At 37.0% G+C, this 121394-nt stretch overlaps 15 protein-coding genes, 1 long non-coding RNA gene, 1 other non-coding gene and 1 pseudogene across 28 annotated transcripts; 6 read left to right on the forward strand and 12 right to left on the reverse strand.

Moving 5' to 3' along the window:
- The first annotated feature begins 15561 nt into the window (after positions 1–15561).
- LOC147566415 (sugar transport protein MST6-like) lies at positions 15562–18761 on the forward strand. Its single transcript, XM_086652928.1, has 4 exons — positions 15562–16548; positions 16888–17213; positions 17334–17963; positions 18108–18761. The coding sequence occupies exons 1-4, from the start codon at positions 16413–16415 to the stop codon at positions 18558–18560; spliced, it is 1545 nt and encodes a 514-aa protein (XP_086509054.1). The 5' UTR covers positions 15562–16412; the 3' UTR covers positions 18561–18761.
- A 3785-nt stretch (positions 18762–22546) lies between these two features.
- On the reverse strand, positions 22547–22618 carry TRNAT-UGU (transfer RNA threonine (anticodon UGU)). Its single transcript has one exon. It is a non-coding gene; the product is annotated as a tRNA-Thr (tRNA).
- Positions 22619–22659: 41 nt separating this feature from the next.
- On the forward strand, positions 22660–26326 carry PFD5 (prefoldin 5). Its single transcript, XM_086652929.1, has 4 exons — positions 22660–22924; positions 22999–23102; positions 24552–24629; positions 25905–26326. Exons 1-4 carry the CDS (start codon positions 22711–22713, stop codon positions 25986–25988), a joined length of 480 nt encoding a protein of 159 aa, XP_086509055.1. The 5' UTR covers positions 22660–22710; the 3' UTR covers positions 25989–26326.
- A 1179-nt stretch (positions 26327–27505) lies between these two features.
- On the forward strand, positions 27506–28326 carry LOC147566418 (putative calcium-binding protein CML25). Its single transcript, XM_086652930.1, has one exon. The coding sequence runs from the start codon at positions 27619–27621 to the stop codon at positions 28189–28191; it is 573 nt and encodes a 190-aa protein (XP_086509056.1). The 5' UTR covers positions 27506–27618; the 3' UTR covers positions 28192–28326.
- Positions 28327–42597: 14271 nt separating this feature from the next.
- LOC147566419 (phytochrome-associated serine/threonine-protein phosphatase) lies at positions 42598–47690 on the reverse strand. The gene is made up of 10 exons (XM_086652931.1): positions 47326–47690; positions 46303–46449; positions 45896–45963; positions 44401–44458; positions 44200–44310; positions 44066–44116; positions 43811–43954; positions 43640–43735; positions 43484–43555; positions 42598–43021 (listed from the first exon to the last, which is right to left on the reverse strand). The coding sequence occupies exons 1-10, from the start codon at positions 47404–47406 to the stop codon at positions 42938–42940; spliced, it is 912 nt and encodes a 303-aa protein (XP_086509057.1). The 5' UTR covers positions 47407–47690; the 3' UTR covers positions 42598–42937.
- A 6847-nt stretch (positions 47691–54537) lies between these two features.
- On the reverse strand, positions 54538–64841 carry LOC147566420 (polygalacturonase inhibitor (DUF639)). Of its 3 annotated transcripts, none has more exons than XM_086652919.1 (12): positions 64178–64740; positions 62795–64140; positions 60564–60874; positions 59183–59420; positions 58858–58944; positions 58516–58685; positions 58177–58319; positions 57630–57807; positions 56932–57535; positions 56067–56179; positions 55404–55647; positions 54538–54914 (listed from the first exon to the last, which is right to left on the reverse strand). In XM_086652919.1, exons 3-12 carry the CDS (start codon positions 60725–60727, stop codon positions 54690–54692), a joined length of 2166 nt encoding a protein of 721 aa, XP_086509045.1. In that variant the 5' UTR covers positions 60728–60874; positions 62795–64140; positions 64178–64740; the 3' UTR covers positions 54538–54689. The 3 variants fall into 3 exon arrangements, with proteins under 3 accessions (XP_086509045.1, XP_086509044.1, XP_086509043.1); XM_086652918.1 differs by having other exon boundaries at positions 62722–64140; XM_086652917.1 differs by lacking the exon at positions 62795–64140 and having other exon boundaries at positions 64636–64841.
- LOC147566421 (transmembrane protein, putative (DUF1279)) lies at positions 63130–63937 on the forward strand. Its single transcript, XM_086652921.1, has one exon. The coding sequence runs from the start codon at positions 63130–63132 to the stop codon at positions 63697–63699; it is 570 nt and encodes a 189-aa protein (XP_086509047.1). The 3' UTR covers positions 63700–63937.
- Positions 64842–64937: 96 nt separating the features above from the next.
- LOC147566422 (Calcineurin-like metallo-phosphoesterase superfamily protein) lies at positions 64938–71076 on the reverse strand. Its single transcript, XM_086652920.1, has 10 exons — positions 70877–71076; positions 68948–69199; positions 67859–68086; positions 67638–67759; positions 67368–67428; positions 66810–66950; positions 66573–66680; positions 66162–66390; positions 65766–66017; positions 64938–65315 (listed from the first exon to the last, which is right to left on the reverse strand). The coding sequence occupies exons 2-10, from the start codon at positions 69098–69100 to the stop codon at positions 65233–65235; spliced, it is 1377 nt and encodes a 458-aa protein (XP_086509046.1). The 5' UTR covers positions 69101–69199; positions 70877–71076; the 3' UTR covers positions 64938–65232.
- Positions 69329–70714, reverse strand: LOC147566423 (uncharacterized). The gene has a single exon (XM_086654532.1). It carries the CDS (start codon positions 70712–70714, stop codon positions 69329–69331), a length of 1386 nt encoding a protein of 461 aa, XP_086510658.1.
- A 2048-nt stretch (positions 71077–73124) lies between the features above and the next one.
- Positions 73125–75802, reverse strand: LOC147566424 (putative 4-hydroxy-4-methyl-2-oxoglutarate aldolase 2). The gene is made up of 3 exons (XM_086652926.1): positions 75428–75802; positions 74648–74759; positions 73125–73819 (listed from the first exon to the last, which is right to left on the reverse strand). Exon 3 carries the CDS (start codon positions 73803–73805, stop codon positions 73305–73307), a length of 501 nt encoding a protein of 166 aa, XP_086509052.1. The 5' UTR covers positions 73806–73819; positions 74648–74759; positions 75428–75802; the 3' UTR covers positions 73125–73304.
- Positions 75803–77208: 1406 nt separating this feature from the next.
- On the reverse strand, positions 77209–80848 carry PHT4;6 (phosphate transporter 4;6). Of its 4 annotated transcripts, none has more exons than XM_086652922.1 (3): positions 80565–80848; positions 80221–80312; positions 77209–78835 (listed from the first exon to the last, which is right to left on the reverse strand). In XM_086652922.1, the coding sequence occupies exon 3, from the start codon at positions 78649–78651 to the stop codon at positions 77320–77322; it is 1332 nt and encodes a 443-aa protein (XP_086509048.1). In that variant the 5' UTR covers positions 78652–78835; positions 80221–80312; positions 80565–80848; the 3' UTR covers positions 77209–77319. The 4 variants fall into 4 exon arrangements, with proteins under 4 accessions (XP_086509048.1, XP_086509049.1, XP_086509050.1 ...); XM_086652923.1 differs by having other exon boundaries at positions 80221–80343; XM_086652924.1 differs by having other exon boundaries at positions 80242–80312; positions 80565–80800.
- Positions 80849–82217: 1369 nt separating this feature from the next.
- Positions 82218–83017, reverse strand: LOC147566426 (uncharacterized). Its single transcript, XR_015230455.1, has 2 exons — positions 82356–83017; positions 82218–82291 (listed from the first exon to the last, which is right to left on the reverse strand). It is a non-coding gene; the product is annotated as an uncharacterized LOC147566426 (long non-coding RNA).
- Positions 83018–83257: 240 nt separating this feature from the next.
- LOC147566427 (aquaporin TIP3-2-like) lies at positions 83258–86007 on the reverse strand. The gene is made up of 3 exons (XM_086652937.1): positions 84527–86007; positions 84168–84418; positions 83258–83801 (listed from the first exon to the last, which is right to left on the reverse strand). The coding sequence occupies exons 1-3, from the start codon at positions 84657–84659 to the stop codon at positions 83412–83414; spliced, it is 774 nt and encodes a 257-aa protein (XP_086509063.1). The 5' UTR covers positions 84660–86007; the 3' UTR covers positions 83258–83411.
- A 605-nt stretch (positions 86008–86612) lies between these two features.
- Positions 86613–90897, reverse strand: LOC147566428 (ankyrin repeat protein). Of its 3 annotated transcripts, none has more exons than XM_086652939.1 (6): positions 90695–90897; positions 90455–90525; positions 88213–88298; positions 87988–88095; positions 87168–87249; positions 86613–87079 (listed from the first exon to the last, which is right to left on the reverse strand). In XM_086652939.1, exons 3-6 carry the CDS (start codon positions 88259–88261, stop codon positions 86830–86832), a joined length of 489 nt encoding a protein of 162 aa, XP_086509065.1. In that variant the 5' UTR covers positions 88262–88298; positions 90455–90525; positions 90695–90897; the 3' UTR covers positions 86613–86829. The 3 variants fall into 3 exon arrangements, with proteins under 3 accessions (XP_086509065.1, XP_086509064.1, XP_086509066.1); XM_086652938.1 differs by having other exon boundaries at positions 87168–87250; positions 87989–88095; positions 88213–88261; positions 90695–90896; XM_086652940.1 differs by having other exon boundaries at positions 87168–87250; positions 87989–88095; positions 88213–89227; positions 89295–90525; positions 90695–90875.
- Positions 90898–94819: 3922 nt separating this feature from the next.
- Positions 94820–99982, reverse strand: LOC147566429 (ribosomal RNA small subunit methyltransferase J). The gene is made up of 6 exons (XM_086652932.1): positions 99242–99982; positions 98947–99045; positions 97439–97616; positions 95793–95890; positions 95282–95343; positions 94820–95179 (listed from the first exon to the last, which is right to left on the reverse strand). The coding sequence occupies exons 1-6, from the start codon at positions 99692–99694 to the stop codon at positions 95071–95073; spliced, it is 999 nt and encodes a 332-aa protein (XP_086509058.1). The 5' UTR covers positions 99695–99982; the 3' UTR covers positions 94820–95070.
- Positions 99983–104303: 4321 nt separating this feature from the next.
- LOC147566430 (S-adenosyl-L-methionine-dependent methyltransferases superfamily protein) lies at positions 104304–107774 on the forward strand. Its single transcript, XM_086652927.1, has 4 exons — positions 104304–104913; positions 105827–106011; positions 107188–107301; positions 107388–107774. Exons 1-4 carry the CDS (start codon positions 104534–104536, stop codon positions 107537–107539), a joined length of 831 nt encoding a protein of 276 aa, XP_086509053.1. The 5' UTR covers positions 104304–104533; the 3' UTR covers positions 107540–107774.
- An 886-nt stretch (positions 107775–108660) lies between these two features.
- LOC147566431 (NDR1/HIN1-like protein 6 pseudogene) lies at positions 108661–109604 on the forward strand (annotated as a pseudogene). The gene has a single exon (XR_015237421.1). The product of XR_015237421.1 is annotated as an NDR1/HIN1-like protein 6 pseudogene (transcript).
- Positions 109605–110477: 873 nt separating this feature from the next.
- On the reverse strand, positions 110478–115782 carry LOC147566432 (transcription factor SRM1-like). 4 transcript variants are annotated; one of them, XM_086652936.1, is made up of 5 exons: positions 115179–115263; positions 114914–115024; positions 114164–114311; positions 113349–113849; positions 110478–111435 (listed from the first exon to the last, which is right to left on the reverse strand). In XM_086652936.1, exons 4-5 carry the CDS (start codon positions 113735–113737, stop codon positions 110961–110963), a joined length of 864 nt encoding a protein of 287 aa, XP_086509062.1. In that variant the 5' UTR covers positions 113738–113849; positions 114164–114311; positions 114914–115024; positions 115179–115263; the 3' UTR covers positions 110478–110960. The 4 variants fall into 4 exon arrangements, with proteins under 4 accessions (XP_086509062.1, XP_086509059.1, XP_086509061.1 ...); XM_086652933.1 differs by lacking the exon at positions 115179–115263 and adding an exon at positions 115630–115782 and having other exon boundaries at positions 113349–114311; XM_086652935.1 differs by having other exon boundaries at positions 114914–115627.
- Between the last annotated feature and the right edge of the window lie 5612 nt (positions 115783–121394).

The following is a 121394-nucleotide window of genomic DNA, read 5'->3' on the forward strand; positions in this document are numbered from 1 at the left end:
AATTTACATTTTTATCTTGTTTTATTCACGGCTTGACATGCTTACTCTTAAATTAGCAAAGTGACACAAGGTTAAATAATTTTACAACATAGGGATCAAAATATAATTTTAAAAACATAAGGGTAAGAATGTAATTTAGACATCATAAGAAAATGTAATTTTGGCAACATAAAAGTAAAAATATCATTTTCACTACATAAAGATTAAATAAAAACTCTTAATTGAATGTTATATTCGTAGAAGTTAGTTGTCAACCAAATAACAGAGTTCGTAATTCCACGAAATAACAAATGACTACCAAACGAAAGAACTCTTATTTCCACGGAATAAATTTCGTGGAAGACTTTTCATGGAACTTTTTTATTTCCATGGAATTGTTTCCCTGATATCAAACACAACCTGAAGGTGCTCTCTCTCAAGTAGAACGTAAAAGTAACCTCTCTAAAATAGTGAAAACCCGAGACTCGACCGTCTGGTACCCGATAAAATCGAAAGATTTGACAGACTTGGATGGATTATGGATACTAGTAAGATACTATACTATTCTAAAAATAACCCGTCGAGTCTGCCCGATAATCTAAATCGGCATCAAATTCTAGAGCCTGACAACGCTGATTTAATGAGAGAGCCCTGGTGATCCGACCTGGCTTGACTCCCACCTCTTATAAAAGCATTGCAGTTCAATATGTTGTCTACTATCCAGCAAAATGTCTGACTAATCCATTGTAATATCCTAATTCTTGTTCAACTCGAATATGTAAAATCATCACAAAAGGTTTTTCTAGCTTATAAGCTATGTTAAACTCTATTAGCTAAAAAATTATATTTTTAACTCCTCTGATTTTTTTTCAGTACAAGCCAAACTTTCATTAATAAGTGATGACGATCACGAAGTTACATTGTACATAATTCTTGTTTCTCTCCTCAACTTCATAAGAGTTACATAAGATAAGTACATAGTACTTTCAAATGTAAAGTACCTCATGAAGGGACAGAAATTGACATGTCACTGACGCAAAAAAGACCCTAAAGGTCGACAAAAAAGATCCTAAAGATCGAGAATTAAAGACCCTAAAGGTCGAGAATGAAAAGACCCTAAAGGTCGACAAAGTTAAAAAAAAAAAAACTAAAACAAACACCGCCGCTTTCACCGGAAACCACCAACGTCGCTGGAAAAGCTCCACTCTCGTCGGAGAACCGCCACCGTCGCTGGAAAACCGCCATTATCGCAACCCACTGTCCACCATAAACGCCTTAACAACACCCCCATAAACACGACTGCCATGAACATCACCACCATCATCCCAGAGAACCACATATCCTCATCCCAACACCGCCACCAATCACCCCTCCACCAGATCCGTCCACTATCCCACCATAACACCACCACCATAAACACCACCATCATAAATACCACCACCATGAACATCACCACCATCATCCCAGACCACCACCAATCCTCATCCCAACACCGCCTCTAATCATCCCCACACCAGATCCGTCCACTATCCCACCACTAAACCCGCAACCACCACCACGACAGCAACCCTAAATACCACCATAAAACCATCGCCACCACAACCAGATCATTCCATACTCAAATCTCATCACCCCAAAACCAAAAAACAATAAAACAGAGAGAAAGAGGGAAAATAGAGGAAACCCTCGCCAGATCTGGCGAGTGTTGAACTATACCGAGATTGATTAACGCAGAAACTTTGAAGAAGAAATGAAATCAAGTAACCGTTTATTAGGAGGCGCCGCCCATACGCCGGAAATCGCTCAGCCTAAGTTAAAATTATATTTCGCTCAAGAGAGAAACTTTTAAAACGTACAAGGTAGTATTCAACTTCTCTGATTTGTTTGAGGCTTTTATTTCCATAAAGCTACATTTTGGAAAGTAGGAATCTCATGGTAAAGACGTAGTATTTGCTTTCATTAAGAGAATAATTTTAAATTAGATGTATTTGTGTCGATAACTTTCAATTTTTTCTATATATTCAAGTAATATGATTTAAATAAAATGTATTTGTAACTTTTCTTTCTACTGGCAGTTAAGGTATATAGTGAAACAATTCTATTGCTCTACAAAAATACAGAGTTTTTGTAACGGTTGTAGGTCATCATAAATAACAGAGAACCATCACAATAGGTGTTTGTGACAGCCATAGGCCCTCCCAAAGGAAAACAAAATTCTCACAATAAACTGCGTCACTAAGATGCTTTATGACGGCTCCGTCCGTAATAAAAAGACATTTATAAGGGTTTGAGGTAGTTATAAATAAGATTTGTTGGCACAAAAATTTTGGCGCCAAATCTTGAAGAGTGTTTGTAACTGCTTCCAATAAGTTGTGACGGCTGTTTTGATTGTCAGACGTCACAAATAATATTTACTGTTTTTTAAAATATTAAAAGCTCAAAAAACGAACTGCAATTGGTGCAAAATGTAGCAGATGCGCTATATTTTGCAGCAGCTTTTATTACAAAATACATCTTTCATAACGGCCTGGTATATCCACCGTCACAAATAACTGTGATTTTTGCAGTATTGACATTAGAAACTATCTCCTCCAAAACTATTCATGATTTTTTCTAATCTACCATTCTAATTTATGGTAAGCTATGTCTATCTAAAATCCAGCTTCACCCTTGATTTAATATACAACCATCATACTTTATCTTATATAATGTATATGTATTGATGTATATGTATTCATAACTTTTTTTTTTTTTGTTAATTATTCTATTTGCAACTTTTCTTGTTTAGGTCTATAACTACGCTCCCTAGGTCTAATTCCTGGATACGTCTCAACCGTTAGGCTGGGTACATGATCTCTGTTGTTGAGCAAGAACTTTCTCAAAGGGGGCATTTTAGCAAACTGCCCCTTGAATCCGGGCAATAGAGCAAAATAGGTATTTTTATATCTATCTTCTCCACCAGTATGATGCTACCAAGACTTAATAGTTTTGGAGAAAAGATGGCCCTAATGGTGTGTATCCCAGTGTAGGTGTAGTGTAGAGGTCACACCCCCTCCTACACGGGCCTCGCCCAGGGGATGTGGAATAATGTTAGTTGGTTACTTTTTTGTTGTCGAAAATTTACTATTAATAAATAAGAGTACGGTTACATATATATCAGTAATAAGTTTGGGAATGTATTTCCAGAACCTTGAGTTACCCGAGCCCATTTTGCAAGTTTGTCCGCTGGTTTATTGTGGATTTTGATATGGAGGAGAATTGAATGTTGGTGAGTAGAGGTATGAGATCTTTAGCTTATTGGATGTGAGTGACAGATTGCCAGTTAATCGTCTTTTTGGGATCCTCAAGATGATGGATTAGACTTTGCTTGTTGCTTTCTATTATGGAGACTAATGATCATTCCAAACGTTAATTTGGGAACCAATGTAGACTTCCCAAATAGTCAAGGAGACAATAGGATCATAATGATTACTAGTGACCTTCGGGATCCTGGAAAAGAAACAAAAGGTAAATTTAGTCTTTGCTCCAAAAATTTACTCTTTAGTAAGAAAAAGGTCCACTTGGAAAAATATGTGGAATTAGTCTAAAATGTCAGCTTCGGAGTTGATATGTCAGGTTCGAGATAGCTAAATTTAGGTCCAGATGTTAATTATGTCACATCTCAAAGGGTAAAAATGTAAACTACATGTACTCACATGATGTAGACGCAACAAAAATTCAAAAGAAGAGTAAAACGGAATTGAAGAACTAATGAATAGAGATAATTTCTAAAAAGGTCAAAATAATATTGAAAATGAGTAGAAAAGCACAAAACATTTGAAAATTATTATTCAGGTCAAAAAGTGTGCAAATACTAAAATACCCCTTTTTGTCTTTTTGTGTAACTAAATTCTTTTATTTTTCTTTAAACTTTAAATCGATATAACTTTTGTTTGAGATGTCGGATTTCAATAAAAATTATATATTTAGAAATGATTTTTCATTAGCTTTCTAACAAGATCCACTTTCAATACTTTTTTTCGAAAAAAAAAAACCCAGAAAAAAACGGCGTTTTTTTCCTTTACGTTTTTATGCAAACGTGTTTGCAAAAATCTGTTATGCAAACGTGTTTGCAAAAATCTGTTATGCAAACGTGTTTGCAAAAATCTGTTATGCAAACGTGTTTGTAACAATCTGATCTGCAAACACATGTTTGCATAATGTAAACTGCAAACTGTGTTTGCAAAATATAGATTGCAAACATGATTTGCAAGCTTTGCAGAATATAATTTTGAGTTGCATATCTTGCAAATTCGATTTGCAAATCGAGAATTATCGGGACAATAACTAAACAGTTCAAAATAATAAGTTCATCAAATTCAGATCCCTCTTAGAAGCACAATCCACACATCAACCAGCTTAATTGTCCCATATCTCCACCAAATCTAATATAAGTGTAATCTGAACTTGTTTGTCTCTCTCAGTCATTTTATCAAACATCTGTGCTGCATTAAAAATGACATTGATCCACATATACAAATCTAGTTTCCACCATCTTTCATTGTCTTACAATTAAATGAAAAAAGATCTTAGGATCAAGAAAGATGGCATCATTAAATCTTGATGCATTAAATCAGTTCATTTAAATCTTGAATTATTTAGCCGCTAGAAACAACTTTTGGGGTTTCCCCTATCATCCACAGTACCTTTACCATTTTGGTTAGAAACAAAATTCTTTCTTAAGTTGAATGGAGGTATTGATGGTACTTTCTTAAGTTGAATGGAGGTATTGATGGTAAGTTAGGAAAATGGATTTACAATTGTTAAGCTTTTAATCACCAAATTCAAGCACCCACCTTAGTTTTGAATTTCTTGTCTTTTCCTTTTAATGCTCTAGTATCAGCTACCTTATAACCTTGTTACATGCACGGTAAGCTTTTTTTTGCCATTACAGATTCACAGAGATGATTTAATGGCTTCAGCAATGACACACTATACGATCTGTGTGTGCAAGTTATCATCTACTATCAAAGCTAATACTGCTTCTGTAATGGTTCCAAAAACGACACTGTTTTTTTATACTTAGGGTTTTTTTGGGGAAAGTTAAATTAGAGTTCAATAATGTTCGTGATGAAGCAAATTGAAGAAGAAGAAGATTCGAAGAAAAGAAGAAACGTCGAAGAAGCATTAAAGAAGATTCGAAAAAAAGAATTAGCATTAAAGAAGAAGAAGAAGAAGAAGATGATGATGAAGAAGGAAAAGCCCTAAAAATCTCTGAGATTTTTTAGAGAGAAAGTAGATTTTAGTGTGTAAGGGTATTTCGGGAACCAAATAGTTAGAAAATGACCTAAATAGTAATTATCAATATTATTCTAAACTTGAACTATTATTACCCATAATATTTTGGTAACTTCTACTTAATAGGAAAAAATCTTGGTTTTTTTAGTTATTATGTTAATTTTCTAAACCCAAACAATCATTTTCTCTAATAAAGGGAAATATGATAACTTTATTAAATATTCTCTGAAAAGTGAATAACAATGACAAACTTGGTGTCCTTTTATAGGAACTTAGACTCCTCTAGATAGACTCAAACTAGGACTCCCTAATATAGAAAACACTCAAACTTAAAAACTCTTAAACCTAGACTTAATAGGAAATACTCAAACACAGAAACTCTCAAATCTAAACCTAATAGACTTGGTCGTGAGGTGATGGGTCATGAAAATGTCTCATCTGAGTCGTTTAACTTAGGTAAATTAGTCTAATTCGAAACTTTATTATAATAAATTAAGTGGTTTGTGATGAGTACGTAAAGTACTCCATTTTCGGACTTTATTGTATAGTCTTTACGTGTTAATTTTTGTGAAATTAGTTAAGTTGCATGGTTTTTGTAGGAAACTCCCAAAGATACAAAGAAGTTACTGATTACAAGAAGATTAGTGTGATATCCAGAGAAACATGTGACTTGGTAAATATTAAAGGTGAAGTTGGTTAAGAAAATGGTGTGTTTGCAAGAAGACATTTGTTAGGGGTTAAATGTTAAATAGTAAAAGGGTTGGAATTGAATTAATTAAAGAGTTTTAGTTGCTGCCTACCGCCTGCGTTATAATTAAAATATAAAGTGGTGATGACATCAGCATGATGTCACCATCCACTAGTGGGTACATAGCATGTAGGCGGTGGTAGTTCCGAAGGTTGACGGGTTTCTAAATTAAGTTTTTGGATTTTCAAGCAAAAGGGTTTCCTAATTCTTTTAAGGCCGCGGCTTTGGGGAATAAAGAATAATCTTCGGGGAATAAATTCTCTAGAGAATTCATATTTTTTTTGTACAATCTCCGGGAAATATTTTATTTTAGTCCAAAAATTCACTTGATCTAATATTGGTCCATAATCTTCATCTTCTTTATCACGTTCACCACCACAATAAAAATGAGGAAGGATATTCAAAAGTGTATACAATTCCAAACGCTAGTAATATAATAAAAAAAAGTATACAATAACCCTAAAAATACAATAAAAAAGAGGAATGATATTCAAAACCCTAACAATACAATAAAAAAGAAAAAGGATAACCCTATTGCCGATTCTTGAAGAAGTAATTTCTTCCTTTTCCCCTCATTTCATTATCACCTTGATAGTTTTGGTTAGAAACCAAAAGAATCAAAGTTGAGGTTTTGTTGGGTTGGTAAGGGGAAGAAAGTGAGATACTTTTTACATAACCAAGGTTGTTGTAGTTTGTTTGCTGGTTAAAGATGGGTTTCATGGGTTTCATGTCGAGGAAAGTTTTGCCGATCTGCGGGAGCCTCTGTTTTTTCTTCCCCGTCATGCGAGCAAGATCTAGACAACCTGTAATCGATATAAGAATATTATTGCAGAGATTTTTCCTCGAGGATCCGGTTAGATCATCATCAACATTTTCATTTTGGAGTCTAAGTTGTTTATGTCATTTTTTTACTCGTTTTGTTCCTATTGTATTAGTTATCCGTTCTAAATTTTGAGTTTGTGATGATGATTACGATAATGATGATGGATGATGTGTGGATGATTGATGGGTGTATGTATGAATGGTAAAAACAGATGATGAATGAAGGTTCAGGAAATCTGGGAGAAGGGAGGAGGAGATTTAGAGGCCATTTATGTTTGGGTGATTGTTTGTTTAGAGAGAGATAGAGAGAGAGAGAGGGGAAGAGAGGGAGAAGATGAAGATTAAGGGACAATGTTCGATCAACTCAATTTTTGGACTAAAAAGAAAATACGTTTGCGAGTCAATAGTTATTTATTAAATTTTTATTCCCCGGAGAATTTTTTTTATTCCCCAAAGCCGCGGCCTTCTTTTAATTGTTTCCAAATCTTTGTCTATTGGGACATTATAAAAAGGGGACCTGTCAATATAATAAAGACAACTCCACACCAACATTGAGTGCAACTTTAGAGGAGCAATACAAGAGAGTCATTAGCTTCTTCTGGAGTCTAATTTTTGGGAGTTTCTTGAGCTACAATTGAAGACAAATTTTGGAGAAAGACGGGAGTAACGGGCTTCATTAAATATCAACTCGGTTTTATCTTTTTCTCTCTTCTCTTTTACTTGTCTATTATTAATTGAACCATGTATTTAATATCCATGAGTTTCTAACTCTTCCACTAGGATAGAGGATGCAACCCTAACAAGAGTATTTGAATTCTAGTATCATATTTATATTATTATCTCTTCTAATGTGCTTAAAGTTTCAAAATTAATCGTACTTCGGTTAGTCTAATAAACTAACAACTTGGATTTGAATTGCAATATATTTTAAGTGAAGTGGGTTATGGCTTTTGATCATTGTTAAAGTGTTTAATTGTCTTATTTTTCGAAAATTGAAGACTGATTTTTAACAATTTTTGAGTTATCAAAAGAGGGATAATAGTTTGAATTAGATATTAGATTCGAATATGATTGTTAGTGGTGAATTCCAATATCCTAGATTTACCAACTTATAGTTTTCCTCACAAATTTATTTTGTTTTCTAAGTTTCAATTTTTAGTTTTCCAACATCTTCTCAAAATCAACTATTTTCTTTCCTAGTTTATTAGTCAGTTTTAGGTTTAGACTTAATTCCGAACAAATCCTCGTGGGATCGACTTCGTAATACATACCATATTTACATACGGTTCGTGCACTTGCGAGTTTTAATTTGGTATAGTTAGTCTATTGTTTAGGTTCACTAGATTTCACATCAGTTTGCTTGATTAGGCGTCTTTTGTGGAGTTAAGAGCAAAAAACAGATAAAAACGGGCGAAAGATACACAAAGGTTATTTTGGGCTTTCGGTGTCAATGGTATTATGGGAATTCGGCCAATATCAGTCACATGTGACAATTAGAGTCGAAGATAAACTTGTAGGCTAAAATAGAAGTCAAATCGGAGTCCATACGAAGAAATTAGCTGCAGTCAAAATTAGAGTGTCAAACAAAGTTGACCACTAGGATGCTTTCGGCCACCATTCTGGTAAGCGGGACAACTGGAACCACGTGGCGGAACAAGGGGGCGTGAGCACCGTAATCTTACCCATCCACGAAGCAGCAAATCCCGACTCATGAGTACATGATCCAGTACATCTCGGTGCATTTGGCTTCAATAGCCCCCGTGTACCCATCTTCCGCCAGTTAACGCGATTTCTCATCCGACGGTTTCTCAGTTTTTGATGCACGATACTTTAATGGGAGCGTCACGCCGTAGCCGCGTCATTTATTCCCAGTTGCCACAACTTTAGAAAATGAGTATTTAGGGTTTCTGAAATTACAGTTTTGTCCCTCCTCTTTGTCTAACTTAATTTTAAGCCTATAACTAATTGACAAATGACCTCTTTTCAGAGCAACTTCCACTAGAAATTCAAGATTTACCCTCATTGATTCCTTAGCCAACATGTGTCCCTAAACCACAACTTCCCATTTTAGTCTTTTCTACCTTATCCTCTCAAACCATAGTCACCAACCCATATAAATAACCACTTAATACCAATCATTTGGGAGAGTTGATATCCCTCTCATCTCTCTTACTACTAGTTCTTAGCCTCTCTCTCTCCATTTTCTTCTAGTTCTAACAATAAAAACCCTAGCCTCCATTCTTCTCTTCTATTAGCCCTTTTACCATATTTTCTTCTTAATTTTTTTCTTCACTTCCTTTCTAATCTATCTTTATTTCTAAATCTTTTTCTTCTCTTCTCACAATTTCTTTCTTTCTTCATTTTCTTTTCTAAATCAATTTTCTCTCATATTCTCAACGAAACATATAGCACTTGGAATTCGGAGTATAATTCGGATCATATTTGGAGAATATTTGGAGCAAGGACTTGACTTCTTGGGGTAACTTCTTTTCTTTGTCTTATTTATTTCCATGTATTTTGTTTTGTCAATGAATATGTCTTTAAATTCAATGAGTAGCTAAGTTTACATCTAGGATTTTAAAGGAAACAATACTTAACCTTTCTTGAGATGTGTTATTGATTGATTAAATCCTTTAATTGAGCTTTAATGTCTATTAATTGTTTTTCATCTAGATTTTATCTTCTTTCCTTTGTTCATGTTTCATAATTAGATATCTCATACTTTCGTTAAGTTGTTAGATGGAATATGTTTGTTAGATCATGAATAATAGTTAAAGAATATAGTATTTATAGGATAGTCAATTAAAATTCAAGATTATGAAATGAGTTTATCAAGAATATCTTCAAAAATCTAAATAGTCCATTATATTAGATTCGCGTTATATGGAAAAAGAATTAGTTAATTAATGGCATGTTTTAGGGAGTGAATTTATGTGATGGAATCGAAAATCTTTGATCATATCTCTTATTATTTTCATTCTTCTTAGTCTATTATCTTTTACTTATTAAAATCGTTTTCAACAACAAAATCTATTTTACGAAAGGGGTGTTGATTTAAGATTTAAACCAAAATTACTTATCTTCGAGGATCGATTCTGGACTTCCGGATTTACTATAACTTGATCCTGTATACTTACGGGAATAGACCTATTTTGAGCCTATCATGAGGCCCTCTAGATAGCTTGGTCGTGAGGCCAGGTACAATCTGCATCAGCCTCCCCTTCTCTCAAGAGGTTCGTCTGGAACCGTTTGTGAAGGGAGTTCAGTTCTTCAAACCTTCTTCAAGGGGCAGTAACATAACAGGTTTCTTATTCTAAAAAAATTCATATGTATTGGCACACCCACGTTAAGTAGCATCACATCTGGTTGTCAAGGACGATAAGGTGACACATATCCATGCCCGTGACGTCGCATGTAATTTCATCTAAATATTCAGACCCAATAGAAAGAGAGATCTTACACATCCGGTCGACACGTGTAGCGGTTCCTGACTGTATCCATCGGTTTTGTAAGGGTTTAATTTAGGTGTTGTTGAAATCCCAAGTAATCGACAAGTTTTGCAGAAATCAAATTTTTTACGCATCCATTGTCAATAACAATAGTACACACGTTTTGCATTAGAGTCCCTCTTGTAACAACAAATTCTTCCACTGAGAGTGTTCCTTTAAGTAAGGAGTGAATAAAATTTTTCGTGTAACCAACATAACACGATCACCATTATCAGGATTGGTGACCACCTGCTCAACATTATCGGCATCTGAATCGTTGTCTGTTTGTTTTTCAACAAGATTGGCTTTATCTCTAAATGTTCAAGCATTAGAATAGTGTCAAGTTTCATAACAATGATAACATTTAACTGGGAGAGGTTTCTTGTAAGGATTATCTACCGTCGATTTAGAGATGTCTTCTGACGGTTTAGGGGTGTCAGATTCCTCCTGTGTTGTTCGAATAGCCTGACTCTGTGTAGAAGGTAAATTGACGAGATCTTTAATATCATTGCGAAGACCGTCTTTGAATTTTTCGACTTTCATAGATCGATTCTGTGTCGGGTAAGTTTAGGCGGGTACTGAGTCAGTGAAATTCAGAAGCATATTCCTCCACGGAGCGTCTACCTTGTCGACACCTAAGATACTCCGCACAAAGTTGATTTTCACAATCGGGAGAGAAGAAACGGGCCAGCATGAGAGGCTTCAATTCAAGCCAAGAAGAGACAGGAGTTAGCCCATGAAGGCGGTGTCGTTCAGACTCTTGCTTCCACCAAGTAAGAATTGTTTTAATTAAATACCCGGTGACACATCTAACTTGTTCTTAACCGTGTACTTGCATGACGTCGAAAAATATTTCAAGGCGAGAGACATCACCGAAGAAATTTTCAACATTGATCGAACCATCATAAGTCGACACTTCCATGCGAATACGATATGAAGACGAGGAAGAAGAAGAAGAACCCGGAGTTTGGGTAACGGGTAGGTTGACTGATTGGGTTCAAGAAACATCGAAGAAGACCAGGTAGTTATTTCGGGTTTGGGTAGCCATGGGAAAGGTGACGGGGTTGGTGGTGTAACTAGGTGATTAGAGCGGTTTGGTGATGGTTCACTCGGTTGGTGTAGGGGCATGAATAATTCTGCCTGGTTATGGGTAATGGGTTGATGGGCTGCCAGGATTCAGTTTGGCATGGTTAGTTCAGCCCTGTTATGGTTAAGTGGGTTGTCGGTTGTGAACTGGTATGGGATTGAATGGTGGTCGTAGATGGTAGGGTTTGGTGATGGAACACTTAGGTAAGGTGGTTGGAAATTGTTTATGGGTAAACTAGTGTTGTTTGGTCCTATTATGGTTGGGTGAATAGTCAATTGATTAGGGTTATGGGTTTGGTGGGTAGAACCAGTATAGGAGGGGAGGTGGGCGTGTCCCAATGGAGAGATGGTGGACTGACCGATTAGGATTTGGGTGTTAAGTTCGGTTTGGCTAGGGTGGAGCAAAAAATTTCCTTGGTTTTCTAGGTTGGTGTAAAGAAAGTGGTGTAGATATTGGTCTAGAACTAGTAGGAGGTTGTTCTTTAGAAGGAGAAAGGTTAGAACAAATACCTTCTAGTTTAATGTTGATTCCTCTGACTACATCTTGAAGTTCGCGTAGTTGGTTATTGATGCCATCAAATTTATCATTGTTTTCCTTTTTGTATTCGTTTAAGGTTTATTCGAACTGTGAAACTGATGATAATCCTTGACGAATGTTTTTCCATTCAGAAGTGAAGGTTGGAGCCTTCTCTTTTGCTGGAGTATTGATAGTAGTAGGGTTCACCATCTCTTTCAAGATTTAGGCTCTAGATACCACTTGATGTAGACGCATCGGAAATTGAAAAGAAGATTAAAACGAAATTGAAGAACTAATAAAATAAAAGGAAATACGATAACTTTATTAATTATTCTCTGCAAGATGAATAACAATGACAGACTGGACGTCCTTTTATAGGAACTTGGCCTCCTCTAGATAGACCCAAACTAGGACTCCCTAATATAGAAAACACTCAAACTTAGAAACTCCTAAACCTAGACTTAATAGGAAATACTCAAACATAAAAAACTCTCAAATCTAAACCTAATAGACTTGGCCGTGAGGCCCTCTAGATAGCTTGGTCGTGAGGCCCAGTACAATCTGCATCACATGAGGATTCACTTAAATTATGTCAGGTGGACATAGGCTGTGTCAAGCACCACAAAGGCTACATCTGGCAAAAACATCAGATTACGTACAAGACATTTTATGCACTATGCAAAATACCAAATGAAGGAAAAGATTTTTGGGAATGTATTGGGCACGCTTTCACGCATTGTGTAAAACATCATACAAATGGAATGACATTTCAAAATGTAGTGTCATCGAAGAAATATGGCGTTTTGCATTATACATTATGTGATGTACAATGGAAAATATGTTATTATACAATTTTTATGTACTAAAACATACATTTTTTCAGACGCAAAGTTCGTAGACGTCAAAATTTATGTCAGTCCAAACCTGACCTTTAGGCCCTGTCCAATATTCTTTCACTGATTTGGACTTATACTTATTCACTATTGGTGTGTTTGAATGAAGGAATCATGAATCGACAGATTCATGAGTCTAAATTATTTCTTTTGGTTTGTTTTGTTAGTAAGAATCCTAGAATTTACAATTTTATATGATTTATTTATTTCTAAACGCATCTTAATTTTTTTTTAAAATTTGTTTTCCCGAAAAACCATTTTTTTTTCGAAATAGTTTTGTTCTTCGAAAATTTTTTTCCCTTAAACCTTTTTTTTCCACGAAAACTATTATTTTTTTTCAAGTAAACCGTTTTTCACGAAACTGTTTTTTTTCAAGGAAACTGTTTTTTGCACGAAAACCGTTTTTCTTTTTCACAAAACTTTTTTTTCGAGAAGATCATTGTTTTTCAAGAAATCGTTTTATCGTGTAAACCGTTTCTCGAAAAAAAACGTTTTTGTACGAAAACTGCATTTTTTTCAGAAAAATCAGCTTATGAGTGGTTTCGTGAAAAAATGATTTTTGAAAAAACAAACATATTTCGAGAAGAAACGGTTTTCCGAAGAAAAAAAGTGTTTTCAAACAAGTATTTGTTTTGTTTGAGTTCTAGTTTAAAATTTGGGAAATGTTAGAATATATAGTTAGTCTCACATTGTTCAATTGCTTAAACTTTTCTCTTATACTACTACTTATAAAGATCTTATGTAATAGCTATAAGAATCAATACAAATCATTACAATTCTCTTTTCTTACATGGTATAAGAGCTTCTAGGTTTCTTTCTTGGGTTAGTCAATAAAGTCTTCCGCTTGCCGGCGGCGATAGTCCCATTAATGGCTACCGTCCGCCGGATTTTTATTGGTTTTTAGCTTTTATGTTTCAAGTTTCATTAGTATTGTTTTTCAAATAAGAGTAGTTCTCTTCTTCAATTCTAGTCATTATTCAATACTTTTCTCAATAGTATTTGAAAATGATGAAGATTAACAAGAAGAAGAAAGATCAAAACAAGAGTGATTTGTTGAAGAAATCACATGATATACTTTTCAATGATCTCAAGCATTTCAAATGTCAAGTTCTCCACAACATCAAATCTATGTGTATCAATGGTCCATGAAGTTCTATTTGAGAGAAATTAGAAAGCTATTAGAGAGGGGGGAAAAGAATTCATGGATTTCCTTCTAAGAATAGTTATATACCCCATGTTCATCTTGAAACTGTAGTCATAGTTGTCCAAAATCTTGATTACAATATGATGCACATTAAGTGTTTGATGGAATGTATCAAAGAAATCAAGCTTATTCTCAAAGATGGTTTTCTTTTGATGTTTTGAAAACATGTTTGTGGGTTCCTTTATGGCAAAAGAGTTAATTATCTTAGTTGATTTGCTCATACTTCTTACATCCAAGATGAGAACTCTCAAATGTTTGTTCCTTTAGTAAGCTACTTGGTTCCACTAGATTTTGGTTGCCAATAGGTGGACAACCACATTCCTTATGTGGACAAAAGAAATTTTGGGTGTAAATATAATATATTAATTAAAGGGGACAAACACCTCTTTCTCTCTCTATACTTCCTCCCGTTTACCGCCATCATCATCACTAGAGTGGGGATTAAACCCTCACGAGAACCATCCATCCATGAACATCATTCAAGTCTATTGTTTATGTGAAACAATATAATTTGATTTATGGGGGTCTTAGGGTTTTGATATTTTAGTGTGATTTTCTTCTATTTACTTGTTATCTAGGGTTTGAAAATAAAAGCAAATATATTTATTCACTTATGCTAGAATGACCGATTAGTTTATCTCTGTCTGGGGAGTTTCTCTACCTAGATGATATCATAACTTCCCTCAACTAGTTTATTAAGCAGAAGACCACACAAGTAGCAAAGAATCGGATGAACTCATGGTGATGAATAATAAGCTATTGTTTTTATTAGGGTTTTAATATTTCCGATTCATCATATTATAGCATTAAATAATTAAGATAATTAAAGTTTGTTATTATACACTCTTGATTCATGAAGAGAAATATCATCGAGGTTGTGGTGGTTGTTCGGACTCGCAGAAGCTTGCAGTGTATTATGTCGAAAAATTTGCAAGAAACAAAATGTCTCCTTCAATATTAATTGGTTATATTTACACCCAATATATTTGTCCGCATAAGAAATCTGTTTGTCCATATATTGTCCACCTAGATTTTCGATAAGATCAAACGAAGAGAAGATAAGAGTGAATATAAATGAAGAATAGAAGTGGGAAGGTCAAGATCGATGATTGCTAGTGTTTATGTTCAAACATAAAATCAAGTAGATAAAAAGTCTTGAATTGCATTGATGATGTTGGAGTAAGAATTATGTGTGAGTGCTATTAAAAACCAAGATAGGGAGATCTCCAAAACCAGGCAATGGTTAGTAATTGTCAACCGGACAATGGTTAGTAATTGTCAAATGGAGGAAGAACTCCAACAAAAACTTGACAATGGTTTATATTGTCAAATTTCTCTTTAAATAGAGAATACAACAAATCGATAACATGATAAAATGACAAAACAACAAGCCGGGCAACGGTGCCAACTTTTCTTCAAATGACTTTCCAATGGAGAAGAGAAAAAGAACAACAACATCAAAGAACAACAACAAAGAACAACATCAACAACAACAGAGCAACCTCACAATGATGTCTCAATATCAATAACAAGTCAAAATCTACAAATTTTTTTTTTTTGCAAACTCATGAATTTTTCACTAGCAAAAGTCATTCGTTTGAGGGGGAATGTTAGAATATATAGTTAGTCCCACATTGTTCAATTGCCTAAACTTTTCTCTTGTACTACTCCTTATAAAGATCTTATGTAATAGCTATGAGAATCAATACAAATCATTACAATTCTCATTTCTTACAGGAAATCTTAGCAAATCTTTAAGGGGTGGGATGGGATTTTGGACTTGAGAATCGTTAGGATTCAAGAGTCATATGATTTTTTGTAGCCAAACAGACTAAGGAATCTTGATTCCTACCAAATCTCATCTTCAGTAGGAATTTACCAGATCTCATTTTTAGTAGGAATCATAGTTAGGAATCCTACAACCAAAGGCACCGTATATCTTTTTCGCGCAATCACCCAATTAAAACCCGAAGATAAAAAAAAAATTGGATAAACAGACTAAACGCCTGTAAATTAATTTTTCCTAATCAATATCCAACAATCATTCTATAATTGTACAAAAATAGGTTTGCCACCCAACCATATAAAAACAGAGATAAGCATTTACAGAGGTTAAGATAACTACTTTTAACTAAAATTAGTTATCTAATAAACAGCAAGTTAAACTGATTTTAGACATAATCCTTAGATTAGAAAAAAGAGGTTAAGTAAGACAAACAAAAGAAAACTATAAAACCCAAGATTATAAGAATTATAAGCTTCATAAAATTCATTTATTTTTATCTACTAATAAGTTTTTATAGGAAGAGTCTTGGAAGGTTTTCTTGATTTTAGAGAAAACGGAAGAGACTCATTCCTTTTTTCCCTTTTTTTCTTTTTTTTCTATTGATTTGGAGAAATGGCCGGAGGAGTGATTGATGCTGGACAAGGGAAGGGGAAGGATTATGGAGGGAAGATTACTTCATTTGTTCTCATGTCTTGTTTGGTTGCTGCCACTGGTGGTCTCATCTTTGGTTATGACCTTGGGATTTCAGGTTTACTACTTAGTTTATTGAAATACAAAAATGCTATTAGGCCCGAAAATGGGGGCCAACCACACGCTCAAAGCTGATGTTGCCGGCTCTCTTTAGTCTGCGCATGTGGAGAGAAAACATCCGGACTGATGGGAGCGGGCCACACCAACTTTCCGCATGCGGCCAGACTCCATTTTCGAACCAAACAACATTTCTCTTACATAAATGTTAGATCATTTTTTACAAAGAAATTTAGTTTTTACCAATTTGAAATCATTGTTGTAATAAAAAAAATAGTTACCGATATTGGGTAATGGTGATTTTAATGATTTTTTGCTTGATTTGTTAATTATGATGTAGGAGGTGTAACATCGATGGATCCGTTCTTAAAGGAATTTTTCCCATCGGTTTTCAGAACGATGCACGATGTAACAGGAAATGAAAATCAATACTGTAAATTTGATAGTCAGTTGTTGACAAGTTTCACTTCTTCCCTTTATATTGCTGCTTTGGTTGCTTCCTTCTGTGCATCTGTAACAACAAGAATCTTTGGGAGGAAAGTGTCCATGTTAGTTGGAGGTACTATATTTTTAGTTGGTGCTGCTCTTAATGGTTTTGCCCAGAATGTCCTAATGCTTATTTTCGGTCGTATACTACTCGGTGTGGGTATTGGGTATGCTAATCAGGTAAGTCATACGTTACTGACGATCGGATCTCTAAGTGTCTACCAAATTCCCATATCCATATTATAACTTGTTATGATTGATTGAGTAATATATGATGAGGCTGGTTATTGATTGATGCAGTCTGTTCCTGTCTACATATCTGAAATGGCACCTGCAAGACTAAGAGGAGCACTAAATATAGGGTTTCAACTGGCCATTACTGTTGGAATATTGATAGCAAATCTGGTTAACTATGGAACAGCCAAGATAGTCGAAGGATATGGATGGAGAATTTCACTAGCTCTTGCAGCTGTTCCGGCTATTATCATGACTGTAGGAGCCATCTTCCTTCCTGATACTCCTAACTCCTTAATAGAAAGAGGACATGGGGAGAAAGCTAAGATTATGTTACAAAAAATCCGTGGAACCGAACAAGTTGAAGAAGAATTCCAAGACCTTATTGAGGCGAGTGAAACATCGAAGAAGGTGGAACACCCATGGAGGAACATTTTGCAACCAAAATACCGACCTCAACTAGTAATGTCTATTGCTATTCCATTCTTCCAGCAGTTCACTGGTATCAACATCATCATGTTCTATGCTCCAGTCCTCTTTAAGACGATCGGATTTGGTGATGATGCAGCTCTTATGTCTGCTGTTATTACTGGATTTGTCAATATGTTTGCCACCTTTGTTTCCATTGGCACAGTCGATAAGCTTGGACGAAGAGCTTTGTTCCTTGAAGGTGGCATTCAGATGCTTATCTGTCAGGTACTTGCTTACCATATACTTTCATCAACTACTTTTCGAATTTTGTTGTTTCAATATAGATAGTGCATATACACACGAACATGCACACACAAACCGAAAAAGAGAATACTATATATATAATCCTAATACTATCTGTATGTGTAGATTCTTGTAGGAGTCATCCTCGGAAAGACATTTGGAGTAGCTGGACTTGGAACCATGACAAAGTCGACGTCCTACCTAGTCTTGTTCCTGATTTGTGGGTATGTAGCTGCGTTCGCTTGGTCATGGGGGCCATTGGGTTGGTTAGTACCAAGTGAAATTTTTCCTCTTGAGATCAGATCAGCGGGTCAATCCATCAATGTATCAGTGAACATGCTCTTCACTTTCATAATTGCCCAACTTTTCCTATCCATGCTTTGCCACATGAAGTTTGGTCTCTTCTTCTTCTTCGCCGGGTTCATGGTCATCATGACAACTTTCATCTACTTCTTCTTGCCTGAAACCAAGAATGTACCCATTGAAGAGATGAACGGTGTGTGGAAGAAACATTGGTTCTGGGGTAAATACATCCCCAACGATGCTGTTATCGGCCACCACACGTCTGTTGTTGATTAAGCGTCATAAAAAACCATAGTGCGTGCATTTTTTAAAGATAAAATTCATTCTATTTGAAATTTTTTCGAAGAAGAGCATACTTTCTGGCTATACTAGTAGTTATGATGTATGTGGAAAATCAAAGAAGAAAACCCCTTCAAGAAATAAAATGTAATCCTCCTCTGCTTTTCTCAATATATACCAAGCTTCAAAATTATGAAATTATATCTTTGCAGTATGCACATAGTTTGCATTCTGTTAATCTATTATACTAATATATTCACCTGTATAATATTTGAAGCTAACCAAAAATACACTTTGATTAGGCGATTATCTAGATTTTTGTCCACACATCACAAGCAGGCTGCACTGTTGTTACAGTGATAGCAGCAATCGTCCTCTGATACAAGATGCAATGTTTTGGTAATCTGAAAAAAATTTGTGAACGTATCGAGAGGACATAAAAGTCTTTTTGGTGGGGAAAATCAAAAGGTCGACACACAAAATCCTGGACCTAGACCTGCTAATCTAAGAAACAATGGGGCCTAGGCATTCACAACCCTTAGCATCCCTAGGTAGACTTGCTTGGAGATTTCAAACTGAACCAAACTTAATTTGGATAAGTTTGAGAATTGAGAGTAACCTAGATGTTATAGTCCCCTTGTCTATTGGGAGGTACATGAAACACTAATATCAACATTTGGAATGATTATTGATTCCTTTAATACCACTCCAACATCTCTCACCTCATTGGAGACCATAGTTGAAATATTCATCACCATTCGAGACCATAGTTGGAATATTCATCATTTATACAACACCTTCGACCACCACATAGAAAATAATTAAAATATTATTCAAACAATTAATGTCTACGCTCAGGAATCATATACGCTACGATGGTCTTTAACCCCCTCCGGAAAATACATAATTTCCTCAATAATCAATATATAATCAATTGCCCCAACAACACAGGCTCTAACAAAAACCAAGATTTGACCTTCATTTGGTAGTTGATACCTTACCTCGCATTAAACTTTTCTTATGGAAATGTTGTGTCAAAGCCCTGTCTGTTAAAAAACGTATAGGTGACTACATGAATTGTGATAATTGTGAATGTTTGAGAATAGAGTGTCATATGAGTCATGTTAAATAGTCCCACATTGGATGGGCTATTATTAGTGTTGGTTCCTTGAGCCTATATAAAGGCTTCATATGTAATAGCTAATATCTTATCCAACTATCAATACAACTCTTCTCTCCCTCTCATATTTATTTTGTCTTACATGGTATCAAGAGCTTATAAACTCTAAAGAGTTAGATCCTTGAGTTTCCGATTAACCGGCGGCGGTAGTCCGTCAATGGCTACCGTCCGCCGGAGTATTGCCGGAATATTATCTAGTTTTCTTTTTCTATGAAATAAATTAGATTTTTTTTATTTTAGTAGTCAAGTTTCAAAGATTTTGAGTCTTCATTTAAGTCTTCAACAATGGTTTTCACCATTAAAGTTTGAAGGATTGAAGATCAATCTTTAACTCTTAGATCTATCTATCCCTACTTATTAATAGTAGGAGATGAAGATCTAAAAGAGTATAAAGCAAACAACTATATTTGTTCAACTTTCATGGCAGCCTTCTTTTCAAACCCACTAAAAATCAATCTCTAGATTTTCTACCCATGAACATCTTCTTCTTCTTGGTAGTTATTTTCCCCAAATGTTGTTGTTCTTCTTCTTCTTACAACTCAAAATCAAAAATCAAACATGTTCAAACTCATGTTGGCTTCTTTCTCTTTCATTCTCTACTTTAAATTTCTGTAACCATTTTCCCTCTAAAACCCCCTTCCAAATTTCTTCTCCAACTTCATTCCATTAAAAAAAAAAAAAAAACAAAAAAAAAAAAAAATCAACTTCTAAGTAAAGATCTCTTCAATAGTTCTTGTTCTTGAGTTAGAAAGGGTTACTTCCATAACAGTATTTGTTTATCATCATCAAATAGAAGTGGTTTCAGATTTCATCTCTCTTTAGTCTCATCTATTTCTTAACTTTTCATCTCTCTCATCTTCTCTTTTTATCTCTCTTATATCTCTTTTTCTCAACCTAAACATCACACTTCTTTTCCTCAACCTAAATCATCTCTTTCTTCACTTCCTGAACTACTCTTTTAATGCTCAGATTTCTTATTAACTCAGTTTTGTTTTACAACCGAACTTCATATACTCGAAGCTCGAAAATCCATAGATTCGAAGCTCGAAAAATTAATAGATCAAGAGATGTTTGAAATTGCATGAAAACCGGTTTTTGCAAGATTGGTTAAAACATGAAGCCACGTCTTTATTGAGTTGTTAGATAAAGAAAGTGAGGGAAGAAGAAGGTTGTCCTTGAACCAGAGAAAGAAGAAAGAATGGAGAAGGAGATTTAGGGTTTCCACTTCTAAATTACGTGGGTGCCTCCAAAATTTCGGTTGACTAAGTTTCCAATTGTTTGCCCTATTCCCTGGTGCTCTCAATAATTATGCTAGAACTATTTGGTGCTTTCAAAAAAAAAAGGACCATAGTAATTGTGGTGCCTATACCTAAGTGTGTTGTTGTGTGGTTATGTCTTCAAGTGTGCCTCTAAAATCCATTTTCATACTTTATTTTTCTCACTCTAAATTTCTTACAAATCTTTCTTCTTAAAGCCCAAATGGGCCAAGCTATTAAGTTTTTCTTTTCTCTCTCAAGCCCAAAAGGGCCAAGCTTTTAAGCTTCTCTCTTTCAACTATTTCTCTTTCAAGCCCAAGTGGGCCAATCTATTATGTTTTTCTCTTTTCTCTTTTAAGCCCAAGTAGGCTAAGCTTTTCTCTCTTTTCATCTTTCTTTCTCATTCTCAAGAGGGCTTAGCTATCATGTTTCTTCTTTCTTGTTTAAAGTCCAAGTGAGCCAAAACTACAACTAATCTACATCTTATTTACCTCAAGCACACACATTAAAGCAACACCAACATTAGTAGTAAGAATTTGAAGCATCATCAAGGGAAATCTATTCAAACTCATGGTCTTCCACACTTGCAAGTCCCATGAGTTTGAGGGGGAGTATTATGGAGGAAGCCTATGGAGGAAGCCAAATCATCATTGATTCAAGAGAAGAACAAAAGTTGTTTTGCCTTTTTTATTAAATGTTAATGTAATGAGTGAAGTTTTATTATATCAAACCATTGCACTTATCAATCTTGATAAGTACATTGGTTTGAGGGGGAGTGTTTGAGAATAGAGTGTCATATGAGTCATGTTAAATAGTCCCACATTGGATGGGCTATTATTAGTGTTGGTTCCTTGAGCCTATATAAAGGCTTCATATGTAATAGCTAATATCTTATCCAACTATCAATACAACTCTTCTCTCCCTCTCATATTTATTTTGTCTTACAGTGAACAGCTTGAAACTATTGAACATGTCTTACTTCATTGTAATATTGTCAGAAATATTTGGTTCTATTTCAATATTATTTCCACCTAAATTAACTCTTTATTGGATTGGATTCAAACGTGGCCTACATTGAAAGACTCAAATGACGCTCCGAAATATGCTTTTATCTTATGGTATACACGGGAATGCAGATGTAACTATTCCTTTAGGAAAATAGAAGTTCATCGACTCGATATCAGAAACCAGATAATCAGCATTGGACCCCTCCTTATATTCAAATGAACATTGACGCTTCCTCCTTTACGAAATTATCTTAAGATAATAGTATAGGTTTAGTCTTACACGATTGCAGCTCTCAATTTATCTCAGGCAAAACCATGAAAAGCTAGGACTTCGAACATCGTTTAATACTATTCATTTTCTGTTTGTTAGTCGGTAATTGTAACACCAAAACAAATATATTAGAGAAGTGGTCTAAACAGAACCATGAAAACTGTTGTGGTCTTCCATTCGACCACTCATCTCCCATCCCATCTATAGAGTATTCAAAAAAGAGTTCTTGTAGTTTAAATGAAAAAAAAAACGTATTAAAAACTCGTAGTTGCCCCCATGCAGGATCGAACTACAGACCTCCAGTTTACAAGACTGGCGCTCTACCACTGAGCTATAGGGGCTGATCTGCTTAAAACTTGCATCTTGATGTACTTATCATTATAACAGAGATTTGATATAAACAAGAGGAGAATGTTCTGATTCCTGAATATTGATGGCGACCAAAGGAGGAGGAGGAGGAGGAGGAGGAATAGTGGTGAGGGCGCCGGAGATGGAAAAGTTGAACTTGGAACAGCTGAAAGCTCTTAAAGAACAGTCTGATCTCGAAGTCAATCTCCTCCAAGATAGCTTAAACAACATACGCACCGCCACCGCTCGTCTTGAGATCGCTTCCACCGCTCTCCACGATCTCTCCTTTCGTCCTCAAGGTTTTACCACTCATTTTCTCTCATTACCACTGATTTGCTCACGTCTCTTTATCTAATAAGAAATTATTTTTCAGGTAAGAAACTTTTGGTTCCACTTACTGCATCTCTTTATGTGCCTGGAACTCTTGATGATGCCGATAAAGTTCTTGTTGATGTCGGCACCGGCTACTTCATCGAAGTTCGTATTTCAAATTCTTTTACTATTACTATTATAGCTCTTTTGATGATCCAATTTCGATATTCGTTACCTTGTTTTTGAAATTTTTAAGGGTTTTGTTGAGGTATATCTGGATTTATAGATTCCATATGGACTCTTCTAATTGTTAGGCAAAAGAGATTCAAAATGTTACACCATTAGAGAGAGTCACCAACAATATAGCTTAGATGGTTTGGATTATTTCAGTAGTTGTATTATAGAGGCAAAGATGAGAAAAAAAAAATTTGTGGCATGATAAAGTAGAAGATCAGAAATTTCATTTGGTAGCTTGAAAAATATGTAAAATTGTAAACCCTTGAAGCTCGGTTGTTCGGGTAGAAATATAGCATAGATTGGGTTAATAGGACTCCAAGCCAACGCTGCAATACTTTAACGGTCTAACTCCACTTGCTATATTTCTACCCGATTCCACCCTTTTTGAGTGGGTTCGCGATCCAGTACCCCAAATTTGACGTGCTGGATTCTCCTAATTAACCCAATTTCTTGTGAGGTAGTTAACTGCATCTGCATGTTTATTTGTTCAATTAGATAACAACTTCAGTACTTCACATTTTAAGTTTTATGGAGATCGAATATCTGAGTGTAGGTGTATCTATTATATATGCATCACAGTGATGCCATTACTAAAAGTTTATACTGCTTAGGAAAATAACCAAAAAGTGCCGAAGAGGATTACCCATAGCATACCTGATTCACATGGTAGCGTATTGCTTACTAGTAGCCATACCACGTACCGGAGCTATCCACGTGCCAGGTAACATTGCTCCAAGCATCATAAGGGTCAATATCGGAAAAATTAGGGAGGGATTTCAATTTGATTGCCACATTTTCTCGAAAGATGGTTCGTTTGTGGTCAGTAATGGTAAGAGAATCAAAATTTGTTGACAACAACGTTGAATTTGAATGTGTACCCAAGAAAAAGTACGGTAGAAACAACAGTTAGATGCTTCTTAGATAAATTCATTTCAGATATACAGTCTACTCCCAATATTTGTGGCGACGAAAATATTGAAAGTTTTGTTGTTGGCTTGATGCTTATGATCATTTTCTTTTCATTCCATGTCAGTGAAGTTGGTGAAGTATGTCCTGTATTTTATACCCGTTACTATTGTCAATTGTCAAATACCATGACAAACTACCTGACGATGTATGTATACTATATACCCTTCCAATTCCTTTTTAATTTGAGACCTTTCCAGAACCATCCCTTCCAGCCATGCATAGTGTTTGTTTTGGGTACGCAAGAAAATCGATCAGATTAATCATCGTCTCATAGCTTAAGATTTTGTGGTATTAACTGATGAATGCAAATGTGACAAAGAAAAGCACAAAGTATATAGTGGTTTCAAGATGCTTGCTTATTGTTTTTTCCCCTAACCTGGTACTCTTTTCTTCTGATGTGTGAATCAGAAAACAATGGCTGAAGGCAAAGATTATTGTGAACGGAAAATCAATTTATTGAAATCAAACTATGACCAACTTACTGAGGTATATCTTTTTTTATAAGATTTTGTTTTTATCAATTTTGTGTTGTGCATGTTTTATCTGATGGATTTGCCTTAAAATGATCCCTTTAGAGCGAAAAACACTATGTTTGCATTTACTCTTCCCTCATAAGATTACAGTCCACCAATTTTTGAAAAACCTTTTTACGTCTCGCGGTGGTTTGCTCTGACAAGAAAAGGAAAATGACATCAATGTTTAATGAACAAAAACACATGTTTTTCATGTTGTCAAACAACTCAAAAATACTATAGATGCACACTTTTTACTCTCGGGTTCAATTGCATACGCCTTAAGGCATCAGGTGACTGCCTCACCTCGAGGTGCGAAAGTTTTGTAAAACATGTGGACTGTCCATATTATATCTAATGGTGATCGGTGATGATCTTTAGCCTTTCTTTCTAGGGTTGTTGATGTTATCATTATCATGCAAAAAAGAGTAGAAAGATAGCCACCCCAGCTATCAATTTCAGAAACTAGATAAAAACTATTATGTTATAAGTACGACTGTACAACCTCTTAAACCATAGGTCCTCATATCTCACCCCAGAAGATATTATCCATTGGGGGCTCATTGATAGAGCACCACTTTTGACATCAAGGACAGTCTTCTTGAGGCTTCACCCTTCCTTTCATAGATCATATAATTTCTTTTTCTCCAAATCGTGCGGAATATAACCACAAATTCTGAGGATGTCAAAAGTGGTGCTCTATCAATGAGCCTCAAGAAGACTGTCCTCGATGTCAAAAGTGGTGCTCTATCAATGAGCCCCCAATGGATAATATCTTCTGGGGTGAGATATGAGATCTTAGGGGTTCCCTCCAAGCTTCTAAGTTTCCCGACATCGAGGTTAGACCGGAAGACGTGGAGAATATAGAATGGGCTTAGGAAGTGATCCCTACAATCCGAACTATATCTTGGTCTATGACTATCTGCATTGACTTGCTTTTCATAGACAAGTCTTAGTAATTTTCTTTCATCCAGCAATTAACTTGCAACATCTAGAAGTACAGAACTACGTTGGAACCTTCATTTAATTCCTTGTCATCATTAACGACAGACATGGTAAATTAGGATGATGTCGAATGAAATTGAAAATAGTATACGTATTATGTAACTCCTATGTACATAGTATGAGAAGATGGAATTTTTATAACTAGAAAGCCTATTATTTTATGGTAATGTTTCATGCTTCATTACATTCATCTTTCAGCTTCATTTTTGCAATTCCTTTTTTAAATCACTGAACTTGAATGCAGGTTGCATTGAAGAAAAAAGCTATAGCAGATGAAGCTACAACATACTTGCAGGCTAAATTGAGACAGGGAGCTCCCACAACATAGTAAAAAAAAGCGCTTCAAAAATTGTCTCTTCCTAGTTAAGTTTTTCTAAGTTTGGTGAAAATACCAATTGCTAGTGGTGTCTAATCTATTAGGAAAAGGCATGCATAACTAGGTTATGTCACAGATTCACAGACTGCTGCTAGACAAAAGCACAGGAAGGCTTTTTAATGGAAAAACCATTGAAATTTTAATGTCATGGGGAAGTTTTTCTACAGTAGGAGATTCACTTCTAATTTATATTGGAAGTTCTTCAACTCTTTGTAGTTTTGCCAAGAACTCGAACAATATTTTGTACTGAATGTGTAATGAGTGAAACATTCTCATAATTGTATTTGATATATGGGTTGAGGTTTTCCCTTTCCTTTTATTTTATTATAAAAAGGGTAAGACTTAGAACCTTGACATCTCCAATGGAGAGAAATATATGTTACCACTCACCAAAGAGGTGAAATATGAGAGTTCTCAAGTTCCTTTCATTCATTATTTCATGTTCATCTATCTTCGATTATGATATAATTGTGATTTTAACACATTACTAGGAAAATACCATTGGAGAACGAAATGACTATTCCGTTACAAGAATTTTGACTTGATATTTGTCGGGAGATGACGGAGAGTCGGACTCCTTTATTGTTGGCTAATCTCTTAAGCTTCTCCTCTCTTTTTGTATTCCTAATTGTTTCTCATCTCATTATACCATCACTACAATGAAATTTAATCTCAATAAAGAAGATCTTGTGTTCTTCTGTAAGAATAAATTTTTGATTTCAATTGTTAAGCTTCCCACGTATAAAAGATAGTGTTATCCAACTTCCAAATATATTTTTATTCAATTCAATATTTCACTATCTGACAACCAAATACCAGCTCAACACGTATCTCGGAAAAGACATCCTGGCCGTTAGATTACCAAACAAGATTCGTACAAATTTATAACGGTTTCCACCGTACACGCCAGATTTCCGTGTTTAGGGTTTTTATATTCAGAAAGTTTCCCTACTTTGTCGTATCACATTATTTAAAACCTCATCATATCCCGAAGCTACCGTTACGGGAAAACCTTTTACTACCATAAATACATCAAGAGTTTGATGTAAAATCTACTCTTCAGCACAATTCAAAAAAAAAAAATCTACTCTTTAGTGCCACGTGGTGTTCAAATGGCCCACATATAGCAAAAAAGATTGACATTTTGAAAAATGGTCAACTCCATACTAAATTAACAACCGTCTGATTCCATGTACCACCACTTCCTGAAAATTAGCACTAATTTCAGTACGGTTGAGCACGTCTATTTTATGACAATTGCAAAGAGACCCGATGTTTAGGACCGACTACGGCCGGAAAAGTGACGTGTTTGGCTTCTATTTATTAAATCTTTCTCTCTCTTGACTGCCTGACTAATTTGGGTGGAGCCACGACACCATTCGGCCCATAATCGGCCCCTGAATCGGGCGGTTTGGCATTTTTGGCTATTTTACGCCCTAATTAAACGGCACATCTCTCCAACTACAAATATTCTCTGTTATTCTTCCCTTACACAGGTTCTCCAATTCTCTCTCTTTCTCTCTCTAGATCTGTTTAATTTTCTCACCATCTTTTGGGAATACCTATTTGGTTAAGTAAGAAAATGGGGATAAGATCTTTTCTAGCTAAGAAAAAGAAATCAAAATCATCAAGCAATCCTTCTTCACCTAATAATAATGAAAGTCCAATTCAATCACCAACATCAGCAACCAAACCAGAGGAAGAAATTGAAGAAATATTCAGAAAATTTGATGTTAATGGTGATGGTAAAATTGAATGGTCAGAATTGGGTTTAATAATGACAAGTTTAGGAAATAAAGTAAGTGAAGAAGAATTGAAAAGAATGGTAAAAGAAGTAGATTCAGATGGAGATGGGTTTATTGATTTGAAAGAATTTATTGAATTAAATAATATTGATTCTGATAAACATCTAGATGATGTTAAATCAGCTTTTTCAATATTAGATGCTAATGGAGATGGATCAATTTCACCTCATGAATTACAAAGAGTGTTAAGAAGTATAGGTGATAATGCTTCTATTGAAGATTGTAAAAAGATGATTAATGCTGTTGATCGTGATGGAGATGGGTTTGTTTCTTTTGAAGAATTCAAGATTATGATGATTAATGGTGGTTCTGCTTCTGATTTTTTTCAGAGAAAGAATGTTGATCAATGAAGTAAGATTGTTTGATTTTTCTATTTTTTATTTTTATTTTTAGTAGACTTTTTTTTCTCAATTTTTAATTCAAGATAGTTGGGAATATTTGGATTCAGAATTAAATTTTTTTAATACAGTTATTATTACACCCTATTTACACCCATGTTTGATACAAATTAATCCGATTTATTTTTTTAATTTTTTGTCCATCCTGTTGAATCATCCCATTAGGGTTTTAGTCTTTGAATACTAAAATCAACATCAGCAAGGAAACTTCTACTAAACGGGAAGATGAAGTATTACTTATTTAAAGGTTAGAAAAATTGTAAGGGATATTTTAGTTAAATTAGGCTTTTGTTTTCTTTGTTAGTGGAATTAAGGCGGTAAATGGTAGCTTATCGGATCGGACATAGACATACTTATATATTCAGTGAAATTAAGGCGGTAAACGGTAGCTTTTGTTTTTTCAGTAGAATTAAGGCAGTAAACAATGTCCCACACCTAGTATGAATGAAAATGTAAGTTCATAATAACTTTCTAATCAAAAAAATAGTTCATAATAACTTGGTCTCACGTACTTAGAGCATCTCGATCGCAAAACTCAAAAAAACTCCAATTGTTCTATTGTCAAAGCTCATTTGAGTTTCTCTTTTCTAGATATCAATGTTGAGATCCTCAATTAAGAGCATCTCCAATAGGACACTCAAACTCTAATATTTAGAGTGTCACTTATGATTTTTTGATATTTTGTTAAAAAAATTTCTCCAATGTGACATTCTATTTGACACTTCATGATAATGTATGAGCATTTATTATAGAAACACTCAAAAGAGACACTCTAAACTCAAATTACTCTAAAATTTAAACCAATAGAAACTCTTCCTTTTTTACTATTTTTTTTTCTATTTAATTTAAGAGTGACATGTGTAGTAAGTAGAGAGGTTTTACAGATCTCCATTGGAGACCAAAAAAGTTTAGGGTGTTTCTATATTGTCACTTAGAAAAAAGAATCTTAATTTGACGCTTGACAACTACACTTTAGAGTTTTTGTTAGAGTGCCCCGTTGGAGATGCTCTTAAAAGACATCTCCAATACTACACTCTAAAAACTTAAAAGTAACTTAGGTGTCATTTCCTAGATGGTTACATTTGTTTATAATATTGAGTGGCCAATTAAGATTCTCAAATATTGAGTTTCTTCTTCAAATATCTCAACATTAAATGATGCCACGTCATTTTGAGATCCAAATTGAGTGTTGCATTAGAGAGTTTTTTACAAAAAAAAATCTTAGGTGACACTGTGAGTTTTTCAATTTGAGTGCTGCATTTTAGCGTAGCACTTTGAGTTTTTCAACTTGATATCTAGGAAAGAGAAACTCAATTGAGCCTTAACATAACAAAATTGAAAAGAACAAATACTAATAATGAACAAAGCCAATGTTGAATTAATGATTCAAAAGCATGTTTTAAACCTCCCACTAAAAGAAGAGCTAATTCGATTGTTGTCATTGTTGTCTCTGTTCAGGGTTGGTCAGGCCCAAAGTGAGCAAAGTCTCGCTTTGGGCCACCAATTTGGGAGTCACCCAGCTCACTCATGTTTAAATAAATAAAAAATTGCACCTTTTTAATTAAGTTGTTTTTAATTTGGGAGCCCAAACCCGCCCATGACACCCGAGTCCAATGAGGACCATGGACAACCGTGCACGTCTCGGACACAACCCGCCCAACTGGGTTAAAACCTCTACCCGCACACCCGCTATGCCCACACACATTTAGCATCGCTCAATGATAACCTAACTATATTTTCCATATCAAGAGTATGAGCAATCACACGAAATTGACATGTGAAGTTGTTTTTAGTCGTCCCTAAATTATGACTTGATAAGGTTGCTGAATCCACTTATACTACAAGAGATGTGCATAAATAAATTAAGTTAGCTAAAAAGTTTCATAAGAAAATTAGCAAAAGAAAAGACAAAACTCAACAATCGAGATGTTAGAAGAAACTTAATAAAAAGTGATATGTGCAAATCTATTGATTGTTATATTAGTAGTTGATAAGAAATCTCCTGATTAAAATTGTGGATGGAAATAATACAAATTAGCCAAAAATTGTTGACCAGAACTTTGATTATGATCTTCCAGCAAGTTACTATTCTTCAATTCTTCAATCCAAGTAAACTTTAAAACTAACTACATAGAAGATTTCTAACCATATAGAAGATTATTTGACTTTTTGATAAATGGTCTAACTCCATATGATTCAATGTACCACCACTTACAGAAAATGAGCACAAATTTCTGTACGGTTGAGCACGGCTAATCTTACCAGAAGTGCTAAGCGGCTCAATTTGTGGGACCGATTTACAGCCAGAAAATTGACGTGGCTAACTTTTATTACTCATGCAGTTTCTTCCTAACTCACTGACCAATAGGGACAAGTCACGTTATCTTTCGGATTGTGGTCGGCTCGTAAATCGGGTCGTTTAGCATTTTGCTATTTAACGCCCTAATTTGTTGCATCTTCAACTGCACATCTCTCTCTACAACTACAAATATTCTCTATTATTCTCGCCTTACATAGGTTCTTCAGTTCTCTCTCTTTCTCTCTCTAGATGTGTTGTTTAATTCTCACCATCTTTTGAGAATACCTACCACTAATCAAATTTGGGTAAGTAAGAAAATGGGGATAAGATTTTTTCTATCTAAGAAAAAGAAATCAAAACCATCAAGAAATCCTTCTGGTAATAAACTAATAATAAGGGTTATTTCCCAAATGGCCTCCAACTTTGTGACCAGCTTCCTGCCTAGCCCCCTACTTTAGCAAAAATACCCATATGACTCCCTTTTTCAGTTATCGTTAATTTTTCGGTACTCTCTCTCCTCCATCTCATTTCCTCTCTCTGTCAAGTCACCTATCACGCCACATCATCATCTTCTCTGACAGGGGTCGCCGGCCGGCAAAATTTCCGGTCGGCGACCTTCAATTTTTTTTTCTCTCTCTCTAAAAAATATAAAAAAATAAATAAAAATTAAACTCTCTCTCTACAGATGTAGAGAGAGAGGGCAGACCCTTTGAAGGTCTTCACAGACCTCCAATGGATCTGTTCGCAGACCCATTGGAGGTCTGTGAACAGACCTTCAAAGGTTAAGTTCAAAAGAAATTTTGAACAGCTGAATGCTCCTCAACACATGCTTAGAAGTCCAGCGGGCTTGAGTCGCATGCCCTTGAGCATGTCAATTGATGAGACATGAAAATGTCCCATCTGAATCTCTTAACTTGGGTTAGTTAGCCCATTTCGAGCAGTTACTCTCATGAATTACTTGTTTCTCTTGACCAGGTGTCTTCTATGGAATTGAGCGCGAAAAACGGTTAAAATCGGGAGATTGACACATTAGGGGCATTTCGGTAATTTGGTGCTAATGGTGCTCTGGTATTCTGGAAATTTTAATGCTCGAATCAAAATGTAGAGTCAAAGACGGATCCGTGGGTGAAAACGGGAGTCAACTCGGAGTCCGGACGAGCAAGATAGATTAGGTCAAAGTTGGAGTCTAAGATGGTTCCCCAAATCGATTAGAGACACGTGGCGCGAAAGTGGAGAAGGATCTAACGGCTGAGAGGTGGTTCGGGTTAGTTTCGGTAAAAAAACAGTGGTACTTCGAAATTCCAGCTGTCTTTGATTTAGTGCAACCCAGCGCATGATGATTCAGGTGCAACTTTGTTATACCAACGAGATCCGACGGCTAGTGGATGTGCAAGTAATCCCGTGATGGTGGGCTGGCGATATAACTTATTAAGATGTCTCGCACCACACCTTATCTTCACTCTACCCAGGACACATCACGTTATTGGGTCCACGGTTATTGGAAGATGGGATTGACCCTTACTTTATTCTCCCCTATCTACTAGTATTAAGGAATAAAAAAAAAGAGATATTCAAATTCCTTTTTTTTTAGAAACTAAAGGATTTAATTCCTTTTGAGTTTTCAACTTCAACAGTGGAGATTTTTGTAGGATAAAGCAAGATCAACTCGGTTTTTTTTGGACTATTTCGAATCAGAGAAGGATTAATGAAATCAGGAAAGGAAGAGATCTTTTATAGATGGGAGATTGATAGCTGGGATTATTAACAGTAGAGAAAGAGATTCTCAACTAAAACAGAGGAAGATTGAAGATCATATTTCTAGAAAGAATAGAGAGAGAGAATACTTTGAAGATTGAAGATTTGAAACAAGATATTTTCTGGAGAGATGAAGAAGGTAAGAGGACTATAGAGATTTGGTTGGAAGAGAGAGAGAGAGAGGTCTGTTAAATACCTCTTCTCTTCTCACTGTTAGGCATCTCGGTTTGGGGTCGAAAAAAAATCACCATCTCGACTGGAGAGTTTTCCTCTGGTAGCTCAACCAAAACCGACTATATTAGAGAGAGAGAGAGTGATGTAAAGAGCTCTCGGCTGGGGATGAAGAAATGGAGTTAGAGAGAGAGACAACCGAGAGTACCATCCATTGATCATCATCATCATCATCTATTTTTCTTCTTCTTCTTCTTCTGTTTGTAATCCTTTTTAGTGAGAGAAAAGATTATCAAGATAGAAAGAGAGAGTTAGATAGAAAGAGTTGAGAGAGAAAGAGAGTTACTGTAGAGAGAGAGAAAAACAGAACCAAGAGATTCAGTTTTAATAAATCACTATCTTCATCTTGTTTTGATTCTTTTCTTTTTGTTTTCTGTTTACTTTGTGAGAAAGAGATAGAATACTCAAAGAGAAAGAGAGAAAACAGCAAGAGAAAGATAGTTGGAGAAGATGAGAAAATAGGAGAGAAAATAATTTTCTCTTAGGGAAAATATTTCCGGGAAGACGAGAAAATCGTTTTCCCAGAGGGTGCGTTTGGCAGAACAGTGGAAAATCAGAAGGAAATCACTTCCCTAAGGCTCTGTTTGGCTGGAAAATCAGTAAGAAATTCAATTTTTTCTATTTTTCTCCCATATTTTATATAGTTAACCTTTAAATCTCTCAAAATGATTAACTAATCTTTTATCTAGGGTTTAGATGAAGTCGTAATAATCATTTTCTCGACAATATATTAAAGTTTTTACCATTTTAACGATAAAATCTTCCGGGTTTTTAGACCGTTCATGGACTAAAAACCTGAGTTATATAAAGAACTATCTAATCGGACCAAAATTAATTTGTCGTTAGAATTGTTAGGAAGACGGATTCAGAAAACCCTAGGCTCTCCCCCATTTGAGTTCCTTGTATCATTTGTAATTATTTTCTTTCCGTAATTTTATTTATTTTATTTTATTACCAAAACCTCATCAAAACCAAAAACCAAGTTACTTCCAAGTCTTAGAATAGGTTTCACCTAGTCTCTGAGGAACGAACCGGTCTTACCGGAACTATTACTTGACGCCCGTATACTTGCGGGTGGTGACCTATTTAGGAAACTTTCTAGGCCCATCAAGTTTTTGGCGCCGCTGCCGGGGACTAAGTTCAAAATTTTTTCTAAACTTGGAAAGTTTTTATTTTTGGTAAGTTTTTATTTTTGGCCACTTTGACTTGCTTCTCTATTTTTGGTGTGCAGGACATTAAGGAGCGAAAGAGAAGGCGCAAACAAGGAGGAAGAGTCGAAAAGAAGAAATTTACAGTTTTATTTTATTTTATTTTTGGTGAGAGAGAGACTTTAGACTTTCTAGACTTTATTTTTGGATTTAAGTTTTGACCCTAATTTAAAGGGCATAAATTGTAACCGAAAAACCAAAACGAAGCCTCGGGTTCGAACACTCGCGGGGAGAGTGGCCCGAGTCGTCTGCAAAGGTCGTCGCCCGTCTCGAACGGGAGGTAACTTTCTCTAATCACCCACGAATCCCTTGTTAGTGGGTACTTTTTATAAGATCTTAGTAGTGCTCCAGTCGAGATGGTGATTTTTTCCGACCCCAAACCGAGCTCAACCAAAACCGACTATATTAGAGAGAGAGAGAGTGATGTAAAGAGCTCACGGCTAAGAAAGAAAAAAAAGACTTAGAGAGAGAAAGGAAAAAAACCAGAGAGCTATAATTCATTGGATCATCTTCTTCATCTTCATTTTCTGAATTTCTTTTAGTGACAGAGAGAAATTAAGAGAGGTTGTAGAAAGATAAGAACAGTAGAGAGAGAAAGAACCGAGAAGCTTATTTTTCTGGTTTTTGTTTCTTTTATTTGTAATCTCAAGTTCTTAGTGAGAAAGAGAGAGAGATTACAGTGGAAGAGAGAGAATTAGAGAGGAAGACAGAGAGATTGTAGAGAGAGAGAGATTAACAGTGAGATCAATTCTCGGTTTTTAAATAAATTTCGATTTGTTTCATTGATTCCGGTTAATTAAGTTAAAGAGACAGAAAGTAAAAGCTAGAAAGAGGCTAAGAGAAAATAAATCAGAAGGTTAGAGAGAGAAAGTAATTGGAGAAGACGAGAAAAAGGCGTGGAAAAGAATTTTCTCACGGGGAAAATACTTCCGGGAAGACGAGAAAATCGTTTTCCCAGAGGGCGCGTTTGGCAAAGCAGTGGAAAATCAGAAGGAAATTACTTTCCTAAGGCTCTGTTTGGCTGGAAAATTTAGTAAGAAATCCAACTTTTCTACTTTTCTTTCCTTTTTCCATATATTTAAGCTTCCATCCTTTATCATGAAGAACTAATTTTCTATTTAGGGTTTAGATGAAGTCGTAATAATCATTTTCTCGACAATTTATTAAAGTTTTTACCATTTTAACGATAAAATCTTCCGGGTTTTTAGACCGTTCATGGACTAAAAACCTGAGTTATATAAAGAACTATCTAATCAGACCAAAATTAATTTGTCGTTAGAATTGTTAGGAAGACGGATTCAGAAAACCCTAGGCTCTCCCCCATTTGAGTTCCTTGTATCATTTGTAATTATTTTCTTTCCGTAATTTTATTTTAATATTTTATTTATTTTATTTTATTACCAAAACCTCATCAAAACCAAAAACCAAGTTACTTCCAAGTCTTAGAATAGGTTTCACTTAGTCTCTGAGGAACGAACCGGTCTTACCGGAATTTATTACTTGACGCCCGTATACTTGCGGGTGGTGACCTATTTAGGAAACTTTCTAGGCCCATCAAGTTTTTGGCGCCGCTGCCGGGGACTAAGTTCAAAATTTTTTCTAAACTTGGAAAGTTTTTATTTTTGGTAAGTTTTTATTTTTGGCCACTTTGACTTGCTTCTCTATTTTTGGTGTGCAGGACATTAAGGAGCGAAAGAGAAGGCGCAAACAAGGAGGAGGAGTCGAAAAGAAGAAATTTACAGTTTTATTTTATTTTATTTTTGGTGAGAGAGAGACTTTAGACTTTCTAGACTTTATTTTTGGATTTAAGTTTTGACCCTAATTTAAAGGGCATAAATTGTAACCGAAAAACCAAAACGAAGCCTCGGGTTCGAACACTTGCGGGGAGAGTGGCCCGAGTCGTCTGCAAAGGTCGTCGCCCGTCTCGAACGGGAGGTAACTTTCAGATGAGGCATTTTCATGACTCATCAAACATCCCCAAACTTAGATTTTGCTAGTCCTCGAGCAAAACAGAAAAATAAAACTAAACCCATTTCACCACTTTCGTAGGGAACCACGATTGCACTTAGCAGGTGCAACAAGCCGTTAAACCTCTAAGTTACCCAAGAGGACGAGTTTTGTCTCGTGAGGGTTTGCAGTGAATATACCCACAAAATTCATAAATCTCAAAAATGCAGAAGGGTTTAAACATGACATGGACTAAAAATGTTTATCCGGCAGATTTTCGAAAGTTAATAGAAATGAAATCCAAATCGACCAAACCATACAAATGCTAAAAATTCCTTCACTAGTAATCAAGACTCGAAGTGCACGTGACCAGCCAATATGAGTATCATTTCGGTGCAGAACAGACAAAACCTCGATTACTTTCTCGATACATTTCGCCTCGACTATTGCCTCACCGTCATACACTCAAAAATTTAAGTCATTCAGAAATGGTTCACTCAATGTGCGAGTATGAGTATGAAAGAAAACTCAACACATTACAAAAAACGGACTAAATTTTTTTTGTAAACGACTGATCTCATCGAAAGGAAACAACCATTAATATAGAATGGGGAAGCTTACCAACTCTTCTCACCTGATCTACTTTCTAACAATGCTTCCTAGAGGTCGATGACTAAGGATGAACTAGAACTCCTGAGAACTCGACGTCTTCAAATCTTCAAGAACTACTTTGGGATAAACATTTAAACACAAACAAACATTTTTCTTTTTCTTTTTTTTTTCTTTTCTAATTTTTTTTTTTTTTTTTTTTTTTTTCATACGACTCATAATACAAATACTAATTTCTTCACATTATTCTTTCCTTGGTAATAATCTCTTCATTTTGCTTCATGCCTTATTCTCAGGGTTCTAAATGATGGATGAGGTTCCTATCTTCCTCTAGTTCACACTGCTTTCAAGTTTCTCAGACTACAAGAGAAAGGTTCGCTTCCTGATGACATCCCTAGTGGTTGTAAAATGCGAACTCAAGAGATCAACTGAGCTCTAATGAATATTGCGAGGTTGAGTAGCTCTTCACTCTACTCAGAATTAGCTCTGAAGAGATCACTCAAAACAACAAGAAAGGCTCAGAATCTCACATAGGTTAAGTCTCCACTAATGATCGATTAAGTTCTCTAAGAAAGTCAACTCTTCACCTATCTAACACTCACATGGCTAGTGCACAGACAACCTCAAGACTTGAAATTTGTGGAAAAACCTTTAGCAAAAGTATAGTACAACCAACTAGACTCTATAACTATTAACAAGCAAAAATAACTAGACTCACATTTTCAATCCAAAAATTTAAAATTTTGAAAAATTTTGAACCCTTTTGAATTTTTGAAATAAGGACTTAGCAAAAAATTCAATCCCCTATCCCCAAACTTAAACCTAACATTGTCCTCAATGTTTTGAAGACTATGCAAAAATAATAGGGTGAAGGGAGAGATATTACCCGATTCAGCGTCCTAACAGTGGGTTGCCTCCCAGAAAGCGCTAACTTTAACGTCTTCAGCCAGACGAAACAGATGACTCGAACAAATAGAAAGAACTAACCTACTGGATTACAGATATGTGTTTAACTGTAAACCAATATTCGATACATCTGTGGGTCCACCCAAAACACAAAGTTTTCAGTGAACGATAGTCTCACATCTTTGTGAATTGCAGAGAGTGCATGTGAGACTATTAAAGATGAGGGGCAATCCCCAAACTTAGTGGATGCACAGTCCACTAAGTAACTATAAATACTTGGACCAATGACTAGAAAGTCATCAAAAGGATCGACATAACAATGAAGGGCCAATATATCCGTCGAAGGCAGAAAGTCATCTGCAAGCTTAGTGGATAGAATATCCACTATTTCCATAGACGTTCTAGAGGAGACATCTGAAGTGTCCCAAAAGGGATCAACAACCGAGTCTGAGACCATGTGAAAGGTCAAACTAGACTCTAAGGGTAAGGCAATATGCTCGGGGACCAGGTCAAGGTCCATGGTTTCCTTAGGTACACAGTCTGACAAAGTATCTAACATGTCTCTAACGTTATCAATGTCCTCAAAGACATCTGAAGCCTCGCAGTCAGGTATAATATCATGCCTTCCTAGAATTTCATCTAAGGCTGACTCCTTACAAATCTCAAATGTCGGAAAGTTCAGAATAGTGTCATTCCCAAACTTGCTCATAGAGCCATCATCTTGAATATCAATGTCTAGTGTAGTCCTATCATGGTGAGATGACATAGGTGGAGGAAGCAAGACAACAAGGTCATCAGACCTTTCAGGCTCTAGGGTATTATCAGTAAATTCATCGACATTTAACTTAGTACTAGGGTTAGACGTATTAACCTCGTCATCGTACCTAGTACCTTCCTGAGTTTGGGGTGGTGAACCCCCTTCCTCGTCGGCGAATAACTGCGACTTAAACATTTTCATCTGTTGAGCCAAGGACTCAGTATCCTGCTGTATTTGAGTCGCAAATTGTGACATAATCTCAATAAGACGACTCTCGGACTCTGATCGAGATCTATCTTCAAGAGTCTCCTCATAATAAGGCTCACGAGTGTAATTAAATGAAGACTCTTGATAAAAACTCTCACCGTACATATTAGGATCATACCTGTCTCTAAAGTCATTGGTCTCAGAATAGTGTGGACTATGAGGTCTTTCATATATATTTGGCGTCGGACCATATCCATCGCTAATCGGACCATCTCTACACATTTGTTGATAATCTCCTAATGTCATATGAGATTGATCAGGCTCATATGGTCTACTCCACTCACTAATCGGACTGTTTCTAGACATTCGTTTATAATCCTGAAATGTCATACCCGGTCGGTTAGGCTCGTCTCTACACATCTGTTGGTACTCTCCTAGGGTCATACCAGTTCGGTTAGGCTCAACTAGCCTATTCCCCTCGTTAAGTCGTTGACAATCTCTTAGAGTCGTACCACGTTGGTTAAGCCAGTCTTTACGCAACTGTTGGTATTCTCTTAAGGTTATATCAGTTCGGTTGATGACGGGTCCCTTTAGATCAAGGTCATCATCATCAACAGGGTACGTCCAACCATTAGAAAAATGCGCCATGATGGTCAGGCACGATCACAAGATGAGAATTGACACTTATGTAACTAAACTTGACTCCTTTCTTTTGGTCCGAATTTTTTTTTTTTTTTTTTTTTTTTTCTTTTTTTTAATACGAAAACCGAGGAAGCACTACTAAGATCTTATAAAAAGTACCCACTAACAAGGGATTCGTGGGTGATTAGAGAAAGTTACCTCCCGTTCGAGACGGGCGACGACCTTTGCAGACGACTCGGGCCACTCTCCCCGCGAGTGTTCGAACCCGAGGCTTCGTTTTGGTTTTTCGGTTACAATTTATGCCCTTTAAATTAGGGTCAAAACTTAAATCCAAAAATAAAGTCTAGAAAGTCTAAAGTCTCTCTCTCACCAAAAATAAAATAAAATAAAACTGTAAATTTCTTCTTTTCGACTCCTCCTCCTTGTTTGCGCCTTCTCTTTCGCTCCTTAATGTCCTGCACACCAAAAATAGAGAAGCAAGTCAAAGTGGCCAAAAATAAAAACTTACCAAAAATAAAAACTTTCCAAGTTTAGAAAAAATTTTGAACTTAGTCCCCGGCAGCGGCGCCAAAAACTTGATGGGCCTAGAAAGTTTCCTAAATAGGTCACCACCCGCAAGTATACGGGCGTCAAGTAATAGTTCCGGTAAGACCGGTTCGTTCCTCAGAGACTAGGTGAAACCTATTCTAAGACTTGGAAGTAACTTGGTTTTTGGTTTTGATGAGGTTTTGGTAATAAAATAAAATAAATAAAATTACAGAAAGAAAATAATTACAAATGATACAAGGAACTCAAATGGGGGAGAGCCTAGGGTTTTCTGAATCCGTCTTCCTAACAATTCTAACGACAAATTAATTTTGGTCCGATTAGATAGTTCTTTATATAACTCAGGTTTTTAGTCCATGAACGGTCTAAAAACCCGGAAGATTTTATCGTTAAAATGGTAAAAACTTTAATAAATTGTCGAGAAAATGATTATTACGACTTCATCTAAACCCTAGATAAAAGATTAGTTAATCATTTTGAGAGATTTAAAGGTTAACTATATAAAATATGGGAGAAAAATAGAAAAAATTGAATTTCTTACTGATTTTCCAGCCAAACAGAGCCTTAGGGAAGTGATTTCCTTCTGATTTTCCACTGTTCTGCCAAACGCATCAATGATCCCCTTCCACCAAAATGTTTATCTACCTTTATAATGCCATAAGCTTTAGTTAACGATATTGTATTTGCTTTTGGCACTCCAGACCCAAGTCTACAGGTATCAATTCTTCGCTGCAATCGCTTCGATCCACCCCCCGGTGAAAAACCGTAATACGCCCTGAGGAATTCCTCCCAACAGACTTCCCTGTACTCAAAGTGAATTGTCTAAGTGCTCTCCCATGTAAGTTTTGTCTCATTCTCTATCTCGTAATCATTCTACTCCGTCTGGATTCGCTCCTACTCCTCCTTCTTCTTTAGGATAAGATCGTCGTTAGTCCTTCGTTCATTGTATAGTGAGAAAGCTCACCCCTGCCTTTAGACGAGAAAGCCCTCTTTTACATCACATGAATTGAAAACCAATTGTTGTTCTTTTGACGATGAATCCAGTACAGACTATACGGAGTCAATTTGGAGAAAGTGAAGAGTTAGTATCGTACTTGAAAGTCCTAACTGTGGCACGGAGTTTTGTTCATGATGAAGGCTCTACGAGTTCACCCAAAAGGCTTCGTCATTAGCGAAGACACACAATTCGCACTACCCATCAAAATATGAATCTACACCATGGACTCCCCCATATGTATGATTTTGTCCTCACTTAGTCACCACCTGCAGTTGTGTCATGTGTGAAGTATTGTTCCACACGGAGAGACCTCGGCACTTACTAAGCTTGACACTCTTGCGATCGATGTGGGACTATCACAATACCTCCACCCTCAGCAAAGTGTCGTCCTCGGTTCTGATACCACTTGTGACGCCCCGTGTCTTAGATGTTATCAATATTGTCCCCCATTTTACCAATCGAGACCCATACCCGCAGGTATGGGGTTTTGTTTCCGGGAAAGGCTCCACGAGCCAACCCAAAAGGACTAGGTACTTACCAAGCTTGGGCATACAGCTATAAAACATGCTCTGGACGCTCTCCTGCCCAATGTGGAACTATTAATATCTATGTGTGATAGTCCCAAACCGCTCATGATAGAGCCCGAACTATAGGTGTATGCTCAAGCTTAGTAATTACTGAGGCCTTTTGGCAGAGTTCATTGAGCCTTCACCAAGAACAAAACTCTGTATATGTATGAGATGGTAAAAGCGGAGACGATATGGATAACTGTTAAATATTTGGGGTGTCACAATCGCTTTGCCATGGCGGAGCGAATATAGCTCGTAAGGTGGTCGCGGCTTCCCCTTCCTCTACTGTCGGGCACGCAACCCCAAATGATCTCGAGTTATGATAACAATTCATGCCGGTTTAGAAGCACAAGGGCGGTTAGGACCCAAATGATCTCGAGTTATGATAACAATTCAATAAGAGCCTCATTTTTAATTTTATTTTTGTATGTCACTTTTTGAAATAATAATTATATTTCAAACAAATTCAAGGTATGAGTTAAAGTTGTTATTCAGTGGTTAAGTGTTTATATCTTAGGCGAAAGATTAAGGATTCAAATTTTCCTTTAAGCATATTTAAAAAATTATTTATTTTTCCTAACATGCACTATATCAGGTCTCAATTATAAATTTGGCTTGGGGCCTCCTAAATGTTTGGGACGCCCCTCCTGAAAAAGAGAAAGATTAAAATTACTTTTGACACATTCTTGGGGAGGAGGTTCCCATCCCTGTTGTTGTATTGCATCAGTCTTTGTAGAACTAGGATGAGTTTTAATCACCTCCTGCAAAGAGGCAATCTAGGACAAGCACCTTTGCAGGAGTGACTTTCATTGGCTAAATGGTTTTCGGAATCCGAGTGCCTCCTAATTCATAGTTGTGATATTTAGTTAACTATCTGTTGAAGCAACTGTGGGATCGCCTTTCCTATAGGCATTGGCGCATTGCTTGCTAGTATGGTCCAACTAACTTACGAATCCCACTCCAGAACCAAGAAATCTTAGCAGCATTGAAGTTTAAAATGTTACAATTCGTGAAGGAACGACGAGGTTTATAGAGATCGAGAGGACTTTAAAAGTCTCCAAATGTGTTAGGACGCGAGGGCCAAGTTGTCCTGATGCGGCAGTCTAATTCCTAACCCTCCCGAGGACTTAGGCTTAGACAGAGACCCAAGATTTAAGATGCAAACGTTAGAAATGATTCTGATTCCCCACCAGAAGTCTCTTTCAAGAGACATCATATCTTGACAGATCTTTCAAGGAATCTGAAACAAGACATCAGATCTTTAGGAAAGAGTTAATTAACTCCAACTTGCAGCCTGAAAGGGAAGAGAAACATTGAACTTTAGATATGTTAACAACCACAGGAGTCCCCAAGTACTCGTCGTTAGGGTTGGGGTGGATCATTCTAACTTCGAAGATACTAGATATCACTCTGCCATGCCTAGCAGGTGGGTTATAGAGCTGAAGAAAATACCAAATTTTTGGACGTTAATTAGCTGACATGAGGCTTGCCCGGGGTCTGGGAGGTTGAGAACTCTTGCATGCTAAGTTTTACGAACACCAGACAATCATCCGCAAACAGCAGGTGAGAAAGAACATGAAACGTTTGGAGTGCTGAAACCATGAATTTCACCAGACTGAAAACTAAGGCTTTGGCCGTTCATGGATCGTACCTAACCAGACTAATTGGGTATAAGAAACACAAAGTTCTCAAAACATTTGATATATGACATGTTTTATCAATGAACAGAATACTCTACCCATAACACTGTCTGATACAAGATGATCAAAACCCAAGTTAATATGCTAATACTCAAAACATAAAAGAGGAACAAAAAGTAATCTCTAATTTACAACACAATCAATATCGGCATTGCCGGTTCAGTAAGCTGACGGATATCCATCGGTAAAACAATCTGGCTTTGTGAATCTCCTTTTGCTTGGAACCTTGTTACAAATGTCACTCCTTTTTCCGTGTACGCGAATAGAATGGATCGCGTGAACTTCTAGACCTTGAGATGATTTTACAGTCACCGGAATAATGGCTTCAGAGGAAATATGGAACTCCTGATCTGGGCCCTCTCATCTGGTTGTTCTCCTCTGTTTCTGTGAAAAATTTCACTTCCCTCTCCTATTATATCATTATAGCAAGAAATCAGCAACAGATAGACAAGCACTGTTATTTGTAATCAAACAACATTTACAACACAAATAGGAATGCTATCTATAAAACAACGATTCAAACAAGAGACTTGATCACAGCTCTTAGGGGTGCAAAAAAAACAAACTTGGAAGTCCATCGTGATATAACAGTTAGGTTAGCATTTCCCACAAGTACGTAAACGGTTCAAGTCCTCATCGGATTATGCAGAAAGCGAAAATCCTGATTGAACCCAACTTCGGTCCTAGTTATGACTTACGAAGACATTTATTCTTTTCTTCTGGAATTGCACAGAATTACATTTATTTTACGCTGTGATCATGAATATAACTCTGGCTTTACGTCGGCCTACTTGTGCAGAAGAAACATATAGTTCTAAAATCTGAAGTTTCAAAAGTGATAAAATAAAAATCAGAAGGTTCTAGAATGTACCATATTCTCATTGAAACTCAATATAGAAGCTACATTTCCACATCTATAACAGTAGTTGGGCGCTGACCAAACCTGGAAAAACCAAGAAAGATTAACTTATCAAAAGAAATGGAGAAAGTCGACATCCTCTATATAACAACTGAACTAACTACTCACAGTGACGAGGCCTTTATCTTGGAACATGTACTTGAGGCCTTCCTGGACAAGCTGATGGGCCCGACAGACCAGATCTAGTTTGTTTATGTGATTGAACTACCAAAGGAGAAGCATTTGGTTAGTACTAGTAGTGAATGGCGAACGGAAGTTGATTAAGATGTTTTTGTTTACCTCTGTTGTGACCCTAGATCCGAAAAGCCAACCTGCCCCTCGTGGACTGACTGCCCATGTCTCAATCTCCTCTGGATCACTCCACATAAGATCACAAAATGGGCCTTCATGGGGGATTTCACAATTTCGTTCAATGACTCTCATCTACCATAAGACGGGTATAAGCAAGTGTCAGGGACACATCACGAGGTAATATACAATGGGACCTAGTTAATTGTTCAAAACGACCAAATAAATAGACAGTCCAGGGCTAACCTGGTCAATAGTTCGAACATCCGGAGAAAGACCACCATGGACACAGAGAACCTGAAACTCAAATAAGCAACGTCTTAAATATTTACATACTTAATCATACCTCTGACAGGTAGATAGATAATAGAGTTATTTACAGTTCCATCTATAATTGCTGAGAGTGTGAGGTAGTCAAAAACATCAGTGCAATATCTCCATGCATTAGCATTTCCATATTTCCTTTGACATTCATCATAAAAGCCATACACCTAAAAAAGGCATTCAAATACGTTAGGAATCAACTTATTGAACAAATCAAGCACAAAGACTTTACAAGATAAGCCTGTACACAGCTGTACCTGAGTTAATTGTCTACTTTCATGATTTCCACGCAAAAGTGTTATATTAGCCGGATATCTAGCAGCACCAAAAAGGACGCAGAAATCACATGTTAACTTCTCCAAATGACGAAACAAAACGGTTGTGAAACAAACAAAAGCTCAAAAACTGGATTACAGAAAAGAGTCCTAAATATCCAACAATTCAAGGAGAAACATTTCAACTAACAGAAACATCAAATGATACAACAAAACATGTTGAGGTTAAAAGTTCAACATTAGTTACAAAGTTAAAATATTAGATAATTGAAAGGTGGCAATCAAATAAGAGAGGAGACTAATCTCAAACCCAAACTTATAGCAGCGGAAGCCATCACGCACGCAAAAAAAACAAGGTTCTGCATGCTTTGTACTACTCTACAAAAACAAACTATTCTGATAAGGAAGAGAAAAGCAACAAAAAACCGCCTTGACGCTGCTGGTAAGTCGCAGTTTTCGAGTCACTTTATCTCTTCTCTTTGTCGAAAGTTGGTTTACTCCTACTAACTACTAAGCATGTTTTGAGCTTCCGTGCAGGGGTAGACCCACCATGGGGCCTATGTGGGCACGTGCCACCACATGCCCAAAGGTGTGATCCCCTTCAAGACTTTCAGCTTTTCTCAAACATTCAGCTCAAAGTGACACCACCCAAAGCAAGACCCCGTTTACCAAGCCCCAACTTATTTATTTATCCCCCAAGCCCAAAACTACTCAAGTCCACCACGTGAGATCAAATGACCAATTAGCACTACACCTTACGCCACCAACAAACCCGCTTACAGCAAATGGACTTTTAGTCCAGTGGTTTGCATCTCCCTATTAAGTCCCACAGATCACAGGTTCGAGTCTAGGTGGAAGTGGTTTATCCCCAAGATTTATCACATGTAATTGTAAGGCACTAATAAGGTAAAGGCAGTGCTCCTTAATTGACCTTTAAGGCTTTATGGATCTTTGAATGGCCTTTTAAGGTTCGAAGTATCGTGCTTATGTCGGTTAATGGGCTTATTCCATTAATGTTGTATCTTCATAGTGTATCCTCGTGATATGTCAATGTCATGTAATGAATGTAATGACTCTTGGAGTCATTTGTCAAGAAAAAACCCAAAGTACAAAACCTACATTTATCTTTCAACTTTGCCCTAAATCTGTTTATATATCATTTGCGCAAGTTTTGATTTTTTTTTTAATTCTCTCTTCCCATTTTGATCTAATTGAAGATCATAATACTTTCAAACCTTGTCAATTCAACCTAAAATTGAGTATATTGAATTAAAGATATTCATCATGAAGTATGTCCTACTATTCGATCTCTTTGTGCGTTTGATAAATAAAAAGGAAAATGACCAAAACTAAAACCCCATTAGCCACCCCTCATTTATCTCTAGCTGCATCTAATGATTTCCTTTTCATCCAAACTTAAAACTAACACTATTAAGCATTAAATATTATGCACCAGATTAAACACCATGATCAATACCTCGCTTTGAGAAGCAATAGTATAGTGAAAACTTCAAGACTATTGTATCCACGGTCAACAAAATCACCCTGCACGGTAATAATATAAATTAGATTCCACTACCGTACTTGAGTTCTACCAAGTAAACAGAAAGTAAGATACAAACTTGTAAAAATGGTTTTGCACTCAGAAATACAACTTCTAGGAATTGTTTTGCGAACAGAAATACACAGTAACACATTGTATTACATTTATGGGTTCTAAGTCATAAGACCACAGAATTTATCTACTCTTTTAAAAGGGCTGATCTGAATCACCTTTATAAAGGTAGATCTCAAGAAAACTTCAGTTTTTGGCGATTTAAAGTAGAAAATGCGGGCGAAAGTGGGACAAGAATGGGGTATCACCACAAACAAAATGTACTTTACCATGAATATATAATTTGTCTCTGGTACATGACCACCAGTCTGAAAGAGTTTCATTAGATCATGAAACTGGCCATGGATGTCACCACAGACAGTGACTGGGCTATTTACTGGTTGAACATTAGATTCTTCAATGAGGACATCCTTCACCTGGAATATCATAAAAGAACAAGAGATAGTAAACAAGGTCCTCGACTGAAAAAGTCATCATGCTATGTAACAAGAATAGCAATTTACACACACTATATCCAATTAACCAGTTAGCAGAATAACAACATAGGCGCAATCTATAACTTAGAAATTAGGTTTTCTAGTGTGCTTACAGTTGGATAGAAATTTCATTATGAGTAGCAGCATTATAAATATCAAATATTGTGAAATTTTCCTTCTTCCTTTTCTGCTAATTTCTATTATAGCAAGAGAGACATAATCCCATAAATGGGTTACAATGTTTTCACATTAACTGATATATTTACCAACTAAATCACCATATTGAGTGCCAAGTATATCATCCATTTTCGAAGCAATTTTCACTTCCAAAGCATCTTGTAAAAAAGCTCGAAGTAGGATCAAGGAATACAGTTATGTTAGTAGCATACTACCATTTATTTGGCTATACCTAATATCTAAAACCTATCAATCAACCCAGCTGCTGAATTAGAAACAATAAACCACAAAAACCAACACGAAATTTTACTTAAATATTATTGCATTACTGGTTTAGTTACTACAACCAATCTCTAAAGTTAATCAATAAATTTGTTTTCGATCCCGTTCGCATAATAAATAAATGCATAGGGGAGCTTTTGAGCATAAGTGTGAATTGATGTTATATAAACCAAGCATCATGAGAAAATTATATCAGAAATTGAATTAAGGAATAGATCATAAACCAAATAATAAACCTAAATTCGTGTACAAATCCATCAAAGAAAATAAAGTCAAGTAAATCACTAACAGCAAACCAGCTAGTTTACATAAGAGGATGCCCTAGGAGAGAGAGAGAGAGAGGGAGAGAGAGCATACGTATTCGCAGAGTAGTTGAAGCTCGTCTTCCATTAAATGTTGACCTTCTTTAACCTTTGAAATCCACAGATCTAGATCCATGACGGCGGATAGAGAGAGAGAAGAGGAGAGAGATGGAGAAGAAAAGGGGGAGATGGTACAGTGTGAGAAGTAGTGATTTGAATTGAGATCGACGAAGAGAGCAAAATAAATAGTACTAGTATAACAGTAGCGAGACGTTCCCCAAGTCTCTTCCTTTTTCACCACAACCACACCCACCAAGCCCTAATTCGTCTTATTACTTCCTTTTATTTTTTTTATTTTTTTTTTATTTTTTTGTTGAACTATTACTTCTTTTTATTTGACCATCACTCAAGATTCTATATTTGTCACAATAAATAGCTCGACAAATGTTTAAAACAAAAAGATTGTTGGAGGAAAGGGTTAAATGCATCAGTAATTATTAATTATTTGGTGAAGTTCTAGACATATGGAATAACATGTTTATTTCTTACAAATGCATTCTCGGATTAGCCAGACTTTTGCTTTCGATTTGCCTGGTCATGAGCGAGTTGTTTAGTTGTTAGACTAACAGGACTTTGAATGCCTAAGGGCAAGTCCAATGCGGGGCTCGGGTTCCCAATTTTGGGAGCCCTTGATTTTTAGGAGCCCCGGGGTTTTTCTCAATTCCAACGTCGGGCTCCTAACAGGGGCTCCCAAATCTAAATTATGTACGTGTGTAATGTACGTGTGCGGACTTTTAATTTCAATTTTCAACTATAAATTATTAATTTTAAATATAAAATTGAAATTTAATATTATGTTAGAGAGAGAAGGAATTTTGAAAAGATAAAAAAATTTAAAAAAAGAAAAAATTAGAGAAATGATTGGAAAAACAAATTTAAAACAATTTATATTTTTTGAAAAAAAAAATTAGTTTAAAAAAATAAAAAATAATAAAAAGAAGTGGGGTGGATCCCCTTTTTAGAGGATCCACCCCAACGGCCATATTTGGGGCTGGGAGCCCCCCAGCCCGGGCTCCCATTTGGGAGCCAGGGAGCATGGGGCTCCCAGCCCCACCGGGAGCCCAGCCCCGGGGCTCCCGGGTTGGACTCCGTGGGCTGGGGCTCCCAAATTCAAGCCCCAGCCTCCCCCCCCCCCCCCACCCCCCCCCCCCCCCCCCCCACAATGGAGTTGCTCTAACGGAGCGAGGCTTTTTTATTGCATGGAGGGACTAAAAGGCTTTATATAAGGATAATTCATTCTCAACCTTGTTGAGCAAGGCTTAGATCTGTTGTCCTACTAATAAGAAGACAAAGCGGAAATCCCCTTCATCTTCTTCAACTCAAAGCCAGGGCCGTGTTTGGGCCAGTGCGAGCAGGGCGCTCGCACTGGGCCCCCAGCCTAAAAGGGCCTACTTTAGATGATGTCTTAACAGTTAATGTATATAAATAGAAAGATGCAAATCTAATTATAAGAAGTCTCTTGGCCGAGATGGTCAGGCAGCTACCATTCCGTGTGTGTGGCTCAGGTTCGAAACTCCCAGACAGCATATTAATTTTGTTCCTTTTGTGATGTTCATGATACCATTACTACTTGAACCTTTATTTCTACTCTGTTACACTTCTTTTTAAAATTTTGTTATTTGGGTGCATCTCTTCCATTTTTCTGAAGTGTGTTTCAAAAATATAAATTTAGTTATTGTAAAAGTTTCTAAAGTATGTATGTGAAAGTCATGATACAAAATTTTATATTCAGATACTCGCTTGAAGATTCTAAACTATATCTTGTACATAGAATGAATGTCTTTAACAAATAAATTATACCTTGTTCAAATTTTGTTTGCAAATTTTTTCGTTTTTCAAAAGGCCCACACTCTAATTTTGCACGAGGCCCCTAAAATCTCAGCCACGGCCCTGCTCAAAGCAGACGAAAAAGGCTTTCCCCTTCTTCATCTTCTTCAACTCGGATCTTCTAAGTTGAAGAAGATATACACCAACAAAACCGAGATCTGCTTTGAGTGCCAGAAAGAAAGAGAAAGGATATGGTGAAAGGTGATGGAAGTCCGAAAGTGGTGGTGGTAGTCGGAATTTGTGGGGGGTAGTGGTATGAAGTTTTTTTTTTTGAAAGGGATACTTCATATTAAGACATTAAAATGTTATTACAATATATATTAATTACAAGATAAGGTACATTATTCCATGTCTTTGATCTATTCTTCTTCCTTGCCCATTTTGCTAACTTATCCGGTGGAGAGTTGAATTTGCTACTTGTGTGTTTGAATTGGACCTTTTCCAGTCTTTTTTTGACTTCTTGGATTCTTTGTATGTGGTTCTGGACTGCCATTGAACACCGTGTCTATTATTATGTATGTTTTTTATGATGTTGATGTTGTCGCTTTCTATGATGATTCTGCGGTAATTTTGTGCTTCGGCCCATAACAGGCCGTTGAGGATAGCTACAGCTTCACTTTCCTCGTTGTTTCAACTTCTTGTAGTGGTTGCATGAGCTTCTATGTATTTAGATTCCGAATCATGTATGATTAAGCTGATACCTGTTATATTTTGAACATTGGTAAAGGACGCGTCTACATTTATTTTCAGGAATGTAGGTTCTGGGGGTTGCCATTTTTCTTGGGTCATTTGATTATTTTTCAACTGGGTGATATGGTTTTTCGGGAAAGTTAATATCATGTTTATTAGCTTAGAAAGAGAATTGATTTCATGCTGGAAGCAGTGGTCGCATCTAGTTTTCCATATTATCCATAGAATTGTAGCGTAATGAATATTATTGGCCGTGTTACTGTGTTGGGATATGTGATCCCAAGAGAATATTCATTCTGCCACCAAAGTGATGTTTTCAGATATACTATTAATATAGAACCAGATGTTTTTTGTTAAAGGACAGTATAGCAGCGCATGTTCGATAAATTCTATTTCATTGCAATTGGGACAATTCAGATTGTTATCAATGTATTTACCAATTCTTTCTCTCACCGGGAGAGCTTTGGCGCAAATTTTCCAAATGAAGAGTTGGATTCTGGGCACAGTAGGGATAGACCAGATAAATTTCCAGTTGGGGGAGAGGGGAAGGGGGGTATTCATGCTCATACATAGATGTTGATACATAGATTTGACAGTGAAGTTACCCGAATCTGTAAGGATCCATTTCATTTGGTCTCCACCTTCACCATTAATAGGGATAGCTTTGATCAAGTTCTTCGTAGTATTATCAAAATTGTTGGTGAGAGCTTCATCATTCCAATTATTATTCGTGATGTGCTGGGAAACTGTGGTAAGATTAGAGTTGTGGTTATTGCTCGGAGGATTGGGAAGAGAGGGGATCCAATTGTCTTTCCAGATGTTGATCTTTTCTCCATTGTGAACCTCCCAAGTAGTGAGATTGTCAATGTGATTGATGTGTTTACTGATCGTCTTCCAGTTCCAGGAGTGTTGAGCCTTGGCTGGTCTAGGAATCTCCGAATTAGGAAAATATTTGGCTTTTAAGAATTGCACCCACATAGCATTAGGTTCAGTTTTGAGTCTCCAGACTAATTTACTAAGCATAGCTTTGTTGTCTAGCTTTGGGAGATGAATACCTAGACCTCCCATATTTTTTGGGAGTCAAATAGAGGACCAATATTTGGTGCAAATACCTTTGGTCTTACCCCACCAGAACGACTTTTGGACAGTCGAAATGCTTTTACTTGTACCTTTAGGGATGGCAAAGCATTGCATTTGGTATTGGGGTACGACTGTCGCTTTTGCCGAAATGACAACAGTGCGCCCAGTTTGAGAAAGGAAAGAGTGATTCCACTTCTCTAATTTGTGTTTGATCTGCTGGAGAATATCATTAAAGACCTTCTTTTGCGCCCCAATGAAAAGCTGAGCTCCGAGATATTTCTCTGAAGTAGCCGCATACTTGATTTTGAGTGTGTGCATGATAATGCGCTTGAATTTCGGGTGAGAGTTCTTGGAATAGAAGATGTTGGACTTATTATAATTGATCATCTGGCCCGAAGATTCACAGAAAGTGTTAAGAATAGATTCGAGGGTGTGGATGTTATCAAGGGAGTTACGGGCAAAGATGATGCAATCGTCCGCGAAGAGGAGGTGAGAAATCACAAGGTTAGGGTTGTTTGTGGGGAACCCCTTGAACTTGCTTGTGTCAAGATCCGCGGCAATAAGACGACTCAAGCCTTCCATTGCTAGAGTGAAAAAGAACGGGGATAACAGATCCCCTTGTCTAATGCCTCTAGAAGGATAGCAAGTGGGACCCAGACGATCATTGACAAACACTGCCATGGAAGAGGAAGAGAAACAGTTGGATATCATGTTAATCCAATGCTATGAGTAACCCAATTTAGACATGATATTAGTCAGGAATTTCCACTCGATCCTGTCAAACGCTTTTGACATATCCAGCTTTAGGCTGAAGTATCCAGTAACACCTTTCATCTTTTTGAGTGAATGAATGATCTCCTCCCCAATAATAATGTTATCAGAGATCTGTCTCCCTGAAATATAGGCAGCTTGGAAGGGGGTGATGATATGGTTTAAAGTTTGCTTTAGCTTGTCCGCCAAGATTTTTGTGATAATCTTGTAGGTAGTGTTTAGGAGGTTGATAGGCCTATAATCTGCCGGAGTTTGAGGGGAAGCCTTCTTCAGGATGAGGCAGATGTGAGTATGATTGGCCTCCGGGAGAAGCACTGCCGAATTGAAAAGTATTGAACTAAGTTGTGAATGTCCGGAGTCACCGTATCCCAATTGGATTGGAAAAAGAAAGGGGGGTACCCATCCGGACCAGGGGCAACATCCTTCTTGAGACCCTTAATGGCCCTATTGATTTCTTCGTGATCAGGAATGGTGGTGAGCTCGTTATTCTGAGAGGGAGTAATGGAGTTATGAAAGAGGTTGAGGATGTTGGGATCAGGTCTGGTGTTAGCTGAAGTACTGATATTGAGAAGGTGAGAAGTGAAAATGGAGTGAATGTTCCTAATCCCCTCTTGCCAGTCGCCATTGTTATCCTTGATCGCCATAATCTTGTTGGTACGGTTGTGTTGAATAGCCTGAGAATGGAAGTACTTGGTGTTTTTGTCACCTAAGGAGAGAAAGTTATTTCTCGATTTTTCTTTCCATAAGCTCTCCTAATACTTGTACCATTCTTCCAGCTGGTTGTTCAGACGAACAATATCCTCTCTATTACTGCTATCCTGTAAGGTGTCTGTAGTCCTATTGATGTTCTTTTCTATATTGCCGAAGACACTCTTGTTCCACTTGGTGAGGTGTTTACTCAGACTCTTAAGGTCTGCCTGGATGTTGTGATTACTGGTCCATTTATCAGCTATGAAATCATGGCAATCGGAGTGTCACATCCAAGTGCGGAGGAATTTGAAAGGTTTAGGTTTAGTGTGGTTTTGATCTGTGCCCGAGAGCAGGATGGGAAGATGGTCCGAGCCAACCGAGTCAAGGTGGGTAATGCTAAAGAATTGGTGAATCTTCAACCAAGTGTGATTGGATAAGGCTCTATCTAGTCTCTCTTGAATAAGATTATCCCCGAACTGCCTATTATTCCAAGTGTATGGACTACCCCGGTAGCCCATATCCATAAGTTCTAACTGACTAATGAAGGAAAGGATTTTGGGGATGTGAGAGTTTGTAGCGTTAGATCCTCCAACTTTATCCTGCATATCTAGAATACAATTCAAATCACCAATGACGATCCACGAAGTATTATTGTCCACCTTAAGAGAGTCTGAGGTTTTCCACGGTTTAAGTTTGTTCTTGTGATAAGGGCATCCGTAGAACCCCGTAACTAAGTTGTGGAGTTTAGTCAGGGAATTATAAATGTCCTCGTGAATGATATTTGTGTCAAAGTATAAGATAGTAGTATTAAGATGATACTTCCAGTACATGGCTAATCCACAAGATTTGAGACTAAAATACAATCAAATTTATATTTAGAACTAAAAATAAATACGTCCCTGACGTCAATCTTGATCGACCAAGTCAATATTCTCCGAAAACTTTTTGGATGTTCCAAAACCGCGGCCACTAATAGTTATGAAATGTTTATTGATTTTTAGTTTTTTTGGATAACCGAGTTGATAAAATAGAACATAAAACGACTAAAATCTCCCGCTCCAGAGGATATGTTATTCCGCTCTAGCAGTGATGACAAGAGCAGCGAACTACAGACCTATGGAAGTGTTTCTTCAGGTAACATGTTGAAGCTCACTTTGTTCTGGATTTTGGGGAACTCCTCTCCACAAACTCTAGGGCCAAACTACTTCAACCCAAGGTTACCAGATTCGCGGTACGTTCCGGTACGCGGTACGAAAACGGGTACGCGGTACGCATATTAGAGCGTATCCGGTACGTGGGGGTATACTTATTCGGTACGCTAATTCGGTACATAATTCGTTTAATATAAAATTTCGATTCGTTACTTAATAAGATATTCCAGAATAATTGGTCTTTGGAAACTATCCTTAATTTAAAATCGGAGAGAGAAAAGCAGTTGGAGATATTATAGCAATTGTGCTTTACTGTTTAGTTTATAAAAAGAAGTTAAAACCCTAGATCTAAATCCAACGGCCACAATGTATTAGGAAACCCTAAAAATAACTGTATAAAAAGAAGTATGCTCTCCCCACCCCATCAACTGGCCGACTCTTACTCTCTTTCTCTCTTTGCCGAAAACTACTATTACACAAGAAATGAAAAACCTAATACAGAGTAATAGAAGGAAGAAGAAAGGATAAGTTATTGGCTTTTTGCCATCACCTAAACTTCATCTTCTTCCTCATATTACTCTGCATTTTTTTTCTTTAACCATTCACCAAGAGTTTTATATCTCAAAAGAACTTGGAGCCTTCAACTCATCAGATCGAGGTATGTATTTGCTTCACAGAGTTCACCCTTCTTCTCTTAAAAACGATTCGCTAGATCGAGCGATCTGGTTCGCGAACGTATCCTGAAAGGGTTCGCGCGAACCAGATCGCGATTCGTGGGGTGTTCAAACGAATCTGGTAACCTTGCTTCAACCATACCTCAAGAGGCCATACAAAAGAAGTTCAGTCGCAAAAACAATAATAAAGAAAGAGAGCCACTGAATGCCCTATTAGACCAGGATTAGCCGATTACATGTTCAAATTAGTCTTGCAAAGATCAGGAAAGGACTAGGGGCCTTCAAGATCCGACCTTGCCAGTGTCGGTCTTGCATTGCAATTACTTTCCTGGTACCTATCTAAATAATATATTTCCACAAAACTCTGTTGATTTAGTTAGAAGTATATAAGTTTCAGAAATCAGTCGTATGTGACTAGAGTTGAAAAGAGACATGCATTTACAGGCATGAACTCCAAAAAACTAAGAGGAAGAACGTTATTTCTTTTTCTTATCTTCTGGTTTGATAAGCTGTACTGGAGCTGCTGGAATCCTAACCCACCATTCTCTTACCCGTCTCACCCATTTGTCATTGCTATCTCTCCTCAGCGGCATTTCCCTTGTATATGCTTCAAGGAATACCAAAATTATAAAGTACTTGACAGGCATGAATACAAGAACTGCAGCCATCACGATTAATATGAGAGCAACCTTGTCCGTCGCCTAGAAACAAGAGAAGATCATAATTCCACATGAACAAATGCTTACAAAATGGTAAAAATGAACAAACTGGGACGAGTTTTACCGCTGAAGTGTTAAAGAGTCGTTTCAATGGTTTTTACTGGAAAGTGTGGGTGTTAAAAAACAGCAGAACATCCATAAAAGAAAAAAAAATATGGTTTTTGAAAAACAATTTTGGCAATAATACAGCGACTATAAGGGGTACACAAAGAAAAAAAGGATAGTCTAAAATAATGGATATAAATGATATTGGGATGTTGCCGAAAAACTAGCAGTTGTTTTCCACAACAACAACCAAATAACAATATTAACAGCAAAGGAATATCTCAAGTTTAAAAACCTAAGTAAATACTATATTGAGATTATATTAATAAGTTAGAAAATGATATGATTTTGGAAAGATTGGGGACAGCAAGAACAAAAGCTGACATGAACAGAGTAATAAGTTTGAGATTTATCAAGATCACAGACCTGTGGAAGTGCAGCGAAAAGAATAGCCCTTAGTTTGAGGAGAACAATATTTCCTGCCTGAACTAGTGCTTCCAACTGAGATATGCCTTCCTGTAACACCAATAGCTGTTCAACTGCATTCTTACTAGGCGGAGGCATGACTTTAAAGGCTTCCAATGGTTTCCCTTTATTGCGCCTTTTACGCCAGGTCATGAGACCCGCAAAGAACAAACACATGATTGGCAATATATATTTCATCCAATCCCTGTAAGTTAGAATTGATATTCAATCTACTGCATTTCTCCTATAAATAATCACATACCATGGTTAATCTCAATATCTAGATACGGATCAAAAGGCCAAATTGTGTTTGGGGGGATCCAAACACTTCACACTCAATCACGGCGGAGAAAGTCACAACAAGTAGAGCCGTAGAGTAAACGTCTAATTACAACATCTGGTATCAGACTATCGAAATTGTAACAAACTAATGCAGCAACAGAAAGAAAATATGAAGACTACAATTTTTTACGATATCATGAGTGGAAGGTATCATTATGGTTTGTAAGGTTGCCACGGTATATCTATAGAACCTAAAAAAAGACGGAGGAAACAATATATATAACAATATGTGAATTGGCATCTACAAGTCGCTGCTAGAAGATAAAATACCTGGTTCACTACCTGTAAATCGTATAACCGACCATGACCAGGAACACTGTTGACTTAAAAGGATCTTCCCAGGACGCCAAAAACTGAAGCCGCCTACATAGTTCAATCAGCGGGAAGAGTAGTTCCTACCTCAGAAAAAGGAGAATATATATCAACAAGTAAAACTCTAGTTTGATCACCATTTTAGCCCTTTATTCAAAAAAAGAGATCACCATTTTAGCACTAGGATCCTCAACCTTCTTAAATCCTAAAGGATAGTTAACAGTACCTTTTTGCTAGTTTAATACAACCAACGATCTATAATGTTCCTACCATCCAAAGAGAAGGAGAAGATATACCATCATGGATTTCAACTATATGGCCCCTATGACTGCTACAAGACAAGAAGATAGGGGGCAAATATCACGAACACTTCAATCTATTTCAGGTACTACATGTCATTAAAACCATGATTGGTACAACTGTATAAGAGATATCGGGGGATTGATACTTGAGCTACGGGTTTTAGATTGTGTATTTCAATTGGATCAACTTCAAGAATGGCAGCAAAATCGCCCACACCAGATTATTGAAACTACCCCGTTATTCATTTTACAATCAGCAGGCTATCAAACTTTCATGGATATCATCAATGGACCATCTGGACAGCTGACGCATCAATTTGTTGAACGGGTAAACTAAAGTAAATCCCTTTCATTAAGTGATATAAAATTGTTATCCCATATTTTTCGAACAAGGTAGCGAACTTACGCAGTTTTATAGCTATAGAAGCCCCTGCTTATAGCATCTTATTCATTCATACTAAAACATGAACAGGTCAGATGGAGAAAAAAAATGGACCTAAGCCCCATAAAACAGATGATATATCATATTTTACCTTCATCACAGCTACGTTCGTATCAATGCCATCCACTTTCACTTGGTCCACAGTTGCCTGTGCTGCCTCTGCTCTTCCCGTGTCGCATTTTGACTGTTGAACTGCTATTTCCAGAGGATTTTTCTCACCAACACAAACATCTCCAACCATAAATGGTGTTTCCCCTTCTATGTCTACCCCCTTTGGTATTGTGAAACCAAGTCGGCTTAGTGCCAACAAAGATATCGGGAACATCTGAAATTGTTTTTTCGCATCGTTTGATGTAATTCCAACAACACGCTGACGTGGGGAGCTGGTGGTTAAAAGATTCAGACGACCTGATAGAGTTTCCAAGATTGTATCTCCCCCTGGAAGTTTCTCCGCTAAGCTGAAAGCCAGTAATGTCTTGTAGTGAGATGGAAAGACACGGAAAGCTTCTCTCACTGCACGTTGTCTAAGGATGCACAAAGTGGCCTTCGCAAGTGCTTCCATTTGTTGTGTATCTTTTAGGCTGGACTTTCTAAGGAACCGGTGAGCATGGAGGATCTCAAGACTAATTTCCAACCAATAGTTGCGGCGTGAATTGCCTTTGAATTCGGGAAACTCCAAGAACACAGGTTCTACTCTGTAAAAAGAGTATAACCGGAATTAGATCTCGAAGTTCTGTTGTAATATGACAACGTGCGCAACGACAGGCAACATTAAAGTTAGTAACTTACAAAGATGTTGATTTGTACATTACAGCTTTGTCAAAGAGACGAGCACCTAATGGTCCAGTCAATTCAGGCTTCACAATTTGCTTCAAGTCCATTGCCAGATCATATCTAACAGCTTTTTCATATAAACCCACTCCCAGTGACTCAAAGTACAGAGCATAATTGGTTAGTGTCAAGCGCCCTGAGAGACAGCGAATATTTATGAAATGAAGGTGGATCCATATAGGAGTATAGACAAAAAACAACATGAATATTTTCTTACACAGAAAACCACATAAATATCTGTGTCATTAGATTTTAACGAAGTAGATTTTTTTTTGTCTCATACATGTAATACATCTTCATGTACTACATCTTCATGTAATACATCTTCAAGTAATATATAATTACTATGATGCATATCAAAGTCTTAAGTGAAAATATTGCTTTTGGAAAAAAATAATTTAACTATATTACCACTCAATAAGCGCATTGAGTGCAAGGCTGCAAGCTAAAACAAAGCACCTTTTTTTTCTTAACATAAGAAACGGTAAGGACAGGGTCGCCTCACCAGGCCATGCAGAGAGACCAATGTGCTGAAGAACTGGTTGAGTAGGAACAGTTCCATCAGTGTCTAAAATAATCTCCCCATCAGCAAGCTGAATGTTAGAAGGCGACGGTGGCCCTGATGCACTCTTTGCATTTTTAATCACCCTGTGGTTGCACAAAAAGATCATCAATAACATAAGACGAATAAAGCCCAAAGCTACTCCATGTGTGATGATGTCTCAAAGTTCTTGCCATTCAATATTATCCGAAAGTAAGAACTCATTAACAAAGTTCAAAAGATCCAATTTAAGAACAAATTAAATTTTCTACAACTCGTACAGCATAAGTAGCAGGAACATACTTGTCAAGGCTCCCAAGGTACTTGTCATATATGAGAAAATGAAGTTGGCCACTAGTAGAGCTCGTGAGAGCATCAAAAAGATTGTGGACTGTAATTACATCTGCTATAACTGCACATGCAGGAGCAATTCGTGCAAAAGCCTCCGGACCGACAGTTTTCTTCTCATCAACCTGATGAGGTATTTCAGAAGTAAGCACGTGGTAGATAGGCATGTTAAGGAAACTAAAATGGAACTTGTGATTTAGGACTGGAGAAATGCAATACATCGTGGTGGCTAATTATTTATATGTTGCAAGTTGTGTAATTTTGAAACCGAGCTGAATAAGTGGGACAGTTCCTAACCTGAACAGCAGTGCTAATGGAGTCCGAATAAAATAGTGACCACCCATCATCATCATCACTCTCTTGCTTATTTCCAGAAGCAGTGTCCTATGATGGAAAAGAGGTAAAGTTAGCTTCAACTAATTGCAAAGATTAAAAAAAGTCAATGCCCTATTAGACTCCTCATGTCTCGCTGGTCACTGCAAAATTTACTTAAAAAAAGAAGGAACATGTAGCAAGAACAAGAATTAACATAGTTAAGGGTATAAGTATATATAGTATAGAAGAAAGGAGATTATCAATTCTTACAAATATCACAAACTAAAAGAATGACGGGATGTCTCACTTTGACTGAAGGTTCATTGCTTTTGATACCAGGGGCTTCCCAGGCAAGCATCATATCATATGTCAAACGGCAGAATTCCTTATCGCTCAAATAATCCGGACGCTGAGTTAACACATGTAGTGCCTGGTAGGAGCAAAACTCTAAAAGATTTCTTGCGTAAGTTGAAGGTTCCTTAACATGGTCAGGCAGCTCATTCTCAAAATGCTGCTGCAATTCTTCAGTCGGGATTAAGAGAATCCTGAATCCACATACAGAATAGTTAAAAGAGCCAAATAGAATAACCAGAATCTAAATGCTTCTCTGGGAATATGTTCTATTTTGTGGAATAGATAAAGCTAGGGAGTTTTTAAGTGCTGGCCTTCGATATTAAAACATTTCCCGGAGACCAGTGCCAATAAAAAGTGGGGGGATAGAAAGTGGCAACTGAAGGTGCTTTTCCGTTTTAAGGATTTGAACTTTGGAGAGTACATAAACCCTATTCCTCCATATCCGAAGTTTGCCAGCATAATCTGACAGATTCTGACTCATCTAACTACTTTCTACCGACTCAGTGTAGTTCAAAGCCAAATGGCAGAGATATGAGGTCTTAAGAAAGAAGAATAGTAACATAAACCAATAACTGGCCATATATGTTGTTCGTGCTCCAAAACAATATTAACCCTGAACGACACTACATCTTTTATCAAACCATACATTGTTTTATAACTTACTACGATATACACAACTTCCATGAAAACAAAAAAACAAAGTTTCCTATTTTCAAATACAAATGTCTTTTATCAAAAGTATATGACAGGCACCTAATCAAGCATGTTAATGGATGTCTTTTACTTAGTTTTGCAATTACAAGCTTCACAATCATCAAGATAATTAAGGAAACTAGTAAACTACATTGGTTCGAGTTTAGAGTTTGGGATATAAGAAACTTATCAACAAGTAACAACATTTCAAATTTATAGTTCTTAATCTAACTAAGATTTCATTTTAGACTCATGGTTGTAATAGATGGTGGATGAGCTTCACAATTTCATTACCTAGGGATAGATGATTTCGTAAATTACCCTAATAATATGACCTTCAGTCTCAATATCACCCCTAAATCTTTGATAATAGTAGATATTAACTAGTCAAGTTGGTGAAATTCAGCTACAAAGTGTTTTGCCAATAATTAGCTCACAACTGAACTCAATAGTTTCAAAATGGGTATTCCTAAATGAAAAAAGACTGTAACCTAACAATTTGGGTAACATAATAAATCCTGTACAAATAATAAACAGAAACCCTAATTTGAAGTCCATGAAATTGAAGTGCTAAAGGTTTTGACAGCTAAACAAAGCAAAAGACAAGAATGAAACAAATTAGAGAGAGAAAGTAGGTCTACCTAGAACATCGAGAGACAACAGAGTTGGCAATCGGAGAGAGAAGGGCGATTGGTTTGGGAGAAGGAAGAGTTGAAGAATCACTAGAAGATTTCCTACGGAAGATTGATTTTAATGATTTTTGGCTGATCAAGTTGTCGAAAATCTTAATCCCACTGCTCTCCATTTCTGGAAAGATGAATTGTGTTCTTAATTAGAGATCCACCACTTTCTTGATCCAGTCAGTGTACAGTCCTCTCTCTCTAGTTGCGAATTGAAATGCCCTAGAATCATTAACTGAAATCCATTGAGGTAATTTGGTTTTCTCCTTGCCCTGAAATGAAAGCAACCGATCGAGTTTCAACAATCCCCTGTCGGTTAATTCCTTTTCGGCCTCTAATTTGGAACCAACCTACCATTTTGACCCTCAATTTTGTCTCACTTGTTTTCTAACTCCCCAACATTTAGTTTTTGCTTCTTTAAAAAGGTCGCGGTGCTTTGGGGGTAAAGAATAATCTCCGCGAAATAAATTGTATAAAGAATTCATATTATTTTTGTACATTTTTCGGGGTCATATTATTTTTTAACTCAAAAATAAACTTGATCAAATATTGTCCCTTAATTATCAGCTTCACCACGACAACTTCCCACCACCACCATTGCCACCTCTTCTCCTCGCTCACTCACTATAACCCTTTCTCTCGGTCTCTCCCTCTCTCTCTCCCTCAATATTTTTATCTATTGCTCTCACTATCTATGTCTCTCGATCTCTTACTGTTTCTCTCTCAATCTCTCATTGTTTCTCGATCAATCTCTCATTATTTCTCTCTCTCATAGTCATAGACACTGTTCCCACGAAGGGAAGTGTGTTTTTTCGTCAGAACCATACTTCGAGAAGGGTCTCTAGTGAAACTCTTCGAGGATTTCTTGGGCACAAAACGTTTCGTGTGCACGAATTTTGTGGTCTCCATAGAGAGATCTATACAGATCGCAAGAGAGAGAGCGAGAGATAGAGACTCCGGGAAAGATAGATAAATAATGTGAGAGAAAGAAAAACTAATCTACAGAGAGATATGTCTACAGTGAAAGAGATGAGAGTGATCTAAAATGAGAGAGAGAGAGAGAGAGAGGGATCTAGAGTGAGAACCTTAGAGAGATAGTCATTGAGAACGAAAGAGATAGTGATAGAGAGGGAACGAGAAAGAGATAATGAGAGACACAGAGAGAGGGAGAGCGAGAGAGAAAAAATAGTAAGTAAGAGAACGAGACGGAGGGAGAGAGAATATGAAAATAAAGGAGCAATGTTTGATCAAGTCAATTTCTGGATTAAAAGTAGAATATGCCTTCTAAATCATTGTTTATTGACTAATTTTGTATATCCGGAGATTTTTCTTTATTCCCCAAAGTCGCGGCCTTTGAAAATTTATGTATTTGTAATTTGTTTGGTTAAAGAGGAGTAATATTTTTTTCTAATTCTTTTTCAAGCAGTTTGCTAGATTGTATTATTATATCTACATTTCAAACTTAAAAACCCAAGCAAATGTTTTTTTAAACGCACATTGTTTTTCCACAAAATAATTATTTAAAATTTTTTCTTAAGAACTTCTTTTGTCTCAAAACAATATTTTTCAAATTTCGTTTTTTTCTTCATATGGCTTTTGCAAAATCCATTTTTTAAGAAAAAACTTGTCTTCTTTGTAACATTGTTGTTTTCAAAAATCCAAAACCATAACACAATTCAGTTTGAGGGATTCCCCCAAACCAGAATGCAATCCAGTTTGCAAGATTTTCTCTAAACTAGACCTGTCGTTACGGGTGAAGCAAACCATTGTCGGAACAAAGAGAGAGAGGGGAAAATGGTGGGATAATGGTAGTCATAAGTGGTGGTGGACTGTGGAAGTAAGGGTGAAGACGAAGATTGTGGGTAGAATACAAACAAGTTAATTTTTAGACTCAAAACAAAAATTACCCCCAAATCAAGTCCGACTGACCAAATGTTTTAGCCCATGTATATATTTTATATGTCCCAAAGGCGCAGTCGACTTTGCTTTTTCTTTTTTGAATATTGACTACAATAGTCAATACAAAGGCATTGATATAATGTGATAAGTGTGAAATTAAATAGCTTAAAACTTAACGAATTAAATTGTCTAAAGCCTACATAAACTACTTTATTTATACCCTAGTTCAATATTTCTGGATTTGCACTTCAATGAAATTGAACCTGGATCTCCACATTGCAGAGTAGATGCACTAATCAACTAGGTTACCAGTTGTTGGTTGTCGACTTTGTCTTTAACCGTGTGTAGGCAGGGAAGGTCCGCTTTGCCTTTAACGGTATGTAGTCGGGGTCGGCTTTGTCTTTAACCATACGTACGCAGGAAAAGTCGTGGTGCCCATAACACCTCCCTTCAATTATTAGTTGGGTTCATTCCATTTTGCCGCCTAAAAAAGACCAACTCACCAAAATACGCCCCAAAAGATGACCAGCTTCCATTTTGGGGCCCATTTTAGTGATTTGTTCATCTTTAGAGGGCCAAAATGAATTATCCCTTATTAGTTTCCAAAACCCTAAAAGCCCCAACTTCTATGTCTAAACACCTACTCCTCCGTATTCCCCTTAAAAACGATAAACCAGGCTTCCCGTGTTTCATCTGTAAAGTCTACTCTTCTTCTTCTTCCTCAGATCAGATGGCATTCACCGGTAGATTCCGTGAGCTGATGAAGAAGTACGGTAAGGTAGCGTTAGGCGTTCACTGCTCTGTCTCCGGCGTCTCCATCACCGGCCTTTATCTAGCTATAAACAACAACGTCGACGTTGAATCCCTTCTCAGCAAAGTCGGGATCTCCTCCGGCGCTACCACTACCGACCAAGAAGCAATTGAACAACCAGAGACAATTCCATCTTCATCATCTGATGGATTCATCACTCTAGATCAATCACCACCCATTTCATCCGATCAAGAGATAACTCCGTTTGAAACACCCAAACAAAGAAATCGAACAGCTGAAATGGCAGCTTCAAGTGGTGGAGCTCTTGCTTTGGCTATTCTTTGCAACAAAGCTTTGTTTCCTGTTAGGGTTCCGATCACTATTGCTCTTACTCCTCCGATTGCTAGATTCTTGGCTAGACGAAAGATCATCAATACCCATGTATGATTTAATTTTGCTTGATCTATCTTTCTAGTAGAAAAAAAACGTCTTTTGAATAATCAATCTCTTGTTTTGTTTTAAAGGTGAAATTTGTGGTGATTTAGGGTTTCTGTTTGTTAGTATGAACTGAAAAATGATTCTGAATTGCTTTCTATTAATACTCAATTTGGAAATGTAGATTTTGTTTGTTTAGTTAAAATTCACAAGTAGTAGAGACATGAATGGAATGAGAAACTTTGGTTGAGATTGTCTGATGTTTTTTTCATCTTCCAGTTATTTACGTTAGTTGTTACAAGACATTGATACATCAGGAATGAGAAACTTTGGTTGAAATTGTGTGATGTTCTTTTTTCATCTACTGTGATCTCCATTAGTCACAAGACATTGATACATCAGGAATAGAATGAGAAATTTTGGCAAATTGCTCACCGACACCCGATCCCACGACTTCATGGTCTTAAGAGGGGTTGACACTCGATCCCACGACTTCATGGGCTTAAGAGGGGTGTCCAACCGTTACACCATATTCAATTACAACAATCATTTTTCAGGATACTATTGATTCACTTCATTTTCATTCCTAGAGGGTTTTTTTTATTGTAAAAGAACATCTCCTAAAACTTTTCTCTTCGTCTAAAGACAAAAGGAGTTTTGACGAAGTTTCCCTGAGCTAGAACAGTGAGATTGAAATATAGAGAAAAAGTTAAAAGTTTTAGATCGAGAGAGGGAGCGAGAAATTTAGCACAAAGAGATTTAGTAGAAAAAGAAATGGTTGTGGTGGTCACGAGAAAGAAGTAAAGTGGTATTGTCTCGGAAAATTAAACAACATCAACAATAAATTTGTACCCCAGAAAATCCACAATTTCGGTTTAAAATTTTGTATCCAAATTCTTTTCTTGTTTTCCCAAATACAACGGTCATTTACTTTTCATTCTTTCTTACCGATATCCGAGCGCTTTCTCTTGATGTGGTAATAGTTTGTAAGTGTAAATCTCTTACATACAAACAGGTATCGATTCTGACAGTCTCTTCAAGGCTCACATAAACCAGTTGGAATCATATTTAACTACCACTCAGTTTATATTGGTAAAGCTTCAACAACATCAATGTGCTTTAGAATGACGATTTTTTCGAGATGATTCTCGCATACGTTTCGCCCATGTTGGGGTAGTGTTAAAACCGTTTTTCTTTTTTGTGCCAAACTGGAACAGAGATTAACACAAGGTATGCATGATTTCAAGACATGGTAAAGAAAGTAACTTAAATTGCAATTTATTTACCTTGGGTACAAATATTATGAAGAGAAAAAGTAAATCAGTTGCTATAGCCAGCAATATGATGCGTAAAATTTATGGAAAACTTAAACTCGATAATGCAAAAGGAGCAATCTTGAATAAGACGACCAAAAAAACCAACCGAGCATGGTGATGATTGCAAAAAACTCATTCATACCTCTACAATCTAACTTCGATATATTTTATCAGTCAGGCTTGCATTATCGAACTAACTCTAGCTGATCAATAAGCTGCATATGTTTTATCAGTCGGGCTTGCATTTTCGAACTAACCTCCTGCTGATTAATATTGCTGCATATGTTAGCCCAACCAGGGCTAGAAGAAAAACTGCAAGAAAGAACCATCAAAATTCAGAAGTAAATAACAACAAAACAAGGCAAGAAGGAAGTTCTCTTACGAAATCTAAAATACTTCAGAAGCGATAATAATGCAAGGAATCATCTTCAATGCAGTTTTAGGGTTTTTAATGGAACTAGCAGAAGATTCACATCGAGCTTGAGCGCCATTGGCTCGGGACCAAGCTCGATTTTGGTGCCCAACTACTGAGATGCCTATACCCACAGAGACGCTTCTGGCGAGAGATACAGGAAGCATCTCCTGTGGGTTTCTATTGAAAAAGGAAAGCTCATGGAAGAACTCAAATTATTCAAGGATTAACATAGTATACTTCCACAAATAAGAAGCCTCTTTCATATGTAGTTCTTTATATACGAAAAGATGCCTGGAGATGAACAAACTAACAAAATGACATGCAAGGAGAGTCTTAAGGTTCATTACCAACTAGAGCACAGATGAATAGAATAACCAAGCGATGTCTGACAACCCATGGTAGGCTAGTTTCAAGAGAACAGTGGCGGGCGTATTTTCCTCCTTTCAAAGTTGTCATATGATGTATCCCCTGGTTTTGCATCTCCGGAAGAGAAATATTTATTCCTGTAGTGGGATTTCCATTTACATCCCTAACTTGAACCTTCATTGTCACTGGGTTAGCATCCCAATCTATTTCAATTGCCCCAAAATTTTGAAGGCCTGAAGAAAATATTTTATTTGATCAGAAATAGTATAACTACCATCCAAGTGTTCTTCTGAGAAAATCAACCGACTTGGAGCAATTTTTTATGCATAAAGCCAAATATTAAGTTATAGATTTTGTAGTACTGACAGAGAGTTTACCATATGTGCAAGATTTAAACCTGCAGTTTGATCCAATAACTCTCATGGTAGTTGGTGTCAACCAAGCTACAAATCTCACTAGAAACGCAAATGGTGGTGGGATTGCCTTCTCCACAGCTTGAGTAAGTCCACTTGAGGTTATGTCATACAAAGGATATCCAGTACCACAGTCGTATCGAGTTATCTCCCCAAAATGAACATCACCACTTATGAAAAAGACACCATCTCTCTGCACAAGGAAATGACTTGTCATAGTCTCATAGAAAAACAAAAAACATAAAGACAAAATGCATGCACATAAACATACTTCACAGATTATGAGATATGTTTCGCATTCTCTTCATATCCAAATCGAAATGCCAAATTGCTCAAATATCTGCTCTCATGTCAGAATTTTATAGATCTTTTTACCTTACTTTTTGCTATTAATTTGAACAACCGGTTCCTCTCATTCGGAAAACGTCCCCAGGATTCCAAATAAAACAGGGGCCCAGTAGTCGCGGAAAGATTGGAAATAACCTGAATTATAGAACATAAAAAGCAACTATACTTCAGTCAAGAAGAATCACGAATTTGTGGTCTTCAAGTAAACAACAAGTAATCCTCCTAATCAAATGACGCATTCAGACTTTTCAATCTCTTCAATACCTGGATAGAAGATCCGATGATAGTAATCTCTGATTTAGGGCCATTCATCTCTTTCTCTAACCATGCCCACTGAGCATTTCCCAAAATACTTCCATCACTGCGCAATGGGTCCCTATGGTATCGAGTATCTAATAGAATAACCTGAGAAAATGACCCACACACTCATATTACAATGCAAGCATCAAAGCTGTGATCTCCCAATTCACAACTACAAGTAGTTTTCTATGTAAAAATCTAGAGAAACCATATAGTACAAGTCTACAACAACCAAAAATTTAAATGGTAAAGAATATCTATAATATAGACTAGGTGGTGTTTTTTTCCCATTGTCCACATCTAACTCGTCCGAACCTAAATTATAACTCAAATGGACCCAAAATAAGCCATTCAGACGAATCAGACATCACGAGTGAAGAAAAATCAGAAATCTGATTCGAGTTAATTCAGACCTCGAAGTAGATTTCAAATCAAACTTAATAAAAAAAAACAGATGCTACCTAAGCCAATAATACTTGAGCAGATAAAAGTCCTAAAATCGTTTAAAGATCAGTTCAAAACCTTGATTTGTTTCCCTATGGGGCCAAACATATATGAGGTGTAGACACCAGCTTGCTTGCGCCTACAACAATTGAACCATCATAAATAAATGTAAGTAAATCCTTTGATTACCCGTTTTCCCATATTTAAATCAGCCAATGTGCGATATTTGAGCCTATCCAACTTATTTGGTCAGTAATTCAGTGAGTGAAAGACAACACCCTTGATGCTTTCTCATGAAATATATGATTTAGTAAATTCCCTGTAGCCATATAGCAAAAGTCTCCTTACCTTGGACTATCTTTTGGTTCATCTAAGAAATCTAACATAAGTTGTTGGTTCCTGTCTTTCTCGGTAAACTCCTTTCCAGCATCATTTAATCCATAATCATGGTCATCCCATGTGCCAATCACCTGCAAAACTCAAGTGTGGTCGTTCAGTTGAAAAGATAAAATATCACCCCCAAAGCAGAACACCCACATGTATTTCATGAATGAAATGAACACGAATACCTGTGTTTTCTTCCGAAGAAGCGAGTAACCAGGATTTCTCTTAGCCACCTCATATTTAAGCTGCATTTCCTGTTTCGAGGCAGGAATGAATCTTTCAGCATTCTTCCATGGCCCAATTGTCCTTTCCTTTCCAAACAATCTGAAAGGGCGCCTGATATCTCCATAAATATTATCACCGAGCCAAATGAAAAGTTGAGGATCAAAATCAATTATTGCATTCCAAATGGGCTGCAAAGAACCACCACTTTTAAACAACCTGGTATTTTTCAGATACATCAAAACATATCGTAACGAAAAAGGTAAAATGTGGCTAGAATATAAGCGGAAGTACACCATCCAAGTAGCTGAATATGTAGATTTTTCAAGCAATTGGATATTGTTCAAAAATGAGAAAAGATTGAAGCAACAGAAATTTATAAGATGCTTACAAAACTTGATCTTTCTAATCAAGATAAAGTTAAGATGTTTAAAAGCATCTATAACGAGTAAGATTTTAAGCATCATTAACTACTACACGTATCTGATAACCACAGTCGAATAATAAAAACAACCACTAGAAATTTCTATATGAACAACTTTTAATTGTATATTCATATACGAGGATTACTTCTGTAATGCCCCAAGCATGGGCTATTGGTGTACGCCCAAGTTTAGTAAGTGACAAGGCCTTTTGGATGGGCTCGTGGAGCCTTCGCCAAGAACAAAACCCTGTACCTGTTGGGCTTGGACCTGCGTGTCTAAAGCGGGAACAACATCGATAACTGCTAAGGCTTGGGGTGTAACAACTTTCTTGCCGTAAATGTAAGATCCATGTGTTGAGAAACTATAGTTAGATTTTATGAAATGGTATTCCAAGAGAGTTCATATGTTCCATTATTCTATCTCTGGTTCAATCAAAGATAGTTAATCAGCCAATAGGGTTTTCAGAGAACACAAGAGAATATTATCATACTACAATTTGGTTACATAAAGCCATAATACAAGTTTACGGATTATGTAAAATTGGGTATTTAGAGAAGAAAACTACTCCATTAATTTAGAAAAAAAGAAGAAATAGTTTCGATGTTAGGGAAAGAATAAGTAAGCAACCTGAGGGGTAGATTGATTGGAGCATGAACCAAATGCAATTCGGGAGACGATCTTACTAGATTCTGGTTCCAACGAAGAAGAAGAAGAAGCTCCTAATACTCCTTGGCAGAGGAGAAAGAAGCACCAGATTTTGACATTAATGACGATAGCCATCGCAACTGAAGGAGCTAACTTGACCAGAGAGAAAGAGAAGAAGTTTGTCGGTGTATTTGTATATATATAGAGAGAGAGAGAACCCCAAGGGGTGTGGAGCTTATGTTTTTTTTTTTGAATCTCCTTATATAACAAAACAAATTACATAGGGTTCGAATCTAAATAAAGAACAAATTCGGAACATCCATGTAACTATTTAACTGCTGAAGGACTAACGTATAATATAGCTTAATTAATGGGCCGAATAGAAGCAGCCAGGTTGTGTGCGTCTACATTATGCCTACGATCACACCATCTGACTTCAATCCGACGCTCAGAAATGATCAATCTTAGACCGTTGATTCTATGGGCTAATCTCCACGGGATGATCGGATCAACGGCTGTGATGTAATCGATTAAAACCCTAGCATCTCCTTCCATTATAAATCCATTACTTTGTATCTCTTCTGCTAGGGTTAAGCCTATCTCTAAGCTTCCTACTTCACTCTCTAGAGGCGAAATCGGCGTTATTGCTCTTACCATCGAAGCAACCACCTCCCCATTTGAGTCTTTAGCGATTGCTGCGCATGAGGCAAACGATTCACAGTATCCTCCATCGAAGTTGATCTTTATTATACCAGGAGGGGGAGGGATCCAGGTTGAATCCTGTAAAACATGGTTAGAAGATAAAGGTTGAGTTGGGAAAGTTAAATACCTGAGAGCTTCCTTTGTAGTCCACCATACCCGAGCCAGATCTGGTTGCGTTTGCCTAAAGTGAAGATTGTTCCTTGATTTCCACCATTCCCACCAAAGGTAAGTTACTGTATACCAATCCATATTACCCCTTTCTTTAGTGATTAATATTTTGTGTAGACATTTGATCGGATCTTCTTTGATGTATGGTAGGTCTGCAATCCCGGCGAGATTTAAAAGATTTTGGTACTTAGAACAGGAACCAAATAAATGGTTTCTTGTTTCTACTTCTCCTGAGTTGCACATGAGACAAACTTTATCGATATGAGGTAGTCTGATTCCTATGTTCTCCAATGTTGGTAAGCCATTTTGAACCAGTTTCCATATGAAGTTTGTAACTTTAGGAATCATGTCCTTTTTCTTCCAGAATTCTTTCCAAGGGAATGCATATACTTCTTGAGTTAGAGCTGGTAATTCTTTTATTTCTGCATAAAAAGACTTGGCCGAGAACATCCCATTTTCTTTAGGACACCAAATTAACTTGTCTTCCATAAGATTATGATGAATAGGAGTAGATAAAATAGCCTCAGCTTCAGTTTCATTGAATAGATTGTTGATTAATTGTAAATTCCATTGATTTGTCTCCTGCACCATGAGATCGGAAACATACTTGATAGTATTTGGTAGATTAGAGAAATCTATATTAATCAAAGTGTTTGAAGTCTGGATCCATTTGTCTGATTTGATTTGAATCGAGTTACCATTACCAATATGCCAAATAATGTTGGGTCTAAGAATGGGTTTAGTAGAATTCATGGCTTTCCAGAGATGAGAATCTCTATTGGAGGTTTCATAGGTCCAAAAGTCTGATTCCTTAAGATATTTGGCTCTAAGTAGTTTAACCCACACCTCATTATGTTTAGTAAGAAAATTCCACGTCATTTTAGCTATCAATGACATATTAACTTCATGAATAGATCGAATACCTAAACCCCCTTTATGCTTGGGACACGAGATAATGTCCCAATTAATGAAATGCATTTTCCTCTGATTAGTATCATGTCCCCACCAAAAACTCCTTTCAATTTTTTCTAAATGTGGAGCTTATGTATGAAGCGTTCGTTTGTCACTCGCTCCGGAAGAAACATCCCTTCCGGCCAGCTCCAGGTGCGTCAAAATGACCCTTTCCTATTTTTGACCAGTACTATCAATCGGGCCGGTCTGGGCTGCGCCGGGCCGGGCCGGTCCGGGCGTTCTGATGAACTGCATAGGCAATAGTTACAAGAATGATTGACAACTGACATGGGAGAAATTTTGTTATCGACTCGTCTTTATGAAAATAGGGCGTATGTCAAAAGATCCAAAGTATGGGCCTCAATGGGACAACCATCCATGGCAGGACAGAAAATATATTGGACTCTAGTATTTGTTGGCGATTGGTAAAGGGAGCTGGAAATTGTTGTTGGGGAGCTATTATGGTTGGGGAGCTATAAAGATTAGTAAGGGGAGATAAGACTTTTAGATTATTATTTTAAAGACCTTTAATGTTACGGATTTTAAATGTGAAACTCATAATTTGAAGGACTCAAATGTAATATAGTCAAATATCTCTTAAAAATAACAAAAAGAAAAACGCTTTCTTCCTCTTTCACTCGTTCTCTCTTCTGAATTCGAATCTCCTAAATATCCCTCTTGCAATCTTTTTCCTTCATCAACTACAAATTTACGACGACTTTTACTCAAGTATTTTCCCCAATGAAGAAGACATCAACTAAAATCGAGAAACTATTTTACTTTTTTCTAAATAGAGAACACAAATAGAGAAACTATTTGATTTTTTCCCCTGACCTGGGGGGAAATTTTACAAAAATTTCCCTAGGGAAATTGTTGAACGAACAAAAATAGTTTGCCTCTTTTTGGGCAAGTTTTTAAAGTTGAAGGAAAAAAGAGAAATAAAATTTAACCGAATATATTTGTCTTGCGAACTCCTTACATCTTGAGAGAGATCTTCATCTATACTAACATTGTTTGATTGGGTTGGTGGTTGTTGGTTCGACTGAAAAAGATATTTTTCCTCCATTAAAGAAGCAACATCATAAATATCTTGCGATATTGGTAATGGTTGTTTTGTAACTTGATTGTGGAGAAGAAAAGAAAGGTATTGTTGTTGAAATATTTAGGGTTTAAAAAAAAATAGGAAAAGAAAAATTGGTATTATAACTTTTTAATTGTAACTATTTTTTTAATCCCTCTCTATTTCATCTTTAATTTCAAATCCGAAAAAATAGCTCCTAATGCTAAATTGGTATGGGGAGCTGTAGTACAAAAAACTGGTTTTGTACTACAGCTCCCCAACAACAATTTCCAGCTCCCCTTACCAATTTGTTTTGTACTTTCCACAAATTTATAGATTTGCCACTACGAATTCTTTCTCTCATCCACCATGTTTTCTCATTCTCTACTAGTATTTTGGCACTCAGTTATTTTGTGGTACGTGGAGGATTAAGTGCTTAAAACCATTCTGAAGCCAAGTATTTCTGCACCAAACCAATTGCACTAGCCACTTAGCCAGCGGAGCTAATAGTTCATGGATTTGGGGAGTATCACAAAATTAGTCCCTCCAAGGAAGCATGGAAGTGCTTGGATTTTGGAAACACAATATATATATATCTGGGACCATATATATATATATAGGGGTTGGGGTTCCTGGTTATGAGCCATTAGGATTTAGGACAGCCGATCGAGGACTTTGGATATGAATGGGTGTCTCAGCTCATTCCGCCTTCTTCCTACCGGAATGTGCTAAGTGTTATCTCATCTATTTTCAAAAGAGGTTACAAATGTGTTTTACTCATTCTTCTGTACCTTCTACTAGATACTACACATTCATCTTGTACTCAGATGACTTCAACTTCAATCACCTTAGATGATAGCAATCCTTCTAATCAACTCAATCACAATGTACTGAGTCATATAATATGAATAGAAGGTGGTTACATAAAAAAACTGGTTTTACAAGGAAAGCACAGAGCCCTTCCATGAACTGCCTTCCTTTCTGATATTGGACAACAGAGCACCAGTCAAGAAAATTTTATGATTACATTATTAGATCTGCGAAACAAACAAGCAAATTTATACTTGTGGTCTTCTTCCTCAGAATAAAGAAAATAGAGAGATAACAAGTAAGAAAATCTGAAGAATGCCCAAGAACAGGTCATGGAGCTGACAGATTCGAACCTCAAAATGCCAGTATTCTATTTTGTATAAGCTGCTGCTTGTATTTCCATATTGCAGAAGACGAACTCTATAAAAGTAGCATTTTGACAGAAAAATTGAATAATCCATACAAATATTTGACAGAATATAAAACCTGGATTTTATTTTAGAGTGATTAAGTGTTCAAACACGACAATCATAGATCAGTAGAAACGACCAGAAATGGAAAAAAGCCCGTACAACAAACAATACAAGAAAGCATAATACCATGACAAGAGTTCGTGGCAAATGGGTATTGGGGAAGTTGAGATTCTGCTCAAATTGATAACTCCATTCGAGAAACAAGAATTCCGTCAGTGTCAGCATATAACCACTCACCATCAGAGATTCGAGTTCCAGCCATAGTTACTGGAACGTGCTTCTCTCCGATACCCTTTTTAAAGGCTTTCATTGGATGAGAAGCTAAAGCTCTTACTCCGATATCACATCCATTAATCTCATCCACATCTCTTATACAACCATTGACAACTATACCTGCCCATCCATTGTTTTGAGCTTGTTGAACAGGATTACCTCCCAAGATTGCACATCTTAAGCTTCCTCCCCCATCGACAACAAGAACTCGGCCATTTCCTTTTTCCTCAAGAAATTCTCGAACTAGAACGTTGTCTTCAAAGACTTTAAGTGTGACTACTGGTCCTGAGAAAACTTGACGACGCCCATATATCTGAAAAATTGGTTGTAGAGCCCTGAGATCACCACTCGTAATTAGTTGTGGGTTTGCATCACAAACTTCAGCAGTCGCAACCATCGACATTTTGTTAGAGGTACCTTCAAGCGGAGTAGGAGTACAAAAAATGTTTTAGATAAGGAAGCAACATCTGTGAAATTTCATTATAAGAGGTTGAAATTTTTGACATGTACGTATCGATTTTTCGAGTTTGCTGATACATGCCAACTACATGAACATACTCTTAGATACGTGGAAAGGAGTCACTATTGCTTCTCATTCCATACATTACAGAAACATTTCCATTTCCATGCCTAGCGAAATTTCCGTCGAAACCGAAATTTAACTAAGTTTCTCTTAAACAATGCCAAGGAAATAAATTTCGAAAACATTTCCATGTCTATCGAAATTTTCCACCGAAACCAAAATTTCATTCCTTGATTTGAAGACCAACTTGTTCGACAGAAATGATCCAACATACCATCTACATGTAAGTGGTATTCATTCTTTGCCTTCCAGGCCTTATATAATTTTTCCATAAAGAAATATAAATGAAATTCAGCATTTTATTTATCTGATTGAAATTCAACAACTTGATAAATCTAAGATCATAAGGACTACTAGTATTTCACTTTAAATCAACAAACAAACAATACTAATCAGACAGATTTAGAGTTAATAAGGTTATTTTATACAAGTAACTCGAAATCTTGACTGATGATAACAAATAACAAAACGCTAGAAATTGATTTCACATGTAACTAAATTAATTTCACCCAATCCGCATATCACTTGGGAGAGAGAGAGAGAGAGAGAGAGAGAGAGAGAGAGAGAGAGAGTGAGAGAGAGAGTATGGGGGTACCTTAAGAACACGGATCAGAGGCAAATTACAGAGAAATGAAAATAGAGAGAGAAGATGGAAGAAGTACCTTTGATCGGAGAAGACGGTCTAATAACGAACGAACGAACGAACGGGATGAAATTATTTTCTCTCACTCAGGACTCAGCTATCTATCTTATGCGATGAGATTTGCTTTATCACTTGTCAGTCTAGGGGTGGGAATCGGTCCGGACCGGTCGGTATCGGACTCTGACTTCATCGAACCGGTCGACTCGGACATAAACTTTTGGTGACCACCTATTTACTCGGGCGGACTCGGACGGTCACTCTCAAGAATTCTTTGTCCATTGACCGTCCAAGACCGTTTATTTTACCGGTCCAGTCGGACACCGGACGGTCTCGGTCCGGACTTTCCAATAAATGTACTTAATTCAGAACTTTATTTTTATTACCACAAACAAAATTACTTACAAATGAAGATGTTTAGCCAAGAAATCAAAAGTAAATACAAAAAAGAAAAAAAACAATCGATCATCATTTGACAAGATATAATTAAGCCATGTACTAATGTTTGGTCTTCCAGGGGACTATATGACTATAGCCAACGATCATCATATATTCATATGTCTATAAAATTCAACGGTCAACTTCTAAAAATGAGGACAGTTTAGTCGGTCAACCTATTCGGTCACTCGTATCGGTCGGTTGGCGGTCGGTCCTTCGACATAGAATTTTGACCGTGACCGTCCGTCAATTCTTTCGGGCCGGTCGGACACTGACCGTTATGACCATCGAGTGTCCATGGACACTTTTTATCTCGGTCGAACGGGTCGGATAGCGGTCTTCCGGATCTTTTTCCCACCCCTACTTGTCACTGAATAAATAGCATCACCCTTGAGTTGCTTTCTATTTTTTTTTTTTGTTGAAAGAGTTGCTTTCTATTCTCTCCTTACTTTTGTCATTATTCTCTTCGAATGCTTTATTGTTTTCTCCCAATTCGGTGTGATAAAACGTTTGTCACAAGAGCATGTATGTTAATAGAAAACTTTACTTTTTAAACTTTTTTTTTCTTCTTCCGGTCCGGACCCAATCGCACGGACACTTGACAAAGTTTTGTATTTTGTTTCCTAAATAGTCGCACAATCCGAGTACCAGAACGGTCAGGTTCAGACACAATGTGTTTTTTTTAGTTGGACTCTCAATCAAAAGATACTCATTAAGACTTCATTACAGCAAAGTCCATAAGTATAGCCCAACTAATAGTGGCTTATATTCTTTTATAGGAAACCCCAATCACTTTTCTTTATCACTACTTATGTGAGATTAAAATGTGGAGTCCAAATTTTCTTTTGTAACGGTAGCATAGTTCTACATTGTAAACTCTTTGAGATAAAAGAGATACAAATCTTTATAAATAAGACACATAGTCTTTCCATGCATATACGTGTAAATGTGTAGTCTAAACGTTAACTATATTAACTTTGATTATAACTATCTATATACGATTAAAATTTCTAAGCAAGTCGAACATATTAATTGATCGGGCTTATCGGAAGTAGGTCCCTTGTTTTTGGCAGGAAGAGTTTCGGACGGAAGGTCGTTTAGAGCCTTTGTCTATGCCCGTCCGACTAAACTTGGTGGTCTGGACAGGTAATGTTTGTCTCGAATACGGAACGCTACAGACACATCGGGCTCGGGCGATTCGTACACAGATCTGGGCTCGCGAGCCCTTTTACCACCCCAATCTAAGGGGTACCACTGTACAAAATTATGTATTTACTTGGTTATAGAAAAATCACCATAGTTGGGTTATTTCGGATTGATTCTTAAAATGTGACCAACTTCCTGCATGACTCCTAAAAATTTACAAAAATGTCGAGATAGTCCTTTTATTGCTTATTTATGCAATGACCCAAAGACAACCTATAACCATTGATAAAGAGGTGCATGGGAGTTGGAACCCACTGTATTTGTTTTTGTCGGATTCGTAATCTCTTGACCGAGGACGGCCAATATAACTATTTTGGGTTCATTTACAGCAGACAAGTCCAATTCACACATTTCCAAACCATGATACTCCATAACAAAAATGCTGGGGCAAGTTGATTCAGTAGTTACAACCTGCAAACAAATATCAGCCATCCCTATTTGCAGAATCCAATTGACACTCCTAGTAAGAAAAATAACATACTCCTGTTATAGTAAGAACATCAAATGAAATATATTCAATCTGATTTTCTATCATTTGTTGTTCAAACTTCAAAACAATAATACATAACAAAGATACTAAAAAACATCAAAGAGATTCAAAGTAAATATGTGGATTTATTTCTTAACCAACCATTTCTAAATACGATAGAAAAATGAGAAGGTATAGGATACAATACAATACCTCATTACATTAATATTATGTATTAAAACAAATACCCGAAGTTCGCGTCTGTTCTAAATAACATTGAAAAACATAGATGATTTTTACCTTGAATGGCCATCTGGAGAACTAATAAATGCGTCGAGAAAAAGAACTGCTACAGAAACACAACAATATCAATTTTATGAACTAATTTACGATAAAACTACTCCGAAGACAAACCTTCAATGATTCTAAAGTTCATTAAACGTATTGGAATCGTGAAGAGAAGGTTAGTATGCTCGAAAGAATATTAGATTCAAGGATAAAATGTATAACTCAGGGGGTACAAATATAACCCCTCATTTAGAACATTAAATTTTGCCTAATACTGATTCCAACCAATTTCTTCAATCAAAAATTCTCTCCCCAGATGAGAATAACAAAAACACAACTGAACTAAATATGCAAAGATATCCGGGGATATGAAAGACCGAAGTCCAGCTTTCAGGACTTGAAAGATCTGAATTAGCAGATTTAGCAGCTTCAAGAAGCTGGCCTGTTAGACCAACTCCGACAATACCTGCCAATGTACCAGCTGTATTAGAAACTCCCATGACAATTCCTGCATATCGAGGTGCAACATCCATATGATTAACTGCAAATCCGGCTCTGCCTAGAGCCAATGAACCAAGAGCAACCGAAGAACAAAATATAGCCCCATCCGAAGTTCTAAACTTAGGAAGAGCAATTAATGCAAGCGAAGCAACAATGAACCCCACGGTGTTCAAAAATTTCCGTGTCTTTGTGACTGACAAGATCCTCCTGGTAATTAAGTGATCCGCGATAACACCACCTATATTAGAGAACAAGAACATGTTGAGATATGGTAACATCTTAGAAGAACCCATTTCTTGAAGGCTGAGATTGAGGCCTTGCTCGAAGTATGTTGGAAGCCAGTTCATTAGGACATACAATGCATAATGGAAAGTAAAGTTGTTTACAACTATAGCCCAAACTGGCAAGCTAAGCATTATTTTCTTCCAAGGGATTTTGGAAGCATGAACCACATTTCCTCTATTTTCCGCCTTGATCTTTTGTGAACCAGCTTTAATTGGCAATAGTGATTCCCCAAAACCAGCAGCGGTGGCCTTCGGATGCTCTGATCGAGGTGGATCACTAGCATACTTGAACCAAAGTATAGACCATAAACCACCTAGTGCAGCTTCAGTGAAAAAGACAGACTGTGGACCTTTGAATTTAACCAAGCTCGGAAGCACGAGCATGCCAGCTGCCGCACCAAGGTACATACCAGAAGTAGTGAGAGAAACCGATCGAGATCGTTCATGGGGTGGAACCCACTGTGCTAACACAGTGTGGATAGATGGAAAGATAAAACCCTGAGCTACTCCAACAAGCAAGCGAGCCATCACTAAAATAATGACTCTATTCGGGTCTAAGGAAACCAAGGCACAAGTTAAAGACCACAGAATGAATGAAAGGAGCAGAACTCGTCTTCCACCAATCTTTTGAGCAGCCCAACCTCCAGGTACCTGTGAGCAGGCATATCCATAATAGAAGGTAGAGAGTATTGTACCCTTAGTTGATTGATCCACCCCAGCAGCATCAGCAGCTGCTGTGTAAGCAATAGAAAAACCCACACGCTCTATATAGCAAACACATGTACAAACAAATGTTAAAAAGACGATCAAATAACGCGTAGGGAAAATCATCTTTTTCATCTTCGATGCTATGCGCTGGTCACGAAATGGCTGCTGCTCCACTACGTTTATTTATCAGTCAGTTTATCCCATCTTTAAGAATCTTACATTCCTACAGCGCCATGTTAAAAAGAGAGGATCTTATGTTTGATGGTACACAAGTCAGCCCTTTGAAGTTTAAACCTTTCCAAGAAACATGCAAAACCTGCTTGGCAGAAGAAAAAAAAAAAAAAGAGGTTAACAAATTTGTCCCGGATCAGAGAAGTATTTTTTTTATTTAAGTTCTTGTCATGTTTCAACATGCTAAGAAGCAAAGATGACCAACCAAAATCTCGAGGTTCAATTTCAGCTCGCCATGAAGTTAAATATTTGAAAATTCCTAATAACTTCCCTACATGGTACAACCTCAAAGCTTAGGTTGTTACAAGCATGGAGAGCTTGGGAAAAGGTTTCATACATGGAACATAACTACTTAATGCAGGCAGGGAAAAACCAATCCAAGGTAACTAAAAGGGATCATGTTGCAGCCGGACATATCCTAATGGATAAATTCTCTTTCCTCTAAATTGGGTCATCTTTCTTTTTTCAGATATGCACTTGCTGCTCTAAAGGTGTAAGGATCATTTTGAACAATTGCCCAGCAAAACTACAAGAATATCAGGTCTCAAAACAAATACTTGAGAGATAACATGACCCCAGAAAAAACTATATGGATCGTCTAACATATGGCACGTGCAATTCCAAACTTAAATACAGGATTTGTTTTGTATTAATAGCGTAATTTGCAGAAAAACACCAGGCTTTCTGCCATTTTGATTTCCTAAGAAGGTGTCGTCAATAGGGAATATGCCAAAAAACCAAGGGGCATTTGTTTATGTAGACTTGATGTACTCACTCTCACTACAAAAAAAGAAGTTGATACTCTATGTCTTTGTTTTAGAACGCACATCGAAAATACTTTCCTAATGAAGATGAAGATAAATTTCACCGCAATTTGCAGGATTGAAAAAAAGTATCTTCTATATTGGACAGTTACTGTTTTTTTGAATTGTTCAGCGTGTGCCTCGAACCCTTGACCTCTAGGTGGAAGATTATACCTCTTACCACTCCAACCAAGGGTTGTTGGCAAAATAAAGTCGAGTTGCATGTTTGTTTGTGACAATGCTGAATAAGAAATTATAACAAAATGAAAAAGGGATTTATCATTTTCCACATATAATTGAAATTGTGGAATCTCGTCAAAATATTCTTTGACAAAATGAAGTTCTAAAGAAGGCAAAAGTGCAATAAGACACTAGGTCGATTACAAACAGCACAAACTGAAATTTAGTCAGGTTTTTATCAACTTCTTGCATTTGGAAAAGTCTGATGTATATTGAACATTGTTCTGCAACAGCAAATTAGGCTGAAAACCAGAAGTTGTATTGGTCTTGGTTAAAATTCATAAAACCCTATTTGATGTTTTTGCAATAAACCCTATTAGAGAGAAAATTGGAAAACTAAAACAAAAGGTTATGATCTTCAAATTGAAAAATTTCTATGAAAATATATAATATATTGAAGATTAGGAGTTGATTAAGAAGATCAAACCTTCAAATTTAGAGATCGGACCTTCACGACTTGCAGAAAATGCAGAAACCCACTATGAAACTTCCCAATTTTCTCTCTCAAAATCGTCCACACTAAATAAATTGATAAAATGAAAAAAGTCAGCTGCAATGTTGAAAGAAACACTCAGTTAGATTAATGGCAAATGAAGTGTTAGAAGTCAACGATCCAAATGTAGAATGACTGGTAGTCATTTATGAATCTAACAATTTCAATGTTACAGGTTTTTAGGGTATAATTGGCAGATTTATAAAGATATAAAACAATTGACAGTAAAAATGAAGATAATTTAGCAGAGAATTAGAGAGAGAGAGAGAGGTGAAAACCTAGTGTGTTTGTCCCCCAAATGTGGATATGGCGCGGCGGTGGTGTTGGAAGTTGAAGGTCTGAAAAAGGGGGGAGAAAAGTAGAGAGAGAAAGTTGAATTCCGGCAAGAGTGATAGTGAGGGAAAGGATCTGCTGCTGATAGTAAGGCAACAAATAGAGGCCGTTGTCAAACAGCAGATCACAAGCACTCAACCACTTTTGAAGGTTGTTCGCGGTTTTGATCGAGATCGAGGATGAGAGGAAGGCGTTGATTTTGTTTTTATTGTTCAAAAACGTTAAACACATAAATCCACCAAAAGCCCCATTTATTTTTTAAATTCACATTTAGCCCAATAACACAATCTTACACAAGAAAACGTATCTCTAGGCCAATTTCCATTTTTGTCTTTCTATAAATATTCCCTTTGCATCATAATCTTTAAAAATTGTGGGATTCGCCAAACATATCACTTGTGTATGACACCATTATCTCACCCCATTAAGAAAAACGTAAATAACAATACATCTTTTACTCTTTAATTTCATGCAACTCAGTTTGTATTGTTTTTTGGCAAAAAACCTTTCAATAGATATTACATTAGTCCATACAATAGAGATAACATGGGGACTAGAAAGTAATGAAAGTTAACTAAGGGTTACAAAGAAAAGATCTTGTTAAGGAGCATGATGAGCCGTTGCGAGCGTGTGGGCTGCACTGCACTGCTGCAACACATGGGGGAAGTATTGTAATTTCACGGTCCTTGTCAAAAGAAGCCCACGTAGTTGATCGATTTGTTCTGCTAAACGCCACGGGTTGGTTGTTGGTCGTCGGATATTAATCCAACGAGTGACAGTGAATCACTCTCGATTATAAAATCCCAAAGCCCTAATTTGCTCCAAGTTGAAACCCTGACGAAATCCCTTCTAACTCACTGTGGAGCAGCGATTTTAGGTTGAACTAGATCTATAAACTGCCTGGCGTTAATCCTACACTGTTTCCGGCAATAGCAGCCGCCCCACCTCTTGTAGGTGAGTAAAGGCAATTGTCTCATTACCTATTTCACTAATTGTGATTAAGTTTGGGCCTTAAACCAATTATGAGTTTTATATTGGGCCTATGGCTCATAGCCACTAAAATTTTGTGTGGTAGAATGTCACACTTTTTAATTTTTATGTATACATACTAGATTCTCGGGCGAGGTAGGTCTCTTTTGTAACGTCATACGACATGAAAACCGTATGTACCTGAATCAATTGTGTACTTGAATCATATTGTTTTCTTTTTAGGGGAGAGTAAATATAGGGAGAAATATAAGGTAGTTTGTAGTTTAAATTTGGATACAAAGGATCTAGCCAAGTTGTTTTATTTTATTCATATAAGATGGCTGAGGTATATGGTTTTAAACACCCAAAACCCAATATTGATCATTGTTTTATACAACACTTGCGAATATAAATACATCGGGAGATGCTAGAGTTACAAAGGATTTTGACAAAAGAAAGTTCCCAGCTGATGTGGCGGTTGTGATATTCATCTCTCATCGGCCTAGATTTGGTCAAAGTTTCAAACCACAATCGCCACATCAGTTGGGAACTATCTTTTGTCAAAATCTTTTGTAATAACTTTAGCATTTTCATAACCATGTTGATCTACATTTAGTGAAGACAAATCATTTATTAAAACCAAAGAAGAAGATTTAATTCATAAAACTGCATTATAGAAATGTCAAATAGTTGTTTCAAGTTACTAGATAAGTCTTTCATCAAAAAAAAGTTACTAGATAAGTCCTTCAACAAAAAAAAAAAGTTACTAGATAAGTGTTTATTGAAGTAGTACTAATGCTTAATTGCCATCTAACTCTTACCATTATGACTTCTTAATAACCTAACCATTACCATTACAGAAAAGAAACTAACAATCTAACTATCATGGTTTCATGAGCTTGTTTTTGAATTAGCAGTGAGCAATGCACTTCTTGCAGTTAAAGATACACTCTCCAGGGACGTGGTTAGAGACGACGCGACCAGCAGAATCGTTGTCCTTGCAGTTCTTTGGGCAAACCAGCTTCTTCTTGTAGCAGTGATTATGGGTATAACAGATCTTGGATTTTTTCTTTCCCGATCCATCGAAGGTACTGAACCTAGTATCTGGGGCAGAGATAGTTGCAGGGGAAATGGCGGGGTATGTCATGCTACGGACATCTACATCTGCGCTCATCTCTTCGCTTCTTAACCCAACTGGAATATGAAATCTCTCTTTCATCCCTATAAGACGGTCTAGTCCGTTACTAAGACTTGGCGAAAACTCACCGTTCGCAGACGAAGTGTTTGCCCTTACGCCAATAATCATCACTAAAACCATTACTAAGAAACAATAAGTAGTTCTCATCTTTCTCTATATCTCTATTGTTTCTCCTCTCTCTTCTTTGTTGTTCAACTTAATTGCTTTAAAGATAAAGGGTAAGAAAACAATGGTTATATAGGGAATAATGGGTTATTGATAATGAAGTTAGGGTGAAATACTTGTGGTTCAACTGTAACTTAGAAGTGAGATAAGTGTGTGGATCAAAGGAGCTAGCTAACCATGAGAATATGATGAATCATGAAAATTTGCATGAAATTAACTTCCAATTTCAAATTTCCCACTTGCAAAGGCAAAAACCCATGGCTCAGAAATAAATTATATCAAAGACAACAGGTCAAAAGCAAGGAATATAAGAAGAGAGGAAAGCATATTTATTATTAAAAAACTTACAAAAACAACAGAAATACAACAGACCCAACTTTATATAAACCCTAATAGACAACCACAGCACAGACAAATACAATACAACACTTTGAACATTCACATGCACCTAAATACCCAACTAGTAATCTTCAGGTCCCAAAGGCTGGTGAGTTCTTGGAGGAGTCATCTCAGTTGGTATTATTACAAACTCGTATATCAAACCTGCAAGTCCAGCCCCCACAAATGGTCCTACCCAGTAAACCCAATGGTGTCTCCACCTCCAACCTACCAAAGCTGGCCCAAATGCTCTTGCCGGATTCATCGAAGCTCCGTCGAATGGGCCACCGGCAAGTATGTTTGCACCGACTATGAACCCTATTGCCAGTGGGGCAATCGTCCCCAAACTACCTCTTTTGGGATCAATGGCAGTCGCATAGACGGTATAAACCAATCCAAACGTCATTACTATCTCAAAAAGCACAGCATGCCACTCTCCAATGCCGGATGCCACAGTGAACCCAGCAGGTCTCTGCCCATAAAAAAAATTGAGGGTTTTAAAACTTTTAGGAGAAGTTGAACAATTAAGTCCACTAATCAGACAAGTCAGTGTCAACAAAAGCATGCGCATCCCCCAGACAGGGGCGGTCCGGTCCGGGGGCACTCGGAACTGGCCTCATCTCGCCCTCACTCCTAGCGCCTCTAGGGACAGGAGGGGTAGGAGGGCACTCAGATCGGGCCAAATCCATGTTGGACTTAGAACAACACGGACTCGGACCAGTCCGATGCTCAGTCGAGACCCACGGATGGTGCCAAGGCAGAGAAGGAAGGGGCGCCTATAGAGGTGCCCCTAACCAAAGGGGCGGGCTGACTAAATTTATTTGAAGGTGTATTTTACCATGCCATTAGTGGTGAGCCTTAGCAAGAGGGAAGCGACAATTGCTCCTAATATCTGAGCTATCCAATAAAGTACTGAACGGAGGAGAGAGATCCGACCACCGACTAGAGCACCAAAAGTGACAGCTGGATTAACATGACCACCTGATACATTGAGAGCTATAGCCACCGCCACAAACAAGGCCAACGCATGCGCCACCGCAACCGCCACCAGTGCAGAAGCTGAGGTGGTGGTATCACCGGTCACCCGCCCTACAAAAATTTTTAAACAAAAGAAGACATGCATGTGATATGACAAAATTATGTACACCAGAAGAAAATTAAACCCATGCATGTGAATTGTGTAAAGAGATTATATACCTAGGGCGAGAACGGAGCCTTCACCGGCGAAAACGAAGATGAGGGTAGAGAAGAATTCAGCAATGGTTGCTCTCATGGAGTCTGGGTGGGTGAACTCCTCTGTTCTCCCGAAGGTGAATCCTCTTGGTGGCATGATGATTTTTTATAGGATACCCAATATATAGAACTCCTTTTAGCGGCTAGGGTGGCTAATGAAGAATCTTAATTACAGTTTATTTGATCAGTAGCTTTCTCTATGATCTGGTCGTGGAATTGGATAGGGAAATCTAGAGAGAGAGAGAGAGAGAGGTTATGGAATGAAACTTAAAAGTGGAAGAGATAAATAAAAGAGAAGAGATAGATGAGAAAAGAGAGATATGGACGAGGGAAATAGAAGAAGTTTTTGTCGTAATGGAGAGACGTGGAGTTAGTGTGTGTGAGAAAAGTGACACGTTGTATTCAAGGGTGACTCGAACTGATCTACTAGTTGACGTTTTTACTCGTCCATGCTCTTTCCCATGTTATTCTTATCACAAACTCACAACCGTATTTGGTTCATAATGGTGGAGGGATGTTCTTTTCATAAAAAGAAAAAATATACCCTAAGAAATTAGGCTCCTTCATTCTACGTGGACGGTCAGATTTTACCCAATCCACAAGAGAGAGAAACATAGAGAGGAGTCGGGTCGTTCACACCAGTTTCACAAATGATTGCATATGAGTTTCGAATAGAGCTGAAATTTTTTAGCATCCCCGCCCCCTCTTCCACTCTTCACCCTAGAGAAGAGTCTTGCACACTATTATTTCGACGGACCTTTCGTTAGAAATAGAGGAGACTTTGAGAAGAGAGAGGAGAAAGACCGAGAGAAAGAGAAGGGAGGAGTGAGAAGAGATGTTTGAGTTGTGCGAGTTGAGTAGTGAGAGGAGAGATTGAACTTGAACAAGAGGAGAAAGGCGAAGGGAGTGCGACAAAGAGACAAAATAGTGGTGCCGGCCGAAGGTGGTGATAGACGTCAGGCAATGGTGGTGGTGGTGGGAGTGGAAGACGAAGAATTTCATTAATAATTGAAGTTAGCACAGTTGTACGCCCCGAGGTGCTTGCTGCCGCCACGATCGCTGGGACCATATCTCAGTTGTATCGGAGGCCCAAGCTTGGGTCGCCCCTGCAGTCCACGTCGGTCTGCCCCGAGTCGAGCTGCATACAGTCTCGCGATTCTACATCCGACTAGGACGCACTGCTAGCCCCCATCCGCTTCCATACACCCTAAAACCTTTTTTTGATGAAGGATAGTTGGCAATAACAACCTCCACGCAAGTTATCTCTGGTGCGAACAGAAGAAAAGGTGATGGGGTGCACCAAAGATTTTCGCACCTGCAATCTTGGATCTTCCGGAGATTGTTTTAAGATGCTCGAAGGTGACAGCTTTTTGATGATGGTCATGGCTACCCTCTATCAAGGGTTCCATGCACGCTGACAATTTAAAAAAAAAAAACAACTATTCCTACAAAAAGAAAAAAGAACATTTGAGGTTTAGGTACACTATGAGTTTGTTACTAAGAGATCTTAGAGAAATAAACAGTCAAGAAGAATACCATTAAGAGACCTAGCTTTCAGCAGGGTTCAATCAGCTTTTTGCTCTCAATGGAAATTTAAAGAAAATTTTCATTTCTTTGTTATTTACTGAACTTGCGTTCTCAATTGTGTCCAAAATCAATAAGGTTTTAAGGGACTAGTTTGATTCCGGGGGTTTTGTTTTAGTATTCATCAATAGACAATGAGCATCACTTAGTACTCAAGTTTTCACCGACCCAACTCGGCTAGTCGGCTTGGTTGCCCTGTAGACACCAGTTTAAACACCTGATACAGCCCGACATATGGGAAATATGCCTATCTGTCGATACTAACCCGGAATAATTCCCACCTCTATGTCATTTACATAAAATGGAAGGTCAGTCGGATGTTTTATGAAGTATGCTAATGAGGCATATTTTGCTCAAATGAGTAGAACTGCACCAAATCCGCAACAACTATCAATGGAGTTGGGAGCAGTCAGGTCAGTAACAAGATCTTCAGGTCTCTTCAGAGTTTAGATGCACTCAGAGAACATGCTGACCGACAAAAATTGGTTCAATTGAGTAGAGATCATAAATACCCAGCAGTTGTCATTTTGTGGCTTTACTTTACAGTTCTGTTTCGGTACTAATGGTGGATCAAAACGATATAGTAAACCAAAGTATGCAAGTAAATGAAGTAAGAGAAATCTCAAGATCAAAATATGATGATGAATAAAGATACATTGTGATACATACCCATGATCTGATATTCAATCTTCGTCATCATCAGAACTTTCATACGCTAATCCTAATAAGCTCTTGAGAGGGTTTTCTGGTTTAGTCTCAGTATCTTCTTGTTTGGTAGGCCTTGATGGATGGAACTCCTTCTCCAGCTTTGGCTCATCTTTTTTATTCGCTGAAGCTTGCGAATTCATGGTAGTTTGATCGCCATCAGACGGACTCGACACTCTCGGCCGCTTGGGTTTGATCTCCAAAACGTTTCTCAAGAGATCTTGTTGCCTTCATTCAGATAAACAACAACAATGGACCTCTCATCACAAAACTTTTATGTACACAAGAGTTAATCTAGCAGAGGAGAGAGATATACCTGATCCCACTTTTTGGCTTGGGTTCAACACGAAGGGATAATGGCACTTGTGCAGGAGTAGAGTCTGCTAAAACTGCTGCTTTGTATTCATCAGTTAAGAAAAAGTTACATGGTTCATAGTTATACAAGTTCAACACATTTACGCACTTCCCATGCGGACTATGATACAAGTTATACCACCTTCTGTTAATGATCCCTATGCTGATTTCTTCAACGATGATGTCCTCGTATGTAGATAATCCTCATTGGAAAAAACAAAAACTAAATCATGCTTGAAAGGTTAAAAAAAATTGGTTGAAACTATTGAAATCTAAAATATAAATAACTTTTCATTTAATATCCATGTCCACTTTTCATAAGGTTCGACGGTTTAAAGCAACCTGACTATTTGGCAAGACCATATAGTGTGGCGAGATCAATTTCACAAAAAAAATGTTTGTGCACCCACGAGTACTGCCTTGTGGACACCCTATCCTAAGTGGATAACAGGACAAGGGTAAATATTGTCTTTTCACACACTTTGAAAGGGTGTGAAAAGTTGACATCCTCGTCTTATTCGAGGTGGTAAGGTGGGCGGTACACAGGGTGTACTTGTATTGGGGTAGTTTTCACAAACAATCGGCCGTGGAGTTTTCTTCATGTGAATCCTACCCAATAGAATATGGCTAGAACGCTATCTACATGGCTGGATGACCCAATAACCCTAATAACTATACTACTTTGTCCATTTAAATGGTAATGCAAAATTTGATAAACATAAGCATGTGGGACCAAGAAACCAACACGACTGGAAAATGCATCATATGCTACGATAAGGATATTTTAAAAGCAGCAAATGCTCGTTTCTCCGTTCGACGTAGAAGGCGCTCGGCATCTTCCTCAGCATCCATTTGTTCCTTGAGGTAGAGCAAATCATCACTGTCCAAGGCTGCATCCATTCAAGAAAAAAAAGTTAAGGATACTAAGTGATAGAACTACCATTTCGTATGAATGCACATGTCTTTGTTTCTGCCAACAAGTTTCTATGTCTTAGAAATGCAAGTACCGCCTCGCCCATGAAGGTAACCTCCGCGTTCTCCAGCAACCTCTTGCATCTGCTTGCATGAACCACCCGGTAAGAGGCCAAGAACCCTGCCGGGGCATGTTATGAGAAGAATTCCCGCAAAAGTACAATAATAAACAAGTGAAAAGAAAAAAAGAAAAACATCTTATTCGTTGCTTCGAAAGAATACTACATACAAAAAAATAGCAACTGCAGTGTACTACCCACTCTAAGTTTTAAGTTCTCTACAAAAATAAGAACTTGATGAAGGATTTAACATATCGTTCAAATCTTTTCTTCTAATCAAACATGTCAAAGAATAAATGTGTGTTTTTGGGAATACTATGTTTAGAACATAAAAGTTGAAGAAATTGTTTATTGAACGAAAATTCATTATAAATGTCATGGGAATAGAATTAATCCCGAAACTCTAAATGTTGTCGACTATAGGCTCTTTTATGATTAAGTACCACTCTGCAGTGAAAAAAGTGACACCCTTTAACTTAGAGCGACAGCACAATAATTGTCAAGACAAACTAAATTCTCTATGAAGTGATATTGTTGTATATGACATTATGAATTTATGATCAATGCTTGGGCTTAAACAAAAAATAACCAAAAGACTATAAAATAAGTCTTAAAAACAGTTAATAGTTGGGCCTAAGCAGGACAGTCAGAATGAGCAAGAGGGAAGACTGGTGGAATGAAACAAAAAACAGTAGTATATGCCCTAAGCCCTAAACACATACTGTTGTAAATAGGAAACAACCCACTGAATCTCAACTCAGTCGATCTTAATCTGATGAGTTAGTGCTCTCTCATTTGAAAGCACAGCATGTCAGCAACAAGGAATCATGTATTGAAAGCTCGCTCAGCCAGGATCACAAGCACCAGAATTGAAAAAAACTGGTGCGGGCTGTATGCTTACCTACTACAAATCAGAGCGAGCCAACTAAAACAACCTAAACGCAGTTTTACCACCAATTCAGACAGACGAGGCCACTGGTATTTGGTGAAACTAGAGGACCCATAGGGGCACCGGGCACATATGTAGTGCAAGAAAATGGAAAAATATTTGGTGAAACTAGAGGACCCATAGGGGCACCGGGCACATATGTAGTGCAAGAAAATGGAAAAATATTAAGAAGTTTTCGAATGGTCAGAGACATAAGAAAATTAAAAACAGAGAGCGGAGCATTTCATTGGAAGGGAATGCCGCTACATGGTGGGGTATAAGGTCAGACTAGTAGACCCAATGGCATTGACTTGGGAAGAATTTAAGGAGATGTTTATAGAGAATTTGGCAGTTACGATTCAAGAGTTCAAATAGGGGAATCAGACTTTCCTAGAGTATGAACACAACATTATTAACTCCACTTTTCCAAGTCACCTATTTGTCACCAAGCATGACAAGATTGTCAAACTTGTAAACGCTTTGCATGTGAATAATGGGAAACAAATAAGCAGAAAAATCCAGATTTGACATCTAGTCATCTACCAGAAGTGGTTAGTCGTGCAAAAGCTCATTATGTTCGAAGCAGGAGGCAAAGAAACAAGTAAAGAGCAAACAAGGAATGGACATAAAGGGAGTGACTACAACTATGGTAAGGATGGCTGGAAACGTTGAAACAAATATCATGGATCGGCGAGATGATAAAAGGTCACGAGTTAATGAAGGAAATAATGATAGGAGTTATGACTGAGTTAGTTTTAGAAAGGAAACCCCAGCCACAAAACATCGAAGGAACACGAAGATACCGTTAAGGTGTATTTATTGATTTGGTAAGAGCTAGGGTATACGACAGTTCATGGTCCAAATAGGAACAGTTCTCCTGCCGCATACAGAGACACCAGATAGACATAACCCACAGCCATGCAACCACAAGGGAGGCCACATAGACTCGGAAAACTGGACTAAGAGGGTATAAAACAAGAAGTAACGAAGAGTCCACCACCACTTGATGTAGTGGTTGGGCACCCACTCCGCATCCTGGAAGTCTCAAGCTCAATTACCATGGAAATGGAAATCCATTATTTATTGAACTTGTATATAAATAAGGTAGCTATATGATGGTCTTTAGGGTCTTTATACGTCCCTTACGACATGTCTTCGTGATGGTAGTAATTGAGCTAATTCAATTCAGGATGTATCCATGCAATATAACTAATGACTCTTATCTGCAACATAGAAAAACTAAGCATTCAAAGAAGAGTGAGAAATAAATAGCAGGCCCAATTCGCTAACCTTGGCTACCATCCGTTGGAAAGCAATGTCTTCATCATCAATTTTATCCTTTCCCTTCCCCCATTTCTTATCTGCAACTCGAACAAAATCACAATATATGAGGAACCCAGAGAGGAAAATAATTCTAATTACTAAAAAAAATATACAAAATTAAATATTATGTAAACACTTGTTGAATCTGAAAAATCATGAAGACCCAAAACCAAACTCAATAAACCCTAGAAGAGAGAAAAATTTAACCTTTAGGGTCGCTAAGATTGGTATACTCTCGAACTTCTCTACCGGCCATTAACGATGAAAGAAACACAAGAATTTCAGTTGTTTTGTAATGACGAATTTGAAGTTCCTCCTAACGTAGAGAGATGACGGATTAATCGACCTAAGGAGTCGAAACGAAGTATGGAGGAGAGAAATAGGACACGTTATTAGAACGTTTCTTCTCTGTAATAGATTTTAAAGGCACCGCCACTTTCTTTTTGTTCGTTTTTTGAGAAATAGACTACAATCGTCTATCTACGTTAGTCACATACTCATATGGGATAAATGTTGATGGCAAACTGCTTCTACCGAGAATCGATCTCACGATCTCATGAACTTAACATGGATGTCCAACCGTTGCACCAAAGGGTGGTTGACAAGGCACCATCACCTTCACGAGCCCCAAATCCTCCTACTTGTCTGGAAACTGAAAAGTTAGCGAAACCAGCCACACTCAGGGTTATAATCACTCACGATCCGAACCGTCCTTACCCTCTCGTGCACTCACTTGTCATATGCATACACAACTTGGTCAAACTCTTCCAATCCCTAAGAGCATCTCCAATGGGAGCTCTATCCCTCCAAAAAGTACAACTTTTGGAGGGATGAAGCTACAATCCTTCTCCAATGGTTCTCCAAATCTCCAAAGATTTGAAGAACCATGAATAGTGCTTCTTCAAACATGAAGGGGCACTATTCACCTTCTCCATATGAGATGTGACTTTTTATTTGGTCCTTTTGCTTTTATGTGTTTACTTTAAGTCCTTTAAATTATTTTTTTAGTCCTAATTTATTGTATAAGTTCTTACTTATTCATTTTAAGCCCCTGCTTTAATTTTTTTTTTGTACTAATTAAGTTTCATTTCAACATATATTTTAATTAATAAAAATAAAATATATTGTAATTTTATTTTATAAAGATTAACATAATTAAATTTTCATTAATAGAAATAGATAGTACAACTCGAAACTAAGACAAATTAAATTGAAGACTACGACAAATTTTCATTAATAAAAAATTTCATTAATGCGGAGATGGATCCGGAAATGGAGACTTATCTCCACATTAATGAAGAGGTTTAAGTTTAAGTAGTGCAATGTATTGTAAATTTTTTAGACTATTTTTAGTTTAATTTTCTTTTCATGCAAATTTTTTTGCATTTCTTTTCTAGTATATTAGTGATTTTTAATATAATTATTATGTCTTTTTTAATTTACTATGTATGTAGTAAATGTGTTTTTGTTTAAATGTTAGATTAAAATAATGTAGTAAATATTTTGGAGGGATGGGTAGAGTTGGAACCGTTGGAGAGCCCCTCCAAAAGTGGGCCCCAAATTTAGAGAAGATGCTCATTTGGAGGGGCATTTGGAGAAGAACCATTGGAGATGCTCTTAGTAAGACGATTACCAATGCCATTTACCTAAAGGATTTTTGAGTCAAAAGTCCAAAATCTGGGGGGTAAACTAAAAAAAAATCCACTCTTGCCCAAAAATTAGTTGCAGGTCCAAATATCAGTTTTTTTATTTTTATCCCTCTCTTTCCCTTGGACGGGACATGCTGACGTTTTCCTGAAAAAAAAACTGACTGGTAAATAAAATAATTTACCAGTACACGAAAAATTCAAATTTTCAAACGAAATTTCAAATTCCCGCCCAGCAAACCACCTCTTCCCAGTAAATAAAATAATTTCCGGTACACAAAAAATTCCAGTTTTCAAATTTTTTTGGACAAAATTTCAAATTCCCGCCCAAATTTCCAGTAAATAAAATAATTTCCCCGTCACAAAATCGTTTTTTCGAAATTTTGAAATTTTCAAACGAAATTTCAAATTCCCGCCCAACAAATGTGTCTTGTACAGAAAAAAAATTTCCAGTAAATAAAATAATTTCCCGAAAAAAATTTCGTTTCCCGGGAATTTTTCGGTGGCAGTTTCGTAAATTTCTGAACAATACAGATTCTGATGGACGAGTTGTCAGATTCTTTTTCAGAGAAAAAATCGTTTCCCGAGAAATTTCGATGGCAATTTTGTAATTTTTCGATGGCAATTTTGTAATTTTCGATGGCATGAATCGTAAATACTTTGTTTTTCAACGATTATTTCGTCATTTTTTTCCCAACCTGACACTTTGGACCTGCTTTTTTATTTTTGGGAGATTTTGACATGGACCCCCATTTTTATACCGATATTAGGACTACACCCCCGTTTTTCTAAAAATTTTGACTTACACCCCCAAGTGGACGGAAACCGTCAACTCAGAGTTAAGTTAACCGTGTGCGATTCACACATGTGAATTACGACAAAAATACCCTTGTTTTATATTTTCTTTCCAATTCAATACCCTTGTGTTTATGGTATTTTATTTCCATTAATCAAACTTTCTTCTATCACTCTTCTAGAGAGAGAAATCTTGGATGAGAGGAATAGTTAGAGAAATCTTCCATTAGGTCAGAGAAATCAACAAAGATAAATCCTTCACACTTTCTCACTCATCATCTGTTCTTCACAATTTCTCTCACTAAAAACTTCAATGGAGAGTTCTTGCTGGGGAAAGACCGAATTTTACATCTCTCTTGTCCCTCCATTGAACCTTCCAAAGGATCCAAATACCTTTCATTCCTATTCAGAAACTCTAACTCTTACTCAGATAAGATCACACTTATTGATGTTTATTCTAATGAAACCCTAACTTTTAACCAATTCAAGTCCATGGTACCTAGGGTTTCGAATGGTTTAATTCAATTAGGTATTAAAAAGGTGATGTCGTTCTCATGTTTGCCCCAAATTCTGTTCAATTTCTTCTTTGTTTTTTTAGGTATTGGAGCAATTTCAACTACTGTTCATTCGCTTTACACAAAAGAGAGTTTACGAACAAGTTAGGGGTTATTAACCCAAATTAATGATCATAGTTCCAAAATTATTGAAAAAGGTGGAAGATTCGAACTTACCCACTGTGATTTTAGGGTTTTCGAGTTGGTTAAAAAAACACGTCATTTTCTAAGTTGATTAACCTATCCGGATTGAAATTAAGGTTTACTTCCTGTTCGATTAAGCAAAATGATACAACTGCAATTGTAAACTCATCTGGTACAACTGGTATAAGTGAAGGTGGGGACGAGGGGTATTAACTCCTGGGAACTACATTTCTGTATCTTTAATGTACATTTCTATATCTTTAATGGTGTCTTCATATCAAGATTTGTATGGGGAGATGAATTTTGTTTTTTTTATGTTTCCTTCCTGTTTCATATATTTGGGCTTGGGAGTATAAGTTACCCACAATTGCAGAGAAATCTTTGACCGTAGTTTGTTGATCTTGAATTGATTCCCTTAACAATTCCTCTTCTTCCACCGGATCCTTCTCTCCCTCCTTTTCCTATGTCATCACTCTCTCTCTCTCTCATAAGTTTCAAACATTTCTCTGTCTAGCGTAGTAATAGAAGTTTATTAATGAAAGAACGAAGAAGATTATATTGAGATAGAAATTAAATATAAAACAAGGGTATTTTTGTCCTGATTCACATGTGAGATTCACACACGCTCAATTTAATTCTGAATTGACGGTTTCCGGCCACTTGAGGGTGTAAATCAAAAGTTTTAAAAAAATGGGGGTGTAGTCCTAATATCAATATAAAAATAGGGGTCAATGTCAAAATATCCCTAACTTTTTGCCTACCTAGGATGGGAATACTATTAAGGGCCTCCTTTTGGACCCTTCACCCAATCCCCCTTTACCTAAATGGAAAAAGATGAATTCAACTTTAATGTATGGACGTCGATACGCAATCAAAAAGATCAATCTTTTTTTCCGTTACAATAAAACAATTCTTTGACGAGATAATCAAGTGTTAAGAGCTCAAAAATATAACATTAGAATTTAGAGTGATAAATTTTATAGAAATAAAAATTAGACCGAGAGATGGAACAAGAAAAGGCAAACAAAAGATGAAGTTGGAAGAAAGAGAGATTGAAAATGGAAAGAGAAAAGAATTGTGGTGAGCTGAGGGTTGGGGGAAGCAAAACAAAAAGTTGCCAAAAAATTATACTCAAAATTTTATATTCGGAAAATTTTCTTGTTTCTCCCCCATTTTGTAGACAAAAAGATACCTTAGCTCGGGCACATTTTCTTTTTTCATTTATTGAATCTCTAATAAATACATCCACTAAAAGTTCATAAAAATGCAATACATCATTGAGTTGTAAAAAGAGAAAAGAGGACTTGCCAAAATTTTCTCAGTTAAAACAACCAAAAGTGATTTCAAGATCAGTCGGTACTGGAACACTCATTTTTAGTGTATTAAATCCCAAAGTTTTCTGACTAGTTACTCTGCATCTTGAAGTTTTCACGAGTCTAACATACTAATCTTCGGTGGGTTCTTCAGAATCTGGATCTTCAATCATCTTTTGAAGCGAATCAACATCGCCAGCTTCAGAGAGTGTATGTGTCCGAAGAGTAACTGCGTCTTCACTGGGTACCAAAAATAAAATGACAAGAGCATCAATATACAATAATGCAGGATGAGAAGGTTATAAAATATAGAAGCTAAAGAGTTCATGAAAAGATGCGTACTCTGTAACCCCGAATATCTCCTTTATGATCAAAGAGCTGTCATTCGAGCAGAACTCTGGTAACTGGTTTAGACATACAACAAAAGGATATTCAATTGACATGCCAAAATCATATTTCTTGCCGATCTTATAAACTCAGGAAATCAACTTTATTCACCACAAGCAGAATTCAGTAAAGATCTGGGGATCTTTGAAACTAATTTATGTCATTTTTTTTCTTGTTATTTAACATAAAATGTTAATTCCAACCATAAGCTTCTGTCAATCACGTTTGCCTATTTGAAGACCAAAAGGTATGCAAAAATACCATATCTATGTGGAAGTGCAGTATAACATAATAATACCTATTAAATTTAGCTTTGGTTTTTCAAGAAAAGTTGCATCTTTTTCAAGATATGTGATTATTGAGCCAAATGGAGTATTATCCTAAATTTTGAGTGATCTTAGTCGATCTAATGTTCTATCTTGGTTGATCTAATGTTCTAAAGATATAAGTAGAAATACACGTTTACCTCAGATAAATAAAATATCTTTCCGAAAAGGGCCTGCACAGCAAGTTTTCTCTTAAAACCTTTCTCTGAGTACCCTGAGACGTCCATGACGACTGGACCTGAAAATGATATGCAAGTCGTCAGAATCTTTGCAGCATTACTGAAAATCAATCATCAGATCTTGTGTTTTCTCCTACTAAGTTTAGATCAATATATTGTTTTACATCATTAGGTATCTTGTTTCATAATTTAGACGGATGCATTCTATTTGAACTTCAACTTGTACAGAGAATTGTGCCCTCAAATGAACTCAAACCACAAACGTCTATAAGAGATCAAAAGACAACAAACAGGTCAAGAGTTATTCTTAATATATTTCACTAGAATTGCCCACTATCTAAAAGTTGCTTGCATGCCACTACATGTCATTGGTTTTGTAAAAGCTTTAAACACTGCAAAAGAGAAAAATTATTGGATACAATCGTCTCAAACTTCAAATAATTAGTTTATGTTTCTGCCGGAGAGAGGTTTTTTACCTGGTTTTTATCAGATTGGTTATACTGAGTGTACTAAATGAGATCTATCAAAGGTGAGTTTAAACTATTATGTATTGAACTTTGTCCATCAAAACAGTAAGGTTGAACTGAATTGGCTGAATCTTTTTACTAGTTAGAATGTTTGTTTTCCAATCTGAAAATTGTGGTTCAAATTTTTGTTCGTTCTTTCTCTCTCTTAAAAACCATAGGTCGGACGACCCTCGCCGGACCGGGATTTGGAAGGTTCTTAGGGTTTCAACCCTAGCCAGATCTAGCAAGGGTATCTGTTTGAACCAAATTTCTGCAAGATCTGAAGGTTTAGGGAATCAGGTAATGAAAAGAGACGATTTCCTTGTCTAGGTCTTTAGGTTTTGATTTGGAGAACCCAAATTATCTAGTGAAGATTGTCCAAAACGCACAGGGCTCCAAATATAGCATACTGAAAAGGTATATCCTAGCGTACCCGATACTCACAAGGTAGTGTATCACGTACTGGTACCCGTACGTGGTACGTCGTCTGGTACCAGAGCGATCCAGATACCAGGTTACATTGAGTGAGACCTAGTTCAGTTTTTGAAGAACAAGTTGCTTAGGATAGGCTTCAGCGAAATGGTGTCTATGAGGAAATTAGAAAGAAGAGGGGTTCTTCTTACTATAAAGCATCTGTGAGCTTGTTGGTCGGGGTTGAAATTACTCACAGGGGATTGAAGGAGCTCCAACTTCAAGCTGGAGTTACAACGAAAGGTTCTCTATTTTCTTTTTAGAAAGAGAGAGGAGGTGGTGATGGTGGTGTGGTCAGTGGTGGTAAAGTGAAGAAGATGGAGATAGAGATGTATTTTCCTAGATTTAATGGGGGTATAAGTGTCATTTGGTACATTTCTGAGGCTACCGTTAATTTTAGACTTGTTTTGAAGTCTGAAAAAAGTGGGATTTTATTCAGCCCATTCAGACTTTAAGCCAATTCATCCCATTCAGCCAATCTTTCAGATTTTGTTAAGAAAAACATCTGAAATCCGAATTGAGGCCTAATACATGGAACACCTCTGACAATCCCTTTCCAGAGAGAAGTGAGAGAAATGATGATTAAAATAACGACTAGACCTGCACAGAAGCAGTAATGGCGTTAGTTACCTTTATCCCTTACAATTCGTCTTGAGATCTCATTTAGAATTTCGGCAACATCTGAATCGTCCAGACCAGAAGCTTTCCTGAGTTGAATCAAATCAGCAACCATGTCGGGGTTGAAGGGCTTTTCATTCATTGCATACCGGATATACTTCCGCAACAGTTCCTTTATATCAAAACCTGTCTGAATGTAAAAAAAAAAAACAATTGTATGAAGACATGGAGCTGAACCAATACTGTGTGAGGAAATATACTAACACGACTACACGAGCATTAGTGTAAGACTACAGTTTGGAGTGTGCTCCCTAGATGTGCTATTTCACAAGTGAGATTGAGAAAATAAGTATGACTAAGATATCTGAAGGCAAAGTTTTTAGACAATGTACAATCTTACCCATCCAACGTGTTCAAATTGTTTGGAGTGTTTCCTTCATTCTGTTCGGAGTTTGAAGAGAGCGAATGAACTTGCACCCACTCATTCTGATCTTAAATTGTAAACCCATTCTTCTGATGTATTAAGAGTAAACCACTAATCTTACATTCTTACTTGTTATCAACTAGAAGTTTAGAAGTGTATGTAATATAAACAGCATATGCCGACCGCAAGCTTACTTTACCTATGAATACTCTTATGTGACCTCTGTTTACGATACCGGAGAGAAAACTATTAACTATGTAGTACTCCTGAGGGTCAACAGGAAGATAATTCACCCATATATAGGACCCGAGCAAAGGATTTGACCTATCAGGCTAGCGCGCCTAAAAGGCCCATTCTAATTAAGTTAGGGCATGTCAATTACTTGTAGTCACTCGGATCATTTTTCTCTACTTCAATAGAAATTCTTTTATTCGGAAGAAAACTAAATATTTGATAAACTAAACAAGTAAACAGTTCTAAACTCTAACACGGACTGTGGCATAATTTATCAATTGAAAGTTTAACCAAATAAGAAAGGCCTAGTTAACACATCTTTGTATCAACAAGTTATCTTAGGGTGAACAGATGGAATGTAGGATCATAGTATCGTACCCTAGATTTCATCTCCTTCTTGAACCCAGACCTAGTTGGACCACTCAAATCACAATTCTTTATAAGAGAATTCTTGTCATCTTGTAACTATAAAATTGCAAATAAGCAGACCTAGTAGCTTCAAGCCATACCCTGGAGATCAAAATCTCGACTTGGAACAAAAGCACCAAATAGCTACATCTTTACTGGTTATTAAGTGCTGGCCAATTCAAAATTACGGAACTAAACATACTTTAGAATCAAACTCTGATTATCGTCCTTATATTTAAATCTTTAGTCCAACTCTATTAGAGTCTAAAGATGTTAATTATAAAAGCGAAAATTGTTAGCATTCAATAAAAAACTTCTGAAACAATAACAATCAAGTAAATAGAAATCAATACTAGATCAAAGTTTTTTCTCTCTCAAGCAAAATAAACATGGGTTACTAAACGACGATTCGAAGTTTCACCATTTCATGTTAGACATGAGATATCATTCATACCTTTTGCATAAGCTCCTTAAGAGCTGAAGGCTGAACCTCATCCCTTCCTTTCTGAAACAACTCATCTATTGATATACATAACATAGCATTTTTATTCACCTGCAAAAAAAAAAATCCCCAATTATTTTCCTCATAAACTTGTCTTCACAAACAAATAGGAAAGAACCCATTCTGTTACTAAATAAACAGAATAATCAAAGTTTTGTGTTTCTATCTTATATATAAACCCTAAAAACCATTGAAATGCAAACCCAAGTTTGAAGGAATCAAATTTAAGAGATAAAAAAAAACTCACCAATTTACGTCTTTGCTCCTTTGGGGAATTAAATTTCTTAACAGTTTTAACAAATGCTATAACAAAAGTGACTCCAAGATAAGTCAAAGGAACAGCAAGAATCCATGGAAGTTTACTAGCACCAACTCTAGGACCAGGGAGAGCTTGAGTAACCGATCCAGTGAACTCAACTAAATCCAATGCCTTCTCTTGAATCCAGGGTAAGTCTTCTTCTACCTCTTCTTCTTCTTCTTCTACAACTTCTTTAGGGTTTTTCTTTTGTACTTCAACTGAAATCTCTTCTATTTTCTTTTTAGCCATTGTTACCACAGAAAGGCGAGTGATGGGTATGTTTTTATGCAAGAGAGGTAAAGTGGGTAGGGGGAAACGAGAAGCGCCATTCCGTAAATTACCAGTTGCAGCAATGGCGGTGGAAGGTCCAAGCAGATATGAAGAAGAAGAGAGAGATGCCATTAGAGACAAAAAGAAGTGAGAGAGAAAGAGAGATGCCGCAAGGCCTTCCTAATTTCAGCTCCGAGGGCAGAAGGCTTTTTTTGGCTCACTTTCTCTCTCTCATCTTGTTATGAAACATGGGTGAGTTTATGGATTGATTGTTCATTTCCTTCAAATCAAACTAGTTAAAGCAAGGAACAAACATTACTTTATTTTGCCTAATTTTGTGTTAGGGCCTAACATGGATTTTTTCCCTTTATTTTGTGAGTTGAGGAATTAAGAGGGCAGAACTAACCAGTTAGGTGCCCTGAAATATTAGTACTTGAATGAAAGATGTGGAACAAATACAAATGTTGATGGCTACCTATTTTCTCGAGGGGTGCCGTGCCGCTAAAGGCCCCGTATAAAATGTTGTAGGCCTCCGGATTATACATGGGACTTCTCACAATTTGTGTGTAATTCGGCGCCCTACAACATTTTAGCCGAGGACCTTTAGTCCCTCCCTTTCTCGAGAATCTTTTTCAACTGAAACTGTGCTTCTGCATTTTATATCAGTCATACACGAGATATCACTTGAAAATGCAATGGATTTAGTTAAATATTGTGATTGTTTAGATGAGATTGTCTTTGTGTGCGTCTCTCATTTTTATTCAGGTATGTCTTCACTTGTGACACTTCTCGTAGTTCAACAAAAATTTAGGGTTATTTGAATTGAGATTATTAGGGTATAAATAATGTTGTTGGGCTTCAGGCCATTGTTATTGTTGGCCTATAGGCCCGTCTTATTAGTGTTTGAGTGGGCGGCTATCGAGCTTATCACATCTATGATGTATCAAATGCCAATTATCACGACTTACGTAGATCGTAGTCGTCTTCCGAAAAAAAAAAAAAAAAGGTTGATTTCAAAACCAATATTTCTTACTGGAATAAAAAGTGCATGCAAGATTTTCTGCGTAACGTTGCGCGCCACGATTTGACCTGAACAAGAGTTGGCAGAGCTAGGGTGGGAAATAGACCAGGGCAAATTGTTTATGGTAGTGGTGGGGCAACAGGGTGTGTCGCCACGAAAATGGACCAGCTCGACCCGTTTGTAAGGCAACACGGCACGACATCGAACGACGCATGTCGTGGCGTGCCAACCCGTCATGGGTCAAGCGGGGTTGTGGCAGTCCGGGGTTTTAAGCTCACATACCCAGGCCCGGCCCTGGGCCCAAAGCAGGCAAAGCCTCGCTTTGGGCCACCACCTGATAGGGGCCACATTTTAGTATCCGATTTTAAAAGCCCCCACATGTTATAACTCTTATAGATAGACTTTAAGGGGCCCCCAAAAATTTTAGAACATGATCAGGGGCCACATTTTAAAACAAGAGTTTAAAGGCCCTCACACCAGTCCAGCCCACACTTCTTGTTGACCCATTTATAACTTAACCCTAGTGTTAGGCTCCCAATCCTTTAGTTCCATACCTCTTCTCCCCAAATTTTTATCAACAACCCACCACCGTGAAAGATACCAACAAGATCTACCCCGCAAGGCCACAATCATCCGTTGTCCAATCCACAAATGAACCACTCATCCACTCTTTCTAACTCCATCACCACTTCTCCGCATTTAATATATAGGACGTGTTTATTTATATTATTATATATTACAATATTAGATTTTTTTCCTACAAACTTATAATATTAGTTAGTATTATATTATATTGTAGAGTCGATACAAAAGAAATAATCGTTTAGCAGATACTTAACTCTTTTTTTTTTTTACCTCACTGCTAAGTTATTTCATTAATCTTCGTTACTTTTATTGTTATAATGTAATAAGGATATGATAATTTGAATTCTACTTTATTAATTTTCGTCTTGTTGTTAAAACAAAATTAATTTAAGTTTCATTTTTTGGATGGTTTCTAATATTCTTTTTTTATGTTTTTAGTTATTTCTAATTAGAGTTGCCAATAAGCTAGGGTATTTTCAACCCTCCTAGATACTAAAATTTATTTAGAACAAATCAAATTCTTCTCATAATAGGAAGCTCAGAATGTGGTGGCTGGTAGCAAAAAAACAATTTGATATTTTCTCCGACAGTATAAAGCGTAAAACAATGTTATATACATAATGTATTTGTCATCTGAATTAGATAAATTTTATTTTGCCTTCCATGAACCTAAATGACCATTATTGTTGGGAGACATCTACATCCGATCTAATATGAGATTTTGTAGACACGTAACTTTAAATTATGTTATGTAGCGATAGCTCTTGCGACCATATAATCAAGGTAATTTTGGAACTAAAATTACTTCTTTGCTTCAAGTCATTGAACAAAGCCCTAAACTTTTCATGCTTAAACCAAAGGGTGGGGAAAACAAAAAAAAAAAAGATGTACCAAATATCCCCTATCCCATTTTAGCATCACACAAGGTGAACCATGTCTCGCAGGCAAACTATTTAATGGGAATGATGTTATATATGCATTTTCGAACGAAGTTTGGATAATGGGAAAGATGTTAAGTTTTTAATTATATTTTCATAGGATGGGCTTAGGGTCGACCTTAGGTTCGGAGAATTTAAGAGGAAATTTGAATTTGTGTATAATATAGAAGGCCCCAATTTTAGATTTCGCTTCGGGCCACCAAAAACTCAGGGCCGGCCCTGCACATACCCGTCAACCCACGACACGTTAGGAACGGGAAACACGATCTGTCACAACTCGTGGTGTTGACGTTCCTCACCTGCTACGCCACAGTAGTCCGTTAGAAACAAGTTATTTAGTTTACAAAATATTATTGCCACTTTGTTGAAAGTAGTTATTAATTAATAAAATCAACAGTTAACAAAATTATTAATTAATACAACAAAGTTGTGTCTGGTGTGGCGTGTCTAACACGCCATGACTGCTAATCGGGTCGTGCCGCCACGACTAGGGCTGGAAAAACGGTCTGAAAATCCGAAACCCGGCCCTAACCGCCCGATCCGAGGCAACCCGCAGTCCGAAGAGAGCCCGACTCGGGCTTACCCGGCCCGAAACTTCGGGCGGACGCGGGCGGGACTCGGGCAGAGCTCTTTGCCCGACGTCCAGCCCGATAAGCCCGCCCAATAAGCCCGCCCAATAAGCCCGCCCGAGAACCCGCCAGATTTAACCTAATTAGGGTCAGTCTGATCCAACGGTTAAAACTCTTTGGCCTCTCATTCTCCCATCAGATTTAGGGTTTGGTATATAAGCCTAGTTTTCACTTTTCCTTCTTTATTTTCTAGGTCATTTTAGAGTTTAAGAGAGAGACAGATAGAGAGAGAGACGGAGAAAGAGATTGAAAGAGAGAGACAGATAAAGAAAGAGGAAGAGAAAGAGAAAGAGAGAGAGAGAGAGAGAGAAGAACGGCTTGGAGAACCAGAGAAAAATGAAGTTATGAAGATCAAACGGCGTTTTAGAGTTTAACCTTCTAGGGTTTTTTGTTGATCCGACTTTTGCTGTAAATAACTTAATGTCTAGACGAAGATCAAAAGGAGTTATGAAGAAATAAAAAAAAAAAGGTATGGAGACTACCTTTGCTCTTTTTAGATGAAGATTATTAATGAAAAATCAAATCTATATATCATATCTGTAATTTTCTCATGGTGATGATGTAAACTTACCTTTTTTTTTTGTTGAAAATAGGTTTAAGTTCTGAAATTAGTTATATTATAATTGTATGATTATATATGTTAGTGTTAAACTATTATTTTTCTTACACAATTTCCTTTTGTATGCAGATGAAAATCAGACTTGAAGATTTAGAAGATACATCTTTTTTTGTTATTAAATTTTTGGTTTCTTTTTTTGATTTATGTAATTTCTATGTTTATGTATATTTTTTGTGTAAATCTATTTTGATGTATTTTTTGTCTTATATTTGTAAATGAACTTTAGGAAAATTTAGAATGATATTTTTAATTGGATACAAGTTATTGAGTCGTGAATGAATTGCAAACAATAATGATATTTTTAATGAAGTTTTATTTTAGACGGAGTCGGGATTATATTAATATAATGGGTGAATCTTAGTTTAATATAATGATATTTTTAATTAAGTTTTTTTATATTATTTTCTCTTTAAAAAACCCGTAACCCGCCCGTCCGAGCCCGTTAGAGCCCGATCGGACACTCGGGCATAATCGGGCCGCGGGCTTCAAAGAGGCTCATGTTTACCCACCCGAACCCGCCCGATCTCTCGATTGGGTAGCTTACTACCCCGCCCGAGCCCGCCCGTGCCCGATTTATGAGCCCGAACCCGCCCGATTCCCACCCCTAGCCACGACACGACCCGTTGGCTGCCATTAGTCTGTGGCCACACATTCTTTCGGTCCATGTAGACTAGTTTTCAATTTGTCTGCTCAGACAATTAGACTGATTAGGCAGACACTTGAAAAATTTTAGATGTCAGTTGTCTGTCTGAACACGTCAGAACGAACAAACGAACACTTTCGATTCTGAACATTCAGACAAACATGACCAAAACCTATATAAAGGTGGCCATAACTAACCAAATGCTCTAACACCCACAACATGTAAATACATGTATACAGATAGACATAAAATGTATAAGCGGGTGGTTGGACAAACGACAACGCCAGACAAAGTATTGTGTCCGTGTCCTTCCACTAATTGTAAACCGGTCGTTAGATAGTGTCTTTCTCCAACATTTGGTGCCCGCCGGCTCGGTCGTCGAGTCCGCAGAGCATCATTTTTGTTAGTTAGATTACCAACCGGCGCCCCAACCCACGTATTCCTATACCCTGACTTCTAACCGTGGAACGACCTACAAAGACCTCTCTCTCTCTCTCTCTCTCTCTCTCTGGAATACGAGAACAGAAAGGGTGTCTATGGAGGGAAATTCGGGCACTGAAGAAGAAGAAGAAGAAGAGCAGCTAGTGGAGTTGGGTTCTTACAAGGTACCGATTCGACTCGTACGTGAGCCAGCAGAAGAGATTTTACTTCTATGGGCGATTCAACAACCCACCCTCTTCAAACAGAACGCTTTGGTTCGTCAATCTTCTCTCGAACTGGTTCTGGAAGCTTGTGGGCATCGCATCTCAATCTCACAGTCACCATCATCCATGAACACACCTGGTGTGACTGGTGCCGTAATGTGGGATAGTGGTATAGTTTTGGCTAAGTTCTTAGAACACGCTGTTGATTCTTCTTCTCTCATTCTTCAATCCAAGAAGATTGTTGAAATCGGCTCTGGCTGTGGTTTAGTCGGGTAACTAACTCCCCCACTCTCTCTTTACTTCTAGCAGTAGGGTTTAGTTGACTCTAAAACCGGACGAGTTGACTCAGTATGACATGCTAGTTGTAGTTACAAACTAAGTTCACTTTTATGTATTTGGTTTAGCTCTAGTTCTGCATTTTTCATTTCTATTCCTTTTTCTTATGAAACAGAATTAGGGTTTTGATTATTCTGCTTCAGCAATGCCTGTCTCTATCACACAGAGTTGTTTTAGGCAATGCTACCTGATACGCAGATCGCTCTGGTATGTGGTATAGGAACCGATATTTGGTACGCTACCATGTTAGTATTCGATATGTTAGGGGTCTACTTTTTCAGTACCCTATTTTTATTGAGGGCCATTTTAGACCATCACAGACAATATGTAAGCTTTATGATGCATTTATAATGGAAACACCTATTTCATACATCCTAGTAAAACTTAAAATTGAACAAGTTAATTGAAAAATTATTGTAGTTAGCTACTCAACTAGTCGAGCTTATAGATTTTTACAAAGACTTTGAGTTAATTAAACCTAAACATTTCACTACGCTAATTTTGGGGTTCTGGATCGTCAACCCACCCAGGAAAGGCGCAAAGGGGAGAGTGTGTTCAGTAACATTGGTTTTACGTACCAAGCTGTAGTGGTTGTAACTTGTAACTCATGTTACGGTTTGATTGGAAACACTGATTTTTTGTAGCTCTGTCATTGTTAAAGTATATCGGGAAACACTGATATTTCGTCTGAATTATTATTGTCCAGTTCTCTTCTCCTTTTAGTTTGAATTCTATATTTTCCTTTTAATAGATCTGTTGTGTTAATCTGTCCTGTAGAGTATCGATTGATGGGTATATGGTAGTAAGTAGTTCTGCTTGTTAAAATCTATTCGTTTGGGTTTTAAACAGTTGTGTTGGAGCTCTTTTGGGTGCAGAAGTTATACTCACTGATCTCCCTGATCGGCTGAGACTTCTTAGGAAGAATGTCGAAGCGAACGTGAGAAAAGGGGATACTCGTGGTTCTGCAACTGTGACTGAACTCATATGGGGGGATGATCCCGATCCCATCTTGATTGACCCTCTACCTGATTATGGTAACAGAAACCTCTACTTTTCTTTTCTATCGAACTCTTTATACATGACTTCATTGAGTTCAGTTTAAGACAAGTCTTACTGTTAGAATGAATTGAATCTTAATGAAGAGAAAGGAGGAAATCTGACATTTTCCTGTAATCCTGTTTCCTAAGGGGGTGCACGGTCACACGTTCAAAGTTCCAACATTACATGTCAATTGCCCAATATATCTTGGTGCTTCTTCAATTCTCGTCTTCAGTTTTCGACTAAATAATGTACTTGAAAAGTATTTTGTAATGTTCCCTGCATTTTCATTTCATGTCACTTCAATTAATTAGATTAGTTGTTGCGCGTGCATTTTGCATGGTATAGTTAGAATGTCTGTGAATCTTGACTTTGATATCATATTTCTACTTTTTTCTTCGCGTCACTAAGGTTTTTCAACAGGGCCATTCGGGCACCATTTTATCCTTAAAATGTTAATAAAAAAATTTGTTTATCACTGGCAAGGTCTTGTATCTTGTGAAAGGCTTCATTTTGCAATTAAAGGCATAGAAGATCTTATTTTGAGGCTTTAGCTTTATGTAGTACAAACTCTAAAGATCGACCAAGTCACAGTAATATTCTCAACAATGAAACGTAGGAGACACTGAAATGTACGACTTCTATCATGTTCCAACACATCTTAGGGACGGAGGCACCCAGGCAGGGACATCTTAGTGGGACTTGGTGCGTTCAAATATGGGACTTTGCAGGGACGTCCCGTGAAATGCAAGGGCCGACACATGGGACACCTTAGGGACGGGGGCACCAAGGCAGGGACATCTTAGTGGGAGTTGGTGTGCTCCAACATGGTACTTCGCAGGGACGTTCAGTGGAATGCAAGGGCTGGCACATGGGACGTCTTAGGGACGGGGGCACCAGGCAAGGGACATCTTAGTGGGTGCCTCATAGAGGTTTTTCGAGAGGGGTATTTAGAATCCCGTTTATTTGATGAAAAATCTATAGTCAAGGGTTTAAAGTGATCTTCCTAAAAGATTACATTTTGCAAATGTGAGTGAAAGAGTATGCTGTTTTCACTCTCTAGCTTCATGTCGTACAAACTATACAGACGGCATAGCACTAAGTTACGCAATGGTAGGATCTTCGTAGTTGTAGTGTGTAATTTACTTATCAGTACTTATTTTGTGTTTCAGTTCTTGGATCAGATGTGATCTACAGTGAAGGCGCAGTGACAGATCTGTTAGAAACTTTGCGAGAACTTTGTGGGACACAAACCACAATTGTTTTGACAGGAGAACTCCGAAACGGTAAGAACTAAGATACCAACTTTATCGAAATGTTAATTCAACACGATGTTTGTTTCTTCCTTTGTAATAATTTTTCCTTTTTGCAGATGCTGTTATCGAGTACTTCCTGGAAGTGGCAATGAAGGATTTCTTAATTGGTCGTGTCGATCAAGCTAAATGGCATCCTGATTATTGCAGTAGTAGAGTCATGATGCTAGTTTTAGTGAAAAAACCAGAAGTACTAGGGTTTGAGGAATAGACAAATGCATATGCTGCTTAGGTTGGAAGATGAAGAGCCAATCTCTACTTCCTAAGGTCGGAAACCCCATTTGCAGGGAGATTTTTGATTACTAGAAGTGCGATGACCACTCCAGATCTATTTTCTCAAGGGAAAAGAACTCCCATTGACTCCAGTCCATATAGAAGAAAATATCAATGGAAAATTGTAAGTTATTGTTATGCTTACTTGCAATTTAGGATGAATTTACTCTTTACTTTTTGCATAATCTCCCAATGTTTGTTAGAACTATAGTGTCCTATTGGAACACTCGAGGAACCAACATTCTGGATTTTAGCTCAATGTAACTCCCGTCGGTTACGCATCTAATGGCTAAAAACTCGCAAGCAACTTCAGATCTAACGGCTACGAACCAAGGCATTAAACTTGGAATTTTTCAAATTTAGGAAAAGGACAGGAAACAAACACTACCAAAATTTCAAACATGCTCCTAGCAGAATAATGTTCCTTCTGTAAGGTCAAAGGTATGCATGTTAGACTTGGAATTTTTTGAAGCTGGGAAGCTTCTAAAACTACTTTTCAACCAAAGCTCATTTTAGTATCTTGTACTCCAAGAGAATTGAGTAAACTAGGAGTGCTGAGAAAAATCGAAACCGAATTATGCTTATAACCACACATCTTAGACGCACCATACAAAAATAAACAAATTAATAATGCTCGTTGGCTCGACAAAAAAATTGACCTGAATGATCTGACATCACAAATTTTACATATGATATCGGCATGATTTAAGTAATTTACCTTGTTCGGGCCACTTTGTAGGTCAAATTACGCTTTCCATGATAAGATTATTATTATTATTAAATATAGGGATAATTATAATTAATTGTTTGTCCTAATAAAAAACTTATCTATATAGATCCCATGCTTTAATTAGTTCAATAAACTTATACTAATATTTTCCTCCTAATTAGGTGAGAGAAAGTAAAACCTGACGAAATACTTATATCAGTCTCCCTTGACAACATACAAAAATCAACAAAAAGAAAAAGATTCAAAGAAAGAAGCTTGAAAAAAAGTCTTTCTTTGTTTTTTTCATTCAAACCTAACCCTCATAAGATATCTATATAAGAAACTTGTAAAAGAGTAACCCAAAATCCTATTTCATAAAGGAAAACTCCACAAAATTTTCAGTTACTAAGTAGTACTTGCAAGTCTTTTCTAGAACAAGATCTAGGGCTTCTATCCATGGCTACTGATCCTCAGAGAATCCATCCGGTGGCAGTAGACATCGAAGCGCCACAAGATGTGCCTTTAGTCCATAGAAACTCTTCGAAATCAGAAAAAGGCGACCCAGAAACAAAACCAAGATCTTCGCCTTTACGGGGAACCATACAAGAAACCTACTCAAAACCACCACCTAAGAGCAAGAGAAGTTGTTGTTGCAGATTTTTCTGTTGGACAATAAGCTTACTTATACTTCTACTTATCATAATTGGAGCTACAATAGGTATTCTGTTCTTAGTTTTTCGACCAAAACTACCCGATTACTCTATCGATCGACTAAGAATTGCCGATTTTCAACTTGAGAGTAACATGAGTCTCTATGCAAGGTTTGATGTAACAATCACAATGAAGAATCCAAACAAGAAAATTGGTATATATTATGAAAATGGTAGTCATTTAAGTGCTTATTATAAAGGAGTTAAGTTAAGTGAAGGTTCTCTACCAAAGTTTTATCAAGGACATAAGAATACAACAGTTCTTGCTGTTACATTGACTGGCGAAAACTCGAATGCTACGACTCTGTTGACTGATATAGCGGCGGAACAACAGAAGGGAGGTATACCTTTGTTTTTAAGGGCTAAAGTACCAGTTAGGGTTAAACTTGGGAAGTTGAAGCTTATGAAGGTGAAATTCTTGGTTAAGTGCAATGTTGTGGTTGATAGCTTAGCGGCTAATAATTTGATTAGTATTAGGAATAGTAGATGTAAGTTTAGGTTAAATCTTTAAGGATTGGGTTTCTCCTTTCCACACAAATATTTATACACAGAGAGCTCTACATAATTATGGATTTGGATTCTGATATTGGTTATTATTTTCTTGTTCTAGGCATTTGCTTTCACTCTGTTGATATTTTAAATTCTTTATTATCGTATTAATTTCTTTGAGATATATATATATACTTTTTTTTGTTGAACTATATATATATTCATTAATAAATTGGTATTGTATATGGAATAACCTTAGGATATATTGATTAGTTTATAATTTATTGAACAATTATATAAAGTTATCCATAATGAGAAATGCTATTTGGTCAGAAACGGGGGCTGACCACAGAGCGAGAACTGATGTGGTCGGTTCTCACTGGCTCAAGTGTTTCTCTTTCCACATGCCCGGCCCAATGGAAGAGGCACAGTTTTCTGCTCATGATTGGCCCTAATTTTTGGACCAATTAGCATTTCTTTGATTTTTAGATATATGGAATCCACTCGTTGACACCTATTCAGCATATGTATCCAATCCTGTACCCGACCCACTTGGACTGGCCTCCTCACCCACAAGGCCACGACACACGGCTTCCACGATAACATGGGATCTTTGAAAAACTGACTTTAATACAGCAAAAACATAAATTATTTGCATTATAATAGCTGTTTTTTGTTACTGGAAATGGTGCTCAACCTCATAAGAGGTGCACCACATTCGGTCTCACCACTGATGTGGAATTATTTACAACAAACTCTCCCAAGACCACGTCATGGTAGAGCGAATCGTGCTGATAACGTGTTATAGGATGGTGCAGACCAACCTTCTAGGCTGCTAATGATAGCGTCCAATGTGTCACTTCTGCGCCTCACGGTTTTAAAAGGCCTCACTAGGGAAGGGTTATTAACCTCTTCAGAGAAGCACCGCACTCCGTCTCACGGTAACAACAAATTTTAAAATAATAAGATAAAAAATAACAGGCCATGGATTTATTCATAATAAGCACCATCAGTTGCAAACAAGACTGAATTTGACACAATATGTGCTTCTCTTTTAATGCTAAGAAATTTTCATTTTACACTACAAGTCTTTAAAATCAACCTGTTTTCTCAAACACCTAAAAACCAAAAATACCTAATGGAGAAGAATTAACATAGGAAAAGGGAAGACACTATAAGTCTTCTCCTGCCCAATCAATTAACCTGCACTGGCAACACTTCTCCAATTTTTTCTCTATACAAAGCCATCTACCTGTTTCTCCTTTGTCTTATTTTGACGCAATATAAATCGACAAAAAGCAAACTACGGACTGAGATATGAAATTAAGGTTTACCTGTACTTTTCGCCTCTCGCCTATATTATTTTGCTTCAAGTCGAAAAAGGCTTTCTCCACATGATCAATCTACTCTCTTCTTACTTTTGTACATTCGAAGACTTCAAAAACAACAAGTTACCTGTGCGGCATCGGGTATGGCATCGAAGGTATGCTTGTTGGTGGACCACCAATCATTTGTCCTGGAACTGGGGCACGAACACCGTAAGCCATGTGCGGAGGTCCAGGAAGATTAACTGGAGTGCCAACTGCTGGAACTAGAGGTCCTCCAATAGGCTGGCCCATTGTAGGAGAACCATAGGCAGCCGTTGGATGTTGAGATTGTTTGGTGGGTTTACTTGACGAGCTTCCTGGAGTAGACCCATTTGCTTGACCTGTGATTGGGCCCTGAGGTGTTGATACATCTCCACTTCCCACGCTAGTGATGTCATGGATGCTCGTTCTTCTTCTATCCTTGTTCATCGAATTTAAGCGAATGAAATACTTTTGTGCATGACTGGCTACTTGGGTAGGTGTTCTTGATACAACAAAGTTTCGTGATATACTTCGCCAATCTCCTTTGCCGTATTTATCCAATCCAAGAAGAAATAACCTGTTGCATCAAGATTATAAATAGTTGAATTACTAGAAATGAAAAATTTACTGAGATTCAAATCTAGTAGTTCCTTTTTTCTTTTGGAAAACTCTGAATGAATATATTCAAGAGAGGAAAAGATTTAGAGGGAGGCTAGCTTAATTAAAAACGATCTGGACAAAAATCCTAGTATTCGTCCATCGAAATAATGCCTCGCTTGAAACACTTCAGACTATTTAATCATAAAATGAACTATCTTTAAAATAAATTGTGGAAGTAATAAATCACAGTTCTTCATGATCAAAAGGAAAGCTAATTTTTTTGTATGGAAAAATGGCATCTATCTAGAAATATCTTTGTTCTACCCGAGATCCTTATATACGAGTAAGGAGAGGAAACACAACAAGATTAAAAGGAAAAAAAAAAGAAGCGAAGAAAAAAATTTAATAATAATTTCCAACAATTGGCAATCTAAAAACGCGCATTTTGGAATGGTGATACATTGAGACGACCCAACATCTCTACTACATGTAACAATATCACTCGTCTACATTGGAAAATAAGCTTGTTTTCTTCCGTTCTTCTTAATCAAAATGTTGTGGAATTCAACCCCAAATCAGGAGAAGTATAAGTATACAAGTGTAAACAACTCATGCTCAAAAGTAAATTCGCTCATTAAAGCAAGCAGTTATGTATCTTCTCTGTAATTGGAAGGAACAAACAAAACCAAGACATTCAGTATGTTTCATCAAAGCATTGGTTTCTTTCGAAGAAGTAAGGATTTAGCTATATCAAACACTAGTTCATCTAGTTTAGTGTATATATGCAAGTAGAAATACGTAAATCGTATTAGTTCGTCACTCCCACAATTTCTAATTGAGTTAGATCTTAGGACAATTCTTTCTATCCAATGGATCTTTTTTGAACAACAAAGATGAAGATGACAAGTTTTGAGCCCTTAATCGCTAACAGGACAAGCAACTTTATAAGTGATAACTAACATTCTTACTCCACTTGATTTTCTTTGTAATAAGACTTCAATCGTTACAAAGCTCATAATACTTCTTGCGAAGGTTGGAAGAAGAGTTTTATGGGTTCGGAATGTTTCGTTTAAGTGTATAGCAGAGGTATTAATTGTTTCATAACCCTCTTTTACTTGGGAAAACCTTTCTCTCTAAACAATACCTATTGGAAACTCTAGATAGTAAAAAAATTAACTTCTGTAAGCAGACAGAATCATAACCGAACTTCGCATCAATCTAATTGATGCATGATTGACACCCATGAAGATGTTTGTTGAAGGCGGCGGGGTTTATATTCATCAGCAACCAACAAGAAACTTGATTGATATCTCTCCAGACAGTTAGAAACAATAATTGAAACTACGAAAAGTCAAACTTTAACAGAAAAGCTTAATAAAAAAATTTCAGTTTTATGAAGGAAAAATATAAACTAACGAAGTAGCAATACTTAATTTAGGGGGTATGGGTAACCACACTTCTTTGTCGGTATGATCAAGCAAAGTCTAAAAAGTGTCAACCAGTTAGATGGAATTCAAGTTCATATTTTATTCTAAGACGCAGATTGATATTAACTGATTCATCAAGATCTGGGCCCAGCCACCAATGCAAGAAGTTCAATCTTAAGCAACTTGTAAAATATAAGTCAATAATAAGAGAGGCGCACTAAAAACTCCCAAACCCAAACTTAATTTTTTAAATCAGGCAGTTATTGCTGCAAGAATTCTAATAGGAAGAAACAAAATTTTTGAAATGTTTAATTATATGATATAGATATGAAGACCCACAAATCAGTAAAATAATGAAATAGTAACCAACCAATACCGATAAGCAGTAAACCTGTATGTTCTTTTCACAGAAGATATCAATATATTCAGTTAAAAGAAAAAGGAAAAGATTAGTATGGTTTACCTGTGTTCATCCTCTGTCCATGCAATTCCCTTACGGCGTTCTTGTTCGGATCTTGATGCCTTACTTCCATGATTAGCATCACTCTGAAAATGCCCAAAATTGATACTCTTTTTACTAGTCCCACCCTCGCTTCCATTGTCGGCCGATTCCTCTGAAGTAGAAATATAGTTAGGTAAAGGCACAATACCCGCCTCAATATTGTTAAGATCTTCGACCAAGAGCTCATAGTGATGTTTAATCTCTTCTATAGTTTTCCCAGGTACAGCTTCAGTGATTTTCTCCCAACGACCGATTGAATCTTCAGGATTGATAACTAAAGCAGTCTCAAATGCTTTCTCCTGCTCTATTGTCCACTCAGAGCTATTGCTCATAGTCTCATTTGTGTCCATATCCTGCTTTTGTTCAAATTGGCTCTCGATTTTTTTTATCGAAAAGGAGATAATGGCTTTCAGATCTAACTAAACTAGTCTAAAATCAAGAGCAATAACTATATCCAAGACCCTGAATTCATACAAAGAAGATTCAATTTTCTCTATACCTCCAAGATAGATGGTATAAAGATACAAAAAGATGAGATTTTCTAGAAAAGCTCTTGGAATTTGGATCTGAATAATTTCTGATAGGGGAATCAATACCTACTGATTAATTGGTAGACTGGAATTATTTATATATAAAGGATCTAAGTTAAAAAAAAAACCTATTTATTTTTTTGCTGGAAGCAACAAGAGTAGGTGGATAGGTGTGTGAGACCTAAGAGGAGGAAAAGCACAAAGAACTGAACAGACCCAAGAAGAGCCAAACTAAAACCTGCATACCAATAAGAAAGGTTCGCCGCCACCGGAACCACCACTAGAACCACTACCGGAACCACCACTAGAACCACCACCGGAACCACCTCTGCTAAGATATCAGGTCCAAAGAGGAGGAAAGAGACTTGAAATTCCAATTTCACCAAATACCAACCTATTGATGAATGAAAAATTCAATAATATATTCAGTTAGATCATGAGAAATATCTGATTACCCATGATGCAATCAATGAAGGTATGGAAAACTGAAAGAGAGAAAAAAAAAATTAATAATGACGGCGAATATGACATCAAGAGATGGAAAATTGGGGTTTCTGTGAGACTAAGACATGTAAAAATAGACCACAGAAAAGAAAATTAAGAAATAAAAAACCAGTTGTTTGTTGTGGTTATAGTGAAAGATCTTAAATGACCTCCCAAATTAGAAAACACCTGGTTCACTAAAACCCCACCCCACTTGGTAAGCAAGTGTTTTAACAAATGCTCACAAAAGAATAACAATCTCAATCCACACAAAAACCTAACCATTTTAAGTTTTACTATCAAGAAACCTTCATTTTTACAGTAACTAAACACCAAGATATCCACTTTTTGCTTTTCCTTTTTTTTGTTTTCACCTAATTAATCCAAAAAGTATACAAGAATCAAATTTCTTTCTTCATAAGCAAAATTCCAAAAGTTGAGTCACAAGCCAAACAGTAAAATCTAAAAGTCATGAAACTTTTAAGGGTTTAAACAAGAATTTAAAGTACTAACCTCAAGATACTCATTCATGCTTTCTAGGTTTAAGTTTTTCAACCAAGATTATGAAATCCATATCCACAATCCTTCCCAAGAGAGAAGATCTTCCTCTACCAATTCTATCATCTAATCAAGATAATGAATACAAAAAGATAAATTATAGAAATAGAAGAGTAATGGGTTTATATAATTGAAGGGGACCAATATCATTCAAAAAGCTAAAGAAACCAAAACCAAAAATTGTAGCAGTAAAACCAGCAATATTGTCAAAAATGGTTACCATATGAATCCAAGAAAAAAAGTTAAGAACAACTTTAAAGGGAAAAAAAATGAGGGATACCCAAAAACAAGGTTAACCTAGAAACAAGAAAAAAAATGATTTTGGTGCATGAAAGAGACACTATAATTGTCTGATTTCACAAAGGGTAGGTTAGAAATTGTACATGACATTGATGGGTTATCTTGAGAGATCCACAGAACAGATGATGGGTCAGGAGTTGGCCCCATCTGGACAACTATTTGCAAGGAACATGCCAAACTCCATTAATATCTGGACCAATATGCATAAGTAGAGAGAGAAAGAAAGAAACATAGAGAGAGAGAGAGATTGGTATTTTAACAAGCGGTAAGTGTAAGAAAACTAAGATGTCTGGACACTGAACAAGGATTAAAGTAAAAAAAAAAAAAGCTAAATTAGAATCTATGTATGTAGTTCACTTGTTTCTTCTCACCTGTACTAGATTTTGCCTTGTTCAAAATAAGATCATGAGAAGTGAAATCATTCAATTAAAGGAAGTGGGGATCTTTTCAAATTACAGTTTGCACGAATCATCACAACAAAGCTTTAAGAGACCTCGGAAACATCTACCGTGAGCTTTTCATAAGAGTAAACTGATGGGTCCGCTCCTTTAAAAAAAATCTGATGGGTCGGCAGGACTTCCATTTTGGATCCTAACTGCCGAATTATTACTGGCCTAAAGCCCAACAAAATTAAATGACTTATAGCCCACGAATGAAATGGCTTAAAGCCAACAAAAATTACTTTATTTATACCCGAGTTCAATTTTCTTGGATTTGCACTTTCATAGATCAAACTGAGACCTCCGCATTGCAGAGTACATGAACTGACCAACTGGGCTACCAGTTGTTGGCTATCAAGTCTAATGTAGGCTACTAAGCCAGAGACTCTTAACTCAAACTCAAACTTAAATGTGTATGATGTGCGAAATTTTAACTCTATTTTTTAACCATAAATTATGGTGGCCAATACGCGGACAACTGTTTTTCTTATATGGACAACTATCTTATGTGGACAACGCAAAAAAATTAAATTTTTATATAGACATCAGTTTTTAAGGGGACAACTCTCTATTATTTTCACTCAACTCCTCTTAGAATCAGATGTATTATTTGATGACCTCCCTCTTTCTCCATAAACCCTAGGTTAGTTTAGTCTTCATCTCTTCTATTACTTGTTCTTCATCATCATCCAAATTTCTAGAGAGAGAAATTCCTTGGAGAAGCATTGGTGGTTATGGCATCAAACAAAGGCAAAGGAGTTGTGGTAGAATCTTCCCAAAGACAAAGGTTAGAAGCCTAAAACTCTAAAACCAACCATGAAGAAGAAGATGGTATTGATGGCAGAGAAAATCGGAGAAGATGTGGAAGACGACGATGGATCTGTTGGTTCCGACTCTGAAAACGATGGTGAAGAGGAAGATGAATCTGGTAATTCGGGTTGTGCAAAAATATGGCATAACAGAACATCACTTGCGACGAGAATCTGACATAATCAGAAAACTTGCCAGATTTTCGTTGCAACTTAGCTTCTGTTATGCAATATTTTCGTCGGTTTTCTGCGAAAATATGGCATAACAGAAGCTAAGTTGCGACGAAAATCTGGAAAATTGTCCGATTTTGCCGGATTTTCGTCGTAAGTTATGTTCTATTTACCTAATCAATGTCATTAATGTATATTATGGAAACACCCGGAAAAACTTCTTCAGGTGCAGATTGAGGGATTTTGTCTTCTTCATCCATCTAGGGTTAGATAAAAAAAAATGGTAGAAACTACAGTTTACTTTTAGTAGAAGTGAAGAAAGAAGAATAAGACTAAGAAGAGATTTTGTCTTCTTCATCCATCTAGGGTTTGATAAAACAATGGTAGAAACTACAGTTTACTTTTAGTAGAAGTGAAGAAAGAAGAATAAGACTAACAAGAAGGAAGAAGATGAAGAAGAAGACAGTTTAGGTTTTCAATCTTTAACAATTATTTTTGTTAGTAGTCCACAAGTTACTAATTATTAGTATTTAAGACTTTATGGAGTGTCCCCTTATTAAATCAAAGTCAACTAAGTCAAGCATAGTTGACTTGCATCGGGCCCGAAAATAGTTATCCATATAAGAAAAACGGTTGTCCGCGTATTGGCCACCTAAATTATTAGTCCTAAATTTACAGTTTAAATTTGATATAATTATTGAGTTTACTCCGAGGCCGGAGCCCTAGGGGTGGGAAAACAACCTCAAGGCCATGTAGCTGCTTGGGTCCGCCCGAGTTTGAGGTGGAATTCGGCTACTCGATGCTCGTCACGGGCATACACCCGATCTGTCTGACATGTAATTAGCGAGCGAGAAGTGGACAGAGGGCTTTGATCGGATAACCGTCTTTGTTTAACCCGTTAAACACGACCAGATGGACCGACCGACCGGTACCTCTACTGGATAGACACGGTCCTTTGTTTTAGGGTGTGATCCCATGTCTATATAAGGGACTGCTAACCCTTAGATCATAAACCCCTATGGTTTCTTAGCACCTCTTCTATAGCTTACTTGGGTGCCTATATATACATCATTAACACGAACTCTCGACTTTTCTGATGTTGTATGATTTGTAATTTGTATCAGACTAGAATCTTGTAATCAATGTAACCTTAACCTTTTTAATGGAATTTAACTATATAAGTAGTTTAAAATTAAATTTTTATTCATTATTTTATTATTAGGTTAGTTGTCAGTCCTGAACCTGACAGACCCCATACCAAAGAGGTTCGCCTGGTCAGCCGGTCAAAAGTGGGCAATGGTAAAAGGAATTTGTAATTTATCCGGACCGAGTAATTGAATGGAAAACAAATTTGGTTCCCATCTAAGACCGACCCGAAAAGTTTAGTCACTCGAACAACCGGACCGATTTCCACCCCTGTCAAGGCCTATTTGTGAACTTCCACCAGCAGGACCAGAAGATTTAGCGAGTTAATGTAAAAGTGTTTTAGCTACTTTGTTCGGTTGAAAATATTTGGATTTATACTTTAATTGGTAAAAACTCCAAATGTAATGCAATCAATGCAAATATTTTATGGAACGACTTGCAACCCTCTTACAACTTGTTGGAAAATTCTTGTGACATGTTGTATGTTTCTTGCAAATTACGAAAATACAGGGAGTTGAATACTGAAAAATATGAAGTGATCTTTTGTAATTGAATAAAAAAAATTTAAGGAGTCTTGACCAAATTTATCTCCTTTTAAGTAATTTTAAAAAATAATTTTTTAGACTAATAATTTACTTTTTGAATTTCCATGTCTTTGTTCGGATTTCTGTATGATAGTCGAGAAGATTTTCATCTATTAAAGGGGCCAACAAGAAACATACTTTATGATGGTGAAGAAAACCCAAATCTATTCACACCATTAACTGGTCCGCTATTTGCCTCCCCAAGAAATTGGGTCGGCTTGGCTTTCGCTTTCCTATTCTGGATAATCAAGCTTTCTTGAGTAAACTCATCTGGCGTCTGATCAAAGATCCTGGCTCCCCTTGGGCCTCCATCCTTAAAGTCAAATACTTTCACAAAGACCAAAAACCTAAAGGGGCGAAAAATCATCACTCTTGGCTCTGGAAATCCATATCCAAACATATCGATAAAGTGTCCAACCTTACTTTTTGGGATACTAATAAGGGTACCAACATCAATATTTGGCATGACTACTTGATACCAAACCACCCACCTCCGTTAAACAATACCAATAATAGCCATCTGTCTGTAGTGGCTCAGCTTATCAGCAATAACAAATGGCATACGAATATTTTAACTCAATGTTTTAACAGTGATCTATGCAATGCTATTTTGAGTATTAATTTACAGGCACAACAGGAAGACACGGCCAGATGGTCATTAACCAAATCAGGTAAATTCACAATTAAATCCATGTACTACTATTTGCGGACTGAGCACTATCCTTACGATACTAAGGAATGGACTTTCATTTGGCACATGCCAGTAACTCCCAAAATCAAACTATTCTTATGGAAATGTTGTACTAACAGTTTACCGGTCAGGGATAAAATTGGTAAGTATATTGGAAACAACTATACATGTGAATTTTTTTTAGAACCAAAAACAATGATACATGTCCTCTTACATTGTGATTTGGCGGCAGCTATTTGGTTACATTATAATGTTCTCACGATTAATATCCTTAATCTTCTAGATTGGATCACTTCATGGAAAAATATAGATGAACAGATAGGTAGCCTATTCGCGACTATTCTTTGGCAGATATGAAAAGCCAGATGTGATAAATGCTTTTCGTCGGTTAACATCCACCCGATGATGATCATAGATAGGATTAAATGTTATACTAATTTCATCAACCAACATCGTTCAACGCAACAGAGTGACAATATTATTTTATGGTCACCACCGACAACCCCTTTTGTTAAAGTTAATGTGGACGCTTCTTTTATAGCAGTGCATGAATTAGCAGGTATTGGATGTATCATGTTCGATAACCAAGCACAGTTTATAGCGACAGCAACATTCAATATTCGGGGTCAAAATGCAGAAGAATGCGAATGTGGGGCTATCATCAAAGCTCTTGAGTGGTCTACTAAAAAGAAAATCGATTATCTTCATATCGAGAGTGATAACCTAAATATAGTACAGAAACTAAATAAAGAACAATCTTCGATTTCCTGACAGACAGAAAAGCTCGTAAAAGTGGTGCACCAGCTGGAAGGGAATTTCATTAAAGTAATCTATACTATCCCCAGAGAAGGCAACAACAAAGCAGATCAGTTAGCGAAATGGGGTCGTATGAACGTGAGAAACTGGTTGTGGCTCTCTATCTCTGATCTCCCGGAAGATCTATATAATAGTATTAGCTAGTTCTTCTTTTTTTGTACCTCAACAATAAAAAAAAAATGTTGAAGATTAGATTCAAAATTTTAAATTAAACCAATAGATAGCTTCTTTCAACAAAAAAAAAAAAAAAAACCAATAGATACCTTCATTAAATTCTATTGGGTTTCTGATTTTTAAGATTCTTTAGAGGTGTAATGAAACTACTATTTAGCCATAAAAGAAATGGTATATTGTTTAGGGCTCACTAAATTTGTATCTGATCTTACAACTCAATCAGGTACAAGTAATTCTCTCTATCAATTTGGTATTCTTACTTCACAATTTGAAATTCGAGATACGATTAATATGAAGATTAAGTTTTTCTCTAGCATTTGGTGTTCGTACTTCAAATTTTAAAATTTGATGCGTTATGCCTGAGTAATTTGGTAGAATTTCTTGCTCTAGTGTTAGTTAAAATTTGAGAACGAAACTTTCTTGAGCTTAACTTTGTTAGGCAGCTAAGTATCAAAAATATTCTCCGGAGAATAAAGACTTTTGTCTTTTTAATCTCTAATCTTCAACCTTACCTTCGACCAGAACCATTTCTGACCGCCACCACCACTACTAATTCTCTTTCTTCTTTCTCTCTCCCCTCGACCCCCTCTCTTCCTCTTTATCTCCTTCTCTAAAACAGTCAATCAAGTTTGAGGATTCCCCAAACTAATCGGTTATGCCGACGAAGACTTTTCTTTCCCAAAACATAGAGAGATAGAGAGAAAGGGAAAGAAAGAACGAAAAATAAAGAAAGAGATAAATAGTGGTGCTCAGAGTTGGAGGTGGTGGTCGGAGTTGGTAGTAGTGGTCGAAGGTAGTGGTCGGAGGAGGGAGATGAAGATTAAAGACTAAAAGTCAAACAAGCGGGCTCAAATGAAAGTTTTCTCCTATATCAAATCTAATTGACTAAAAGTCTCTATGTTGAGGAAAATATTTTGGATGGAAACTACATAATAAGGGGGAGGGTATCTTTCCCCCTCCTATCAATGGTTAGATTGACTCTCACAAGTTATATCTAAGTGATGGAATGGGCATCTATCCCTACACAAACACAATAGAGGTAGTTTAAGCCCTCGCTTTTTGTAAGGCCAGCGCTTTGGGGAAAGCTAAACAGTTTCCGGAGTGTGAAATTTTAAAGGGAATATGTAGAATTTTAGAAATTTTCCGGAGAAATAAATTTTAAGGGGAAATAAAAAAAACACTCCACCTCACCTCACTCTCTCTTCACCTCACCTCACTCTCTCTTCACCTCACCTCTTTGTCTTCTCCGATTAGGTCGCCAGTCGGAATATTTTCCGGCCGGCGACCTAATCGGAGAAGATAAAG

Source organism: Eschscholzia californica, unplaced genomic scaffold (genome assembly GCF_041429995.1).
Source record: "Eschscholzia californica isolate CP2 unplaced genomic scaffold, dmEscCali1.0.p SCAF_1, whole genome shotgun sequence".
Classification (NCBI taxonomy): domain Eukaryota; kingdom Viridiplantae; phylum Streptophyta; class Magnoliopsida; order Ranunculales; family Papaveraceae; genus Eschscholzia; species Eschscholzia californica.

Coding starts and splice junctions, on each gene's coding strand:
- LOC147566420 (XM_086652917.1), bottom strand. CDS start 60,727: ATGGAGAGCAGTGGGATTAAGATTTTCGACAACTTGATCAGCCAAAAA. Junction 57,808..58,176: donor TGGTCTCTCTGCATGGCCTG/GTGAGGCGACCC, acceptor GCTGTCTCTCAG/GGCGCTTGACACTAACCAAT. Junction 54,915..55,403: donor TTTTCGCTGCACTTCCACAG/GTCTGTGATCTT, acceptor TCTTGTTTCTAG/GCGACGGACAAGGTTGCTCT.
- LOC147566418 (XM_086652930.1), top strand. CDS start 27,619: ATGGGGATAAGATCTTTTCTAGCTAAGAAAAAGAAATCAAAATCATCA.
- LOC147566415 (XM_086652928.1), top strand. CDS start 16,413: ATGGCCGGAGGAGTGATTGATGCTGGACAAGGGAAGGGGAAGGATTAT. Junction 16,549..16,887: donor TTATGACCTTGGGATTTCAG/GTTTACTACTTA, acceptor ATTATGATGTAG/GAGGTGTAACATCGATGGAT. Junction 17,214..17,333: donor GTATTGGGTATGCTAATCAG/GTAAGTCATACG, acceptor TGATTGATGCAG/TCTGTTCCTGTCTACATATC.
- LOC147566430 (XM_086652927.1), top strand. CDS start 104,534: ATGGAGGGAAATTCGGGCACTGAAGAAGAAGAAGAAGAAGAGCAGCTA. Junction 104,914..105,826: donor TCTGGCTGTGGTTTAGTCGG/GTAACTAACTCC, acceptor GGTTTTAAACAG/TTGTGTTGGAGCTCTTTTGG. Junction 107,302..107,387: donor GACAGGAGAACTCCGAAACG/GTAAGAACTAAG, acceptor TCCTTTTTGCAG/ATGCTGTTATCGAGTACTTC.
- LOC147566432 (XM_086652933.1), bottom strand. CDS start 113,737: ATGGACACAAATGAGACTATGAGCAATAGCTCTGAGTGGACAATAGAG. Junction 111,436..113,348: donor TGGACAGAGGATGAACACAG/GTAAACCATACT, acceptor TTGATGCAACAG/GTTATTTCTTCTTGGATTGG.
- LOC147566422 (XM_086652920.1), bottom strand. CDS start 69,100: ATGGCTATCGTCATTAATGTCAAAATCTGGTGCTTCTTTCTCCTCTGC. Junction 68,087..68,947: donor CCAATCAATCTACCCCTCAG/GTTGCTTACTTA, acceptor GGTTCTTTGCAG/CCCATTTGGAATGCAATAAT. Junction 67,760..67,858: donor TTCTTCGGAAGAAAACACAG/GTATTCGTGTTC, acceptor TGAGTTTTGCAG/GTGATTGGCACATGGGATGA.
- PFD5 (XM_086652929.1), top strand. CDS start 22,711: ATGGCGACCAAAGGAGGAGGAGGAGGAGGAGGAGGAATAGTGGTGAGG. Junction 23,103..24,551: donor GCACCGGCTACTTCATCGAA/GTTCGTATTTCA, acceptor TGTGTGAATCAG/AAAACAATGGCTGAAGGCAA. Junction 24,630..25,904: donor ACTATGACCAACTTACTGAG/GTATATCTTTTT, acceptor ACTTGAATGCAG/GTTGCATTGAAGAAAAAAGC.
- LOC147566421 (XM_086652921.1), top strand. CDS start 63,130: ATGTCTAAACACCTACTCCTCCGTATTCCCCTTAAAAACGATAAACCA.
- LOC147566423 (XM_086654532.1), bottom strand. CDS start 70,714: ATGACGTGGAATTTTCTTACTAAACATAATGAGGTGTGGGTTAAACTA.
- LOC147566427 (XM_086652937.1), bottom strand. CDS start 84,659: ATGCCACCAAGAGGATTCACCTTCGGGAGAACAGAGGAGTTCACCCAC. Junction 84,419..84,526: donor AGGCTCCGTTCTCGCCCTAG/GTATATAATCTC, acceptor AAATTTTTGTAG/GGCGGGTGACCGGTGATACC. Junction 83,802..84,167: donor GGCTCACCACTAATGGCATG/GTAAAATACACC, acceptor TTTTATGGGCAG/AGACCTGCTGGGTTCACTGT.
- LOC147566428 (XM_086652938.1), bottom strand. CDS start 90,743: ATGGCCGGTAGAGAAGTTCGAGAGTATACCAATCTTAGCGACCCTAAA. Junction 90,526..90,694: donor CAATCTTAGCGACCCTAAAG/GTTAAATTTTTC, acceptor TTCGAGTTGCAG/ATAAGAAATGGGGGAAGGGA. Junction 88,096..88,212: donor TTACCTTCATGGGCGAGGCG/GTACTTGCATTT, acceptor GAATGGATGCAG/CCTTGGACAGTGATGATTTG.
- LOC147566419 (XM_086652931.1), bottom strand. CDS start 47,406: ATGGATCTAGATCTGTGGATTTCAAAGGTTAAAGAAGGTCAACATTTA. Junction 46,450..47,325: donor TTCAACTACTCTGCGAATAC/GTATGCTCTCTC, acceptor ATGATATTCCAG/GTGAAGGATGTCCTCATTGA. Junction 43,736..43,810: donor GATCTAGGGTCACAACAGAG/GTAAACAAAAAC, acceptor CTCCTTTGGTAG/TTCAATCACATAAACAAACT.
- LOC147566424 (XM_086652926.1), bottom strand. CDS start 73,805: ATGTCGATGGTTGCGACTGCTGAAGTTTGTGATGCAAACCCACAACTA.
- LOC147566429 (XM_086652932.1), bottom strand. CDS start 99,694: ATGGCATCTCTCTCTTCTTCTTCATATCTGCTTGGACCTTCCACCGCC. Junction 95,891..97,438: donor ACGAATTGTAAGGGATAAAG/GTAACTAACGCC, acceptor TATCATTTTCAG/GTCCAGTCGTCATGGACGTC. Junction 95,180..95,281: donor GAGATATTCGGGGTTACAGA/GTACGCATCTTT, acceptor TTTGGTACCCAG/TGAAGACGCAGTTACTCTTC.